The sequence below is a fragment of the Brachyistius frenatus genome, unplaced genomic scaffold (genome assembly GCF_029030835.1).
Source record: "Brachyistius frenatus isolate BFR_SWC_R1_liver_20210118 unplaced genomic scaffold, ASM2903083v1 Contig_151, whole genome shotgun sequence".
NCBI lineage: Eukaryota > Metazoa > Chordata > Actinopteri > Embiotocidae > Brachyistius > Brachyistius frenatus.
Genome location: NW_027210750.1, coordinates 120859 through 265037, shown reverse-complemented (window position 1 = coordinate 265037; position 144179 = coordinate 120859). Strand labels below are relative to the sequence as shown.

Here is a 144179-nt window from a genome sequence, read left to right as displayed (position 1 = left end):
ATTTCTGACGGTCCGTTCTTGACTTCAGAAATTTGTGCCGGCAGGTTTTGGAAAACTCAATTTGCCAGGGGGGAAAGTCTGCATCACCACAAGAGACATATCGCATTAGATCGAACCTTTGCAAACTCCATAAAGTCCGCTTTCAAACACTATGAAAGCAAACTCAACAGGACTAGTTTGGGTTCTTACATTGAGGAAGCTTGTTTTAATTCCGCCCACAGTGAGACGCACAGAGATCAGAGGACAGAAACACAGCAGAGACTCTCACGCTGAGCTGGAAACAAACATAAATTAGGTAAATAACACGAATTCAATATTTTAGGCTGGGCTGCAACAACAGGGGGGGCGGAGCTATAAACAGTGTCTGTCACCGCCGGTCAGCTTTTCCAAATGAAAATCACACAAAAAAAAGGTTGGAGACCCCTGTTTGAACTCTTCCAATCCTCAGCCATGTCCATGTGAGTTTTAATGCTCATATGTAGCCCCTATAGCTCCACTACTAGTCTTTCTAACACTATCTAGTAATGAAAAAAAGAAGCTAAAGTGTGTCTCTCTAGAAAGACTGAATTGCAATATTCTTGTCGTGAATCTGAAAGAGAATAAAACATTTTCCCTCTACACGGTTCCCTTTCCATGTATAATTCCCACTCTGCTGTATATATAAAGTACAACGTTATCTTCCTTTTCATGCATTTTTGAGGAGAGGAAAGGGATCCAAAGGCCACTGCCACTTTGATCGTTCAGTGGTTTTGTTTGTTTGTTTGTTTTTTTCTGAAACCCAGTTCTCTATTTTTCCATCTTCAAAATTTTTTTTTTCTTTTTTTACTTTGAATTGATAAACCATCTGCTCCCGTGACAGTTCAGAGCAGAGTGTCATCAGCTGCGGCGCTCCGATTCTCGCAGATGCTGCTGTCAGACTGCCAGCCGGAGAGCCAGAGACGTGTCTTGTACCGCAGACTGTGTGTGTGTGTGTGTGTGTGTGTGTGTGTGTGTGTGTGTGTGTGTGTGTGTGTGTGTGTGTGTGTGTGTGTGTGTGTGTGTGTGTGTGTGTGTGTGTTCAGAGTGTTTACAGGAAAACGGTTCCTGCATCTTGTACACTTCATAAATTATTATTTTCTGACTCTAAAGGTAGTTGAGTGATCTGACTTAAAGAATATAGTTTATTTCTATCATTGCCCCCCAAAAAATAAAAAAAAATCACCGTAGGCTATTCAATACCACATACAGCCCCCCCGCCCCCCCCTCCATCCAAACATAGACTGTGTATGAAAGTGGCCGCAGCTGCTAGTGAATTACGTAAGTGCCGTAAAGTGCAATACCACAGAGGGCCACTAGGGGTTGATGCTAAAAAGCCTCCGGCTCCATAGACTCCCATTCAACTTCTGTCATGAAATACAAATTCAGCTTTTTTTCCCCCACAAGACCATAATGGTGTCATTTGCTAAAGTAACTCCTTCTTATTAGTTTTCTGGAGGTCCATCTGAAAATAATCCCGACACCACGACTGTCACCGACAGGAAAATGTTGTCCCCTGAGACATCTATGAAAACCGGTCCAATGGAGCAAGAAATAGTCGGCAGATAATCAGATATGTTTATTATAATTAATAGAACAAATGGCCGGGGCTCATGAAAACATTTGCGTTTTATGCATGCAATCTTTCACAAGTTGACCATCCCCTATATATTTATATTTTAGAACAACGGCTGCTATGAAAAAAAAGGCAATTTTTTAATATATGGAGGATCTAGTCAGGGTTGTCAAGGTTGCACGTTGCTAGTTTGATGTTTATTTAATTTGACTGAAGCAACTGACTCAATCCTCTCCGTTCATTATTCATACTGACACAGAGGCGAGATCTTCAACTGAATCTGAACATATTTCAACACCTCATGCAGCCCCGTCTTTGATTTAGAAAATCCAAAAAACCCTTCTTTCTGCAAACTGCACTTCATATTTATCTTTTTAAAATACTCTATAAAGACTTATAGACTCTCCGGGAGTAAAGTAAAAAATGCAAAGAAACCAGAGCCAAAAATCCACAAAAGAAGATGAACAAAAAGCCCCCAGTTTTCCCATCTTGCAGTGGAAATGGTTTCCTTTTGTTTTTTTGAGGTGCAGTTGAGTTGCAACATGTTTGCTTGAATGGGCGAAAGCCGTGTTTTGGATGACGAAGAGACAAACTTGCATGCTGCGAGCTGCAGGAGGCAACTCGGATTGAGTTAAACACAATAGCTGCACGGGGAAATCTCCACTTTCTTCCATTATTCAACTGCCTTTCCCTTTTTTTTGGGGGGGGGAATTTGGCTTATGTATGATTGAGCGGGGCTTAATTTTAGATCGGATTTTCTGAGAGGAGCGCTTGCTATTTTTAAGCACCGACTTCTGTCATACTGAAGGAGTCTGTGACACGGGGGACAGCTGGTACATGACATGGTTAATATGCAGTCTGAGCGGTCACCTTAAGAAGAGCTGGCAGTGACTAATGCCGGAGGAACGAGGGCCGAGCTGCGGGGGGTAAAGATCGATCCGGCCCATCAGCATGTGTAAATATCCACGTCAACACGATGAAACGCGCTGATGGAGAAGACTGTAACGCACACGGTGCAGGAAAATGAAAGCGTTTGACAATTCGACATCCTTGTGACATTAAATCATCATTACCAAAGATATTGTATCTTTTATTGATTTTCCACAAACAAGTTTGACCAGGGTCGAAACCAGTTTTCTTCGTTTTCATTTTGAGGCCCGGTCTTGACATTGTTTAGCCTCGCGGATGCACAGAGAGCCTTGGCGGTGGAGTCGATGCTGCTTGGTGCAGAATAATTGCTGGATGAGGGCTAAAGTGAAGGTTCAGCACAATGAAAGCGGTTCTTTTAATGCGCTGCACTCCTGACAGACGAGGCCGAGATCTCAGCTGCCACCATCACGTCTCCCAGGGACGATTCAAAAATGTACCGACAAGCTGTTTTCTCTTGTGATTTTTTTTTTTTTTCAGCTTGACACACCTCTCATATAGATGTGCGGGCTATTTTTCAATATAATAGTACATTAAAGTCATTTTTGCAGGCAGCATGAAATCACAGTAAAGACTTACATGGCTAATATGTTAGCAAACAGTAATGTCCAATTTTTTTCTATGTATTTTTCAGGCTGTTAGCTATAAAATAAGATTGAATTCTTATTTTCCAGCTTCCTCATCTTCCTCATTTTGACTTTCAAAAATCAATCCAGATACTATCTGAATATGGCGGGAAGGTTTTGGGCTAGAAGTCTGGACAAGGCTTCAGTGCTCAAAAACTTCAACAAGAATAAAAGCAATAATGTTGTAAATATAAAGTATATCAGGAATAACTGCTCACACCAGTGACTAATAGAAGGAAAAATTGGTAAAATACATGGTAATATTGCACATGATGTTGAAAAGGAAATGCAGATTTGTCAGAGCTTTTACACTGAACATAGTTTTTTGACCCCTGAACCAAAACAATGAGCTCAAAGAGGCTAAAATACACTTGGTCACATTACAGTCATCTGATCCCTGTTAATGTAAAAACATTCTGATTAGAGCAGCTTTAAATCCTCAAATTGCGGATTTAAGAAAGACGCTTTTCAGTTACAGTACTTCACTTGCAGCAGCTTAAAGTTTGAGTTTTATTTTATAATCATTTCTGGCAGGTTTTCAGCGGCGGTGGGAAAACTTTGGCACATCATCACTGATTCCACGTCAAAATGTTTCTTGGGTTCACCGCAGTAAATAAAGAATGAAGAGAAGTGAAGCAATTTTCAGCTTTAAAGAGGGTACACATGGAAATAAATTATATAGATGAACCATTGAGATCATTTTCTTAACTGAGGATTCTTCTACATATCATCTAATAAGACTCGACTTTCTTATGATTTCCTGACCGAGGAGAGAAAAAGAAAATGAGCCGTCGCCGACTCCCCGAAGCAAATAACGGCTTCCTCATCTCGTTATATACCGCTCAGGTAGAACAGAGTTCAACGCATCTGCATGCAGACCGTCTGCGGAAATAACTTTTTATTATGTTTTATGATTAAAGTCAGCATTACTGATATTTGTTAGTTTCAAAACTCTGCAGTGAATATGATTATTTATATTTAAATAACCGAGTGTATACCTTTTTTATTTCATGGTACTATATGATGTTTGCAAAGGTACATAAGTCAATCCACGGTACGTTAATCCTCAGGATTACACTGGCCTCTGACTAAAGGAAAAAAGGTGATGTAGGGATTAGAGATGTTACCTGGCAACTGCAATGACTTTTTTCTTTTTATAATTTTAATTAGCGCTTCTCTCGTTTTTGTAGTTCGTCGCAAAAGCTGTGTTGAACGAGATATTTTCATCAGACTTTACCAGCAAAATTTATTTAAAAAAATGCATCACTAACTGGAAAATACTTCAGGTTTGACAGACAGCCAAAAAACAATCAATTCAAAATGCTCCGATACAACTGAAAATAAACAAATGTTCCCAAGACCTGACCTTTGGCAATTCCCCTATATTCAGTGTCACCACACCTGATAACATTTGATTGTTTGCGTCGCTTTAAGCCATGAAGCGGCATAAGGGACAACCGACACAATGCGTCAGTCGTTGTGGGTAAACACGAGATAACGGCCGATATCTTTTAATACAGCTTGGCGATTCGCCACAAAGGGAAAACACCGCGGGAAGCGTTTTTCATTTTCAGATACTCATCTTCTGACTGTTTAAAGTGACCGAACATTGTCGCCCTCATTCTGCAGCCGTCACCTGTCAAACACCTCCTCCTCCTCCGCTTCCTCCTCCTCTTCTTCCTCCACGCCCTCCGCGGCTGACAGCAGCCTCCGGTGAGAGCGAATGGACGGCCGACGATGTAGAGTGGATTCGAGCTGCGGCGGTTTCCACGTGCACTCGCTGTCTGGAAGATATTGTGTGTTTGTGTATTTTTATTTTTTATTTTTTAGGAAGATTTTCTTTGAGTGGCCCTGTCAAATCCTGTCCCCTCCCCAACCCCCACCCCTCAACCCCGGAGGACGCTCGGGTGCTGGCGTGTTGACAAGAGCAGCTGCCTCAGTCAACTCTGTGCTCTGATAAGAAGCAGCACATCTAAAGACTGAATAATGGCCTGCTGTCCTGACGCCTGCAGATCACTCCCAAGCTGCAGGACAGCGGGGGGACAGGCAATCAGCGCTCAATCTCCGGGCACTGGGAGGAAGAGGGGTTGTGGGGGTGGGGTGGGGGGTAAAAATCAGAGAGCAGTCCATGCAGTCAGCAGGAGGCTGGAGGATGATGTGTTTACACCGACATCGGCACAACTGGGAGACACTCAATACACAGTATATACGATTGTTGGACTTCTTTGTTGTGAGATACAGTAGTTTTATCTGCGCCTCTCCAGTGGATTCTCCGGAACGTCACTCCATCATAAATCCCGTATGTTTCATCTTGTTGCACTTTCAGCGTTTCTAAATCCAACCAGTCCACCTGTATCGAAGCATACCTTTTTTTTTTCTTCCTTCTTTCGGCAAGAAAGAGTAAAACCCCTTATCTCTGTCCTTCAAATGTCTTGTAAACAGGATTTGATGGACTAAAGCTCTCCAGGTCCTGAAAGCCAGGAGTGTGTGGCGAGCATCGTTCCCGCTCAAAGAGGACAACTTCCCCTCTCCCCGCTCACCCCCGCTGTCTGTTTGCAAATTATCAGCAGATGACAGTTTTATAATTCTACAGGGATGATGAGATTATGCTTCACAATCTAAGTTACAGCGGTTGTGAATATTGCATTCCAGTATGTGCGTGTCACAAGTGTCACGTTAAGTTCCTGCTATTCTCTGCTGCATTGCTGTCGCCTGCTGCAAGACTTTGGGTTCATTTATTTTACAGGCCATCGTACGCACATTCTGTTTTGTAGGAGATATGGTGTGTAGGATGTATCCCAGATTTTACATTGTGAAGAGTTACTGGGTTCAGAAAAGTTTTGTAGCTTCGAGTATCCGGCTTTTAAACGTCTTCCTCGTTACGTGTTGGTGTTTGAAGTGATTTACGTTTGAATCCACAATACCACTAAAGTCAGACTTTCCTCTTTCGTTTGACAGAGAGGAGGACAACGTTGCATTATCAGTGGTATCAGGTCTTGCAATTTTGTTTTTCTTCAGTAGCATTTACTGCTCATTTGTTATTTAGGCCTAATAATGTTTTGAATCTACTACAATGCAAGGAATCTATCTCGACAACGGTTTTTCCTATCTGCTTCTAACTTGGTGGGGGTGTTGCTGAGGAGCCGAAGATGTGCATTGTCAAATTTGGTGCAAATTGGACATGTGACGTGCTAAATATTAATAAACAGGCACCTTTCTTTTGTATACAGGGAAATAAGTAAAGCGACCGGCCATGTAAGCGAGTGTCAACTGGAACATTTAAAGACGTCTCTGGCTTCCTCACAAAACATCGAGCATCAACGCTCCCACAAATGGATTTTGACTTTAATCCAGTGACAGTGACTGGTGCTTCACTGACTCTTGTGAGCCTTTTCGTGTGCATGAAAAGGTCAATAACCGAGCAGTAAAAACTCAGATTGTTTATTGGACTGACAGAAACAAACGTTTTGTCTGATGGACTCCTTCCTTGTATTTCCAGCTGCTTGCAAGTGAGATTCGTTCTGAATGTTAACAGCGAGTATAAGACTACTGCAGAGCTGCATTGTCTTTAAAAAAAAAGAAGAAGAAAATAAGACTTTGCCTTCCACAGTCATGCTTTTGTCTCACTCGCTGTCCGGATTTTTATTTGTTTGGTTCAACATCTAGTGGCCAAATCACCCTTCAGTTCGTATGCATACTGACGGTCTGCAGAAGCTGATTTCGAATGCTTCGGTGACACCCTGACCTTTTTGCTGATCCGCTGTCGGATCATCGTTACCCTTTGATTAGCACCATGTTGACACATCAATAAAACAAAAGGCAGACTTGAGTAAAATTCTGTTTTTAATAGTCTGCAGAGGAAGTTTTGGACAATATTCAACTTTATTTTACACACAGTTGTGCAGAAGAAATATCTAAACTGAGCCCTTTAGATTTCTATGTCCTTACAGACAAAACACATGAATTTCACATGTGCACAAACTCATGTGATTGCGCACATTTGAAACATGTATTTTGCAGATGTGAAATGTGGTTTTGGAACATTTTCGTGGTGAAAATGCAAGTCTTCCTTGTAAAAACGTGTCCACATATTTTCCCCATGTTATCATCACCAACAACATGTGGTAAACATGTGACTTCTCATGGAAATCTAAAGAGCATTTTCATGCTCGCCTCATGATGAACCAATTGGATGGATTTGGATGCACCGGATTCTCCACTTGGATTACAGATGAGCCTGAACCAAAAGTGTAGAGAGCCCTAACTGAACTCAAACAAAAGAGTTTATTGGAAAAACAAAACAATTATTGACTTGATTGAACTGAACTAAATTTCTTCAAGGAAAAAAAAAACTAACCTCACAACAAAAGAAGAATTAAAGAAAACATACTGAAATCAGAATGTGATGCTACTACTGAGAATTTGGTCTTTTATCTTTTGAGGCAATACGTTTGGTTTTCACTCAGTAGTGCTTACTTATCAACCTCCTTACAGGGCTTAAGATACTGGTGTATATCTATTTAATTGCCTTTTAACCTATTTCACTTTAAAATGTCGTTACATCTCACTAATGAAGATAGAGGGTTTTTTTTTTAGTTAGAGGGAGAGAAAAAGAAAATACTTTGTAGAAGCTTTAAAAGAAAATTCTCCGCTGGTTCCTGGTGCAAGGCTTTCATGACAACACTTCTGATTTCGTAGCGAAACATCATGTTTGCTTATTAAAGGAGGCCTTTAACATTCCCACACAAGGCAAACAACTCCACCCCTTCTCCCCCTTCTCCCCCCACCCTCTCACACTCTGCATTTCCAATGCAGTCTATAAATATCCTTCAGGTGGAGAAGAGATGATCAAACATTCGCTACAAAATGCTTTGGCCTCTCAGCTGATATGTAGCCGTCTGCCACGGTGGCGGTTTCATTGCTTTATGCATAATTCATTTGAAATGTATGACCCATAATGCATTTTCTATCCATTAATGAGACAATGCTCATTATTTTCCCTCCGCTTATCACGCGGCTTCACAACAAAACAAAATCAATCTGCGTCACCAGCTGCTGTTTAGGTCAGGAAAAAAGGGCCAAATATTGCTGAGCACCGTGTCTTCCCTCTGCGCTTAAAATTCAGAGGCTCCCCTCTGCTCGGAGCCCAAACAAAAATCCAGGTGATCAATCTGACTTCTAAACAAAGCTGGGCTGTTTGGTAAGTATACGGGGACACCGATCTCCTCCGAAGGCTGCAATGAGGATTTAGATCAATAGCAGATACTGAGAGACCGTTGCAGCCAAGACAAATGTTGTTTCTGCTGCTGCTGGTCTCATGCACCATTAAATAATGGAGCACAAATAGCTGGGCTTACGTTTCATCTTCTGAAGGATAAAAACTGAAGCATGTTCTTTTGAAAATTACGACCCAGCCGTCACATCAAAGTCCCGCTGATACTGGAGTGAGTTGCGTCTGTATTTGGAGGGAAAACACAGCTCATTATGTCGGAGCAACACAAACCAGCGAGACTCTTTTATTTGGTGACACAAGTTGTTGTTTTTTTTACAAGGGATTTATTTGACTTTAGTTGGTCTAAATCGCACACCATATATGATATGCTCATGACTGTGTTTACCGCATGTACCTTCAAACTGCAAGCTGGTCCTATTGCACATTTCTGCCCCGGACAATGTGGAATCTGTTTGCAGCAGAACATACAGAATCAATAGACAATCAGGTTATCCAGTTGTTTTCCCACAGTTTGGTAATTACTGCCCTTAAAGCCTCGCAGGGCTCTGACATGGGAATTTTTGTAATCCTTTATATGTCTGGAGCTTAGAAATGAAACACGAACACAAAATGTCGCTGTATTTTTAAACGTTCTGTCTGTTTGGACATTTCTTTCGGGCACTAACTGAAATCTGACTCAAACATTTGAGCCAAATCTTCTCTTACATGATTATTAGATACATTTTTTGAAGGTGGCATTTTTAAGACATACAGATGAAGTAGAAGATACTGTAGTACATCTGGGAAGGAAACGTAATTGCAACCGTTTTGTTTTTCTATGAACTTAATAAATAATTAACGTACTTTCGATTTTGTGATTGCAATAATCAACACGAATTCAAGCAATCTCGGCAACTTGCAATTTTGCTAAATTCCTTTGATTTTTATCTGCAAAAACTGTCATCAAAGAAGCTCTGCTGAAAGTATTACAGCATAAAGTAGCCTTTTTACAACAAGATAAGCTTTGTTAACAAAAATAACTGCTCCTTTCCAATCTTAGAGGCTCCCCCTTTTCCTCTCACCATCGAAACAAACTGCATGCGAGCGAACCGGAACAGGAAGTGACGGGGTTTGTGGGAAATGATTATAAGTAAAGTATATCTGTGCTGTGCAGCATGATTATTATCACAGGAAGTGAATATATATGACTGTTATTTCAGGTTGTGCTTTAAAAAAAAAAAAAAAATATATATATATATATATATTTTCTCGACTGGCAACTTTTGCTCAATTTGACTTTTTCCGCAAAAAGCGTCAACATTTTTTTTTTTTTTTTTTTTTTTTTTTAATCAAAATCAAACATTTTGATCGCAACAACATCATAAACACTCTGCGAGAACCTAAAACCATCTGTCGGCTTTATATGGGGATCTTGTTGAGAAATTTATATGTTTAGTAAATTGCGACCTCCTGCGGCCTCTCGTTGCCTTGGAGACTGTCTTGGGTCAACCTCAGCAGGCAGAGGCTCGACAGCTGATCTAGTTCAGCTGAGCCTTCCAGGCTATAAAAGTTCAATGATTTCTGAAGCAGATGAGCCAAACACTCAAAACTGGTTAGAGTTTCTAAAAGATTAGTGAACAAAAAGATGAAAGTCGTTCGTGTTTTAAACTGTTTTGACAAAACAAAGGCAATTTAATGCATCATCTTGGGATCTGGGGAACAGTAATGGCATTTTTTATTATTTCTGACAATTTGATTTAGTCAAAGATTTGAGAAATATGTCATAATTTGTCACCAACCTTGAAGAATTTAGGAATTTTAAGGCCATTCCAACAAACGACATGCTTTTTAGCTTTCAAAAACCAAAACTGTGGGAATGCACTCGAAGAATCTGCGCATGTACTTCTAGTAACACGTGTCTCCGAGTACATCTTGTGATTTTAACCCTCATGTGAACCCTCCCTCTGTGGGCTGTGACATCTGCCATGCCCCGGGCCACGTTGCAGAGCGGGGGTGTTTTTTTTTTTTTTTTTTTTTTTTTTTTTGGAGATAGATGGCTGATCTGGTAGGTTGATCATTTCCCTAACAGGATGTCCTCCACAAAGTCAAGTCACACTCCAGTCTCCAATTTCTCTCCTCGTAAACAAGTGTGTGTGGGGTGGGGTGGGGTGGGGGTGGGGGTGGGGGGCGGCGGCGAAGGCGAGGTGAGCACCGTGATGCAAATGTGGAGTGATGCGGAGGGCATGGGAATGTTAATTGAAAGTCAGACTGTGTTTCCCAGCTCAGATTTCAGACTAGAGGGAGCCTTTCTTTATTTCTACTTAACCCCGCCACCGTTACGCTGTCTAACGTCCGTCTTTATATCTCAGGTGGCCCATCAGGTCTGAGGCACTATTTGGTCAACAACAGGACAGGGTTATAAAGAATGGCAGGACCATCTTTAATAATGATCCTAAAAGCATTTGTTCTTACCCCTCTTGAATTTCAAGTTAGATAAAGATAAATTAAAACTACAAAAAAAAAAATCATTTTCAATTTGTGGCCAATTCAAGGTGACTGCACCAGCATTCTTCCTGTTATTATTTTCTAATAACTTTGTCATTAAGTATATTCCTTTAGAAGTGAAAAAATCTGCAACAGGATAAAGCTGAAAAAATATCAACAAACCAGTAGGTTCATGTCTGTGATGACAGTGGCAATTTCCACAAAAATCGTAATTTGCTGAATAGTTAAATAATGATAATAAACAATGTTATACTGGACTCTAGTATATCCTCGGTCGGGCTGGATATCGTTCAAAGATTTGTGTGTTCTGTACCTTAACTTCGATAGCGGTTTCAGAGTACTACTTTTTTTGATATTCGTGTTACAAAACACATTTTAACACACACAAAAAAAATGACATGACACAATACAGTAGAAATCTTTGTTTTCATGCATTTTAGAGGGGGAGAGCGTTACCCTCGTTATTTTCCGTAGCTACGCTAAACTGATGCTGACGAGATTTCTTTCCAGCATAAATGTAGAAAAAATATTTTCTGTGTGTGTGTATGCAGCCGAGGTATTGGGTGCTGAATGACTTCGTATTAAAGCAATTCGTTTGCTGTCATAAAAGCATCTCAGCCTCAGTCCTCTGTGACTGTAAACCTCTGTACAAAACTTTGTGGCAATCTTTCCTCCGCTGTTGAAAATGTCAGCGCGGACCAACCGAAGGTTTAAGCCTCAATAAACAGAAATAAGACTTTATAGGATGGAGATATTTATCGGGGGCACTTCGTATCTTACCACATTTCAACATCTGACAACAGCAAACCTTCAAGAAAGCATCAATAATTTCTCACTCCGTTCTCGGTGCGATCTGCCGCCTCAGCGTAGCCTCGAGCTCGGTGCCCCTTCGCTCCTCCGGGGGTATTTCTCGGATTTCGAAAGTCGGATAGACTGCGAGGCTGTAATGACTGTCCCCAGGTGTTTCATGTAGATCTGTCTCATATATACGGCTCCTCTGACGGTGCACGATGTGCAGGCGGCTCTTTTGATTGAGGCCTCGAATCCTGCCGGGGATGATTACGTCTGAGGCAGAAAGGGACAGCTGCCAACTGACGGCGCTTTCAGCCATAGAAAGAGCAAATGTGGAGAGTGACGATAAAGCTTCCCCCCCCGCCCCTCCTTCTCCCTTTCCCCCCCAGTGTGTGTGTGTCTACTTCATTAGTCATTCAACAGACCTGCCCATGTATTCTGTAACTTATAGCTCACAGACGACAGACAGAAGCTTTAACATTTAAGGATTTTTTTTTTCACCTTATTTGATTAAATCATCACAACATCTGGATATCTGTAGCTGGATGAGCTGTTGATTAATACGAGTTAGAGCCTCTCAGCGAAAAACACCGTGCTGTCCTGCAGAGGATCCGATATAATCTGACAGCTTGTAATCCTAAAAACACAGAAATATTTGAGCCATGGCTTCCCCTCGCCAGATGTCTGATATTTTTTTTCCCTCTTAGCTTATGCAAATTACACCTGTTAGTGCGTCACTGAATTCAAATTGTGCATATAATTAGCTTTTCTATGTATTTCAAATGTGTGTGTTGCTTTGAGATTTCCTAGCTGGTATACTGTTGCATTTTGAGATGTCCCAGACTACATGTGCAGTCTAGAGAATTCAAGTGTCAAGGATTGACCTCCAGATACCGAATGTGAAACTCGACCACCGCCGCCGTTGTTGGAACGACTTCAGCCTGAACATACTTGAAGCTGTGAGAAATAGTTGGGTGGAGTCAAGCTAAAACTTAAGTGTGGTCACTGCTTTTAACATAACCATGAAAAAGTTTCATAATGCTGAAGTTATTTAAGAAAATATTGTGCTGCGAGACAGGATGTGCAAAATATTATTAAAAGGTACTAATGTATTTACATCTCTCCAAATATGTTAATTAAAGTCTCCACATTACATTAGCAGAAAAAGCGATCTGGTTGCTTCTTTCAAAATGTGTTGGCTAATGCGATTTACATGCATGTTGATGTCATTTTTTGGGGACAAAAGTCAGAAAACTGGGACCAAAGTCTGTAATTCATGCGCCAAATGACATTGAAGCCGACACCGGTCATGTGACCTCCCTGTAACATACTGTACATGGAGACACAATTTATATGTGTGTGCCATTTTTGAATGTCAGCTTGAATGCCACAGCTTTGCTTTGTTCTACATTTCAGAAACAGCAGTGACATGTGAGGATATAGATGATAGGACGTATATGTCCTGTTTACATTAAGGGTGAGATTCAGACTTGCACAATCTGACATTTCTTAAAATGTATGCCTGTCTGACACAGATTACGACCAAAATCTTATTAGAACCACCTCCAAAAGTGTGACACGCAATAAATCTGTAAAATGGCTGTTATCACGCCGTGTGTAGGCGCTTTAAGAGATAGAAATATCTCACCCTCACTACCGCTGTTGACAGTGCGGTTTGGGAATCATCCAGAGCTACAGGGACACTTTGTAAAAAAAAAACAGATGTTGCTGCTAATTTCAGACAAAAATCAGAGAGATGAATATCTCAAAATCAGGGTACATGCAAGCAAATCTGTTTGTGCAACTCTCCACCGGCTGCAGAGCGTCATGCTGGTTTTGAGGAATTAAAATATACGCTTAGCAATCATTTCTCATGTAGTATTAACGCCATTGGAAGAAAGTTACTTCATAGGTTTGAAGAGAAATAGTTGAGGGGATTCCTGCTGTTTGATTGACAGGCTGCACACAGGTTTTCTGCTATAGGTGGGAGGGCATACTGTCCTTAGGTTTCCAATCAGATCGAGTCAGATTCACCGCAAGCTCCTCCCCCTAGCTCGTCCAAATATGGTCACTTCCTGCTCCAAACTGCGCCGAACCAGCAAAGATGGGAGTTCGGCCAAAACCAAAACTCGAGGCTTCATAACGGCCGTTCACAAACCCAACGGGTGACGTCGCTGTTGAATGCCACTTGCTAGTAAGATTATTTGGGGCTGGCATATTGTTTATGCATGACACATTCATAAAATTAATCAACTCTGCATAGCAAAACACCAGCAGAAAAAGTACAGTGAGATTGCTTTTTGTAATTTGGGTGAAGCAGCCCTTTAAAAATCTACTACAGAATCTGTGTTGGATGAATTTTATATTATTCTTCTAATGTGTTGAAAATAATATCTGAACTTTAATAAAAATGTCTTGCAGAGAACTACACACACACACACGCACGCACGCATGCACGCACGCACAAACACACACACACACACACACACACACACACACACACACACACACACACACACACACACACACACACACACACACACAAACGAGGATATATGTGTGTTCAACAGGTTAAATCACCTGAGCCTCTGTGGCAGTGAGAAATTAGGTGAAGGACAAACTGTGGATTGTGATTCATTGCCTGCCCTCGCTTTATCCTTGCTTTGAGCCGGCAGACAGAAGTCAAACCAATAAAAAAGAAAAAAAAAAAAATCCACCAGCTTTCAGGAGCTCGTTCTTGCAGCTCTGGTGGCCTACTTAGAATTCGCTGTCAGTAGCGCTGGCGTCGGGGCTCCGTGTGCAGTCAGCTGCTGCCGATCCGGTCCAGGCGCGTCCAACACACACTGCGCTAGTCATTAGTGGAACAACGGCCGAGTCCTGATGATTAAGCTGAGTTTGGATTTTCAGAAGAATTTCTGCAACCAAGAGAGCGCAGAGACGGGTTTTTAGTTACATTTTTTTTTTTTTCTTAAGCTTTATGATGAGTCGGCTCCGTTCGAGTGTGCGCACGCTTCCACGCGGTAATTTGAACTGCGTGTCTGATTAATGTCAAACACAGGTGACGGTGATACGTGAAGCTGAGACGTTCGTTTTAAATGTCACAAACTTGTTTATCTATGACGAAGAAGGCGACGATTGAGGTGAATGTTACGAAATGAGGCTGAAACCTCAGATAGCTGTCAGGTTTATACCAACCTCCTACATGCGGGGATTCACAACAGCTAACCATTGCAACTTACTGTGTTCTGGCTCAATGTTATAAACTTCTAATTGCTTCGTACAAAGTGCGTCAAACAGAAAATTCAAAATCAAATCAGTATTTTGTTGGGGCGCCCTTTGCCAAGTTTTACAGACACGAGTTCTTCGAAGTGCACTTCCACAAGGTTTTTCCAAGTATTTGGCCGACAGTTTGTTCCAGACGTCTCAGACAACTTTCTGTCTGTTCGTTTATTCCCAGAATGACTCTGACGCTCTGGACTCCTCGTTGGAAAACCTTCGTAGAATTGAAACGGATGAAACTTGCTAAAACTTTTGCACAGTGCTGTTTGACATCTGTTGCACGTCTTCACATTTTTTAAGGAGTTCTCTGTCCAAATTGAAGGAATCGAAAGTAGAGAATACTAAATACTGGTGTACCTTTATTTTGGATGAATAAATTGTGATTTTTAGGCTGTATTAATGACACCATCTTAACGTGAGTACAGCGGTAAACATATTTAACACTTTTCCAGCAATCATCGACTGAGTATCTGATTTTCCAAGAAATTAACCAGTGAAATACATCAAAAATACACAAGAGAATTTCGATGACCAGAGTGATTGCGAACCTCCAACGTCTCCTGAGGACTTGTCGTTCTGCACGTCTCCAACACTATAATCACATGACATTTAAAACTCAGCCTCTTTCACCTGCATGAATAAAACCAAACACACACACACACACGCACGCATTGGGTGAGACACTTAATTAATTACGGTGACATACCGTCCAGCGGGAAGGAGTGACTTTTAACGGTGACTGTTTGGGTTCGCCGTGCCGCCGTTACTTCTTCACATTCTCAGACCTTTCTGTTAGGAAACCCTCCCTCACACGGTGTCAAAAGATTACCCAGCCAAGGCGCATTAAAATGAACAAAGTGCTCAGCAACTCCCATTAGCTGAAGAATTTCTTTGAATCCGTGACCCTCTGGGAGGCCTGTCTGAAGAAGAAATAGCGCTCCTAATTAAGTGAAGGGATTGCACGGCGAGTCAAGAGTAGTGAAGCGAGTGGACATAAACTTTGACTAAAAAATAAAAAAGATTTTGCCGGGGAAGCACTTTTCTTTTATGAAACCCAGGGGTGTAAGAAAAGCTGGGAAAGTCGTGTCGTGTAACATCTTATCATCCACCACGGCCCCCAAAAATGCACAGGGCCGTGGTGTGTTCTTTTGACAGCCACGCAGAGGACCGTGGGGAAATGCTGAGGCGGCCACTGCGGTGCCTGCAGCTGATTAACTCCAATTGAGGACTCATTAACATTCCTGCCGGATCATCACATGCACAGTTGTTGATGAAAATCAGTACTGACAAGTCTATAATTATGGGACACTTCTGAATTGGTCTGGATGACCGACTCCTTTCAGGATGAGGGCGCAACGAGAGAAAAAAAAACACCGACTCGGGAGAGACGATCGAGGACAAAAATGACATTTGCCGACTTGGGCCCGTTTCCATCGATTGCTTTGTCAACACGTAATCTCGGCGAGGCATCGCAGAGGGGAAGGTCGCCCGAGCGGCACGGCCCAAAGGGAGAATCTGAATAATGCAGAAAGTGTAAGTGAAACGTAGCGACGGCCACGGAGGAGAGAAGAAGCCGATCCCGCCCCGTCCTCCACCCTCTTCGTGGTCCTGCTCCAGTGACCTTGTCGTCGCCGCTTTTCTTTCCCCCCCCTTCGTGCTCCGACACGTCCCACTTTCACAATGGCCAAGATTTACCACTGTGCAGACGAGGAGAGCACACTTTCACCGAGACGAAGGCTATTTATTCCCCCCCCTCCCCTCCTTCAGCGCGTGGCAGATTGAGAGCTTGATATACAGGTTATCGCTGGTGTATCTAGGTTTCCTCCGCCGAGGCTCACACTCGTAGGCTACATACTGTACTCTAGCCCAGTTCCATCATGAGGGGGTTGCACCGCCTGGTGCCTTTCACTCTGGGTGCGTGGGACGGCAGATGCGAAGCTAGAAAAGAGAAACATGCCAGGTAATAAAACATTCCGTCGTGGTGATTAGCGGCGGCGTCACCGAGCGCTTGCCGTTCGCGTTAAGTGAGGAGGCGGCGATATCGTTCATCTGCGGCGCCGTGATGAACAGATGTCCGCGCGCAGCTTCCCTGGCACGGTAGTCGACAGATGCCCTGGACCTTGTTCCACCTCGGACACCGTGATCGCCGCCACCTGTGTGAATCTCGCCGCTAATTGATCATCTACAGCCCCGCTAATGGCCGCCGCCGCTAACCACCCCCTCACGTCTCTGGATGTCGGACGGCCACGAAACCGGCGGACTGTTCATGTTTTGAGCAATCTGTTGGCACGACTCCTGTGATTGCCAGAGGAACATCGGTTTCCATGCTAGTGTTTAAATGTGTGGATCAGTATTTGAGAGCAGGGATTCCCAACACCGTGGCTAATGTTGGCTCATTTTTAGCCTTTTACGCTTATAAATTGAAGGGAAATTTGAAAGAGCCATTGAGTACAATGTCTGCAGCAAGTTTTCCAACCTAGATAATAAACTGACTTTCCAAAATGACCTTTGTCAATTTTCTGACCTGTTGTTCCAGAAATATCATCATCATTGTTGAAAGAAAGCAACACTGACTCTTGGGGGGGAAACAGTTCGTCCAACTCAGCTCTTCAGCGGTTTGCTGCTGTTTTAACAAAGGCCCACTTCTTCTGAATAAGAGAGAATAAAACCATAAACAGTCCGGTAATAAGACAGTCATGTCAAGAAAATGTACACTGATGTAATTAAAAGTGTTTGAACCATTGACCCATGCTTCTTCATCATTGGTCTTTCTGGCAGCAAAACCCGTGATGAGCCGTGACGAACCCTCCGGCGTCCTGGTCACTGTTTTCATTTTTGCCGCCGCCTCTGATTTCTGGTTGAATATGCCGCCGGTCCACGAGGGTTCATGAAATTTATTGTGCAAGGAAACGAGTTCTATCGTTTGGTTCAGGAGCTGAAGTTGGACGGAGACCGGTTTCATAGTTTCACACGAGCAGGACACGGTTTGAAGTTTCGCTCCGGAAAATTTGCCCTTTTCATTTCTAGGAAAGACACAAATGAGGCCATCGGCCCGGAGGAACATCTCTCGGCTTGTCGGAGATGTTTACAGGCGTGAAAAAGGAATGATGTCACGTCTTTGTAACATTTGTCCCGCCCCTCCTTCACTACGATTGGAGTTGTAAAAAGTGACAGTGACGAGTGCAACATTTTTAAACTCTTGGTGACCAGAAAAGAAACGTCGAAGCCTCAGCGCAGAATAAACGCTCAGTGCTTTACCACGTTGCTGCTCCCATTAACAACCGTGAAAAAAACAAAAACGTGCTGCGTTCAGAGTAAAACGCTTTTCAGCTACCAAGCAAATTACGTTTTTGTTGGCTGCCGCCCCTGGAAGCTGCTTGACGTCGTCTTCAATCCAAAATGCTTCATGTATGTTTGAATTTTGCACACGTATGTTGTTTTTATTCTGCCCTCTCTATACATACATCTGTACCTAAGAAGAATCTCTCCTTTGTTTTTCCCTCTTTTTTTTTTTTCTGCTGAGAGGATTTCTGCAGAGCTTTTATTTACCTGAATCAAGAGTCAGAGGTTCTGTTCACATTCTCAAGCCTGTGATTTGAGATCTCAGACACTATTGATACGGTGCTTCCCCAAAAACTCATCTGATGAACACCTGCCTTTAAATCTCACCTGTTTTTTTTTTTTCAACCACAATATTAGGAGCTCAAACAGTATGCAGAGCATTTATTAAAATATTTCTCAGTGCAGGACGACTTTCCTTCTCTAAAATGTCCTGATTCGACTCGTTCAGCTCCAGGAAGCTACATTTCCTCGTCTGCCTTAATGATAAAAAGCGGCCGCACTTGGAACACGTACCTCCTCCTGCCGATCGATCATGAAGAAGCTGCCTGATGCTTCCAGTTGGCATCATGTGTTTGGCAGACCAAAAAGACCTGACATTCAATTCCTTTGCAGTTTTCTAGAAATATGGCGAGGCACCAAGAGCCGGTGTGATATACGGCGTTCCGGTAGATGATTAGGTGCGGAGGAACCAGGGTGGCTTGACAGAAGCGGTACCTTGGGGTGATCTTGTACTCCTGGCAGATCGGCGCAGAGGTGGCAGGGCAGAAATATGAATGTCGTCGTCGCTGGTTGTGCAGCATATCGCATTAATAAACCCCCTCAATGCATCATTCTCTGGCCCTCTGGCCTGGACCGCTGCCCAGAACAAAGAGATTGAAAGTCATTTGAATCACGGGTGCAGAGCAGAACTTACATGAAATGAAAGCTACCGACTGCACCGCCGGTGAATACCAATCAGGGAGGAGGAGGCCGTCAGTGTCTCCCGTCTCTTTTAACCAATAACTCCGAGAGGCGACTTTTCCCGAGAAATTACAGCAGATCCAAATTCATCCTGTGACTTCTTTACTTTTTGGACATTTATCACGGTACGTAGTTAGTTTACAGGGGCATGAGCCACTTTATTGAAGTGTACATTCAATATCTGCTTCTGTACATTTAATGGATTTTCATTGAAGATAAAAAAAAAAAAAAACATTCGATGTGACAGGGCTAAGACCAAACTGAAAATACACAGCAAAACAATCAAACTAACCCACTGCTGTATCGCCTGAAAATATCCTCTTGAATGATGACATGTTTTTAGGAAAACTATCACGAACAGAAGGTGTAAACAGATGGTGGTTATTTGGAATAAACACAGAATGATCGGTCCTTTAAAAGAGCTGAGATGGTCGATCGTGTTTTCCTTGAAAAAGACTGATTGGATACCTCAAAACAAAACATGTAATTTCTGTCTCAAGTCGGACCACGTTTTCAAGTGTCTTCTTTTGCTGGGGAATTGAAGCCTTTTGTAACAACTAATTTCTTTCACTTCACACAAAAAAGAAAATGACAAGCTAGTATATAAATATATAAATACGTAAAACTCGCTGTAGTTTCAAACAAAAACACAATAAAGTTAATAGAGGGCGAAGTTAACCTAAAGTTTGCTGAGTGCACTTCAGCACACTGTTTTCATCTTATCCATCTCATCATTGACTTCCACAACACCACTAGAGAAGATGGAGTGCACTGATGCTGCGTTTTTATGCTCCACAAGTACACTGAATAGTAAGTAACTAAATTCTGGGGAAGCTAATTGCTCCGCGAGGTCCGAGGAGTAATGGCTGCTTCAACGCGCGCTGCCTCGCCACCTCTAATGGGCTCGTTTGACATGCGTTTTAGAAAGAGGGATTAATTACAGTAGAAACACTGCATGCATGTGTATGTTTTTTTTTGTTGTATATTTAACACAATGATTTTCTCTGCGATTTATTTCACAGTTTCACTTCACGGTTTTCCTCTCTGGGTCCCTCTTGACAGGAGCCGCATATTTAATTTATCAGGAGTCTCAAAGGAGCAGTTAATAAAAGAAGAACAAAGAAAAAGGTGTTTGTTTACCCAGAACAGCTGTTTGTCGAGTAAATAAAGTGTCAGGAAACACTGACAACCTAATTCCAATAAGAAAGGGGCCTAATTAAGCTAATGTAATTTCAATAGTTCAATTGCTCCAGGTTCAGTTGCTTATTTTTTTGTCCGATAAATTCCCGACCCCCGTCGAAATGACACAAACTCCATTTAAAACCCGCTAATAATCAAAGTGAATTAGCTTTTCGGAATAGCCATTCATCACCCAGTTAATTAGTGCGCATTACGTCCACTTTCACTTTGCACAGAACAATTTATTATCAAATGATTCAGTTCAGTGAAATACTGTGTCAGAAAGAGGTGCCGGTTGCTTCTTCCACAATCTCCGGGAGGTAAATGTGCACAAAACACAAAATTGTTTTACACATCGGTGAGTGGAAATATTCTGTAAACTTTTCCTGTGTTGTTGTTTTTTGAGGAGGGCTGCTGAGGGCCTCCGCACAGTTACAGGAGTCACGTCTTAAAAAACAAGTGCCACAAAAAAACATGTTTCAGTGCAAGTAAAGATGGACTTCAGAGAAATTCGCCGCCCTTCAGCTGATTGCGTCTTTTCTGTTTTTTTCCTGCCGGTCGCCTGCTGCGCATCCCTGCTCTGATTTTGGCATCACCGAGAGATGATCCCAAAATTACAACACCTTTTATTTATTTATCTGTCTATTTACCTGCGCCTTCTTCCATGCTGCTGCTTTGTTTCCCCAAACCTGACAAACGTATTAGAACTAATTGAACACGACCCGCTGACACCTGTCTGAAATAATGAAGCCTCTTTGTCTCGCATTTTCTCCCCCAGGATGGCCTCTCCTCTCCCGCACTTCGGTCCACATCAAAGTGCCTATCAGTGTGGAATCGGGGGGGCTGAAGGAATTATTGATCACGCTGAGAGCCCGGGCCTACGTGTTTACTGCGTCTGCAGCGAGGTGGAGAGACGGTATTATGGAGCCAAGAGCCGTGCTTTCAAGGTTCGGAGACAATATTTTGGCTTGTTTTTGTTATTTCGGATCATTTTTATCTAACATCAGGCTGCATGAAAGGGACTCCAAAAAGTAATCCAAAACCTGAGCACTAATGGAATATATTTATGATCTGATTGCTGGTTCAGAGCAAATTATTAACTCAGATTGGGCTTTTTTGGAAATATATATATATAAGTCTATAAAACATGCTTTTTAAGATCTGTATGTTTCGTCTCGTGGTGCCAAATTGATTTTACATTTGTTTTAAAAATTACAGTATATAGTCTCAGGAGTATCTGTAAGTTGATTTATATATTTCTGAATATTGGGCGACATACAGGTCTGTTAGTAAGTCAGAAAGCCAAGAAAGTAAGTTGGGTTATAGGTTGTTTTCCCCATTTAAAATCAAGTATATCACAGTTTGTGAAGCCTCTTCCTTTAAAACAATCTATTTTGGGCTAAAAGTTCACTTTTAAGCACAACCATGAACCTTGACAACCACAAAAAACTTTTTTGAATTCGAACGCTGATGTAAACCAAGCTACTTAACGTGGAATATTTACTCTCAACGGTCACAGCTTCCTCCTGTTTCGTGCGCGAACTCACCGTTCCCGCGCAACAGGAGCAGTCTCTGAACTTTTTTTTTTGATTGACCGTCGTAGTTTTCGATGAGACAGCGGCTCGAAAATACAAAAGAATTGTTCAAATTTCACCCAACATTTTGAAAACAAATAATCCAATTTGAAACAAAGTCACAGTGAATATTCATCGTCTCTTTTTAATCAACAGGCACAAAATAAAATGAGGCCGCTCGCACTCAAATTCACTCCTCTCATATTTCTGCTCCCCAGAGGTTAAACCATCATATTTGCGAACATTTTAATTCCCCCTTTCTCCACCTCCAGTGTAACCCAGACTAATGAATCTAATTCTGTGTGAGCAGCTCTTTAAGGCAGAGTGACCCCCATCTATTCAGTGGCAGGAAACACTCTGGGGATAAACCGCCACCTTTTAAATCTGAATTTAATTTGGACGTAAAAAAAAATTAAAAATTCCACTTAATTGATGAAAGTATTTCTGGCATATTGATACAGCTGTGGTGTTGGGAGAGTTCAAAGCAGAGGCGTGCACTGGTTATTCATTTGGCCCATCCTATCTCCAGATGGCGTTCTGTTCGCTCGACATGCCAAACAGCGTCGACGGCGGGGTCGGCGATCTGTCCGTACACTCGGCTTCACCTGCATATTTATAATGAGGCCGACTGACACCTCCATGTGTGCCGGATTAAAGCCGCCCAGTGTCATTTGTTTATAAATGGAGATTTGCAGAAGTGGCCCTTGACACTTTACAGAGTAATGAAAATGTAAATCTGCACATGATTAGCCATACAGCCGCCTGACAGGGTATTATAATGGGCCTACGGATCGTAATGAGGTTATGTTAATAAACTGCAGTATAGTAACAGTGGCGCCGAGATCTTTCTTTCGTAGTATTAGTTGTTTCATTGTTTAGTAATTTTACAGCATAAATTATATGAATCCTAATTTGATTTAATAACATAATATGAAAACAAAAGTCGTAAAAAGTAGTCAGATTATGAGAGGTTTTGGTTAATCAGGCTTGATCCATCTTCATATCTTCATATTAAATGTGGCCATTTTGAAATATTTAGAAAAACGTATGTAAAATGAGTTCCTTTGAGAAAAAAGCTGCTTCTTTTCTGATTCCCCAAAAAAATTTGACGCAAAATTTGATGTGAAATCACGGCTGCTCACGTACCAGTGATCACAAAAACATGTTTGACTCAAGTGTTCGATGTTGATAAAGTGATGTGACTTGAAATACGTCGTCACAAAGGTTACAGCTTCCTTCTGCTCGGTGCGCTTTCCAGTGTTTTACACAACAGTAAAGGGTCTCTGTCTCTGGGGGGCTTAAAGAGCCGGTATGAGATAAATAACAACTGTGAACCACGTAGAGATACTTCAGTGGCGTCTCAGAATATGAAAAAAAAAATATGAAGATGAGCATCTTTTCTAAATGAGTGTGTCATGTAGAAATGTTTGTTGTTGGGGTGTATTTAAGTCCAACATAATGTTGCACCATCAAGCGGAGTGAGTCCGTCCGTCCTGTTTGCAGCGCTGCCTCTCTGAGTCGTTGAGATTCTGCCGGCGTTCTCTTATAAACTCCACGTCGATGTTCTCTCCGCGAGAGGTGATGTAGCTCAGAAACCCTCCGACATGTCAGCTGGTTAAAAAGCAGGTTTGGCTAATGGGGATGAAACGCTGTAAATAATCCACAAAAGTATTTTTTTTTCCACTTTCAGAAAATCAACTAAAAACTGATGCTTTGGGGTAACATGGGGGTGAAGAGCATTTTATAAATTTATGTTAATGTATTTCATTTCGTTATTGACTCATTTATTTGCTGCTAGAAAATATTAATTTTGGTATCAAGTTTTGCAACATTTTTGGACTTTATTTTGATATTTTTGTGTTGACCTTGCATCATAAAGTTTTAATGTTATTATTAAAAAAAAAAAGAAAAAGAAAAAAAATACATATACATGGCAGACACCTCTCTTTCCTCTCTGAAACCCAAGGCCTCTACACTAACACTTTCCACCTGGCGATTTCAATGCCAAACCGCCGTCCGTCTCCGGCTGTGCTGTCTCTCACTTTCTGTGGACAGAACATGTATTTGCATTTTAAGATGTCCTTATTCCATAAAACATTCATGAGGTCTAGACCGACTCTCCTCACAGAATTCAGAAGGACTTCGGCTCGGTCCAACATTAACAGTCCCAGATGTATTTCCAGACCCACGTCGGAGACAGTGGGAAAAAACCCGATATCCAGAACATATCACTCACCCGTTGTGCCCGTTTTGTCCCTCTATTTTTTGCAGAAGTGTATTATTTATGGACACTCTGAGGCAACAGAGGGAAAAAAACCAACAATCTCATTCATTACCTGTAAAAGTTGAGAAATGCGACTGCCATGCTGCAGGATTACTTAAAGGGAAGCCCGCAGACCATGAACGGCGTCAGAACGGCCTTTTTCTCACACGGACAGTTTTTTTTGGTGTTTTTTGTTTTTGTTTTTTAAAGCACTGTATCTTATTCTATTGATTTAGAATAAGACAAATCATTAGACAATCAACCCGGCTCTCCGCTGCCGTCACGCCTCGCGCACTCAATAGGACAAACCTCTCATCAATCCCGGTAATAGTCGCACAATATCCTCGTGTTCTCGTTGTAACTCACTTTGTTTTTCACGGGTTATTTTTTTCCTCACCAGAAGGTACCCTTGTGCACCAAGTAGGAAGTCGGTCTCCGGAGCACATGTCAGCAAACATGGCAGTGAACTTTAAAAGTGATTTATTCAGTGGACGGGGGAGAAAAGATTGATGTACATATTTCATCCACCGCTGTTTTTTTTTTTTTTTCATCATTCGCCAGCCTGGTGGATGGCTGCTAGTCAGAGCTTGTCAAGCAAAGCTGTGGCGAGTACCTTCTCGATTCAGCCGGCTTATTGATAATCAAATCTTTTGCCAGTGAGCATGTCCGGTGGTGCACTGTGATCACAGCAGACGTTCGTATCCGGGGAACCACAGAGGAAGCTGGAGGCAGCGACTCGACTTCAGGCTGAGAGGAAAGATTGAAGGCTCCAACTCCACAAACCTGGACTGACACATTGTCACGTCCTCCCTAACGGGCGACAGATTTCAGAAATAATTAGTCAAAAGTTTCATTCGATACGTAAATAAACAATTCAGTCAGTTCAATTCACTTGAAATAAATCAAACTAATTGAAGGAAAGTTAGGTTTCCTCCCAGTGACGTCACAGGTTGGTTTGTGACCCTCGAGTTGTGAAGCCTCGAGTTCGGATAATGGACGTCGCCATCTTTGCTAGTTTGGATCGGTTTGGAGCAGGAAGTGACCGTATTTGGACGAGCTGGGGGGAGGAGCCAGCGGTGGATCTGACCGATCTGATTGGAAACCTGACGATACTACGTCCCGCCCACCGATAGCTGTAACCTGACTGCACCACAGGCCTGTCAATCAAACAGACACGCCCCCAAAAACAGGTCTTCTTGAATCTTCTTTTCTAATGAATGAGGGATTATTTTCAGATGGACCTCCAGAAAACCAATAAGAAGGAGTGACTTTAGCTAACAACACCGAGATAAGTTGTGGAAAAAGTGTATTGACTAAGAGGAGTTTCAAATTAATGAATATATCTAAATAAAACTAATTTGCAATACGTCACCTTTTGATATGCTCCATACAGGCTCCCTTCAAGAAAAACCTGTAGGTGTGAAACAAGCACTTTATTAGGAACACCTGTATTATTGTTATATTTAAATTGTTGAATTCAATCTACTTTTCACCAATCAAACTTCCAGTTAGTGTGTCACTTCTGAGACTCCGTATCACCCACATATCTGTTGGAGTTAAGCATCACTCCGGTCCGGATATCAGCCCGAGTCACAAACGACTAATTTCAGGTGAATTATAAATCAGTTCTAATTCTAGAAAGCATCTAAATTGTCCGTGTCTTCGCTTCCCAATTTGCATCATTTGAAATGCTCTTATTGACATTCTCTTGACTGTCTTAACCCGTCAGCCATAAATAATTATATTTAGAAAAAAAAACAATCAAAATGCATGGAAGCGCAGGCCTGTCAGTTAATATTTAATGAGCAATATGCAGTTTGCGAAGAGGAAAATGGAATTACTGATGGAATAGTTCCTCTCCCTCCCCTCCTTCCCCTCCTCCCCCTCCTCTCTTAATTTCATAAAGGGCAAAGAAAGCAGCTCAGCGATGGTTCTCCTCAGCTAAACCTGCACGTTGTTAAAAAAAAAAAAAGAGAAAACTTTGGAGGGAAAGTTGGACTCTCAGACGATCCGAGGTCACCGCTCAAAACTACCGGAGCTGTCGTCGATCCGGCGACGTCGAAGAGCTTTCGAGCTTCATATGTTCAACCGGCTGCCTGTTCGTAATGAGCAGCAGGTTTTTTTCCAAGCTACCCGGGGATTCTCGCACGGGAGAAAAAAAAAAGACGCCTTGATGCAATCGTCCCTGACGTTACGTGACTAATTGCTTCCCAAATGTTCCGCCGGAGACGCTTGTTTCGATTTTGTAGCCGGGCCGATGAATTCTCCGGCAGCGAGCGTGCTACCTCCGGACGACCGCGGCTGACAGCTTATCATGGCCCACAGGTTTTTGTTTTCCTCATTGTTGGGAGTCGTGACGGGGATGGATGTCTCAGTAAGGCACGGGAGACAAATGATGACAAATCCTGCACAGAACATTGAATATCCTGGAAACTGCCAGGGAGTCTTAGGATTTCCTGCAGAGGTGTTTTTATTCATCGCGAACTTCTCCCTGTTGTCAGTTGTCGTGTTAGCGGCTGACATTTACCACTAAACTTCAAGGGATCAACTGCGTGCAGGAGGTTTTTTTTTTTGCTTCTTAAAATGAAATAATAAAAAGAGCCTCAAACTTTGCAACTTTTGTCCCAAAAGGGATTTAAAACCACGTTTTTTTTGGTTGTCCATTTGTTGAATACAAAAAAAAGCACAACAACCTCCATGTTTACTGTGTTCACGAAAGGGAAAAAAATAAAAAGCCATTTATTTTGTCGCAGCTCAAATCTTCCTTGAGCTCTTAAATCTTCTGTGAGCCAGCTGTGATATTAAAGTAGTTTAGGCTGAAGGCCCTGATGGGCTCCAGCTGCAGCATGACTGTTCGTTACGGACGCAGAGCCTCTGTTACAATGCAACCTCGGACCATTGTGCATTAGACCTGTGAAAACGAGGCCTACAGCAACATCTCACAGCTTAATTTGCACATTAATTCTTGCTGACAAGCGTGCAGATAGCCGGGCGAGAAATGGCTCAGAAAATGAACTCCGGTGAAATGTCTTAATAGGCCACTAGCATGTGAAAACATTACGAGTTAATGGAACGGCGGTGCTGTGATTTTTGTCCCTCTCAGGCATCACAAACACTTCAGTTCAAATATGAGGTTGCAGCTTGTCAGCTGCAGCTTGATCAGGAGGATGTGGGTGAATGTGGAAACAGGTAAGTTGAAGTGAAAATGTAAAAGATCCTTTGCCTCTATTTGAACCGACTGCATGTTTTAAGATTTGAATAAACTTCAGCTGATTCCACTTAAAAAAAAACCCAACAACAACATGTAGTGAATGCAGTCATCAAACCTCCACCTCTGTAAGTTAAAGTATTTTTCCCTGTAACTGACAGAGCAACGTAACAGCCAGTAAATATCTTGCTGCTTTCAAATGGAACTTAAAAACGCCGTTGCCTACGCGGACGGCGTCTAGAAGCCACCGAGGTTGACGATTTGGGATGCAGCGTTGTATGGAGATTGAGTTGAGTAACTTTCAGTCGGTGTTTGGAAACTGACCGTTTTTCAGGTCTCGGTCAGTTACTCTTTTAAGTTATTGATCATTTCAATGCTGGCTTTTAATAATGTTCTTTCTAATCATTTTATCTATCTAACAATTTTCTTTTCAATATTAGGAGACTTTTTCATGTGGAGTCACACAGAAGAGTGCGTCCCTCATAAACATGCTAAAACTCAGCTAACAGTTGTGTGTAAAGAGGTTTTATTTAATGTTTGATGTTATCTGTTGGGATTTTTTTTTTCCTTTTAGCTGCTGCTATTTTTGGATTCAGTTGCAAAATATTAAAGCTCCACACGGAAGGAATGTCCACTGTCTATGTTTTTTTTGTTTTTAAAAAAAAATATCTACAGAGTATTATTTCTGTAAATTTCTTCAGGTCTTGTTTTTAATCATGAAAGTATTTACAGTCAAATCTGAACCAGATTTGATTTTTTTTTTTTAATTGGAGAGATTCAGAGTGGATGAAACACGACTGAACCAACTTCAAAGGCCGACCGGCTGCTTCAGAATCAGACTCCACTTCTGTTTTCATAGTTTAAACCAGCGAATGAGCAAAATGTGATGTGCAGCAACATAATGAAATTGTTGCTTCATAATCAAAGTCTAACGTGGTGCGTTTCCCTTTTTCTTTTTAAACTGGCTCTAATTTATACACCGAGGCAAAGAGGCACTGTGAGCGGTGCTTATTACGCCCACACGTAGCTCATTCATAATTAAGCTGCATATCTTAATAGCTCCAGTTGAATTGTCTCACTTTACTGTGTGGATTTTTTCCGGCATGGTTGGAGTCAGACTTTTCCTTCATTCTACGTCAATAATAGCGTGTTTGATGATGAATTAGCAGAGACAGAAGCGACTGAAGTTTTTAAAAATAGCAGTAAATGCGCGCGTCAGGATATGACAAATAAAAACCGAAAAACAAGAGAGGCCGTGAAATCTGCCGTCTGTCGGTTTCATGTCCGCTGCTGTTAAATAAATCACAGAGTTTTTGTTGCTCGGAGCTGTAGCTGCACACAGAAAACAAAACCTCCACTGTAAATATCGCCACATTTGAGATTTCTTCCTTTTTTTTATTGTTGTTTGTTTTCTGTTTGTGCTTCTCCCTGCGAGTCACACTAAAACCGGGCTTCCTCTTCAGCCGGGCGGCTCCTGACGCATCGCGGCGTCCCAGTACATGAATACCATGAATGAAGTTGGAAACAGGAGTAACGTTGTAGTGGGGAAAGAAGGAAGCCCATCGCGCTCTCATCTCGCCATTCATCTGTCTGTTATCAGTTTGAGGAAGTTGCCCTTCAAAGCTCTCGGTGAGGTGAAGCCGAGGAGACGCGCCGGTAGATAAAGCCGGCAGCTCTATTGCGCCTGTCATCCGACGTCCATCACCGCGTGCTTCCTCGCCGCAGCGATAAAGATTGGTTGCCACGCGAGATCCCGGCCCGCCAGATCACACGTCAGACTGACACTGATGGAGAGCTTTGTTGAAGGTAGATAGGAGAGCTCTCTGTCTTATCCAGGTGTGTTTACCTCCCATGTTCTCTATATTGGTCTTTTACCGGGTTGACACCAACGGATTGAAGCTGCTCTTTCATGCGAAGGGCTCCAAATGCAGGGCGTGCTTGGTGAACTGGTGGTTACCGCGACGACGGGAAAATAAAGTGCATCTTAACAGTCTCAACGCATGAAACTTCTCTGTTTTACCTCCAATTTGAGGTGCAGTTCCACATAAATATCCTCCCTAGTCGTCCACGCTTCTACGCGACAGGAGGCCGTCACCGGTTTCCATTTGGTGTGCGTGAAATTGGTAATCGTCGTGACGGCCAATGCCTTCCAAAAACATGAACACGTTAGCGATGCTGATGAAACTGTAACGACATCTCCCCGTGCAAATGATTTTAGGTTTATATTGCAGAAGTTTGCACGGACTGTCATCACCTGTTGGTCTTCTTAAGATTGGTTTTGGAGCTTAAGTGGCTCTAGCTAACGTCGCCTAACTCCCGGCGATCTAAAAACGGACAAAAAGGTGGCGTGTGGGCGGAGCTTAGAATGAAGCCGTGCTGTGGAGAGTCTAAGTAAGGCCTCGGCATTTTTTGAGGGCGTATCTGTTTGATTGACAGGCTTTGTGGTACAGTCAGGTTTCCGCAACAGGTGGGCGGGGCGTAATCTCCTCGGGTTTCCAATCAGATCCACCGCTCGCTCCTCCTCGACTTCTCCGGTCCGCTTCTGGCTCCAAAATCGAAAGATGGCGACGGCCGAAACTTCAGACCAGTTTCAAGTGGTCATTCGGTGAACTGCATTCTTGGCACGTGTTGCTCAAAGGCACCTCAGAACTGGTAATGAAGAAATGATAAGCACTTTTTCCACAATGTCAAATAAGCCTGTTTGTCTAATCTTTAGACCACTTGTGCACAACTTCACACAAACTAAATAATTATCAATCTTGTTGCCTTTTTTTTTTTTGTGTGTGTGTGTGTGCAAATGAGTCATTCTTCCCACATTGTTGAGAGAAATGCACCCGTCCACACACACTTCCCTCTCAAATGAAGACAAATGAGTTCCAAGTTCTCTAATTGGACTTTTTTGTAAACATTAAACTGATGCGGGAGGCAGTTTACTCTAGAAGATAGTGAACAAAAAAGAGTTTGATGTTGCGTTGTGCTGGCAAGGCCGGCCTTGTATTACGTGTATCTGTGTGTGTATATGAGCCGTTCCTGCCTAATAATGAGAATGCAACACTATTGATAAGCTGCTTTCTGTCCACAGAACATCTGGCCTGACCTTGTATTGTCGAGCCGACTAAATAAGACCGAATGATAATGATGTTTTTACTGGCCCCGGTACCCGCGTTAATCTCTACGAGCAGGTGTTCACACAAGGCAGGCCTGTGTTTACCTTCGTTCTGTTAGCATTGTGCTAGTCATCTAACGGCTGTCTTGGGGGAGCGTTGTTTATTCTCCTCACATAATACACTGTGTAAGCTGCACTCTGGCGCTCCGGAACAAGCAGAATTATGGACCAATACTTGAGACAGAAAAGGGAAAGTTAACAGTGAGATGCCGCTGACGTTTGTCCCCTGTGCAGTCATGCAGACTGTATACAAATCTTTTTTGTGTGTGTGTGTGTGTGTGTACAGAGCAGCTTTAAACCTTTTCAGAGCAGACATTACATTTGTTGTTTGCAAAAGACCTGTGTTCACTTGATGAAGAATAACCGGAGGTCCACTTTGTCGTACTTTGTTCCGTCAAATCGCAGAAAGATGCTTTTTCACAAATGTTTAGAACCTTATTGGCGATACAAAACGTCAATCGTCAGCAATCTCACTTCCGATTGGCGACATATGTAAACAACACAAAAGAGGACGAGTATTCGCGTTCGACACGGACTCTGGTTGGCTATTGTAAGGCTGTGGACAGGATACGGAGGCTGCTATTGGCTCGGGGAGGTGTCAATCAAACGGCCGGGATACGGGCGCCGTGCTTTCTATGCTAACTTGCCCTGTTTTCGAAAAGTATTTTTTACTTGAAATGCCCGTCCTTATTGTCGAGATATGCACGAGGAAAAAACAAACAAACATGCATACAAACATGTGCGTGCAGATGGACATTTCTTGCATTACAGAATAGATTTTGAAAACTTTAAGATTTTAACGGTATAAAATATACAAATTTCAAAGTCAGTCTCATCTTTCTGTCTTTTTTTTTCCAATTGTTTAGCGTTAATTGTTGTTTCTCTACAACCAGTTCTGATATTGTCGTTAATATATATATATATATATATATATATATATTTTTTTTTTTTTTTTATTTCTGTTGTCATGACAACTGAAAAAAACAGAAGCTTACAGTTGCCGGAGAGAAGTGAAAGCGCATTGGAAAATCTGTGCATGTCCTGGTTCTGCCAGCTCACTGTGACGAGCAGCCGCATTAATCAAGCCCGTCCAGCAAGAAAAAAAAAAAAGGGGGGGAGAGTCCAAAATTAACACGTCGCCAAATTTAGCCCTTTTTTGACGACAGAGAGGTTACTGCCCCGCCTCCGCAGGAATACCCTGGCCCGAATACTCCCTCTCTCCCTCAGCAAAGAAGCAAAGAAATCTCTCACCAGTGTTAAAGGTTAAGGTGATATAAAACTAATTTAGCTCCGAGACACTTGTTAGAGAATTGTTTGGATTAAGTCAAATGCGAAATGTATTGCTGGGCATGCACTATTTCCAGGGAAGGTCAAATTAATTTATGACGAAAATCTAATTAAACAGACATTAATCTATTGGCTGATTGCTGCAGGCAGATAAGAGGCAGACACCCACCGCAGAAAACAGCCTCTTTTCATACGAGGGAGACAATGGAGCTCTCCGTTATCGATCCGGTATCGATTGGAAGGGTTCAAGACGGAGAAAAGATCTCCGCCCTCAGCTGCGTATTTTTTCTGGGGAACCACTGCAGCAAATCAGATAACACTGTTAGAGAGTGAGACGGGAAGATAACCCAGTTAGGATGCGGCGGGGAGGGATTTTTCTTGTACCGGTGATGCTGTGATTTGGCTCCCATCCGCGGGCCCCCCGCTCTCCATCCCGAGATGTAATTTCGTCACGCCAGATCGAGCACCTCTGCGTTGACCCCCCAGCCCCCCTACTCCCCACCCCAACCCCCTACTCCCCACCCCTTCCGCCGGCCTCCGGCACTCTGTTAGTTACGGTGACAGAGAGTGCGGCTATTTATCAGCCCGGGTGGTTTTCTTAAATGAGGACATATTGGCAGGTGCCCAAGCTGCATGAGAGGGAGAGAGGGGGGGTGGATGGGGGGTGGATGGGGGGGGTGGATGGAGGGTGGATGGGGGTGGATGGGGGGTCTTCGTGTCAGCCGCAGCCCGAGAGCTCCTGAGAGGTGACAGCGGACGTCTCCTCCGGTCTGAATGTGGAAGAAGAAGAAGTTTAGTTATGACATGAAATCGACCATTTTTACATCGGCTGCGTGGTGGCGATACGACATGAATTCTAAATGGACGGCAAAAAACGAGCCGCCCAGAAACAGAAACGCGGTCGAAATACAAATGATAAACTACGACTGTCGTGTAGGAACGTCTGTTCAAATACGATAACAAGACTTTTTTTTTTTTTTTGTATAAATCAATAAAGCCGACCCTGTTATCAATTATGATTCTTTTTTTCTTTTCTTTTTTTGCTAAGGATGCAGTATCGTTGCATTCAGACACATTCACACACACACATTCACACACACCGACATAATGAGAGATGGGACAAGCTCGCTGATTAATTTGTAACAAAGGAGTCGACAAAGGGAAGAGTATTGTACATCACCTGCTGCAGACAAGATAAGTGTGGGGTCTAAATTATATTTGTTGAGATACAAACGTAGATGGATTACCTCTGACTCCCAAACACTAAATTATAATGCAGCATATTCACCTCAGCAGGCACCTCCTCCTCCTGCTGCAAAACTCCCCCCCCCCTCTCCCCCATCCGTCCCCCCCATCTCTTTATTTATTTGCTTATATATTTATTTTTCATTTAAGCAGGCAGCAGGATGGAATAATAAATCGGGCTCTTTGGTGGTTGGTTAAGACTCATTAAAAAAATCTCGATAAAGGCGTCGGAGGCAAGAGGCTGCGTACCATATGAATATAGCTGGCAAAGTAAATATTGGTGCCTCGGACATATTTTCTTCCAGGGATTTACATTAATAAGATAGTGGGTGTGCAGTAATCAGCTAATGGCGAGCACGGCCACGCGGGGCTAATAGCGGCTACAATTAGCTGGTGATTGCAGGCAACAGCTGAGGCTTCGGAGGAGGAGGAGGAGGAGGAGGATCAAGACGTCTTCCTTAATGAGAAACCTTCGTTAAGGATTGTTTTTTTTGTTTTTTTTTTAATATAAAATGCTCTCTCTAATTTGTAAGCAAAATGCAACCCAAAGATACAATTTGCAAGTAGCGTGATCTCAGCCAAGATCTCTGTTAAAGCCAGAAACGTGTGGACACCCGAGGATCCTCCCGACGCCGACGAAGACTCACTCAATCTCAGCTGTAAAGAAAAAGGCTGTAAATTTCCTTTCTCTTTTTACACATTTTTTTTTAATACGCCAGTTACACGAGGAGCCTGAGTGTGAGCAGAGGACCTGACCTCCATTCAAAAGGACATAATGTAAGCCCTTGCAATAGGACGAGGTGTAAAAATAGAAGCCTCCCGGTTTCACTCCATCTCTCAGTGCTGCGTCTCTCCGACATTTTTCTACACTTTACAAGTCGTAATTGGTGAGGGATGAGGAAATAGAGTAAACCCGAAGCAGAGATGTTTCTCTGACCAATAATTAATTGTTGACCAGGTCTGCCAGAGCGTAGACGGGTCGTGATGCTAGAAGTGAAACTGCTGCAGAAATACGCACTGGAAGCCAGGTTTTAAAAACAGGTGGTGTCAGGATACCGTCCCGTTCCCCACATAACTCACTTAAAACAAACAAATTTGATCAGATATGCTGGATTTTTAGCCACAATAGCGTCTTGGCTCTGGTGATGTCACCTGTTGGTTTATGAACAGCCGTTATGAATCCTCCATCTTTGCAAGTTCGGAGCGGTTAGAAGCCAAAGTGAACCGTATTTGGACGAGCTGGAGGGAGGAGTGAGCGAACGGAACCACAGGCCTGTGGTTTAAAAAAAATAAAAAACGCTTGACTTCAACACTTATGCAATCAGCCACCCAAACGGGTCACTGATGAGTCAGCACTGAGCAGCCGAGCAAATCTTGATACGATCGGGGTTTCCAGACTGCAGTGCCAGGAAAGGCCGACGCTGTGAGCGGTAGGTGGGCGGAGCCAGGCGAAACGGTTGGCGTGCTCACATACCTGCCGAACAGCAGCATGACACTACGCTTCAGTAAACATCGCAAAAAGCTGCTGGCGCGGCCTTCAGGCTCCACGGTGATCATTTGTGACGCTAATGTTTCACTCATGAGATGGAGAAACACCTGCACTGCATTAACTTAATATCATCATATGTTTACAGTCTGTCTACAACGTAGTCGTCCTGATTGTTCCGTACTTCTAATTTAACACCAACCACAGGATTTTTCTCCTTTTTTTGGACTTTTTTCCCTCATTTAATTTAAGTTTAGAAGGTGTTACGTTGTAAAAAATTAAAAAAAAAAAAACGCCAAGGAAACCGGTAATATCTGCCCGTACATACCTAAGCAACAGTACATGAGTGAAAGCGAAGCCAGACGTTGCATGAAAAGGACAAACAGAAGGAGGACGTACCGGTTAAAAAAGAAAAACTAAGTCTGCATCTGCTTCTCATCCTTTTCTGTAAATCAGAGCCGGAGCACAGAAGGATGTCGCAGCAGGACGCCTCCTCCTGTCAGCAGGGAGCGAAGCCAATTCCCCCCCGCCCGTCTTTTCAAATCTTCAGCTCGGCTTTGAGGACCTTTCGGACCTGACCTCTTAAAGGCTCCCTTTGCATTAATGCTGATCATGAATATCGCTTGAAAAACACCTTCTCAGGTATGTGGTCACGCTTTTTGGATTTAGCTGTTAATACAACGAGTGCATAAGAGCGTGTCTTTAATGACAATCTGGGCCAACGGAGTTATAGATTATACAAATTTATCACCTGGGCGTCTGCGTCACTTCGGCTCTGACTCGGTGATCTTTATTCCCTTCGGTAATTGAGGGCAAGACAAAGTCATTTAATGGCAGACCTCCGAGTCTCCGGAGTCAAACTTGGAAAGAAATTAAAACTATTAGCTTTGCATGTATGAATTATTGAGTGGTTGAGTTCACTTTCTGATGTTTTAATGTGAATTATGTGCAACAAAAACAGCTCAGTTCGAAGTGATGTCACCGGTTCAGTTTCGACTGATTTTTAACGGTTGAAACCCGCTGAGCGTTTTTTTTTTTTTTTTTTTTTTTTGGAGAGCCATCGAGAACTTTTCTTTGTTGTTGTTCTTCCCAACGTCCAGGCTCTGTTTCCTAGTCTTTCTCTCTCTCTCTCTCTCTCTCTCTCTCTCTCTCTATCTCCAGAGGGCCACGCCGAGGTGGCAGACGTACAAGCCGCAGTGCCATACATCCACCTCACATTAAAAGACGGAGAGACGTTGCCTCTCCTCCCCCAGTCCCTTTATGGCGGATTAATGATTTATCGCTCTGGCTTCTCGCTCTTCTCATCTCGCTTGGAAGGGGAGCAGTTTAACAAGCATGCTCATTTTCTCTCCCGGCCCTCACAGAGTCCTCACTCACCGAGAAATGTGCCATGGTGCCACTGTGTGCTTGCACAGCTGTGACCCAGTTCAGAGACTTTTTTCACCACAACAGCCCTCAGCGGGGGAGCGAGACAAAACCAAACCCGGCGGGCTCGGGGCCGCTCCGAAGCCTCAGACCTGCTTCCAGCCACGGACCAGCAAATTCATGTAAACACGTCATACAGAAGGACCGAACACTCAATTCACAGGTGAGTTTGGTCATTTCAAAGACAATCATGTGACAACTTTTATCCGGCAGCTGGTTACATATTTAAAACTAATTTCAAAATCCGACAGGTGGCTAAATAAACGCGTTTTTCAAAATGGCAGAACTATTAGGGAGGCGGCCTCGAGCATATCCAACAAAGAAATCATAAGAAAAAGTGCTAATCTGCGTAAATAAACCAGCTCATGAGAAACAGCTCGGGGTTTTGGTCAAACACACTTTGGAGATCAAACCATGATGTGGAGGAACCATCTTGGATTTAACTAGTCTTGTTTGTTTCTGACCCTTTTGGCCACATGCATATTTATTTATTTAAAAAAAGGGACTTTCTACTACTCACCTGTATTTGCACAATATTTACTTGTAACTTTATTTTTTATGTTTACTTCTTTGGAGCAAACTTTTTTAGAGCGCTTGCAGAGTTTTCTGCTGCCATTGTATTAAAGCTGCAATAACCTTGAGGATGTTCTCTGTGATTATGGGTGCTTTGGTGCTGCACCAACATTATAGCCATAATCCCAGGGAAGAACACCCTCCTGGGTATTTTTGCTGGAGGCAATAACAAACGCGTAGTCAATACAGCTGGAGTTTACACCACTTACTTGCCTGTCAGGCGATAATGGAAGCAAAACGGTATATATGCATCTACTTTCAGATATGGTGAATTTGTCTCTATCTGGGCTGCACTGCCAAATGTGTCATATTTAGTTATGTTACAGGGCCTCATATGCATGATAATATATAATATATATATAATATATAATCGCTGTCATTATGTATTTACCAAAGAAAACGGGCAAAAGGTGTGATTTTTATTAAAAAAGCAGCAATTTTCCTGCAGAAAAGAATTATGACAGCACAATTTAAAACCTGCAAAAGCTTTTAGTTTATCTTGTTACATTTTTTTAATAAGTCCGAAGCTCTGCGGTTGTTGCATGTAATTTGATACAAAACAGTCATTTGGTTAAAAAAACAAAAACAACACGCAAAATCCTGAATGCAGACTTTACGGCAGCAGTTGATAGCCATCTTAATCCTTCAGTATTATCAGACCTAAATCAATTATTTTTAAATGGACTGCCCTCTTTTCTCTAAAGCAGTGGGTCGTTTTACTCTCCTGGATATTTCACTCTCTCGCTGCAGGCATACACGTTATTCTCCCTTTACTAATTTATGGTCTGCAGTCTGGGAGTCTCTGAAATATCTCTGATACGGCGTTTTATTCCCCGCTTTTATTCACAGCCCCGATCTCTTCAACGTTGCACAATAACCTTCAATCTGCACACTTCTGTTCTCGCCTTTTATGTTGTAACCTCGTCCGATTCTTTTTCATAACAAGTTATTTGTTTTGATCGATTTTACTCAGCATGTTAGTTGTAGAGCGTGTCATGTACTTTTTAATTAAGTCCAGTACTGTTGAATAAACAATACAAACAGCTTCCTTTTTATAGCTATATGATATAAACCAGGTGTTTCCAACCTTTCTGATGGCTTGTAAATTGTAAAATAAAAGGATATCTGCCCGCCATCTGACTTGAATCTAATTGGAAACCCGACGATACTACGTCCCGCCCACCGATAGCTGTAACCTGACTGCACCACAGGCCTGTCAATCAAACAGACACGCCCCCCAAAACAGGTGTTCTTGAATCTTCTTTTCTAATGAATGAGGGATTATTTTCAGATGGACCTCCAGAAAACTAAGAAGAAGGAATGGCCTAAATTTTCCGATCTGGGAGCTACGTCCACTTTTATATCCGGTCTACGGTTTGTTCAAAATCAGCTCAAAATTTCAACATGTTAATGTTTCGACCGGCTTGTGGGCCGCAGCAAAGGAGGGAGATCTGGTTAAACTTGCAATGGTTAACTGAAATTGATTCAAGTAAATTTACATTGAGGTGCATGTTTTAGGTGTCAAAACAAAATAGCAAAGCTTGCTGCATCGTCGTGGTTAAATAAACTAATGCAGGCCAGCTGGTCCCAGTTAACATGATTGCACCTCAACTCCACCCGGCCAAAGACCTGCAATACACAATCACACACACACACAGTGCCGAGGCGACCGGACCGTCACAGTCCAATACGTTGGTTTATGACAAAATACCTGAAACATTGTGTTTTATGCCAATTTGCAAATGATAGCCAACTCTCCGATGAGTTTCTGCACTCATCCATCTCATAATTTATTATAAAAGATGGACGTACTGGCTAAAACTGTGAGAACACGGCCCAGGTTGTCAACACAAACCTCAATTTTCTTTTCACCGACCACCGTATCGGAGACTCTCTCTTGGCCTGGTGACGTCCCGCCTGCTCAGCTGAACCAAGCTGGTCAAACATGGGGAAACCAAACCTCCACCTCGCTGATGTGTGTGTGTGTGTGTGTGTGTGTGTGTGTGTGTGTGTGTGTGTGTGTGTGTGTGTGTGTGTGTGTGTGTGTGTGTGTGTGTGTGACTGTCACATGCAGCCGGCCCACCTGGGAGCGGTGCCATCAGAGCGGGATGTCCTGGTTAGGATTCTTGTTCAATCACCGCTCTTGGCTGTTGGTCGTGTTGCCTCGGGGCATTTTGATTGAATGTTTTCTATTCACACACGGAGCCTCGCCTTAATGGCCCCTTTTCAAGCGACAGTGATCTATATGCAGGTAATTACAATTGGCTATGATGGATAGCGCTGTCAGATTTGCCATGATTATCCTGAGATTAAACATGTTTCAGAAATTCCAAATGTCATAAACTATTACAAGGTCAGCGGGAGAGTTGGCAGTCCAGTTTCCTCAGATAATAATTTGTTTGCATTGAGGAGCTAAAATGCTTCACGAGATTATGAATTCTCTCCGTTAAATACAGTTTGCGGTCGGCAATCGTGTGATGCTCCTGGAAAAGCAGTGTGTCATGAAATGTGACAGCATGTGCCTCGTAAAACCACGTGTGTCCTGTTGATGATGATTAAATCTCTTAACCATGGCAGTCATGCCGCACAGTGTGAAAATACGCTCCTTTGATGTTCAGGTTTGTGAAATCTGACTGACTGACTGACTGACTGACGCCTGCCGGACGGGCGACGGACGCTGATGAAGTCTCCTGTCAATCTGTGTGAAGGAAACAAAATGGCAGAAAGTTGAGAAAATATTTCCGAATGACATTTTCTGGAGGAGATTTAATTGTCTTGTTGGCCATGGGTGTGTGTGAGTGTGTTCTTGTTGTTTGTGTTTTTAAAAACCCGAGTCCCTAATAGACCCCGAGGATGCATTCATCTCTAATGTCATCGTGAGTAACAGTTTATTCTGAACCGACCTCCCTTGTTAAATAAAGGTTATGCAGAATATAAAAACGAAAAGAAACGCTCAAGGTTGTTCTCCGGAAGCTCGGCTGGGTCGCTGCCAGCCGGGCGGGAGGAAGCCAAGGAGTTTCCTGAACCGAGAGGACGTTCGCCGGAAAGACAAGGCCCTGAACGGCTAATTGGTCTGATTAGAGGGACTCCTAAGCTAGCACTTCTGATTAAGTAGAGTGATGGAGGCGATAAAGGCCGACTGGCAGGTGGCGCTGGACCATTAAGTGGACAAAATGGAGTAAAGTTCCCGCCAGGCTGGATGAGGGGTTTGGGGGGTGAGGAGGGGGGGGGGGTGCTGTCTTCTATTTCATCCTTTGTGAGCAGCGAGATGTGACCATATCAGTCATCATCTTATGCCCGCGCCGGCTCCATGCATCTTCCTGCCGCAGCCATTCAAAGACTGACACATGCTCAGAGTGTGAACAAAAGCAAGGGCACGGGCGGGAACATTTCCGCTCCAAGAGTTTCACATTTTCCTCCTCAGTCGAGGTTTAATCGTCTCCATTCTTTTTCATTCTTCTAAGTTTATGCTGCTGGACCCGAACGTTCTCCCCACACCTCCTGCAATATTCACAATTCAATATTTCTCCTTACTGCGTGTGTGTGTGTGTGTGTGTGTGTGTGTGTGTGTGTGTGTGTGTGTGTGTGTGTGTGTGTGTGTGTGTGTGTGTGTGTGTGTGTGTGTGTGTGTGTGTGTGTGTATGTAATAAGTACATTAGATTTCATTTTCCCTTGGAGACACACCAACAAGTTAAAATCAAGTTTAAAAACAATAACTGGAGAATCGCACAAACAGCCATGTAGCTCTGCAGGGCGCGTTGTAACTGAGTTTGCAAACCGCAGGAAAAAGTTGCCCTTTCCCTCTAATTCTGGCGACTTCTGGTCGTTTTGTGCTTCACGGCTTTGACAGAACTGAACAGTGTTCGGTTTGGTATCTCAAATGAACGCACTTAAGCAGAATACATACAGTGGCGTAAATAACCAACCTGGCATCACGGCAAAGCGTGAAATAGACACGCCTGTCCAGTACAGCAAAATGTGTAACTCTCATGCCAAGACATCGCTAAGCGTAGCCATGTCACATTTTGCTGTTGTGGACAGGCGTGTCAATTACACGCTTTTCCGTGATACTGGGTTGAATTAACGCTAAATATGAAAAATAAAAGTGGATATGGCCACTTTTATACACAGGGAGGAAAGTTTTGTCAATAACTTCCAGTGTAATTTAGGGACAAAAAAGGAATTAATTTGTTTGTACTGTAGTAAGAGTTTAGTCTGCAAAATATTGTGAAAGATTTACAGTCCTAATGAAATCTATACCATGTTTTTAGTCTCAACTTCATAAGAAGGGCATCAATAAATAATTTTCAAGAAGACTTACCCCCCCCCCAGTTTTTGGTCATAAAATTATTAGTCAATCATAACAATAGTGGCCAATTAATTTCCTGCTGCAGTAATCAACTAAAAGATCGAATATCAGGTGAGCAAGCTTTTATGTTGTCACTTCGAGCAAAGCGTACACCAAGCTCCGCTCAGCGGGATGGCGGGAGGGGGGGGGGGCTTACATGTAGTATATCTGCAGGTCAGAGTCAGCCAGCACATTGTGAAACGTGACAAGCTTTATGTGATATTCACAGTCTAAGCTCTTGATCTTGTCGCTGTCTGCGTGGATGCACCAACCTCAGCGCCGCAGAGAATGAGGAGCGACAATAGCAAAAAAACGGTTGAGAGCCCACAGATTATAAAACGCAATAAGGGTTTGGAAGCAACAGGGTTCGGGGGAGTGACAATGATGAATCTCGTACGTTAGCGCATGCAGTACTGTTGCTGGCGGAGATTACAGTGTAGTGAAGTCAAGCTCCAGCAGTGCAGAGTAAAACCTCTGTGATGAGCGTCTGCAGTCCTGAGCTGCGTTTTCCGTCACAGGGTTTCTCAACAAAGCTGTCCTGAATTGACGTCGAACTATTGGCAGTTGAGTCGGCTCATATGTTTAAGCAGCAGCGACGTGTGACAGTTTGAATCAGCCTCTGAATTGAAATTTATAGACTGGATATAAAGTTGTTTGTACATCTCGGGGTCTGAAAAGTAAAGCCAATGTAGAAGTGCCTTAAAGTGCAATACAACTGAGGGCCACTAGGGGCTGGCTCAAAAAAAAAAAAAAAAAAAAAAAAAAAAAAAAACTCTGGACTCCCATTCAAAAAGCAACTAAAATAGACATCATGGCTTCATTAGATAAGTTCAGTCATCGGATATTATATGCCTTATATTGACGTGCCTGGGGTGTAGCCAGATTTACAGTATAGGTGGGCGGGGCTTAGTGTCCCTATCAGATCCATCAAATCTCGTCCAAATATGGCTGCTTCCGGCTCAAAGATTTACAGTGTTACATCCAGCCAATGGAGTCTGTGTTTGTATTATCATGATTCAAATAGAATTGCAATAATTCTATTTTAAAAACCTTAAAATAAAATGTACGTATTGGCATTGATTTGTAAAAAAAAAAAAAATAAAAAAAAAAAAAAAAGCATCACCAACCAAACTTCGAGGAGGACTGAGGACTTCCAAAATGTCCTGTCTTAAAGAGTTAATGGGAACAACATTGTCTATTCACGCCAGCATCGAGACGCATATTACAGTGAGACAATATCACATAAACCGACTTCCACTGGCTTAAAACATCTCTGAACGAAGTCAAAGAAATGACTCCAATCTTTTTTTCGACCGAGCATCAGTCCTCCAATGTGTTTTTCTTTTTTTTCTTTTTTAACAAACACTGTCCACTAACCATGAAGGCTGAAGAGATTCCTCTTCTCATAATACACGTCAAGTCCTTATTGCCACCGGGTTATTAAAAGTAAATGTTATATTGATATTTCAATCACTCAGCCTTATTGCTTTTTCTACGAGACTCCGACAGCGAAGGCTCCAACCGGAGGACGTTTTTCTTTGGACTTTTTTTGCGGTTGTACGTGAACGTTACGATGTCGAGGGCGAAGAGGTAGTTGTCTTTGTAGCCGACCTTTACCACCAATAACCAGCTTTCCACAATTCACTCAAAGAACTCGACACCTTCACATTTTCTCTGCTGATCTTGGAGCAACCTGCAATAAACCCTCAGCTGGAAAAAGTTGAACACAACAATTCGGCCGCTGAATTTCCCATTTCCCATTTTCTGGCTCGATGCCACAAAAAAAATAATTTCCAAGTGTAAGATGATAGTTTAATTGGAAATATGTCGTTTCTTTTTTTGTGTGTGTGTGTGTGTTTATGAAACCCTGAGCATCTATGCTATCCTTAATAAAGCAGCACTTCCTTTTCAGTCTCTGCCCGGTGACAGTTTCCAAAGCTGTGACATTTATATCCAAATGGTAATTGATTCAGAGGAAGCTGTTAGTATGCAGCTACGATTTAACAACACTCCTCTTGGGGAGAGGAGGAACGATCAAACTCTGGAAACGGGAGAAAGGATGCTCCTCCTTTTTTTTTTTTGCTGGTGGTGGTTGGTGTTGTTTTCTGCCCTCCTCCGCCCGTCCCCCTCCCCCCACCCCTCTTGAGATGGGAGAGAAGACTGGAAAAAGAGAAGCCGGCTTGTTTTCCACATTTTGCTGCCCAGCTCAACACACACACACACACACACACACACACACACACACACACACACACACACACACACACACACACACACACACACACACACACACACACACACACACACACACACACACACACACAGAACTTGTGCGGAGGGATGCTGCTGAGGCTGTTATTGATTGGATGCCACTGACTGAATGGACTTTGTCACAGGCAGTACTCTCCACTCAGGCTGCAGGACTGTGTTTACTGGTGCGTCCTACCTAGCCAAGTCGAGGCACCGACGACGACAACAACAACAACAACAACAACAACAGCAGCAGCAGCAGCAGCAGCAGTAATCCTCCCCAGATACTGTAAAGCCTGCTTGAACAGAAATAATGGCATCGTGTCCGGCCTGCTGTGCAGGCCACCGCGGTTGTCACTCACGATTACCGCTCGTGAGCGGCGGACGGTTACAATTATGACGTGCTTAACGAGAACAAATGAAGCGGTGATTGGCCGTATCATGTGACCTCTGACAAACCGCCCGGAGAGTGTTCCTCCTTCCTTCCCGCTAACACGGACGACGATGATCACGGCGTCATAAAAAAGACGACGTACGGCAAAACCCGAAGGAGCCGTCGGTGCAGAAACCCAGACCTCCTCCAGAAAACCAGCAGCCGCCCCCGTTCGAGCTGAGGTGAAATGAGTTTAGCACGACAATCGTAGCTAAACAAGACAAATGCACTGTCCCCCCACCCCCTTCCGTCCCCCACACCCACACCTCCCACTCCCCCAGTCATTAGTGCTGCACAAAGTGATGAAAAGAAGGAAATCATTGGGCCTTCGTTTCCTCTGGCTTCTTTCATTACACTCCATTTTCCCTCAGAATCATGCAAACCCAACGAGATAAGGAGAAGAACGTCTCTCCTCCCCCACAATAACAACATTCTTCTGTGTTCGACTTTAACTATGGAGCGTGGAAATATGTCCGCCAGCTACGAGTTAAAGGCTGGAGCGCTCGCTCTAAAAAAAATAAAAAAGGCACTTTTATTTTGCCCACCGACCGACGGCCAGATGCGTCCTCATAAAAAAATACATCTGTGGTGGTGTGTTGTACGCAAACACACACACACACACACACACACACACACACACACACACACACACACACACACACACACACACACACACACACACACACACACACACACACACACACACACACACACACACACACACACACACACAGCACACACACATCCTCCTCCTTGACTTCCTGTTTTGATATTTACTTTGCGATCATCGATCTACGATACGATGCGATGCGATATACTTTATTGTCCCCATGGGGAAATGTTTCTTGGCCAAGTGTTGGTGCATTTGATAGAATTCTGCAGTTTGGACAAACATAAAATTATTAAAAAAACAAACACATTCATGTGCCATAAATAGCGAGGTTTAAGTAAAAACAGACTGCATTTCACTTAAGAAATAAACAGTAGCATCCAACACAAATGGACTGCAGCGTAGACAAGCTTAAAAATGAAACATATTGCCTCTTTGAGAGACATTCAACATCGTGGGTATTGCTCCCATAGCGTGATCATATTGCACCAATAAAGATTACACAACCATTCCTTCCTATCAGGGTCCCTTGTTTAACATGTGAATTGAAAAGGGCACAAATGAGTTTTTAAAACGAAGTTCATACTCTCTTCTGAGGAGAATGGACACAATTTTCTCACCATCACTTCTTCCAGGTTTTTTTTTGCATTAAGTCCATTTGCTTTGTTTTTTTATTCTTTTTTTTTTTTTTTTTTAAGCTATATCTCAAAAACACAAACAAAGAAGCTGAAAGTTTTAATTTCCCCAGACCCAACTTTGCATTCTTTACCAATTCATTAATTATTCTTTAAGGTCCGACTCATCCAGTCGCCGAGGTCCAAATTAGAATTTTTACTGTAGTTTATAATCCTCTTCTATGCATCATCGGGCGGTGAGGTGTGTCAAATAGAAACAAATTACAGGAATCAACACACCAACAAGTCTCTGTGGCCGCGCAGCTTTACTGGATTTGATTGAGAAAAAAGAAGAAGAAAAAAACCCTCCTTTTATTTATCCGTTCTGATGGCTGCTCCCGGTCTCCTGTCACTCTCAGGCTCAACATCTGAGAAGTTTATTCAGCCGTGAAGCTTTATTTCCCCTTTAATTCAGCTTGTTCACATCATGACAAACTCATTTAACCTTTCTCACCAACGACTGTTATGCTGTCACCATGTAGGACGTCCACAAAAGAGCTGTCACAACTGCTGCGATCATGAACAGGGTTGATTTGGTCATTTTGAAAAACAAATGCCCTGGATAAAAATCGAACAAAGTGTGGTGTCTCATCTTTAAAGCGGCCCAGCGGTGCAAAAAAACAAAATGGATATAAGGCCTCAAAGAGAGCTATGTTTTGGGGGCGTGTCTGGTTTGATTGACGTGCCTGGGGTCCAATCTGGTTTCTGGAATAGGTGGGCGGGGCATAATTCAAGTTAAATAGCTTACAAAAGTTGACTTACTTGTGTTTCCAAAGGTAAATCCATGTACACTTTTTGCTTCCTCACAGACTCAAACGCTTCACTCCCGACTCACTTCTGCAGCAAACCAGTTTCAAACGAAGGCATTTCACGTTTTTTGGAGCTGTTATTTTGAAACTAAAACGTTTCACGCAGCTCCCAAACTATTTGAAGCGCTGTAACCGTTTACCTTGTCTGTCGTATTCTCTTGACCAACAACAGCTCTAATCAGTGTGCATTTTCAGGTAATTTTTGCTGCGGTATCGTAGCGAAACATGTAATACACACGCCCGTCCACTAGAGGGAAGCGTTTCAGTGTCACGTCTTTGCCTCGTGCGACTTTTTGTCTTTATGTGCTTTCGGAAAACAAAATCATGTTAGAGGGTTAAAAATCCTTGGTTAGGAAAAAAAAATCGGAAATAAAATTCAAAAAAGAGCCTTTTGTACGCTATTCTTTTGAGCGACAGTCCTTCATACCTCCTTATAAGGACTTCTGCGGCCACTTGGCCTCAGGACCTCGCCTCATGCGACACCCGTCGGTTTATGGACGCGTTGGTCTCACGTCTGGACGACGGCAGCTTTTCTTTGGTGGATGGGGGTGTGTATGACGTGATGATACTGGGCTGGTTGCACACATTTACCCGTGTGAAAAACGAGAACAGTAGTTGTGTCAACAGCAAGAAAAAAAAGAAAAAAAAGAAGCGAGCTGAATAGAGAAGTTAACCACCCTTGCACCTCTCTAACCTCCGCACCACTGGCTGTTCATGGCGTGAAGCGGTCGTCAATATCTGACCGTCCAACTCATTTCTGCAACTTTCTGCAAAACAACAAAGTGCTGAACTCAATCCGACATCGAGGTGTTGATGGTTTCTGAATCAATCCGACCTTTTGAACGATTGTTTCCAACTGAGTATACTAACAGTTTAACTCCTTTCACCATCAGTTCCTTCAGACGCTAACGATTCTTGATATCCCTGATTCAGCCTCTTCCTCTCCTTCTCCTGCTCCGTGTCTGCAGATTTACTTTTTTAATTTCCCTTTAACCTTTCGTCCAAGTCTGAGGAAGGTGTTGGACTGAAGAGGAGTTCGAGAACATCAAAGATGAAGATCAACAGGTAGATTGCCGTGGCAACAGCAGCAATAGTTTTGGAGGGAAAGATGTGTAGTGACCCAAAAGAAAATAAACTCCCACATACTTCAGACAGGAAGGAGATATTTTTTATTCCAGATTACAGACATACTAGTTTTACTGATAAACACTTCAAAGATTAGATAAATGAACAATTCGGCTTCATCGGTGTACTCGATGCTGCTCGTTTACGTGCTGTATAAACACACCAAGAAAACTTTTGTCAGACGGTCGTATTCCCTGCGGGCCAGAAGAAGCACCTTCCATGAAAAAAAAAAAAAGGTCAAATCAGACATTTTCCTCCTTTGCATAATATTTGGTAAATAATTCATCAGATTATCAGGATCTCTTCGTCGGGGGAATAAAAGTCTCGCTTGACAGGTGGGCTGAACAAACCCAGAGTGCTCCGGCACACCGACTGTCATCACTTAAAAGATTATCCATTAACTGCAATGTTTTTTTTTTTTTTTTCATTTCTGCCTCACGAGAGACTTAATAATAATTTGCAAATAAATTTGTCCGTCAAAAATCTTTCCAATTCTCGGAGTGAAAAGCTGTTGTAACTCGATATTTGTGCATATTTCATGAAGTAAGTCATCAATTATACAAAAATGTTTACAAGCTTCCCTTTTATGGAAGAGTTCAATAATAAATAACCAAAACAGTAATTATGAAAAAAAAAAAAAAAAATGCGAATACATAATAAAGAGTAATTTTTTTTGTTAAATGGTTAAAACTCAACTCATTATCAGGAAATGGACATTTTTATTTCCTGACAGAAATATTCTCATTCAAATTTTCCTGGCAACATAGTTTTCTCATAAAAAATTCAGCAATTTCTGATCAACCCATATAAATTTCAGGATTGAATAAACAACTTCCGGTTAGTTCCCACCCACTTCTGGATTAAGCCCCGCCCTGACGAGTACGGATATGGATAATTTAGTTGGTTTAACAGATACAGAGACAGACTTGCTCGTCCCTACAACATAGTACACTTTATATGCTGATAACTTCAAAAAAGTGGATTTTTGTGAGTATTATGGGATGATTTGAAGTCAGCCACTTGCTGTACGGCGGATCAGACACCCGTAAAATGGACAGATACAAATTTCCCGGTCTGTTTAACGACCCACAGTCTCATCAAAACAGTGCAGAGACTCAGTCTGCATCTGGCGCGGAGCTTCACGAGACATGCTGAGGCTGCCTGGCTCATTAACAAAAGCGGCAGAACGGACCCTTGAACAGGGCCGGTGTCAAAGGAGAGCAATTCCCCTCTGCACCAGAACTGGGGCAGACATTTCGGTTGGTGCTCCGAGCTAAGCCAAATCAGGACCCACATAAAAATCCCTGATTGAAAGACAAAATATAGACCAACTAGAACGAGAAAGGGAATGTGGGGTAAATATCCGTGATGCCAGTCGACGTGACGATTGCACGATGGTGCTTTCAGGGACCGCGTTACTTTCTCAGTTTGATTGTTTTGTCGTTGGAAATCCGAAACTCCAGATCCCTTTGATGTCATTTATTATTTCATTCTTCTGCGGAAATACGGACTCATTATTCTTCAGCCAACTTCGACCCCCGTCGTTTACCTGTCAGCGCTTTTTTGCTGAGACCAGCTTTTTGCACTCGGAGCTGTTTAACACTAATGGACAATCCCTCTTCCTTCTGTGCTCAACATGCCATCTGATGTGCCATTTTGACTGACAGAGGAACGGAGGGCCAATTTGCAAAATGCTCTCTTCCCCGAGCATCCACAGTGGAAAGACATTCATCAGAGAGCCCTGCGCCCTTTTTTCATGTCTTCTTGTCATATTATCAGTACAGTGCTGTCAGGGACGCTGCAGAGTTGATCGCACTTTTATTTCTAAAGGCCTGAACGGGTGGATCAACTCAAACGGTGTCAAGTATGGGCCTGCAATTAATGTCCACTTGCTCTTCTTCTTCCATCCGCGATGTGAAATTAGCAGTGAGAGATAAAATGCTTTGGACATCTGATAAGTCGAATAAGAGCAGCCGATCAGGGATCACCGCCAACGTGAGTCCGTCTGTCCGGAGCAAAGTGTGCAGGACACCTGTGATATTATGTGCTTTTAATAAACCTACTCAAGCGACTTTAGAGCAGACGTGGTAGAGTTGAGTAGCTGTGTTAGCTGTAAATATCACAAGAAAGCAAACCGTTTCTTTAAAGCTTGTGTTACACCTTTTTTTTTTGGTGCAATTTCATTAAAAAAAAAATCTTCATAAAAATAAAGAATTTTATGGAGCAGAAAATACTTTTTCGTTTTTCTTTTCGAACTTGTTCATAGTGTGTTTCCTCTTGGAACCATTGTTGTTGGGAATTGGTTGTATAAGTGCCTTGATTAATAGTAGAAAAGGTTAATTCCTGTGATAATCCTTGACGTCATCCTCGTCCTCAGAATGAAAGGTTACGGACTTTAAAACCATCACACTGTGTCGTGGCAGCTTGATTCACTTTTACTGACAAAATAGTCTCAATTTTAGGGGCAATTTACTTGCTTTTTCTGATCTTATAACAACATCTCACTGGTCAGCAGCATGTACAATTGTCTCATCTGTCACCTCAAGTGTGGGACTTTAGGTGGTTGCATATACAGGAGAGATTGTAATCCTTATCTCTGCTGAAGCACGGACTTACAAGTCAGATGTTTACTTGTGATATTGTGTCTCCTAAATAAAGTCATGATGGTTTTAAACTTTATCTTAAAATATCAGAGCAGATCCAAAACCATGAGCCACTTTATCAATAAGCAGATATTGTAAAAAAAGATTAGCAATAACTGGACCAATTATAAAGCTGCAGACGCTTTCAGCACCACGGACAGCGACGAAGTTGCGATTTGGCTCATTAGAGGCTTCAGCTTCAGAAAAGTTAATAAAATCAACCTTTTTATATATTATTTATTATGTATTCTAAGATTTTTATGATTTCTGACATGTTTGTGAAATCTTAAACAATGTATTTTGTGCATAACTTCTTTGCGGCATGAACCTGAAATCGTGCCTTAAAAAGTTCTCACCTTGTCGTCCAATCCCGACATGTCAAAATCAACCATCTAATCCATTTTTTTTTTTTTTTTTTACTTAACTGATGGCTGATGACAGCTCATTATGTTTAACATTATTTGAGAGAATATGTTTTGTTGGGTACAAAAACAAAATCGAAACCCTGGGAGATCCCATGAGATGTGCTGAAGCAGCGTTGTGTGTCGTGAGTTCTACTTGTAACAGAACTACAAAACACCTGTCTTTACCGGCCTTATATATCTTAAATGTGTCAGAGGATCCCAATAAATATCATCACCTTTCACGAACGGCGGCTCGGCGAAACCCCTCCGCTATAAAAGTAATAACAGCAGACCTTGGTCAAACAGCATTCACCTTGCTCAAATAGCACTCAGGCTGGCTAAAACAAATAAATCTTGGCAGTGGTTTTCGTCTGCCCACCAGATGGATGAGCTTTGACACGCCGGATAATAACGGAGTGAATGGGGACAGCGGACTTTAGGCAATGACAGCAAAGTATTTCTGAAAGTCAATTTGATATGACTTCTTTTTTTGCTGTCAAATTACCTGTCTGGCTGTTTTAATGTGGTATTTTCACCATCTGCTGCGCCAGATTTCACCAGATTAAAACACCTTTGTGAATACAATTAATCCCCAACAAAACAGAAAAGACTCTTTATTAATACTCTTAACTGCCTCCCACTTCCAATAGTTCACCTTGGCATGTCTTTGGGGAGATGGGGTGTTGCATTATCAACTGCTTCAATAAATTCACTGCTCTGTAATTATAATAATAATAATAAGTACGCTCAGAAAAGTGCTATGTACTGCACAAGAAGATATTTGAATATTCTCTCATAGAATATGATCTGCCCTGAGAAGATTTAGTGCATCGTGAATCACAGAAAATTGGCTTTTATCTTAAAATGTTTGACACTGAAAAGTTTGGGATTTTTAGAATAACTCTATTCTCAGAATTTTCTCTCAGATTAAAGTTTTGAATTTGAAAATGTGCTAATTTTTGAGATAATTTACACAATCTGGGAATTTTTTTTAAAAATTTTACACAGATTTGTCAGTTTGTAAACCAACTTCAATATGACTAAGTCTGATTTTTCATCCCTGAATTTTAAAGACAGATTTTGAGAGTGAGAAACGAACTTGGCTTCAGAAATATTCAGATTCTTATGTGCTTGACAGCAAAATATTTTGATCATAGAGCCCTTTCCATACATCCAGAAATAACTGGTTTTACTTTGAAAGTAAAATTAAAACTTCCCCCTTGGTTTCTAGACATTTTTGCAGCACCCAAATCCTTTCCACCCCACCTTCCCCACTCCCTCCTCTCCCTTCCCCTCCCCTCCACTGGGATGGCATTTGATTTATAATTCTAAAGTAAACCGGCTCTGACATGTTTTTACAGACACAACGTGTGTGTGTGTGTGTGTGTGTGTGTGTGTGTGTGTGTGTGTGTGTGTGTGTGTGTGTGTGTGTGTGTGTGTGTGTGTGTGCGCGCGCGCGCGCACTGATGCGTGACCTGCACCAACAACAGCGCCTGGCTGCTTTCAGACAACTTCTAATACACTGTTATCTTTCTGTTTTTTTTTTTTCCACCTCGGCGAGTTATCGAGTGAAGCCTGGAGGCATATGACCAAAGAAGAAGAAGAAGGAGGGTGGGGGGCGGGGGGGGGGTGGAGATGGCGATTGATAATTAACTGGAAGTACCTGAATTGGTGACGTGGTTGGTGGGAGGTGGGGAAAGGGGAGGGGGGTTGACAGAGAGAGTGAGTAAGAGAGAGAGAGAGCGAGAGGAAGAGGTGGAGGGAGGCGGGCCGGAGAGGAGAGAGAGGTCTTGCCTCTTGTCTTGCCGAGGCTCTTTGATTCAGTGGCAGTGGCTGAGACAACCCGGTTACCGACCACTGTTTTACCCGGTAAGTCCTCCTCCTCCTCATCTTCTCTCTCTCTATCTATCTTTTCATCTCTCATTAGAACAGAATATAAGTTTTTACTCACCGGAAGAAAAAAAGTTGAATGCGTAAAAATGAAGAAAAGAACGAGGCGACAAATCGCTCCACAACGCAGATATTTTTTTTTTTTTTTAAATCCCTGTGCAGTGCAAGATACAGAATAGGGTGTGCTTTGTAGTTGAGAAGCTAAATTTGGTGTTTTAAGTGATACTAATACAGAAAAGTGTCGATTTTTATTCACTTTTTTGACGCTGAAACCTCCAACATGTAATATGGAAACTTGGCTGCTGTCCATGGTGCTGAAAGTGCTCTCAGCTTTTATATTCTGTAAAGTTATTGCAGATTCATCTTCTTTCTATCATATCTGCTTATTGATCAAGTTTGTTATGGATACTTTGCTCAACGTAAAGTCCTGTTTTACCGACCACATCCCTTCCTTCCTCCACAGTGCAACCACGAGCCTCCATCATCCTCAGATCAACAGTTAAATGTGAAGAAAAAGAGGGACATCGAGTCTGCATCGCGTCCAAAATCAAAATCGATATTTTTGGCCAAAGAGAACTTTTGCTCGAAAAACGGGCTCCGTGTTGGATGAACACAAAAGTGTGAAGATGCATTGTGTGTCTGATGAGCGCAAAACCTGCCAGAAAAAAGAAAGCTTGGCTCAAACGGGAGTACCTGCGATGAAGAAACCTGCAAGAAGCTCAACTCGGTAAGAAAGTGGAGGAGTGGTACTCAAGAGGGAGAGAAGAGAGCAGAAGAGAGTTGGAGACCAGCAGAGTAAACACCAGCGCGTCCTCGAATGATGGGGATAAAGCACCTTCTGCTGCTTTTGATTTACTTAGACCCGCTGAATGTCCTGTGCGCCGCCGCCAACACCACCAACAAGAAGAACAAGATCCCGCAGAGGAGGAAGGAGGTGAAGGTGAAGGAGGTCAACGGCAGCACCACCGCGGTCCCGGCGGCGGTCCCGGGGAAGATCACCCAGCTGCAGGCTCCCGCGCTCGGCGTCCAGCACGACACCTGCATGGGCTACTACGACGTGAGCGGGCAGTACGACAAAGAGTTCTCCTGCAACAACACCGACCACCGCTTCTGCTGCGGCAGCTGCTTCCTGCGCTTCTGCTGCGCGGACCGCGGCAAGCGGGTGGAGCAGAAGAGCTGCACCAACTACAACACCCCGGACTGGATCAAAACCCAGCCCCCGTCACCGGCGCCAACAGGTGACACGTACGACCCCGAGCTGGACCAGACCAACACCACGGTGTACATCACATGCGGGGTCATCGCGCTCATCATCGCCATTGGGATTTCTGTCAAAGTTGCCTACGATCACGCTACCAAGCCCCCTCAGGAAATGAATGTGCACAGGTAAGATATATATCTATATATATCTATATATTTTTTTAATGCTTTCATAAGTCATTCTGGGTGGTGAAAATGTGGTGGAATAAAAGAGTTGTTTACATTCACAGGGTTGTCACTCCTGGTATATATATATTTTTTAAATCTTTATATTACCTGGTAGGACATTTACAACCAATTATTATGCTCATATGTGTCAAATGTGTTTCCTGGTTCATCATTTCTACTCGAAATGTGGTTGAATTCATCAGTATTTCTTGTAATCAGGACTTTTTACAATCTTGGAACCTACAATGAGAGTTTGGGCTTTTTAGTTCTCCTCTAATAGCTTCAACACAAAAAACACATTCAATCGACTGATCCATGGAAGCCCTCCATAACCTACAGCTTCAATATCATGGGTTGAGTCCAGCTCGTGACCTTTTAACGCATGCCATCACTCTCCTTCCCAGAGCTTTTCCCTTTTCAAAAAATGTCAAGACAGCTACCTCATCCCGCTCTGTCGACCCTCAGAGGGAGAGCGGCTGGTATTTCATGTCTGCCAAACCTCGGGGAGTGGGAGAGGGGGGGGCGGGCGGGGAATAAAGCAAATGCCACTGAAAACCATTACGAGAGATCACGTTCAGTACTGATGGGAGTTGTCTCCTCGACAACGACAATATTTTTTGAATCCTCAAGGCACCAGTGGTGGTCACTGAGCTGCTCGATGAACGTTTAAGTTACATAAAAAACGCATCTTGTGGCCGTTTCACTCAGCAGCCAAACAAATTGCTGTATACTGATGTGGGGAACAGACCTGAGGCGATGTTTTTATCCTCCCCCCATCATCATCAGAGCAGCAAATGATCTCTGAATGTTGACAATGATAAATATATATTTCCATGCAACGAGATGCGGCTTTGAACCCTCTGTGCCCCGAATCAAACCCAGACGACCTCGTCACTTCTGATCAGACTCGGCTGATTTACTCGGTGCCTTCTTTGTTGCACCAAAAATTACTCGGATGGACAAATTCTGGGCGTAATTTGGCATTTTGGCTGCTGGCCTCTTGATGAGCAACATTGTGTAGAGTATGTCGTGCACAGCAAATGGTTTTAAGTGCATCTCAAAAGCTTTCTTTAACTTTGATATCATGAATATTTAACGTTATTAAGAACAATTTAAGGTAAAAAACACAAAAAAACGTCCTGAGTTTTTTCAATGGTTGAATGATTTCTAAAGAAAGAGGTCTGTTTAAGGACCTTGTGGATGTGAAGTTTTCATTGACAGCAATTCTGCAAACAGCCCTGCAGCTGTCTAAAGATTTAGAATGAGGTGTTGCCGGATTGTGATTGGTGCACAGAAGTATGTGACATGACCGCTTGCCAACGGAGCCCCGCCCACTTTAAACCATTGAGAAGAGCACAGAGGGGGGAAAAAAAAACACCAAATGCTGTAAATGTGAAAGACTGATTATTATTTGATTTTTTTTGGTGTTCATTTGCTGCTCGAAAGAAGTAGTTATGGATCAATTTTCTGATGATCAGTTAATATTGTGATCATTTCAGCTGTTGTTACAAGATTCAAAGGTCATTATGATTTTTCTATTTATCATTTTTTGACCAAAAATGTTCAACATTACATAAATCTCAAATATGTCTGAGTTTTGGACTGCTGTGTGGACAGTATGAAGACATGTGGTCCTACTTGCGCTCTAGGAATTTCTTATTGGAAATTCTGATAGTTTACTAACTTTTATTTACATATAAATGACAAATTATCGAATACTGTGACATGATTGTTTGTTTGTAAATGTGGTGGCGTGCAGTGTCCAAACCAGAGAAGTGAACTGGAGATTTTGTTGATAATTCTGATTCCTGCAGATCTTTTTTAGAAGCTTTATACTCGTTGTTTTTGGTTTTCAGGCCAGCAACTTCTCTGTTTTGGTTGATTCCAACTGCTCTCATAGCGTTGTTTAAAATTCCACAACCGGCTTTGCACCAAAACCGCAGAAAGTTGGAAATTAGCTGGCGTACACACTTGAGCATTTAGCAGCTAAGGAGCCACATATTTTTGAGTTTTTAGAGACCAAAACCGAGCTAAAAGTGGAGTGAACACTGAACCTAAATTCACCAGCTGGCCAGAAACGCGGCTCCAAATTGCTGCAACCTTTTTCTAAATAGGCAAGTTCACACTAGCATGTGTTCACAGCTTGTTTCTGCTGCCACCAAGCGGCCAGATGGGTTACTACAAGTTTAAGTCAGGGTGAGACATCAAAACCCCAAAGGCAACTTCATTTGTATCCAATGGTGATGATTTAGTTGTTTTACTTGAGGAATTGTTTATTTTTTTACATGGGTTGCTGGTTAGGAAGAATTTTCCTGCGTTGGTTGGTCACGCTTTGATTAGTTTTCTCCCATTAAACGTGCAGAACAAGTGAAGTGGAAAAGTGTTTGTCTGCTTGATAGACTAGATTATTTTAGTCTCAGAAAAACGAGGCAATACCGACTGCTGAATTTTGATCCACGCTCCATCCCCGCCGAAGCCGATGTTGAAACGTACAAAAGGATCCATGGAAGTTTAATTGGGGTTAGGTCTGACTTTAATTGTTTTCCACCCACCGGTTAAGAGAAAAATTCAAGCCACTTAGTCATTGCTCTTTTTCAAAAAGTCACCTGAGTCACCTCCGATTATCCAGAGTCTGCTTTCGGTTAAGCCCAGAAGTTGACTTACTGATATGAAGATAATTGAGCATTGTTATGTCTCGGTCATGAAAGTTTGGTGCCTGCTGCTTTGAAAATGTCAAAGGAGATGACTCAGCTTTTCCTTCTCAAAGACACACAGTGAACAGTTCACGATAGAAAACGAAACCGACAACAATTTAAAAGAAGCTCTCTTTCTCTTTCTCTCACTGGAATCAGTTGTAGATTAAATGTAAGATCTCAAAGATGGCCGTAAGTGTCTTTATAAAACTTGGCACAGCAAGTTTTTTTAATGTCTGTATGGACCCATGAGACTTTTATAATACAGCATTTAGTTTAGCAACCGACAAGAAAGGAACAACATTGCCGCTCTTAGAACTGAAGAGACGTTTATGTCTTCTTCCTGCTCTTCTGTCCTAGCCATGGGGCGCACTTTCAAGTGGAAACTGCTTAGTGCCACCACTTCAATGCGACAATGGCCATGAGAGTTTGGAGAGAGGGCAATTAAACGAGGAGGCACGGCTTCCTGGGTAGCGTTTCTTTTTTTCTTTTTCTTTTTTATGATTTGTTTATTTTCCCCGTCCACTTGGCACACGGAGCCGTCGTAATGATGTCTGCTGCAGTTAGACCTCAGAGGCTGGCAGCAGACGTTCACGCTGACAGCCGTGACCAAAAAGAAGCAGTGGAACATGGGATTAGCTTTATATTCGGCAAAGGATTTTTTTTTTCTGCTCCTGAAAAAAAAAAGGCAGGAGCGTCTCTGTTAATTTCCGGTGCTTCTCTAAAGTGATTTCAACTTCCACCCCTGCGACTGAAGAGAGGGCTGTGAGAGGAATACTGAGCCGTTGGCAGACCTTTGCTGTTTGGTCTGTGACCTTCACCGAAAACACAAGTAATGCGAGTGAGAGCTAAAGTCAGTGGTTTGAACAGGTTGTATCGATCAGCTGCCACAGAGCAAAACCCAGATGTAATTTATGCCAGTTAGGTGGAGAGCATAAAGCTTTCTTCTCCGGCATTTCTGACTGCAGAAGTGCAGCTCAAATGTACGTTTTAGGTCATTTTGTAGCTGCACAGTTTGTCCAACAATCAGAAGAGATGACAGTTTTAGTTGTTATGCTTTAATTAGCTGATTAGTTTGTTACTGTCAGAAAATCTCCTGAAAACAACACAACTAACAATGTTTTAGTCCATCTGTCAACAGTTGTGTCCCATTATCCCACGTTTCTCTGTGGCTTCATGGCATTTCAGCTGATGTAAGTCTTTAAAGATGAGTTATGAATTTATATTTCATGGTTTGAAAAAGGCCAAATTTCCTAAAATGGCAGGGCACTGTAGTTTTTAACCAACTTTATTCAAATTGGAAACAATGGTGGATTATTTAGGGACTATTTTCAGTGGCGGATTCATCCACATTTGCTACTTGAGTGATTATTTTGGGCAGCAAAATGGTGGATGTGGAATTGACTTAATAAACAAATGAAAGAACTTGCCGTTCCCTGAAAAATGTGACTCACAGATGTTGTTTTGTAGTATAGTAATTAAGTGATATATCTTTTAACTAACTGACTTTCCACGGGGTTTATGACAACAAGATAAAGAATATGGAATATCACCACTCTTATCCTTTAAGTATATAAAACTGTCTGCGCACAAGTCTGCGCTTACAACAGAGGCTCTGTTATGTAAGTCAGTTAATTGTGGCGTTCCCCATTGGTCCATTCTCGGCCCACTGTTGTTTTCTATTTAAAGGTTTCCTTACAGGAAACACAGAACAGCCTCAGATTCTGCATTCATTTTAAAATCTTCTTGTTAAATATCAAGATATTAAACGGTCTTGCTACAAAATATACGTATAGGATTGTTGATGAAGGGTTGGGGCTCTTACTGGTTATTCCTGGGCTGTCTGCACATAAAGTTTACAGACTTCGGAAACACCCTGCTTTGACATCAAGATTTATTTTAAGTTATTTTGTTTTTTTAAGATTTTTAAATAAAGAAACCTTTGTTTTATTGAATAGCGCCCTTTGGGGTTTCAACTTTATATTTTATCTAAACTTTTAATTTAATTGAAGTTTTCATGTTTTTACTTGTAACTTTTCAGCTTTTAGTGTTTTTAAAGCACAATATCTGCATATACTTTTTCTTAAAAAATGTTTAGGATCTGTGAGAGTCATATACTGTTACAGCGTTTATGACGAAGGCTCCTACAGTTTTCTGGTAACTCCACATCAATCAAAACTACTTTTGTGTTTTCTCTTCCTTGACAGTTTCTTACCTTTTCTTATTAAGCTATATGTTAAAAGTTGGTGCTGCTCCTGTAAATTATAGCTCCTGCTGCACATGACGAGGTAGTCAACTGGGACAGTGCAAAATCAGGTCGCCTGTGTCTGCGAAGAAGAAACAGCTAAAGTGTGCTCAACCTGGAAGGGAAACGCTATTAATATACTGTATATCTCCCAAAGTCACAGAGTTATGGGAAAGTGGACTGTGTGGTTGCTTTAGGTTGACATTGACACAGTTAAATTGCCCTTTTTTATTTCCTTAAAGAAAACACACTGCAGACGGCGCATAGATGGAAGTCGTGTTGACGAAATATCACTTTAATCTTATGAATTCAAAGACGAGACTTAACGCTGAACATATGGGTCTTGAGCTTGAGTCCGGCACCAGTAATTGTCTGTACTTTGTGTCCCGCGTTATTGAAAACCTAACTCCCTCGTGACTGAGAGTGTAATTAGGGTTTCCTCTCTGCCTTGCTCCAAACCTCTATGATCCAAATTGAAGCTGTAGCTAAATAAATTAGGAAGACCTTTTGGGGCGATGGTGATGAGAAAAAAAAAGAAAGAAAATGTTGGTAATTGGAAAAGGAAAACATTTCAGTACCTTTTCTTTTCTTCTTCCATTTGTGTGATTGCCTTTATAGAGCCCTGGCAGACATTTTGAGGCAACAAGGACCGGTACCAATATCTCAGTACGAACACGAAAACATGGCAGCGATTGATGGGTCCCCCAAAGATGAGACGCCGGTCAGAACCTCGAAGAATCATTACACACCTGTCCATGCCAAGCCATCAAACCACGGTAGGTGCTTCTACACTGATCAATAAGTCAGACCTGTGAAATGGAGTGTGTTTGAAGGCCAAAGAACTGCTGCTATGTGTAGCTTTCACTGCGTGTCCATTTACAAAAAAATCCAGCATTAATCGATGGTGGTTGCGAGACCCCCTTCGCTCTCTTTAATCTGCCGCAGCATCCTTTTGATTGATGTCCGCTAAAATAGACGCCCCCCCCCCCCAATCTTTCTGAAGTGGAAATGCATACGAGAATATGTGTGGTGGAACTATATAGCAATTTAAATGCAAGGCCCTGACTGAGGTCTTCCTCTCCCTCATGCTGTGGTCCCATAAGCCTACTCAGCACTGACTCAAAATTGAGATGCAAATTATCATCTTCTGCGGAAGATGCAAGCTTTTCTGTCCAGAGATAATTCTGGCGTGAAGCGCTGTTCCTCTTACTTGTTTTTTTTTTCGGGTCGGTCTCCAGATCCCTGCTCCAGGGATCAGCTCGTTTGCTAAGTGCCCCAGTATGCTGTCCCAGATTCAGTCGTGTTACGTTTTACTCTCGTGTCACCCTGCCTCCACCGTCCTCTCCCTCAGCACCAGCGCCCAACGTGGAGCTGATCTGTCAGAGGAGTGCTGATACGAGCTGCAGGATATGAGCTGCTTTACTCACTTTTCCTCCGCAGAATTACTTTATTTCATTGATGCATATGATTGAAATGAAACCCAGTCATTCGGAGAAATGACTAATGCCTTTTAGTCTGTGTTCTACCAAAGAAAAGTAGATTACGATTTGTGTCATCACCAATCCAGATCTTAAATAATCTCTTCCTCATTCTTTACCATCACTTTTATATCATTTATGTCCCCTTTCCTTTGTATATGTATATGTATATGTATATGTATATGTATATGTATATGTATATGTATATGAGTGTCTATGAAGTAGCGAACAACATTATATTCATCAAGGTTGAGGTCTTTTCTGCTAATACAATCACTCTCTTACACAGCAGTAATCCAGCATTGGATGTACACTATCTATCGTTTACAATAAAGAAGTTTATTATAAGAAAAAGGTTATTTGCAATAAACAGAAGAAAAACTAGTAGAGTAGGTAGTCAGAAAATCTAAGTGGAAAAACAACTGCTTCATGGCTTCAAACCTTCATGAGACTCAAGCATGGGTCACCAGCAGTAAATCCGATTTATTCCAAAGTTATTTGATAATCCTGCATGCACCACTAAAGCAGATTATTAACTCAAATTGATCAGTATAATGTATGTTATGCTTCTGAGTGGGAGGAGTTAGGATGTCAACCTGCGACCACAACTCGTGTTTAAACACCTAAAGGAGCTTAAACTTGAAGGTTTTTTTTTTATCATCCACAAAGGTTTCGTTATAAGATGACAATTCAGGTTGATTAAACACGCCTGAAAACATAATGGTGAATATATATAACTTTTCTTCCCAGAATTCTACACACTGAGCCTTTAAAATGGTAAAACTGTAACTGTCTAGACTACTACAATATGCAGATGATGTTGCTGTATTCATAACAGTTTGGATGGAATAATAAAAAAGCAGAATACATTAAAAAAAAAAACAATTTAGGCCTTTACTGTTTATTGAAAGTGATTTATTTTTTCACTCAGAAGGTTAATTCAAGGTCTCAACCTTTTGTTAGTAAAGACCACAAGGACAAAATAAACCCTGAAAGCTCCTCATAAATAATATTCCAATCAATATTGTATGTTTATGTATATTTGGGAAAACTGCAGCTCACTGCTCACTGACAAAAGTGTTTGTTTTTCCTCTTACAAATTCTCCTTTACTACTTCCTTGACCCCGTGGCGTTTACCATTTAAGCCAAGGACATGCAGAAAAGAAAAGGATGGAGGAAATTGTTCAACATTTCAGATCCACTTTGGGTCTATAAAGATGGCCGTTATTAAGGGCGGTCAGCAGCTACGACGGTTCCTTGGTCTGAAACCTTCTGCTGAGTTAACAAGCAAAGAGAATAAGGATAGTTTGTAATTGATTTTTGTGGGACAGAAGCCAATTAGTGGTGTTGTATAGTATGTCGCACATTCCCTCTTCACTTGTCTTAATATATTCTGAAAAAGTGATAAAAACGACCCTTCAAATAATAATTACATTTAAGCCAACAAGAGCAGTTTTTATGGCATTTCTCTTGAAACGGACAGTGTGAGTAAAAGGAAAAAAAAAAAATCCCATTAAAAAAGAGGATGATCACATCCAGGATATGATAGGAACAAATCATACTTGCTGTTCCAGAGGAGCTACTATATCTAGATGTAATGCTGATGGAGTGTGTCCTCTGCTGAGGATAGTACTCCTCCACAACTGTCCCAGAGTGAGCAATATCACTTCAATATCCTGCAGTTCTGTACTCTTCCCTCATTTTTGTCTCTCCAAAAGTTTCTGTGCTGCTGTGAAAATAGGCGACAAATGTCTTCCACACTTTGCAGACAGAGCGAAAGCGTCTCTGTAGGACACTCGCAGCCGCTGGGTTCATTTTACTTCAGACGAGAGCGACTTTGGGACGAAGTTTGCAGATGATGTCATGCTGCTGATGAAATGATGTTTCAGTTTGCATTGAAAGCGACAATCGCCCTTTACATTGTAATTTGCCTCCATCGTTTTACTTGACACTATTTCACCCAAAAGTATTTGGACACCCATGTAAAGTATCACGTGATGCAGCTGCTGCACCAGCTTCCATATTTTTGGGGAAAATGTTGCGCCGGATTTTGAAACCTGGCTGCAAAGATTCAGCCACAAGAACGTGAGTGAGGTCCAACAGTGATGTTGGGTGTTATAAGGTGTTCCTCACAGTCGATTTTCCAAAGGCGTTGGATGGAGTTGTGATTAGGGCTCTGTGTAGGCAGAAAACCATTTCTTCACAGAGCTGACTTGAGTATTTGCATTGGGTAATTTCATGCTTCAAGATGAAAGAAAGTCAAACTGTTGCCATAAAGTTGAAAGAACACGATCGTTTAGGGCATTATTTTATGCTGCAGCATCAAATTCAAGGCTTATTTTGGACATCTAAATTGGGTGTTTTGGATAAATCAACGCAAAATGATAATTTCACTTGAAAAACAAGACATTAAAAATGGCTTTCCTTTTCAGTCTGAACAGTCTAGGTAGAGCTAGGTTATCTGTGTCCCCTGTTTCCTGTCTTTATGCTAAGCTATGTGTTACGCCCAGTGTTGTAAGACTTTGAGTTCATCCTCAAACAACTTTGACCAACATAGACTGTATGTAACGCCGCCTTTGTAAGAACTATGTCGTTGCATTAATATTTCCGGACTATAAAAACAGCACAGACTGATTCTATGTGCAATAGGTGGGCGGAGCCGGGCTAACCCTGCATGACAGGAAAGTGGAAATGTGTAAACTCGAGTCACTAATTTGATGACTAGTTGCTTTTCCCTGAAGGCCAATTCGAACACCACTTTGCAGATCTCACTTTTGTTAAGGTTAGATTTTATCATACAGCGTAGATAATGCAGTTTTTAGGAACATTCCCAGAGATAATGTGGGTTTATAGGTTCATGCTGCCTCCTGGGAGCGGTTTACATCGCAGTCAGCATCTCCGGCTACAACAGTTTGGCCTCATGGTGTCGTCCCTGGGGAACGCAGACATTATGAAAGGTCAGCATTTCACTTTGGGGAAACAAAACATCGATATACCGTATCATCTACGTACAGAGCAAGAGATGTTAGAGTCACTAGATGCTGGGAAATATGTTAATTCCTTTCTTTGGATTCAGTTTTCTTCAACAACAAAAAAAGGTCCCAAACTAGCAGCGCTGGTCAGGGGGCGTCAGTAATCAGGTTTTAGTCGTCCTCCGGGTTTGATAAAAAAGAAACAAACGAGCTGTGTTGTTGAGGCTACGGTGCCAAACACCGGTGTGATGAAGACCAGGTGTAATGGTCCCAGGTGTTTCTTCTCATTATGATAATTTGAAATGCTATTCGATCTCGGCTTCCCCTTGGCCCAAAGGCCTGACTGATGTTATTGACTTTGAAGTGGTTCCTTGGAGGAAGGAGGCGTTTAACTGTTCGCTTGTTAATGCAGAGAGAAAGGGACGGACAGAAAGGAAGGCGAAGAGGCGGCTTGATAAAACCAACTCTCCACATTTTCCTTTTCCTTCCCTCGGTTCATGCCACATTCTTTAATTTCCTTTAAAATACTTTGTCCGTGACTGACAGGACAATTGAACCCTGCCACGGCACTAGCAGGGCCTCTTGTCCGGCTACTTTGTGTTCACACTGCACTCTCAATTACAGCCGTGGATCGGAGCAGAGGTAACAGCGATGCGGTGCAAATTGCATTACGGAGCTTTTAACACAGGGGAAATCCAAAAAAGGGTGCGTACCTGAGGTTTACTGCATAGCATTCCTCCACACAGCTCTCCGAAATCTTTAACAGGAGTTTAAATCAAAATCAAGTGCGTCTAACTCCCAATCATCTTCCCTGTGAGGAGCCAAAAGTGCTGCAATTTTTACAGTCTAATTAAATTTAATGTTTTAGTGACTGTGGAGAAGAAAAGTGTGCTAATGAATGGGCAACGTGAAAGCCTTGAAATCTGCTGATTGCATCCCGGGCATCCTTGAGTCATACATATTGACGAGCTGATGATCCCACCTGAGAATCCGTTTTGTCAGTCATGCCATTTTAGCCCTATTTAGCATTCCCGTCACATGTGGCTGCTCTTTTATAAAATGGCAGCAAGGATGGGGATTTGACTTTAGATAGTCCTCAATTTCAAGGCTCAGTCAAACCAGCATCACCATTTTTTGACTGAAATCAATTATTTTCAATAGAACGGCTTTGATCAGTGGATTCGCCGGAGGCAGCGAAGTAAATTCATCTGAATTTATTCTGTTGAGCTCAACTTTGTTAGCGGCCAATGGCGCAAAGTTCACCAAACGGTCTCGACAGTGATGACCTTTAATGGATAGTGCAACTCACTCCAAGATGGCAGAAGCTATCATTGCTCAAACACGGGGCTGCAAAACGGATTTTTAATCCAACCAAGTATCACGGCAAAAGCGTGAAATAGACACGACGGTCCACTACAGCAAAATGTGAGATAGCTACGCTTGGAGCTGTCTAGGTGTGAGAGTTACACGTTTTTCTGTTGTGGGCAGGCGTGTCTATTACACGCTTTGTTGACGTGAAACTTACACACATGAAGAAGGATAATGTGACCATCATCATACGTCTTAAGACCAAATACAAAGGAACATTGTTTGCAGTATTTGGAGGCAACTGCGATGCGGGATGATGAGGTTTGAATCCAGGAGATGTAGGTTTCATTTCCCAATAAATCGCTACAGGCCAGGTGGTAGAAATGCTCCAACTGTGAGTGACAATAAGGTCTGTTGTATAAACGAATGGGACTTCCAGAAACGGGGTCACCTGAAGTGGCACCTCAGCAACTCTATGAGCTGCAGTATTAAAGACAGTTAAAAATAAGGAATCAAAACGTATCTCTGGCATTGAACTGCTTCCAATCTTACAGTCCAATCCGATCTGACTGGCCCAGCACTGTCACTGTCAAATACTGTCCCCACTGACATGGTACTGCGGGTGCCTGATCTAAAACCGGTTCCATCCAGTTTCCCTGTAAAGAGACCGGTGACGGTGCCAAAAAGCTGGCAGCAGCACGGCTCCACACAATGTCTGGTCCAAACGTCGGTACCGTTGACGTCGGTGGCTTCGGGGGAGTTAAGAACCGAGAGCAGAAACATACAATTGGTCCAAAATGTGATCAAATCCAAAGGATGCATTCAGGAACACGTAGAAATAAACACTCAAACCTTTAGAAATGAGACTGAACGTGATGTTTTCTCTTTCAAGTCAACATGTTATCGTCTCAATCACTAAAAATGTCCAACTGTGATATGCAAAATTGCAAACGCTGTCATGCAGTGTCAAAAATGCAGATTTGGAGGAGACTCACTTGCACTGTGTGTGTGGGGAAGGGGAGGGGGGTGTTTGAAGAGATTCACATGCGGCATCAGTGGTACACTGACATATCAAATATTTTCAGTCTTTCAATATCTTACACGCCATATCAGCACCGACTGCTTCTCCTGACGATGGTTCTTCAGAGAACATGTTTTGTTGGAGACTACATTACCGCATGTTGTTTTAATATTCACGTTCTAACACAATTTCAGTGGATAAACGAATAAACAACCACCTTAAAATATTAAAATGTATCACTGAGCCTTTTATGAAACCAAAAATGTACAACTATTTCTTTTAAATGTGATATTTTACTGTGTTTTTGGGGGTTTGTACAGTGCATTAGGACCACGCAACAAGGGGATTTTGCACTAAATTGAACAATTAACGTCAGTGCAAGGTATAATTTCTATTAAAATCTCCAAAACCTGACCCAGTGTCCAACAACCAGAGGTTGATGTCCCCAAACCTGTACTTTACCTTGAAGCAAAGACTTCATCAACCTCAAATAAAACCTCAATTATTTAGCCAGAATCCCCCCCCCACCCTGTTTTTGTCTCCCCAGGGCATTATGGGAAAGAGAACCTGCGCAGCGGAGGCCAGGACATGCACAACTTCATCTCCTCCGGGTTCGTCACGCTCGGACGTGGCCACTTGAAAGGTAGTCCATCCTCATTATCTGGTGTTGTTTCAACTTCCCATTACAGTAAAAAAATAAATAAAAAAATAAAAAAATAAATAAAAAAACAGCTCAGAATAATAATAATGGTTTCAGTCACAAAGCCACTGTGTCATGCTGTCGTCCTCGATCTGCCAAATGACTGCACGCGGCGAAATAAAGTCAAAGAATGTGACTTTTGTTTGAGCTCAGGGGAAGTTTGGACATTACGATTCATAAGTGACATCTTGCACACACACACACACACACACACACACACACGCACACACACACACACATTTCTTATCTATGATTAAATCCACACTTCCAATGACAAAGTGACACCTCCACACTTTGTAGGCAGCCAGTGTGAACGCAGCATGGCACAGTGGCACATCTCCCCGCTGTTGTCCTCCTAAGATCAGAAGCAGTGTTGGATTTGGAGAACGAAGCCGTAAACCAGAGGCCCGTTGTTTGTGTGTTTGTGTGTTTGTGTTTGTGTTTGTTTGTTTGTTACAGCGCAGCACTCCATAGACGAGTCCTGGCAGGGCGACCTGGACATCCCCATGTCCTACGGTACGTTCTCCAAATGTTTCCCCGCTGGCCCGTTTTTTTTTTTTTTTTTTTTTTCTGCTTGCACCCGGTAAGAAAAGTCGCCCGGCGCTTCACGCGGACGAGCGGCCTCGGCCGGCATTCGCAGAGAGAGCCAGCGTCGTAATGCCTTATTTATTTATTTTTTATAGAAGGTGGTTCTGGGAGCCAAAATGTTTCCACTGGTGGTTGTTTGAATGAATCTGCTGTATCGGTGTGACTTCTGTGGACAGACATTAACAGGCTGATTCAAAATGAGAGTGCAGGTGTCCGGCAGGTAAGTGAGAGACGGACCATCGGACAGAATCCGATTTATTATCATTCAGCGGTGGTTTTGATCTGCGGTTTGTAGATATCGGTGGTGAAAAATGAGTTTGATTGTGACGTCTTATTTCTCGATTACGTGCGACTTTCTTTCACAAAACTCTGGGGTCGTATTTCTTGATTTCCCGATGTGGCACTTTTTTTTTTTCCCGCACGAAGTCTTGGTCAGTTTGTTGTCGAGGTCCAGTTTTTATTCCTCATTCTATGTGTAGGTGCAATTTAAAGTAAGTTGATTTTCACTTGCGTGCGTGTAAAAATGAATCTCATTCACAGAAAAAAAAAACATTTTAAAATCACCATTTTAAATTATGAATATGATTATTTAACCGGGATAATCACTCACACTTGAACTACATAAAAACACACAAAAAAAGCTTATTTCTGAATTTGAGCTTTTAATTCATGCTCATCAGTTTCGGGTTGAATTTTTGAGACTACATTTTTTCCGCTCATGAAGTTTGAAGTGTACGATCTAGTGTCGCTGCTCTAAGTGACGCTGACGCTCCCGAAGGTGTCTCTCCTCAGAAAGTTGTTGTGTATTTCATTGAACTGATGGCAGCTTTCAGTTTAGAGTCTCTTTCAGTCGCTGTGAGTCGACGCTTTGCAGTTTCTAAACCCTCCAACTCGCTCCGTGTTGTCTTAATTATCAACCGGTAAACATTAAGTAACTTGCAGTAAACACCAGCAGCTCAAATTGACCAGCTTTCTGTCTCCATAAAGTGGAGCGATCCAACCTTAATAGCAAGTCGGCCAAGAAGCAAAATCTCATGGGCCTTTCAGAATACTTTACTGTGCAACGGATGAGAGTTATTTGAAGCCGTTAATTGACACGCCGGTTTATTACTTCTTGCTGCTGGCGGAGTAAACAAACACCTTTCGGTCCTTTCACTCCGGCGATTTTTGAGAGTTCAAATTTCGAAGCTTCTGATTGGCTTCGAGTTTCCCTGAGTTTGAGAGAATGGCAGGTGCAGAGCCGAGTGTAATCCCAGTCAATCACAGCACATCCTGTCACGAAGACACACACACACACACATACAAACATAAATCTTAAATTAGCTCAGAGATATATAAACAAACACGCCTTCCTGTTTATCATATCACACACACAGCAGCCTGATTAGCCCGAGTTGCCACAGAAAATCCGCCCCCCCCCCAGGCGGCTGTTGGACGCCGTATGTTATCTCCAGCTCCTTTTTTTACATTTACATCAGCAAATAAACAACACGTTCTCGGGGGATTTAGAGACTGACGTTTAATCTAAGCTGTTAGCGTCTCGTAGATGAACAGGATGCCTCATGTTTAGGCTCCAAAACCACTCAGTGAAGGTCAGGAAAAGATCAGGGTTCAATGTTGTTCCTTCCATCCACCCCGACCTCCTCCCTACACTGTTTCAAAGTTCACCTCTTACGCGTCTGTAACGCCAACGGCTGTGACAAGACGACGTCGTTAGGAATGAAAACGAGCTCAAATACGGGTGTTCTCCGTCCAAGAGGAGCGTTGGACTCGATTAAAGTCGGGTTTAATTCAAAGAGACATCCAACTTTAACAGACTTTACATTTTTCAATGTGTTGGAAAGTTAATAGGTTCATGAAGGACCTACAACAGAAAAGCAGAATGTACATTAACTCTCTTAAGTGTGATGAGATGTGGACACTTATCTTCCTAAAAGCAGCTGCTCTTGCTGCTTGTACTGAACAGACTGACGTTCATGGTTGGTAACAAGTTACACAAAAAAGGAAAAAAATTGAAGCCCAATTAGTGTTACGGACTGAAAAAATGTGGGTATTATATCTGGAAAATCATGAGGAAAAAAAGAAGGAAATTAGCATTTGAAAGGACGTCCAACCAGTTAACGCGCACCCTCCGTTAAATCCTGACACAACAGCTGGAAGCAAACGCTGAGCAGCAGGTTTGAAAAACACCACGTCGGCTCTCTTGAACCCAACGAATCCCTCCAACAGCAGACTCTGTGGGTTTTTTAGATGTCGTCGGAGGCAACGACCCTCTTCTGACACCCCCCCTATTAAGTGACACTTTACGGGCCTGAAGGCCGCCTGTCACTTGAAAGCGGAGGTCCTGTCAGCCGCCGTCATACATGTCTTAGTTTAACAGCGGGCACGCTCATGCACACGCACACGCACACACACACACACACACACACACACACACACACACACACACACACACACACACACACACACACACACACACACAGCTCCTGTCAGGGGGAAGCAGACTGACAGATGTGCGCTGTGGCTGCATCCTGCCATCGCTCCCCATCTCCTCCACAACCAACCTCGGTTTTATTTATTTGAAAGTAGATATCATCGAAACACATCAGCGCAGGTCAGCCGGCCGGCGCCGGGGTCACGGTTCTGGTGTTAATGATAAGAGGTGGAAAAGACCTTTAACTCAAGATCTACTCAGCTGTTAAGTGCAATTTTGATGTACTTTGAGTATAAAGAAATGTAAAAAAATATGGTTTGTTTTTGTAGTTTAGTCTTTTTTAAACCCAAAAGGACAGATTAAACTACAAAAAACACGTTTATTTTGTTCTTACATCATTTCTTTTTTCTTATAGCTATTTCCTTCTTTCCTTCTATCCTTTTCCTTTCCTTCCCCTTTTCTTATTTTATTCCTTTCCTCCTTCTTTCCTTCCTTCCTTCATCCTCAGTTCCTACATCCTTCCTTCTTTTCACCTCTTTCCCCCCTCATGTTGTCATCATTCCCTCCTTTTCTTTTCATTATTTCAGCGTTACTTTTAGCATCTTTCCTTTATTCCTTCTCTCTGTAATCTCGTTCCTCTTTGCTTTCATTTCTCCTTCAACTGATCCGTAAAAAAATTTCAAATCCTCACAGTTGGAGATTTAAAGCTTTCACCCCAAGTTTGTACTACTCTGTTCTTTACAAGGAGAATGTTTGATAGGAAAATATATATTATTCATGAAGTAATCCAACTTGTTTTTCTGTTCTGGCTGCTTTTATTTGTCTTAAAATTATTGTTTTTGTAGACAAACACTTCATTCACAACCTCCTTTAAACCCCGTCACAGCAGGAACGTCTCCGACCTCAGACTTATCTGCGTGTGAGTAACGTTTTTTTGTTTGCGTGGGAAGAGAACAGTACAAACAGTACAGATTTGAATGTACGTCAGTACTTAACAAACTGATAAACAAAGATGCCTCATTAATATTCATACACCTGCGACACCTCGAGGCTCCACAGAGACACGCGAGCGTCGCCTGGCCGACCTGCTCGAAGCGGTCGGCCCGACGAGGCGAAGCGATCCGGTGAGGCCGCCGCCGCCGCCGCCGAGGCTGTGAGCAGGATTTATGTGTGAGATCAGGGAGGATTGAGGGAGAGTGGTATGCTCGCTGGCCCGGCCGGCGCGTCTACAGTTCCTGTGATGGACCGTCGGTGATGCAGCCACTTAACAGCTCCGGGACCCCGAGCGGGTTTATTTTGATGGAAAGCAAAGCAGCTGCTCGGGTGTGTCTCCAACACCTGGGTGAGAAACTGTGCATTCAAAGTGATTGAGATGATTTGATGTTACTCGTCTCACCTGGCTTAGCCAGAAGGGTGTGTTTTGTCCTGTCAGACTTTTTGAAAAGGCTTTGGCGTGATGCCGAGTTGCACTCTCGGCCTTGAAAACTTGATCGCTCCAAGCGTGTAATCCTCCCTGTCAGTCCGCTGCAGGATGAAATTTAGAAATGTTGTCCAGCGAAGTCGAGTCATATTTGAGAAGCTGTAAGCAGGAAACGTTTTTGCGTAAAAGATTAAATCTTTTAAAACTAACTCGAGTTACCCACCCCCCACCACCACCGCCCTCCCAAAACATGTGAGGTTAAACAATCCCGCTGACATCTTGTGTACAAACATTTCCCTCCTCCTCGGGGCTTATTTGTCTCTCCTTGCTCTCCACCGCCTGTAGCATCCACCGATGTGCATCCTGCTTAATTACTTTTTCATGAGTTGCTCCCTGTTTCCATCCCGAGGGAATTGTTCACCCCACCCTCCACACCCCACCTCCTCTTCATCCCAATCCACTTAAGGTGACCTTGTCTTATTGGGACGCACTGCTGCAGCGCTCCCCCCCTCTCCCCGCCCCCATGCTGTAATCCCCTCCCAGCCTACAGTAGTGCGTGTGTGTGTGTGTGTGTGTGTGTGTGTGTGTGTGTGTGTGTGTGTGTGTGTGTGTGTGTGTGTGTGCGTGCGCGGCCGTACGGACTGCAAATGGAGGGGTGCGTTAAAAGTGTGCCAAGTAGGTATCGCTTCGCCCAGTTTGCCTCCATCACCGAGTCCTCGCGTGTCTCCGTCTGTAAAACGTCTCTCTAGTAGCCGCGAACGTCGAGCAGATGGAAACTTCAAACTTTGAATATGAGAATCATTGATCAATAAAAAGCATGTGACGTGACATCGTCAGCTCAATGCACACGCACGATGCTTCGTATCGATCCGGAGAGACGGCACGGCGGCGAGTCGAGCTCTTTCTGGATCGAGGGAAATGATACTCCAAACTTTGTGACTTTGCTGTGGACAGAAAAGCGTCTGAATCGGCTGCCAACATTTGCTTTGTTACGGAGCGTCTTCTTCTGAGTAGAAGTGGATGCTCTCCTTCTATTTCTTGCTGCCCCAGTTTGTGATCGAAGCCAGTCATTTTTCTGTTGTCGACTGATTTCACACGAGCTCTGTGCTGCTCTGACCAGAGTATCTCCAAACATTCAAATATGAATGGGTTGCTGTTGTAGGCCGGGTGGAACACCTCTGAGAAATGCAGAAAAAGATGAATATTTCCTTTATTGAGAAAAAGAAAGAGAATAACTTAGGATATTGAGAATGACTTGTATTTGAAGGAATTACAATATATTGGAGGCTAAAGAGAAGCCTTGAAATTGAAAGAACACGGGGAGAAAATGAAAATGAAATAAGAGTGAAAATAATTCTTTCATTACCGTTTTGAAACGAGATGTTCGCGCTACTACGTGAAGGGAAATCATGGAAATAATAAATGAAATCAGTGATGTGTGGAGATGAGTGAGTGTGGACTGTATACAGATCATCTTAGTTGGGAGATTTCATCTTGGGAAATTTCTGTCGGGGTGAAAGCTGCTGAAAGGCTCCCCGAACTGTTAAACATCTATTTCCGCTAAAGTTTATTGGTTGGCTGGACTTTTTTTTTTTCTAGAAAACCCTGAAGGACAAATTTTCTCCTTACCATCCAGTACCATCGTTCAAGTGTAGAGTTCAGGGTAGTAAATGGAGTGCCATCACAGGCCGATAAATGACTCTGACCTTTTTTAATCACCGGTCGGTGCCGTGGAACAATGTTTTGACAAGCGGGTCCTTTGGTTTGTTTCTGTGTCATAGGAGGAAATCCTTTAACGCCCTCTAACTGGCTTCACTACTGGTTAATCCCCTTGAAGCCAATCAGGAGGGAGACCTCCTGCTATAAAAACCCCGGAAACCCTGTTGCTGGTCTCCATTTTTTTAGGTGGACTGAAGGAAAGGCTGGAGGTCTTCATTTAGTGGAGCATTTTATTAAAAGATGACATGACTTCTATCCGTAGATCAGGGAAGCCTCGGGTAGATTCCCATCCCAACACACTCATCTAAATCAGAAGGACCGGAGACGTAAAGGCTCCGCAGGTGGTGAAAATCCGGCCAGCTGATTCGCCACGGAAGGAAAGTGTTCTGGTTTTTCTACACGTCGAAGCCGCAGCTCGTCTCCCGTCTGTCTGCGTCCGTACAGCGCAACGCGAGATACCAAAGAAACATGGCAGACAGGGAGGGGTGGGTGAGGTCGGGGCGCTGCGATGCATCCAGCAACGGACACACGAGTCAGAGACGCCAAGCTTCAAGTCTGGAGATGATCAGAGTATTTGGAGGGCTGAGGCTTAAAGACGAGGCATCAGATAGAGCGAGACAGCAGTGAAAGCTTTACCCCCGCGGCTTCTCGTCACCGAGCTGCTGCTCTGTTTGACGGTGGGAGCTTATCGCTGCCCACGCTGGGCCAGATATGAACCCAGGCTGACACACAAATCTTGTAAAGCCGGGCATTTGGACCAGACGACACGACTCTCGAACTTTTTTTTCCTCTGAAAAAAAAAAAAAAAAAAAAAAAAGGAGGACAGAGTGAAATATTTATGCCGTTGTCAGGGTCAAACAGGATGAGAGGCATTTGTGCAGCTGTTTACCGAGATCACAGGAGCATGTGGCAGCAAGGTTAAATGAGTTATTTTTGCATTTTGTGCTTCTGCCGAAAAAAGAAAAAAAAATGAACGTGCATTTATTCCAAACAGTAATTAGATGTATCTGCATAATGTTGTTGGGCCACCGTGGGATTATATATTCATAGAAACTCATAGCTTTAAAAAAGAAGAACCCATTATAAACATGTGTGAAAAGCACTTGCTCCCGAGGTGGAAGCATTAATGTTGCCCAGAAGAGTTTTACACCGTGAATTAGGTTTCCATTTAAAAAAAAAAAAAAAAAAAGCAGATGGCTCCGATCACAGTTAATCAAGAGTCTAATAAAGATCAATGAACTAAAGTTTGAAGGTCACAGGTGATACTGTGCCTGTATGTTTAATTACATTTCAAAAATACTGTATCCGATGAGTCAAATCAACATTTTTCACCTTTTTTCTTACATATACAACTGCTGTGTCTTTTGCATGACTTCCGTTGAATCGAACCCACGATGTTTAATGGGACTCAAAAACAGGTCTTAAAAACAACCCCCCAAAATCTTGAACCTTTTTATAATTTTTTGGGAGAGGAGGAATATGACATCTAAAAACTGAACAGAAAGAGATTGAATTCATTGAAATCAGTTGGAACTTTAAACTGAATATAAAAGTGTTCGTAGTTTCTGGGTTTGAAAGATGAAAGCCGATGCGGAAGTGCCTCAAACTGCAATACCACCGAGTGCCAGTAGAGGCCGGCTCCATAAACTCCCATTCAACTTCCCTCATTAAATACAAACTCAGTTAATTTTTTTCCAGCAGTTATCTCGGTGTTGTTAGCTAAAGTCGCTCCTCCTTATTCGTTTTCTGGAGGTCCATCTGAAAATAATCTGTCGTTAATTCGAAAATAAGCATAAAAAAGATGTGTTTTGGGGGGGCATGTCTGTTTGATTGGCAGGCCTGTGGTGCAGTCAGGTTACAGCTATCGGTGGGCGGGACGTGGTATCGTCAGGTTTCCAATCAGATCAGTCAGATCTCGCTCCGCCCCCAGCTCGTCCAAATATGGTCACTTCCTGTTCCAAACCGCTCCGAACTAGCAAAGATGGTGACGGACAAAATTTGAACTCGAGGCTTCAAAAACGGCCGTTCAACAAACCGACGGGTGGCGTCGCTGCTGGTTATCGCTTGGTTGGGACAGGATATTAAACATGTAGAAACCTCAAGCATATCTACTGCTGTTTACACTTTTGATATGACTTCTAGTTGACCAATGGCTTTTAAGCCTACGTGACCTGTAAAAACCTGAACTGTCACCGGGCAGTTTTCAGGCTCCATCACGGCTGCCGTCAGTCTTTATCAGGTCATTTCAAGTCGGCGCAGCAGAGTAGTAATTTCCGCTTCTTTCTCAATGAGCGGGAGTCGGAGCAGCAGGGAGACACGGTCCTCAAACAGGGCACAGATCTGCGACTGCCAAGTGCACAATATGAATTGATTAGTCTTCTTATCTCGCCTGTCCATTAAACGGGAGGCTAATGACCCTGATTAGGTCGGTGGGACGAAACTCACACTCTGAGAATCCTACGAGCTTTTCCAACCCAAGACTGAATATTGAGATTTATTCATTAATTCACAGAGATGGCCTCTGAACAGCTCATCTGATCCCGGCTGTCTTCATGCATTATGTAGTGCATGTTAGTACACTGAAATCACATCTGAAGAGCTCAGCGGATGGGAAGGTCAACCTGCACTGTCCTCCCCTAAACATTCATTGTAGCAATTTAGAAATGTAGACAAAGTCCTTTTTCATATGAAGGGAACTCATTTCTTTCTCTATGTGGTGCCATTCAGGGTATTTTTTTTTTTTTAAATAGTCCTGTGAATTCAAAAATCAGGTTTAATCTTCAAACCTGGTGGCTCACCTTTTTTTTTTTTTTTTTTTGGAAAAGATTTGTAGCCTGGCGTGAAATGTGGTTTAGAAATGAGCCCATTTAGATCTGAAGATGCGTTTATTTCACAGCAGAGATAAATACCTTCTCAGTTTGGCTCACACTCGGATTTCGCGGCTATAATTTAATTAATTAATTAGATTGCATTCTGGGCAGTTTTCCTTTAAAACTTATCATTGAGTTGAATTAAACTCTGTATATTACAGTGTCAAAATAAAATAAAATAGGCAAAGCAAGAAAAATGTAACCGAAGCGGATAATTAAACTTAAGAAAAAGAAGAAAAAAAAAAAAAAACTTTAAGAGTAAATAAAAGAAGGTACAAACAATATGCAAGTTAAAATGCAGACCTTAAAAGATGTCCAAAGTTCACAGAACCGTAGCACAAAGTTATCAACACTTTAAATCTTGACTGGCTGAGAAAGAGACCAGACCACTGAAAGTAAAAGCAAAGTTGACTGTTTTATTGTTCAGAGAGCAGAATCAGATAAGAGTCAGAAAAGGCAGCCGAGTCCGAGGAGTCTCAGCAGGAAAGTAAAAGGTCACATGGAGTAAAAAAAAAAAAAAAAGAAGAAGAAAAGTATAAAAAAAGGAAGACTGCAAGTGGATGTGAGGGAATTAGGAGCAGGCGATGTGGAAAGGCGGGAACTCACCGGGGACAACAGGAAGTGAAGGGCTGCTTTTGAAATGACAGGAGTTATTAGTGAGATGGGAACACAGAGAAAACAAAATAAAGGGAGAAAATATTATGGATGAATTGGCTCACAAGAGACCGGTTAGAAAAACATATCCTCAGTTTTCCCACATTTCAAACCCATTGTTGTTTGTTTTGCTGCCTAGAGTTTGGCACAGACTTTTTGTTCAAAAAGTTTATCGTCTTCAAACCAACGCTGAGAGAACTCATAATTATCTCAGACTTTTAAAAAGCTCCTTCAGAGCCACAAAAGGGAAATTTATCCCAATATCCCGGGTCAGGTGGACGTGGCAGAATAACCCTAACTGATTGGTGGAGGCAGTGATACAAGGAATAACTTAAAAGCCAAAAGGGTGACAGTGAACTGATCTTGTAAAGTCAGAGAGGTGCCTCTTTAAGACAAAACAGCATTTTCATCCTCCTTGTTCGGTGAAGAAGTTTAGCACCGGTGCAGTTTAAATATATATATTTTCTTTTTATCGTGTGTTAAAGCACCAGAGGCCCCTATTAGTTCACCTGCTCAGCCGCAGCTCGGAGAGTAAAAACCTGTGAAGGAGTCGGGCTCCACTTTCACAAGGCCGCCGGGCTGCCCCGCCGTGAAATGCTATTAGCAGCATAACAAAGCCGCGAATTGAATGCAGCGGCGATGAGAAAGCTCTATATGACATGTAAAATCCTGTTAGGATGCAGATTAGCGTTATCTGCGCCGCACCTGCCAATATCTATTATGAGCGGAGGGCAAGGACGGGGCAGAGCTGGACACGGAAATGCTTCTGTCAGCACAGCAGCCACAACCAAATACCAATACTTAAAGAGGACAGCTCGTATTTGGTATGCAAAGAATTCGCTGTGATACAGTAGGCGGGCAGCCGAAGGCGGCGTTTGTTTTTATGATGCGGGGAAGTATTCTCCCTTCACAATGAGGACCGAGTGCATTGAAACCAGCAAGCTGCCAGAACGGTGGAATAATTAAAGAAAAACAGCTGACAAACCAAGGATGAGGGGGGGAAAAAAAGAAAAAGTTTGGGTGTTGTGCAGAGTGTTAACGGCTCTGTTGTGAAGGACAATGTTCTCATTTATAAAACAAATAGAGCTCGGTTTCAGAATAGTTTTATTCATTTATTGAACAGCCAGAAGACATTTACACAATTTGTCTTTCAGTCCAAATAACCCCAAACTAAGCAGAGGTTACTCCGAAGAAAAGAAAAACCCCTACCATTGTCTGAAAGATACAGAATACGAACGTACTCATAGAACTGCAGTTACGTCCAGTAACTACTATTTATTTATTTAAGGACTTTCCATCCCGCCGTATAGGGGGGGAAGCACTTCACTGACACAAACCCAGCCGGCCTGATATCGGATCATTTCTACGGTCCTCAGTGGTATTGCATTTTAAAACACTTCGGTATTGGCTTTTCAGACCTGGAAGCTCTTGCGTCCATTTTTTTCTATGGAGTCTCTGATCGAATGAACACTGGAAACTAGATCCACCTTACGTTTCGTTTTCCTATAAATCACCTACAACCCGGTATCACGGCAAAGCGTGTAATAGACACGCCCGTCCACAAAACGTGTGGTTACCTACATCTTGTCTCGGCGTGAGAATAACGCGTTTTGCTTTGCCGTAATACCGGGTTGAAATAAACCGTCTTCAAATAGCCTGAAACACGCGTCGTCTCACAGCTGGTTTTCTTTCTTTTTTTCTCCTTTATGGACACAGTTTTCACAGGACGGTGAGAAAATCAACCTTTTGACTGCAGCGTCTCTATGTGAGCACGACGATCTAATCTGGAGAGGCTGCACGTCTACGATCAGAAAACGCTGGCGCTCGTTACACAAAACCGACACGGGGAAAAGAACAATGAGCTCATCATGAAAACTGCTGTACAAATAAATCAGTGCCCAGTCGGGTAGAGATGTGATATCTGTTCCACCTCCCACTCTCCATGCATCCCCACACAGCTCGAGTGTCAAATTGCTTTCACTCCGGGCCCAAATGGACCATAATTGTATGTAAAAAAAAAAAGAAGAAATCTGAGATTGCAGTTGCGACTCATCCGCATGTTGACGACACCGGTGGAGTTTTCTCCTCTAAACGCTTCATTATTTGGTGCCTCTGGATGTTTTTCTGTGAACGGGAGAAGCCGAGCCGCCCACAGATTTCCTGTGACCCTTTGGGCAGACTGCATCCCACACACCAGGCTTCATTCATAAATCCAGCTCTTTTAGAAATACATTTTTTTTTTTAAAAAGGGAGCCCAGATATGAAAAATTCTTCATCTGTAAAACAACACGGTGTGACAGGAAGATCAGGGATTACTGCAGAGCGAGTCTGCGGAGTACAACGGAGCTGTGAAGACTGAGATCGGTCTTTGATTAGTACCGTCCCTCGTCCTTGAAAAAGACACCAACACACGCTCTGTCCTGCGTGAACCGAGCGGCAAAGACGGGACGGGGGAACGTTAGGGATGGGAAAGCGGAGAGGGGGGAGGGGGGAGCTGGGTGAGCGCTCCGACTTGGAGAATCAAAAGGGGCGGGGAGGCTGTACTGTGAAACATCTATCAGAGACGTTTCAACAAGCTGTGCGGCCACTTTTCTTGGCGCTCATTAGAGTCGACGCCAGCTGGGCGCCTGCAGGAATGTACGATGGCTCATTATAATATTAACAGAAGTTGCTCTCGTTCATCGCGGGTTGTGCTGCGGTTTGTGGTTTGTGTTCGTTCTATCTGGCTGATGTGCAGCCCGCCGCCGCTCCGTCGCATCCAGACGCTTTTTTTTTGGGGGGGGGGGGGGATTTCCTTGACACACTAATAGGCTCAAATGCAGGTTTGGTTGATTGGTTAATTCAGTTCAATGTTAGACTACAAATCCTGTGCAGGGTTTGTTCTTGTGCCTTCAGCTGTGTGCTCAGCATATAAAGTATAAAGAAAGGATGGACGGGCAGATAGCAGCAGAACTTCTCAGGGCGTTTCTGAACCTGAACCAACAGGACGGATACTCGAAGCAGAAATAAAACCAGGTCACCCTTGAAACAAAGTCAGTCTCTGAAGGCGAGCATGTGAGTCACACATTAGATTTCTAAAGTGACATCCTCTGGCTCCTTTAACTGTCTTTCAGTAGTGACGAGTACTTTTTTGATCGTCGTTTATGACGGCAAACAAATCTGATGAAAACCTGTCAAACCGGCCACAAGTTCACGTCTCTATTCTCCATCCTGCCAGCAGTGCAAAGCCCAACAATATTTCACTGACTATAATATATGACAAAGAAGAGCTGTCAATTGTTACATTTATTAATGTCGGAGATTTTCAATCAACTATGAATGATTATAGTTAGTCAACTGGCATAGCTTGACAAGGATAAAGATCGACACTTACTTGCAATGAATTATTCATAATTCAACTGCGAGGTGGGGAAACACATTAAAATACAAAAAAGGTGGGGGTAGGGCGGAGGGGGGGTGAAGCAGCGCCCAAAGCTGACAAGACTTTGGCAAGAAATTTTGGCAAAGAACCAGAAAACTCTTTGGAGAAGTACGGCTCTGATCCAAGTGTCAAAAACGTATAAACCAGCAAACTAATAGCGGTGAACTGAGAGTAAAGAGACTGAGTGGGCTGATTGCAGAGCGGCCGCAGGTGCAGCAGACTGTGGACCTGTGAGCAGGTGAGGTGGGCGTGGCCAACAGGAGACTCACCCTAACCCCAGCTGGTGGGCAGAGGGAGTGATGTGGGGAAATAAAATGAATAACTGAAAGCCAGAAAGACCGAAGACCGAAACCGTGAGCGTTTTATTCAGTCAACCACTCAAGTCATGTCTGCAGCTGTTTTTTTGTTTGTTTTTTTTGCACATATATGAGCTTTGTAAAGAAATAGATGTAAAATAATAAAGTTGCAGTATTTAGTTTCATGACTGCATTGGTGCTAATTTTACTTCCAGGTGTTCAACTCCTGCTGACGATCGCCTGATCAGAGTTTGACACTCCACCAGCAAAATAAAAATAAAACATTTTTGTGAAAGAAAACAAATCAGCCGAGAAAATAAAATAGTGAACTGAGGGCAGAATATTGAGCTGTTTTGGTGTTTTTGGAGATGCTGCAACTCCACGTGATGTGTTCAAAAATGCAGAGCTGAAGTTGACCCGAGGTCGTGTCTGCAGAACTCGCTTGATTTATTTACCGGCACTTCGAGATGAAATCCAAATCCCTGCAATTGATCTGCAGACGGCTCGAACTCCTTAACGAACTGCGTTTTCTCATCAATTTCCCCCCAAATTTCTGTGGAACGAGACAGAAAGAGAGACTTCGTCGCGGAGCAGTAATGATGCACGCATCCATCTCATCTCTCGTTATCATCGTAATGTGAGCGTTAATACGCTGCGGCTCTATCGGATCAGATGTGGCTCCGGGCGATTAGAGCCCTCACGGGCGGAGGAGGGGGCGGGGGGTAAGGGGTGGTGGTGGTGGTGGGGGTGGGGGGGCTGAGCAGCTGAGGCTCCGGGTGCATCATATTCCTCCCGTTTCTCTGCAGTTTCCAGACAACAGGCCCCGGCGAAATGACTGTGGGTGCCGCCAACTGTGAAATTAATTGAACTTGTGATCCGAAGGGTAGAGACCAGCATCCGGCCCGAGGAGGCGAGTGTGCATCCGTGCTTACATTAGCCCGTGACAAAGGCACAGCCGGGCCCGGAAGGCGCCGGCCGGATCTGACGGTCAGTCTCCTCGACAAGATGTCCGCGGACGGCCGTGGCTCGGCCTCACTCCACTCGGGTGACGTTGCAGCTGATCGTGCGAGACGTGCCGCCGCGCTTGCCGGCTCTCGTTAGAGACATTATTTCGGAAAGAAATTGGATTCGTTTGCCGATCCATCACGTCGACGCCGATGATAAGTCTGTAGATAATGATTCCGTGTTCGGAACAGATTTTTCTGGGCACAGATTCAGCCCGGTTTGCCAAGATCCAGAGTTCATTTAAAGAAACAACACTGTTCGGTTCAATGTGGGACAGATTTCTTTGTAGTTTTTTGGCCACCATTTCTCTCATAAAATTGTACTTAGCAAGTTCATTAGAGCTCTCGGCATGCACTGACTGTCGTGGAAAACAGAAGAAACAAAACGTCAGAGGAGCAATCAGGCAGGTTGTAAACAAACCTACAGGTTAGCAAGACCTTTTTACAAGGAAAATCAAAGGCAACCATTATCTTCATTACCCAAACTGTGTGATTTAAACATCCATCTGTTTACTTTGATTCATCTTGAACCTGCCGCAGCAGACGGGAGGTTTTTGTACAGTTTTTTTCTTCGATGACAGATTATTATGAGCCCTCTTAGTTTTTCCTCCAAAACTCTGAGCAAGCCGAGTTTTTATTTTGGTAATTTATCCTTTAATCTAGATGCATTCACGCGCTGTTTATTCACACGTGGTTCGCTGTCGTCGTCAGACCGAAGTAAATCTCTGACGTTGTGAAAACCACAAGAGGGCGCCGTTCATATGGACTCTTCTCATGTACGTACGATGAATAGGATCCCATTTGAACGCAGCAGTTGACGAAGGGAATAAGAAAACGTGGTGTAAGCAGGGTTCTTGTTGGAGCTCATGATTGCATTGTTATGGACTAAAGTTCGTGGCACTTTTTTTTCCACCTCCATTTATTTCTGTATTTTATTACTCCTCTGAGCTTTCATAATTTGCTTCCGTTCTTCTGAAGCCTGAAACCGGTGACGCGTGCATCCACCCCCGCTAACGAGCACCAACACAGGTGGAGGTGATTCATCTCGTTTAATTTGATCCAGGACTGCAGTCAAAAAAGTAACGAATACAAATGTGTGTTTTGCAGAAAAGCTGAGCTGTATTGAAGCCAATTTAACGGCAGGATTAATTATTAAAGTCTGGTTTAATTTGCTTCCAGTAGTGATCACTGCCAAAGGGGAGGAAGGGGGGAGGGGGACAATAAATCAATAAAAACATGTCACTTATGCAGGTTAAGCAACAGCAGCCTCCGACGCTCCGGACTGTTGAAACCTCAGCGTCCTTGTCTGTTGGAATTTAATCAGCAGGGAGTAAATGAATCAATTACATTTTCTCTAGATGTCCTTTTGGCCTCTGACCAGAGGCCGAGCTGATCCGTCCTGGAGGCTCAGACCGGTTGAGAGAGTAGGCCATCTCCACAAGAGTTCCGCTTTAAGCACTTTGTGTCCCTGAAGTTTCCCGGCGCTGTGGTCCCTGGCCCCGTGGATACGAGGCAATCTGCGCTGCCCCACATTAGATAAGTATCCTCCGACTCTCATCCAGGTCACATTGCACCGCAGAGTGCAGCAGGGCTTCCAGGACTCAGGTGGAGAAAATACTGCGTACGTGACAAAGAGCGTTTTTCTTCTTCTTTTTTTTTTTTTCATTCAAAGTGGTTCAGGTCAGCTGCTCCAAATAGATCTGAACTCACAGGTTTGTCACGCCAACAGGTCGTCTTTAAATCAGTCCAAAAGGATTTGCGCACCTCTGATGGGATTCCTGCTGCAGAGATTTATCTTCATATGTTGCTTCTTTTTGTTTTAAACAAAACTGAAAAGTATGTTTTGTGCTCTATTACCACCCTGAGAATCATAAAAAGTGAGACTTTGTAAGTTTTCAGACTTTAATATCTCGTGAGTAAAATATTAATATTCTGCTGTGGTGTACAGATTTTTATCGTCCTGCAGACGATGAAAATCTTTACACTTTAAGCAGATAAAAAGCAGAAGTGTTTTAAGTCTTGGTACGAGTCCAGATTGAGTCACATCCAATTAAGTCTTGAAGACATAATCTACATGTTGTCTCAAGTCCACGGTTCAGGTCGTTGGTGTCAGAGATCAAGTCAAAACTTAATTAAACAAGTCTAACCCGAACTACCACATGATCACTAACATGTAGCTGTTTGCTTTCCGAGGAAGAACCTCAGCATGACATTCATTTATTTGTAGAAGTCGTCGTACAGTGATATTCATTAAAACTCGTCGAACTCGTCGCTCAAATATCACGACCTTCAAAAAATAAAAATATAACATCTGACTTTGTTATCAAGCGGCATGGCTGCCTGCTTACTTAATCAATTAAATGTGTAAGCTTTTAAGCTCATTCCTCTTGATATCTGTGATATGCATAATAATGACCTCATTACTGGAGGCGTCAGCATTGTGTTTGGGAGATTGGCTGCAAAACAGTCTTTTATCATTTGTAATTTATCCTTCGGAGGAGCTGAGGAGAAAAAAATAGAAACGAACGCTGCGAAGGAGACCGGGAGGCTGCGACAGAGAAACTAGACACTGTGTGAGATTGAAACCGGTTGCAGTCGTTCCAAACATGAACACACATCCAATCACATGTGGCATCTGTACTATCTGCACATTATTGACAGCAAGACGCACAAAAAGTATTTTCTTTTTTTTTGTCCTCCGTCTACGTATCAAACACGTCATCCGCTGCCTCCTGACACAAAGACAAATGACCTTTTTTGAAAGTGAGAACAGACCTTGGACGTGTTCTTTCTCAACACGCGCCGTTTCCTCCGACTCCATTTTCTATCTGTTTCTCTGCTGTCAAGGTTTCAATGCGAGGGTGATGTGTTAAAGGACAATCTCCTTGTTTTTCTTTAATAATTGGATGGCGTTTTGGCCTGAGCGAAGCCTTGAGACACGGCACAACTCGGAGTGCTTGGCTTGTTATTTTCCAGGAACGTCCGTTCAGATTTCAGCACTTAAAAAGGTCAGAAAAAGCACCAATATAAATTGTTTCAAGTTTAGTGAGAAATTAACCCACCGTATCATCTAATAATTATTTGTTGTGACATTTATTGGGGGCGCTTTTACTTTTGTAGGTGTTCTGCTGCCAATTTATTGATGCTGGTTGTAATTTTTCTCGTAAACAGACAGAATGTCAAACAGGATAAAGAAAAAACTCCTTATTCAGTCCAGCGTTTTGTCCTCCAACAGTCAGAACCAGCCACGAGGATCAGGTCCAGTCAGGGAGTAACTTAAACATTAGAAAAAGAAAATATTGCGTTAAATACCCATATTTTTTGATTGCACTGTCTGGTCTAGTTGCATTGTGGGTAATGAAGCATCAATTGTGATCATTTTCTTTAAAAAAAAAAAATAAACAAAAGTGCAGTGTGAGTGAGATACAGCGGCGATAGGCTAATTTGATGGAGTCATTTTTAACGTCATTGTTCAAATGTATGCATTATTGCAGTGTCAGCCAATTCCTTTCATGATTTTCACCAGTTTGGGTCCTTTGATCGTTACAGTTTTTGAATTCAGTGGCTCCGTTGTTGCACGATTTGTAGCACAGAACTGGCTTTTTTTTTTTGTCAACATTGTTTTTAGAGTCTTTTTAATCCTCCAACTCCACCTTCCCTCCTTTAATTAACCAAGAAGCCTCTGATCGATTCCATGTGCAGGTGCTCTCACTAACGAGGGGCCGACTCAGGTGTTCGGGATTAATCTCGTTTAAGTTGGGTCACACAAACTTGTATATACAGCCCGAAGCCTCAGCCGTCCCAGAGGGGTTTTAGTGTCGGGTCGACCTGTGACACCGGCTGTGCTTTGACTGGTGATTCAGAACATGGAAAGACTTTTCACAAAATGTGAAGCGACACGTGGGAGCTACCGCTTCCACAAGTGAAAGTGTATCACAGAAAAACCAGTGATCAGAGAAACTCGAGCAAGCAGCTGAAAAGGTTGTAGAGAAATATTTGATCTTTTATTTTGAAATTAAAAATAACAGTTTGGGAAAAAAAAAACACGTCTGGACACATGTTGTGGCTGTTTTCCAACCTCGCTGGCCTTTGGTAACAGGAGCTGCAGCTCAGCGTGGTGACCTTAACGGCCTCCCTTTAAAGCGCATCACGTTCTCCCACTGAGCTCGTTAGAGAGCTGCCACTCCACACGGCATCAATAACTTCCTCCAGAGGTTCCTCACCACCTGCAACAGCAGACTTTTAATCAACAGGAGATTGACCCGAGAGGAGTTTGGTCCAAAAAAAAAAAAAAAAAAAAAGAAAACCCTGACGGCACATTTGACACCTTGATCATGTCTGTTATTGAGCTGATGACTCACTGAAATCATCATGCTCGGAGAGTTTTGGATTCACGGAGGTGATCTGGATGAAGAGGCTCATTTTCGAAAAACCTTTTTAGGTCTTGTAATTTGGACTCTAATTAACCTCCCAGCTGAATGAAATCAATTTGACCTTTGTGCTTCAGGAAGCACACAAAGGGGGAGGTGAATGTTAAGGTGTGTGTGTGTGTGTGTGTGTGTGTGTGTGTGTGTGTGTGTGTGTGTGTGTGTGTGTGTGTGTAGGGGGTGGGAGGATTTTTGGCATGAACGTTTTAAAGGTCCAACATTTTCCTTTTTTTTAAATTTATTTAAAGTTGTGATTTTCATAAGAAGCTATTTCTTATATATCTTGCTTCTTTGTGAATTATACCAAGAGAAGGTTGTTTTGTGTCCGTGTCTTTAAGGCACACTGACATCAACGACCGTCTCTTCTGATTGGCTGACTCTTTTCTGAGTGATACACATCCAGGCCAATTGCAAGTTATCATCGGTCTTGCTGGCTTGTGAGATTGGACAGTGGGCCGCGCTGAGGGCAGACCAATGACATGCCCGGGAGTTTGTGACATCACAAACTTGCAGAAGTCTAAACTGAATTTCTCTGGGGGACTGAACTTTTTGACACTGTTAGAGTACTTGCATTGCAGAGGGACTTGATTTATAATCATAAGGTTAGACCTTTAAAATGACACGTTGATAATTAAAGCGTCAGTACATTATGAAATTCTCTTCAGTTTTTGTGTGGACTCTTCTGAGTTTTAACAAACTTTTAAAGAGTTATGAGAGATGAGATTTATTCATTGACCGGAGATCTTCCTTATAAAACCAACATACCACGGTGCAGACACTCTAAACATAGCTTTCATAGCTCCATTAATTCTTTACACAAGTTTAGTGCCTCCGCTTGGTAAAGTGCTCATGAACATTTAACTAAATCCATCTTTCATTTGCAGGAAGATCCAGTTGTTTTAACATTCATACCGAACCTCTCTGCTGCACATCAACCTCCTTAAACATTCACACAGCATCTCCTTCCTGCTGCTAATATGTGCATTTAAAGTGCACCTCACTGAATTTAAATGAAATATACATAAATATCCTCCATTAAAACAAGATGCAATTAACGGAGCAGTCAGCGGGGATAATAAATGGAAGAAAAAGATCTCATTTTTGATGAGTTCAGTAGATTTCAGGGGAACGTAAAGACCTGGTGCACATGCAGTGACAAAACACAGCCACAGAGTGAGTAGAATATACGTGAAGAGGAATTACAGGAGTTTAACTGATGCTTTTATTGGCTGTTAACACACTTCACTTTTGTGTCGAGGACTCGCGCAGGTGGCAAGAATAAAAAATGAAGCTCCTTTAGCTGAAGATCAAACCTTTACTGCGGTAATGTCATTATTTTGTTTACAGACGGCTTTTGATGTTCTTGCGTCCCATTTAAATTGAATTGTAGATGTTGCGCTGGCAGTATGCTGGTAATTAAAATGTCACAGAGAGAGGAAGAAAAAAAAAAGGCTTAAGAGCTCTCAGGCGGGCAAATCAGAGCGAGATCAGAGGGGGAAATGAAATTCAGTCGGAGAGGCGGCTTTGACACTTGACCCCGTTATGGAGAGCGAGCCGAGAGGCGTGGCTCCGCTTTATTGGCCTTTGCACCGACTATGTTCATTTCAGAAAATTACATGATCTTTGGTTGGGATTCGTGGCCTACTTCTGCTGCAATACCCACACTGTCGAGATCCGACTCTGAATTAATAACCGGCATACTTATTATTATATTGCTACGCTTCAACTCTCCGCTTCCTCCTATATTAAATCTTATTTTTATTTTTTTCAGGTCAGTATTCTTTTCCGTGCAGCCTCAACACAAAACTGATTAATTCTTCAAATGCGTTATCAGCCCACCTGAGAAACGGTCACAGTGAAAGTGAAGCTACACTTTGAAGGAGGTTTGAAACTTAGAGCTAAGAAGCATTTTTAGGTGTGAATGTGTGTGCAGCGTATCGGCCCCCGGGGATATTAGCAGTTGGGCCCCAGTAGACTTCCAGCAGTCTCCCTCTGTGTGTTTGTGTTATGAAGCATCGGGGAAAATAGCAGCGCTCCAAATCTTAAACTCTGACGGGTGCTTGGATGTTGCCAAAAAAATCTAAACGGACCGAATACTCACGCCGTCAAATGCTGCTGTTTAGTCACAGTGACGAGGCAGGTATAAAACGTGTGATAAAGGATAAAGGATCAACTTTTTAGCTGGGAGAGCGGTCCATGAAAAAAAGAAATCCAAACCACATTTTTTTTTATTTTACGCACCCCAACCGCGTCAGTTTTTGATGCCGAAACATAAAGCAGCTTGTACGTCCATATGGGACGCCGAGGTCACCTTCTGTATGTGTGATTAATTCATTAATTAATTATACGTAGATGTTTGGTTCTCTGCAACCTAATTTTTATAAATTCAAATAACTTGAACTTGCATGCTGTGATGTTTCCATGCAGCGTAGGATATAAGGGGACCTGTATCGGATGTAAGTAGGACTTCAACCTTTTTCTCTTAAACCCAAAAGGCTGTAAATAATTTCAAAAATTTGCCTCGGACGACATTGGAGTAAACATTGGCCATTTACAGATTTAATAGACCCAAAGCAGCGTTATTAGTCGTGTTTTGTTCAAATACTTTCTGGCATATTGTTTTTATACGTTGCTCACACAGTCTGTGTGGCATCTATTAATCAGCAGGTGTACGATCAGAGCTTATTCATTGAAATCAGCGGCCTTTGTCTCGCACTACAGTAAGTGAACATAATCCAAAAAAACAAAAACAACAATGAACCGAAGGACACTAAAACGCTCCACAGGGGTGAAGTTGAACTGCAGAGTAGGGTGTTAATTCTGAGGCTTTTTCATTTCGTCATTTGATTAATTGTTAATGCAAAAAAATAGAATTATCTTTAACCTGTTTGTCAAATTTGTGCACAAACATGTTGCACATATTCACGCACGAGCGCGGCGATTGTAGACCGAGATTCAAATGCCTCTTTACAATTCATGAGACGCGTTGGCATGCTGATCTGTGTTCGGTAACCATGGCAACACACCTTTTGTGTGTGTGTGTGTGTGTGTGTGTGTGTGTGTTTATAAATGGAGTTGCCTGTAGCATGTAAGGCTGGAGGGGGAGGTTAGATTATGAAGCACATACAGGCTGTGATATGGACATAAAGCCAGTACGCTGTGTGCATGCTAATGTCCGGTCCGCGGCTGGAGACGCCGAGCGGCCCCGGACCCTCCGGTCACGTAGTAGCTGTGGTGATTCTGATCAAGCCGAAGAATTGAAGTGTAAAAACAAAAATGGGAAGGTGAGGACGGTCCCCCTAACACTCCGGGGGGTAAATAAATTCTTCACGGTCGGACAGTTTGTGGCTGGATTTACCTGGTCAGAAGGAAAAGAAAAAAAAAATACAAGAGTACAGCCGTAATCTGGCTGACTAAGCTGTTGTCCTCCTCCTCCGAGAGTCTGGCTGGCTGAAAGGGTTTAGTGTGTGAAATACTTTCTGAAAAATGGACCTCTTGGTTAAAGGGGACTTGAATGAACTTGACCTTTTTTTTTTTTTAGATCCAAAAGCATTTCGGTCCAATTCAAGCATAAATCTGACGCTTGATTTCCAGACTCAGGATAAATGACCCGAGGGGCACTGGTCCTCATCTGGCTGCCGAAACTGTCCCGAACTCGACCTGACTGCAGCTGCTTTTCAGCCTAAATTGGCACACGATGTACGATCGAGGAGTTCCAAGACGGTAACAACCAGAAACTTGATTTGAATCTGCGTATGCATTGTTATGTTGGTGAACCCTGTTGCCATGGCGCCACAGTTCAGGGTTGATCAAGCGATGTAACTTGGAGTACTTACTCACAAAAGTTATAGCTTGCGTTATAACTTACAACCTTACACCCCCTATTGAATTCCACTCTGAGCTTCAACTCTGGCCCAATTTTTTGCCTATATTTGTTTACATTTTTCAAAATTAGCACCATTAAAAGCATGCAGAATTAGCTGTTTGCAGTTCCTGCCTGCAGGGTGTCCTCGCATGTACAAACAACTGCCTCTGGTTTGGTACGATGTTGAAGAAAATGAAAAAATGGTGTTGATTCAGTTCTGGAGTTGTGACTCGACTGGCGTGAAAGCTGTCGAGCAGAAAGAATATTGATCAGAGGAAAAACGAACTTTTCAACCAGAGCACGGGAGCGGAGCTGAAGTTTGTCGTCTATTGGTGTGATAATGTATTAAATATGCTAATGAAACACATCGTTCCCAAACACATTGGTTTCTATTGGCTGCCAGAGCACATCCGCGAGGTTGCACCCGTTTGTGAATATTTATCGGAGGGAAATGTAACGCCATCGAGCCTTTAGGTCAGAATGCTTTCAGACGGGATCGGCTCGCCCGGTGGCGTCAAAACAAGGTGTCTGAAAGCGTCCCATCGTTTTTAATTTAAAGAATTTTAACGAAGACATTTTAACGAGATAAACAAGACTTGCAGAAGTTAATTGTAGCCGTAGTTAATGGCTAATAGACGTAGCGCTATCGTTTGTTTTCCCGCTGGCTGAACAAGGCAGTTTTGGCGACGATTAAGTTTCTGGGCGAGAACAATTTCATTTGAAGTCCCCCAATTAGTCAAATTGATTCCAGCTCGGTCACCAGAGACAACTAGCACAGATAGAAAAAGGAGGTGATTGTGTTTCTAATATTTGGGTCACCGCTGCCTCCACTCGGAAATAAAACGCTTCCATTTGATCGTCGGTCTGAACATTAAAAGCCCCTTTTTGTTGTGTTACTTCTCTTCTTCTTCTCACGCTGATATTAATGTTGTTTTTGTGTGGCGGAGGATAGCTGCCGTTGCATTGTGTAACGCAGACCATTACCTGGGCCAACGGGAACCTCGGAGACCATCATGACTCACATTAGATTAGACCGGGCTTCTTTCATCGCTCCCCGAGGCCACATTCATCTCATGGCAGTCACCAAATATTGACCATAATGGTGACAAATGCGGTCTGCATGGTGCGACACTTTACAGCTTATATTGTGCTCTCCTGTATGAGGCCAGCTCATTACTGGTATCCATTATACGTGCAGGACGGAACGGGTAATGCTGCGAGATTTGAAAGGTGCCAATTTACTTTTAACAATATGCGAAAAGCTCCCCCCCCCCCTCTAATCCCTGGGCGTAGAGCCCATCAGTGAAATGGCGGTGAACGTGGAGCCTATGAATCTTTAACCACCCCGGTGCTCCTTTTTCAGTTTGTTTTAAAGTTGCTTCGCTGGCAGAGCTAAAAAAAAAAAAAAAAAAGAAGAATCTAAACTCTGGAGATAATCCCGTCGCTGCTCAGTCATCTGGGTCGCCGTGCAGCAGGTGAGTTGAGGACATTTCCAAATCCCGATCACTCGGAGGCCCCCCCTTCGCCACGCCTTTCTCATCACCAGAAGCTCCAGTTAGCGGGATCCTGCCGCGTTGGTTTATGTAACTTCGTGTGCCGTCTGCGTGGACAGGTTGCCCGATGCCTCGTGGTGCTGCCCTAGTTAAAAGGGTATTTTAAGACTACCCACACGGGTTCGTTTGCCCTTATCTCCTTCTCAAGTTCAGCTTCTTTTTTTTTTTTTTCTTCTCTCGAAGCGTTGCTTAGTGTCACGCTGCTGGAAGGAGCCCAAGACGATTGCGGCACCGTCGTTACGGCGAATTGTTGAAGACTTTCGTGGCGTGCCGTAAAAGTTCTGCAGCAATAAGTCGACGAATAGGTCGTTTAACTCGAAGGTTGAGATCCGGTTGTGTTCAGGCGACGAGAACTCCACTGCGTTGGTCTGACAGAACGTCACGGCCGTTGTGCTTTTACAGAAGGAGGAAGGATCACGGTTAAGCGTGGGAATGCAAACTGCAGTGAAGCTTTGTATCCGCAGCAGCTTCAAGGTATGGCAGCATTGTCACGTCACATTTTGCTTTCACAACACTTTAAAGGTAGGTAGGTAGGTAGGTAGGTAGGTAGGTAGGTAAGTATTTACTTTATTCATCCCCGAGGGGAGAAGAATAATAGAAAAGCAATAAAATAGCAGTAAATAGCAGTAGAAAATATAAATATAAAATATAAAATGCACAGTATATACAGTACATTATATATCTATATATATTATATACAAACAAACCAAGAAACACAGTCAACATATATATGTGTATATATATATACATATATATATATACACAGTACAGTATTTAAACGTGATTTACGTGAGATTGAACCTGAAAACGTTTGACGCAGCGAACACAAAAGTACAGATTGCCGTATTGATGAAGCCGTACTTCTTTGTGAAATGTGTGTGAATGTTCGTGAGCTTTATTACCGGTTAACCATGGATGGATAGACGAGGACGCGCTGCTGTAATCCGTCTGTCTGCTGCACCAGTTGCTTGAACAGTTTGACTGGATTATATTATTCTGGTCCTCCAGCAGCATTCGTGCAGCCAAATAGACGCGCTATCATTATGTGTGGCCTTTTTTTGCATTGATTTATTTGACCTTACTTGTAAATTTGCAGTGATTTACGAGGGTTTGCACATCCTTTTTCATCCTCCCCCACTTTTTGGGCGTTTGGATGAGCGCAAGTTTTTTTTTTTGTCATCAAACGTTAGTTTGTAACACTAAAGCTAAGAAAGACCTCTAACGAGTCACAAAAGACAACATGAAAAGGGCATTAGATGTGAAACGAGGCCTAAACCAGGGGTCTCTACTCATATTTAGCAACATTTATTCACATAGCTGAGCTCCACCCAAACCAGCTGAATCAGCTTCTTTTATGTAAATAATAACAAATAATACACACTCAACCAGTAGCTCGATTGAGACCCCCCACCCCCCCTTGGGAAGAAACCTGTCTAAATCAACACCCAGGGCTTTTAATTTGAAAAGTCGTGGCACTCAGTGTAACTTTGTTCTCTCCTTCGCTTTATGGCTCCGCCCCCCTCTGTCGGGGTCCAAATATTGCAGTTCTGTTTTGTTTTCTGTTTTTTGTTTCCAGCTCGGTGCGAGAGTGTTTCTGTCCTCTGATCTCTGCGTGTCTCGCTGTGGGCGGAGCCTCCACCTCCCTCCTCTTCCACTCGATTGCGTCGATAGCGTCGTTCTCCCGGACAGATAAAAAAACATTTATGAATAAATAAACAGGAATGATGAATCACTTTTCTTCTTTCTTTTTTTTTTAACATGTTTCCGTGTTGCGCCTCGATCAGAACTCGTAGATCAAACCTATCTGCTCTGCTGTTATCATGGACCATTTGTGAATGACGTTGTGTTTGAAGAATGTAAAAACTGATACTGTCAGATCTGTGAAGAAAGCAGTGAAACACTCGTCTAATGACGCGACCCAGCGGTGCCCCCCCCTCCCCCCGCCTCCCGTTATCATCAGTTTTAGTATTTGATGTTCTTCAGATGAATGCAATTCCAATAATGCTCCGCTCAAACAGCACTGAAGTCATTTTAATGGCTTTCGCTCGACTTTTTTAGAGGAATTTAATTAGCAGAATGTTATTTGAAATCGTCTTTCCCTCTGTGCTGTGGTTTTCTCTCTCAACACGCCGATGTAACGACGTCTGCTGCCTCCTCACACGAGCTCCTTTCAGGATGCTGATTTTTCCCTGTCGGGTTTCATTCATCAAACGCCGCACAACGGAAATGAATTATGAAACCGAAATGTTTGCGCTCGATTGTTTTAATCTGCCGAGGTGATAATAGGTTTCTAACCCTGTCAGCAGTAAAGGAGGAGCCCGCCACTTCATAATGGAGGCTCATTACTTCACACGGTTCCCATCAGCATTTCTGTGAAGTGTGTGGAGACCTTTTTTATAATTAACTTTAAATCTCCACCTTCACTTGTTTGATCTCATTTTGTCAGCTCGATCCTTTTAACCCTCGTGTTGTCCTTGGGTTAAAATGACCCGCAGCTGTGTTCAACCAAGTTCTATTTTATTTCTATATTTTTATATTTTTTGGGATCATTGGTCATCATTCTTTAAAGAAACCATCACAGCCTCCTTGTCACCAATGATCCCAAAAAATATGAAAATAAAATAGAAATTGGTTGAATACAGCTGCGGGTCATTTTGACCCAAGGACAACATGAGGGTTAAAGGTAATCTATGAACTCTATCAACAGCTGGAATGACAGCTTTACTACTGCAGACCAAGTGATGCGAATATTCACCGGTGATGGGAGAAAAAAATAAATAAAAACATTTACTGTGCAGAAATTACTACAAAACAGTTTCCTTTCCCTTTTTTGGTTTTCAGGCTCATTTCACCAAATGGTAGTTTTGATTAAATTGAGCTAGAGGAAATCATTTCACGTTGAAGAAGCATGAACACTTGACATGATTATTTTTGAATGACGGGATCATTTTCAGATGGACCGCCAGAAAACTAATAAGAAGGAGCGACTTTATTCGACAACACTGAGATAACTGCTGGAGAAAAATGATTCGGGTCTGAGCACCGAGTGGTGCGAAGGCTCTGTTATACAATGCAAGGAATTCTTGACTTTGTATTTCACGAGAGAAGTTAAATGAGAGACTGCGGAGGCTTTTTTGGAGCCGACCTCCAGTGGCACTCGGTGGTATTGCAGTTTAAGGCACTTCCGCATCGGCCTTAATTTTTCAGACCTGGAAGCTACTAACACTTTTATATCCAGTCTGTGGGTTAAGGTCGGGGATCTGTGCGGACCGGACAACTTATTGCGCAAAGTCGGTTTTGGTGTGGCCAGTCATTCGTTTCTGTTTCTGTTTCTGTGAAGCAGATTATCTCAGATATATGCCGGCGCATTAAGATTTTTCTTACTGTCCCAAACCGTAAAAAAAAACCAGACCAAAAGTACTCAAAATCATGTTGATAGATTAAAAGTAAATCTCTGCGGCTCATTCAAAGCAACGACCTTCATCAGCGATGAGTTAAAAATGCAAGACATTAGCAGGAGTTCATTAGTATCAACTAATCAATCCCCTGCAGACGCTCTGATTCATGGTCAATGTTTTGTTCTTTTTGTTTTTCTCTTCGGTGCCTCTCCTAATTCGAAAACATTCCCTGAGCTTTATCTTCGGCTTCTCTCCTCCCGCGACTCCCCAAACATCCTTCGGTTTGACATTATGTTTTCTTGTCGGGGAGCATCAGCAGACACAGACTACAACGCCTGAATCCCCTACACGGATTCCAGTCATGCGACGCCCCCCTGGATTTCATCTCCGAGCAGTCACCACCTCTGCGAACACACAGAGCGATGTGTCTGGCACCCAAAATAAGGGGAAACAGCGAGAGGTGGAAAAATGAGCCACTCTGAGGGCTTGTTAGTGCTTCACTCCGTCTTGTGAGAAGTGCCCGGGTGTTGTTTGTTCCCATGGGAGCACAGGTGTGGTTCTTTCTTCTTTTTTTTTTTTTCAGTTGCTTCAGGCATGTTCATCTCACTTTTTATTAGTTTCAGATTTTTTTCTTTTTTTCTTAAGTGCTGTTTGTGTGACAATTATTAGCTACATGCCCATTTTTGTAGGAAACACAAAGTACTCTGCTAACTATGCTAATGGTAAGTGCTAATGGGAGTGTTTTTTTTTTTTTTTTTTTTTTACCTAAATGGTTTCAGCCTGATATCACACCAAAGCTTGTAATACACCCATTTGTCCACTAGAGGCACCGTGTTAAGTTTTGCCTTCCATGACCCGTGGATTGTTTATCAAAAACGGACGTAGCCTCCGTGACGTCACCGATAGGTTTTCTATAGCTAGTGGAACTGTGACGGCACCCACCTGTCACTCAAAGGACCCTGAATTATGCATAACTTTAATTGGATGAGATACAAATTTGATGAGATACAAATATTCACCAAGGGGGAATTTGACAACAGAGACCAAAACCGCTGTTTGTACCAGGATGTTTATTTCTGCTGTAAAAGTCGGGCATTTTAAAATGGGAGAGGGGAGACTGTGGGGGACTGACTCGCTTTTGGAGCCAGCCTCAAGTGGCCATTTGAGGAACTGCAGTTTTTTTATTTATTATTTATTTTTATTTTTTTTTACTTTTTTGTAGAATCCTTTAGCTTCGAAGATGGAGGTCACGTGACGAGGTGGTGGTCAGACGGAGCGAACAGAGGACGTTAACCCGCGGTGACGGGGTTTGCGTCCGTGAGAAAGCAAAAGTCGACGTGGATTTCTTAAGTTACCAATGAGACGTTCGTAAGAAACTGCGACCTTCTCCGATACCTAACGACGTGTTTTTTTCATGCCTACACGTCACATTGGTGGCAGGAGCTTCATTTGCTCCGAACCACGTGACGCACTTGAATCAATCTCGCACACAAACTGATGTTGGATTCCTCCTCTCCATCTCCGAGTGTACATGAGGTCCTCCGGTGTGAATACTCTTTGGGTTTTGTGCGACTGCACGTCTGATTCTCTGCCAGAAGAGCAGGTTGTGCTTTAGGAACTGGAACTTACGACAGGTATTAAATGGGGAAAAAGAGGAGCTGTTTGTAAGAGGAGGAGGGTGGAGGTTGTAATGGTATTACAAATGTCACAACAGCAGGAGGCGGAGATGTTTTTCATTCACTGCTGCACAGGAAAACAAATCTTTGCAGAGGTGTTGGGTGTCTGAATCGATCGGCTGAGCGACTTTAAGTGGAAATGAGAGTAAGAGGCTGTTTTTTTTTAAAAAAAAATTTACTATTTTGACAAAGCTAAAATGATCAGAATTTTTTTTTTTTTTTTTTTTTTTTTTTTTTGGGTCTCCAAAGTATTATGAATATTTTAGATTTCTGATTATTGTCTGAACAAAAGAAGGACCATAAATTGAGGATAACCTTTTGTTCTCCATGTTTTCTGGCATTTTTTTTGACTGAAATATTTTTTAATTGCAAAAATAATTATAAGTTGAATTGGTAATGAAAATAGTTAAGTGTACAAAGTGTGATAAAAGTTATGTTATCAGACATAAATGAGTGAACATTATATTTATATATACATTAATCTCCTCCTGCTGCGCTGGATAGAAGTGGTGAAATAATCAAACAAAGAGTTTAAAAACAAAGACATTTAGACAAGAATTAAAACACGCAGAACCTCAAAACACAAAATATGTGCTTTGTAGCAGAAAATGAACATATGCATTTTTTCCCTCCTTTTGCTTTATTTATAGCTTTGAAACAGAGAGCACAAATAACAGCAAATATATAAATGAGAAAAACGTACTAGAGGAGGAAATGAGATGAAACCGAACTCTACAATTGATGGTTTTCACAGCCTTCCGTGTACTTGTGGCTTCACAAAAACATAATTCACAATCTGTCAAATATTCTAAAAAGTGACTCTGTGGCGGACGACACTTACGTCACACGACTCCAAACCTAAAAGACAAAGACTACATTTCTCTTCACGACCAAAAAAAAACGTCCGCTATGTCGTGCCAATTAAAGCCGCTTCACCGATCTTCCACGACGCCCGTCGTTTCAGTGACACGGCTTTTAGTCGCTCCCCGACTCCTATGAGATTCTTCATCTTGCTCATCGTCTTCGCCTCTTTGATGTTTCACCGGATCACGAAATGTCTCGCGTCCCTCGAAGGCTTCCATCCCGTCCTCTGCGCCTCACCTGTATCTTTTTATTCTCTTTTATATGGCGGTGTGGGATTTGTTCACCTGTGTATCACCTGTGCACCTCCCTTCCTCTGTTCACTGACCCCCCCCCCCCTCCCGCCTCCTCTCACCCCCTCCCACCTCCTTTTGTACGAACCAGACAGCTTTTTCAAAAGCTCCCCGACAGTCGCTTCGCTTGTTTCGTACACGTTGGTTCTCCCTCTCCGTCCTCCCTTTCATCTGCCGCCTTTCACCTCCTCCTTATCACCGCTTGTTTTCCTTTATCTGATCGCAACCTTTCAGAAGTCAGACTATCAGATTTAGGCCGAGAAATAATTTCTCGATTCCTCTGGAACTTTCCTCAAAACCGTTTTCTCACTTGTATCCATCAAAATGATATCCGTCGATATCACATTTCAATCTTGAAGCTCATGCATTAATAAAAAGCCGTAGAAAGAAAGCATTTTAAAGTCCTATTTTTTCCACATTTATAAGGCGAGTGAGTTACCTTTTCGCTGTGTGCCTCCCTGCAGTTGTTAATTAGTAGTCAGTCCTGCAGTCGGGACCGTGGGGGGTGTTGTGAGCGCCGGGTAGACAACCCACCACTGTGAACACACAGAGAGTACAAAAAGACCTCCCTGAGAAACAAGTCAATTAACCGGCTTCAGAAAAGAACTGCAGTGTAGTTACTCGCCGGTATAATCGTGCAGTTGTTAATGCCTTCATACATATGTTTACCTTTTAGAAGTGGGACCATTACAGGATGCAGGCTGCTGTTGAACGAGCAGTGAGAAATGCCTTTTCAGCTCCCCTGTAACGGCATAATTGGAGCTTTCAGCGGAGGGAACGATGATACAGAAAGTACTTAGACACTTTCAGTTTTTGCAAGCTGGAAATAAGAACTTTCTAGTGTGCAAAAAAAGTGCTATTTGAATCCCCGTAGCACAGATTAAGAAGGAGCAGTCAGGGTTTGGGGGCATCTGTTCAGGATGTGTGGTGGTGCTGAGAAATACCACAAAGTTGGAACCGAAAGATGTGCATCAAGGCGGAGACGCTGTGTGTTGTGCTCAGTTAACTCTGAAGTCCAACCAGGCTGGATGATGGGACTGACGGGACCGTTTGAAATGATGAGTCTTAAGTGTCTTTATATCGTAAACCAGTCGATTTCCATCCTTTTGTTCCATTTCCTGCGTGTTTTCGTCCTGCAGGTGGCGGTTTGCAGCGTTTTGACTTGATAGCGTTGCAGATTTCCAATCTGAGAAGCCCGTTTGGGGTGACGGCTTTATCGCCGTCGACACTGGACCCAATATAACATTTTTGAAATAGAAAACAAAAGGTGGCACGACTGAATATTCTAAATGCTCCCTTCAGAAAAATGTAACTTGTGGCGCCATCCAAATACACTTTGGAGAATTTCAAAATGCAGCAAGATTTGCGGTACCCATCACCAGGCCAGGAGGAGATTTACAAAACAATACTGTTGCATAGCTGTTCGAAAAATTCTCCATTGCAACTCCACCAAATTTGATGCAACAGAAATGAAGCACACCAGACTTCCATCCATTTCAACCAGAGTCCAGCGAGCCCAGCATTCTCAAAATGGTGTTTTCAGAACCAGATATGGTCCCATTGAGACGCAGCGGCTCGCCAGCTGCTGGAGTTGAGTACGTGTGTGTCCACGTAAAAGAAGGTTATTCAGCTGGTTTGGGTGGAGCTCAGCTACGTGAATCAATGTTACCAAACACGAGGAGCTCCCGGACACTTTCATTTTTGTCAAAGTAGATCTCGGTAGAAAAAAAAGGTCGGCGCCCCCGACAGGAGGAATTACCAGGTTGGAGAGGATTAAAGTTGCTCTCGCAAACCTTCAACCTCAGAAAACAGCCAGCTGAGTTTCTTTCCCCCGACGGCCTCGCAGGTCGTGTCAGCTGCAGACTCACTACATTTTTTCAATTTGTTTTTGTTAAAGTTGTCAAACAGTCCATTAAATGTTTGCTGTTCATGAACACTTGTAGCGGTTACTGCTCAAAGCCAGAATCCATCTACGAAATCATCTCACACGTGCTCTAAAGGTCACGGTGCACCGCGACACTCGCCGGCACCCGAGCGAAGGTTCCCGAGCGTGCCGTCATGATCCCGACACGTCAAAGAAAACGAAGGCTCGTTCTGACCCGGGGTCAAACCTCCGACCTTTCGGCAGACGCGCTGCACCTTCGGCCCACCGGCAAGCTGCAGGCGTGTTGGAGTTAAAACAGAAAGAAACAAAAAAAAAGCCCGCGAGCTGTTTGGTGTTGCGGCCAAAGTTTTAATAATCAGTCTGACTGTGTACCTGTTGAGGCGCAACCTGACTGCAGGGCACGTTTGACACGAGGCTGCACAGGGTGAGCAAATGTTCTCCACACCTTCCCCCTGGGGCTTCATGCCGGGCCGACAAGAATTAAAAAGGCGCAGCGGGGGAGAGGGAACAGAATTTTGATTATATCTAAAAAAAATAAAAAAATAAATCATGAATACACAATCAAGATATTGTTATGAAAATGTGGGGTCTCTGGCATCTATTTAAAAAAAAGGCCCTCCTGTTTTGAATCCATTTAGGTTCGTCTTGACATTTCCAAAAGTCCCGCCGCGCTGCGGTTTTAACGAGTGCCGGCATTATCACCGGAGCGTTCATTTGAGATTCTTATGAGGCCGGTCGATATCCTGGATGACAGCATCGAATCAATTAAGCCCGGCGGCCTCTTGGAGTGCGGCGCTGCAGTCGTTTTTGCTACAGGGGGGGAGAACAGATCTGACTCCGACTCCTTATGAAGCCGCATTAATCACACGTCTTCTAATAAACACCATTAGACGCGATAGCGCCGTCTCCCAAAACACGTACCGCCGCGCAGCATTCAGCCGTTGTTAATTAGCATCATCATCCTCGATTGTTTACTTGTCGCGAATGATCATTTAATTAGGTAACTTCAGATGAAGGATCCAAATATTATGGATAGATTAGAACAAGATCAGTGGCAAACGGCTCCGGCGGCAGGCTTAAGGAAGCTTAACTCCGTAGGACAAGTATCAATAACATTTATATGTAAATAGATGTAATTATCTGTTGTAATCATCACACATTACTCATGAAGCAGAGAAGAAAGAACAAAAAACTAAAAAACGGGGGGAGTTGCTTTAATTCTGTGAAAGTGGCAGAAGTGTGAAGGAGACAAAAGCCTCTGAAAGACATCCAGCGCCGAGCCAAGAAACTCTCCTCCGACGGGAACGGCTGTAAAATAACACCCGCTCGCTCCCAAGCTTCCTGATAAAAGATTCTCTGAGTGGTCTGTAAATGGCTCCACACTGATACCGCTTCTGTTGGGTTTTTTGGAGCACCAAGGTTATTATTATTATTTATTTATTTTTGCCTGTTTTTGATCATAAGAGGGAAAACACATCTTCAGAGTAAAAAATAAAAGTCTCATTCTTAAAAGTCAGAGCCTTTAATGTGCTGTTATCGCACCATTACTGAAACAAAGCAGCGTCTTCTAATGTCTTACGTTTCACTGATCTTCTTCCACGGCAGAGAACAAAACGTAATTCAGGAAAAAGGAACTCAAATTACAGGAAAGACACATCTAATATCCTGTTCTAGGCACACAAAAAAATACACAAAAAATAGTGAAAGAAAATTAATTTCTCAATCTGACGCGACACTTAAATCATGTCGGGAAATAAAAATCTGCAAGAATTATAAGTGTTAACACGTAGAGCTGCACCGATTTATGTTTTTATATTCGCAATGGATCATATCCCAATGTGTTTTTAACAGGGAGTTTCTTATAGTGATGAACTGTAGTGATCCGTTTAACCGCCGCCTGCAGAGTTATTAGCCGACACTGCGCTTTCCCAAACTTTCTCGCCAACGAGTTGAAGTTCAGTCTCATCGGTCGTGTTCCTTGTTGGACCCGTTGTTCGTGAATAAGCTCGAAAAAAGAAACGCTGTACACGACCTGCTTTGGCAGCAAACGGCAGACAGACGGTTAAAGACGAACTGGTGAACGTCGCGGAGCGTTTAGCAGCCAAAGAGATATTTCCTTCAGGAGGTGGTGGAGACCAAAAGTGGAGCTAAAAGAGGAGTTCATGTTGAACTAAAGTCGACATCGATGATGATTTTTTATTTTTTTTTATTTGAGATCTTAGACTCATCCTAAAGACTAAAACCCACAAAATATATGAAATATTACTCAGAGCGAACCACAGTCTTTGTTTGGTTTCCTCGTCCCTCCACGCTCGTTTGTCGCTGCCCTCTTTGGCCCGAAGGGTCTGGTTGTTTCTGATTTCTCTGGAGAAGTCACAAGGTCAACTGAGAGGGGAAAAGAAAAAAAACAATGGGCTGACTGGAAAAAGCATGTCAGGGAGCGCATGACGTGTCCAAGACACACGATCCCCAATCGATACCGGAGGAACAAAGATCCCCGGCCCTCAGGGCCCCCAGGGGGCCGGGAGGGAAGTCGTCACGCGGGGCTGAGAGAGTCGCCTCGGCTCGACTGTCTTTTCTTTTTTTGGAGAGAAAACAGATCTGAAAACACACTCCGATCTATCAGGAACAGGAGGTGCGATTGAAACAATGTCAGAGGAGTCACCTGGGCTGGAAACCATCTCCGCTTTGCTTCAGTTGATGCGCAAAGAAGGATAAATAATTCCTCAATCATCAGCTCAAGATGGGGGTGGGGGGAGGTCTAAAAACCAAACACGCTGCCGAGCCAGAAGCAAAGCGACGTCAACAATTTTTAGCATTCCACGTACGCTCGGCGTTAAAAATGCCGACGAGCAGCTGAGCCCGGCTCGTAATTACAAAGTCATTAAAGGACCTCTGTTGTAATTTTCCAGTTTGCGGTGCCTCTACAAAGCCCCCTCTCCCTCCGCTCCATCGTTTCATCAGCCGCCTTATCGACAGTCGCTTTGTGCCAAAACGACCAACGTAATCAACGGAAAAACACGGAGCGTGATTATAGAAAATAACTCACCGGATAATTTCATTTTGGGAATCCTCCGCCGCCTTCGTTTAACACCGAACACGATAAGATGGACTTAAAATTCTCGGTGCGTCTTCACTTAATTGCTTCTGCCACATATTGTCTTCTGTTTGTGCCACGAGGCTTATTAAACTCTACTTTTCCAGGTTTGAACCCAAGTTTGATCATTAAGTATAAACTCGGTTCTGTGAACGTACTTTATATGCAAACAAGCGTCCGTCGTCGACGAAAAGAAAAAGAAGCCAAAAACTTTTCTTTAACAAGTTTCAAGAAGCAGCAGAGCAGAAACTTCTGTTCTTAATGTTACACATTATTATATTTTCAGTGGAAATTTTAAATAACACCCACATAGAGGATGTTGAACGTTATTGCGTAACCATGGACATAAAGGTGCTGCTGGGTCACCGGAGTGAGGTCCAACACCAATGCTGCATGATACGGATGTATTTAGTCCAAAATGACACAATTATATTTATATAATAATAATAACAACAAGAAACTTGTTACTTTTCAGCAAGAAAATGATATGTAGCGTTTAACATAACAACATGTTAAAATGTGCTTTAAAAATATTAGTAAAAAACTGAACGACAGCTCAGCAGGTCAACTCAAAGTCTGCCGCTGTCCTCACGGTGAAAACGCCTCTCGGTGAACTTGAGCCTCGATGTTTTCGCCTGAATTTCACCAGCTTCTCGAGCTTTGGTAAAAATCCACCAACGGAAACGGAAAGGAGACGTTCCAGCAGCAAGCTTTTGGTTTCACTGCACTGTTTTTGAATGGTTTTCTTATTGGTTTTGTGTCATTTCTGATCACTTTTTGGTTTTCAAAGCAGGTTTATTTTTTGGGTGGTTTTCCTTTTACATCCCCTCACTTTGTTCCAGCCTCAGCAGCGAACTCTGGATTTTTCTCCAGCTTCCCTCTTCTGTTTCTCGACGTCCTAAAATCACAGAGTCCCACGTTCCACGGCAAGGATAACGGCAGCTTTGTGTGATGTTACTTCTGACATGTCGAAGAAGACATCAGATAAATCTGTGCTTATCCTTGTTAGTAATTCACAGACTCCCAAGAAGCTGCGCTCCCCGAGACGTCGTCAGTCAAGCTCGTGGCGGGTAAGGCTCGCAGACTTTGTGTTGGTGTGGATTCGCCTGCTTCCCTCTTTGTACATGTCTGGAAATGTGCTACTGTCAGACGCTGCTTCCCCAGCATCCAAATAAGCAGGATGGATAAACCGTCTCTTCCACCGCTGCAGTTTGTGAGATAAAAAAAAAAAAAAAAAAGAACCGATTCGTAAATCATCCCAAAAAAAAAAGAAAAGTATCTTCTGGATGTCTTCCCAGGACGCGACAATTTCAGTCTGACGCTGTTTACTTGCAGACAGAATTAAGATTAATTCATGTGCGGAGAGAAATGTCATAATTAAGTTGAGTGCACAAAGTGGAAAATGCCACCGAGACGGCGTAAATGTTTTAGACACCCGGTACACTGAGATGTGCCATTGAGAGCGTTTCACCGAAGAAAAGACGGCAGAGTGTGCGGAGGTGCCGTCGACGCGATTGCCGGGAAGTCGGCGAAGATGGACGGCAGCCAGCAGGTTGATTAAGGCATCCCTCTTTATTTTCATGCAGCAAGTTTACCGCTTCGGTTGTTGTCGGTTCTTTTTTTTTAGACATGAAGTAAGTTATCATTTTTTTCAGTAAAAATTTGGGCCCTCTAAATGAATAATTTAAGTAATTTTTGTGGTTAAGAGATGATGTATAAAAAAAAAATCGTTTACAGCATCAGTTTGTGTGTTGATTTTAAAACAACAGTGAGTGTCAGACTTCAGAAAAATAACCTGTAACTGTCTAGTTAACTTGGTCTGTCTGGTGTTTTAATTACTTCCTCTTTAATCCTTACTTGACAACCAGCCTTAGTTACCATTGACCTTCAATTCAGCCTGAAGAATTTGTTCGTCTCTAACCAATCAGTGAATACGTGATCTGTCCGATTAACGTGGAAACTGTGGCAGCAGTTGAGTTGAAGTAGTGACATCATGCTGATGGGGAAAAAAAAGTATACTTAAAATTGTGCAGCACTTGTACAGTATCATCTTTCTTAGTCGTGTTTGTGACATTTTTTTCAATTTTTCGGGCTCTGGTACACAAACGGTATCCTTATAGTCTTATGGTCGTTACACACTGATGCCATTTTGTTTTTCGTACGATGAATTTGAATGTTTATTTGTTCAAGCTGTTGTTGTTGTTGTTGTTTTTTAACTTTCACACAGAACTAAAGAATTTTATCAAGAAAAAGCCGAAAAAAAAACTTTCTTGGTAGGAACAATCATTGACCAATCACGTTGCACAAAAATGGATCAAACGTCACGTCCCGACTAGTTGTGATATTTGTGGTTAATTGGCGTTAAACCGACAAACGACTCAAAAGTTACAAAGACGACACAGTTCGGGACCGTATTAATCATAATCATGATATAATCATATTAATCCAACGCAGGAGGCCGTCTCACGTGCAGAAAGTAGCGTAAAACACCGGCGGGTACATCTAGTCGAAGAGTTTTGGTACCAAATATTTATCATTTTCATGTAGGAGACGTCAGGGGCTAACCCTTTCCACGGTGGATTGATTTGAAGATGGTCACTGCTCATAATCATGCTTTTAATATATCTTGTATTAGTTAATTGCTCGTCAGTGTCGCAAAGCAGTGAGTCGCTGTAGAGTTGTAACTTCTGGAAGGCAGAGGGGTTTTTCTCCTTCTGAGAACACCGAAATCTCCGTCTGTGATCCGCTGAGATTTTTCCAAACTCGCCTGATCTTCGCTGAAAATTAAAGTTCCTTTTGATGTATTTGTTTTTGAACTCCCGCCGAATCCCCCCCTGACTATTTATTTCAAAGTAATGGTGATAAATTGCAGCAGTTACCAGACGCCGGGATATTTTACAGATTAAAGTGCCTGTTTGTCGGATATCTCTGGGATTTTTATTATTTTTTTTTCAGCTCGAGGTTGGAAATTGTTCTGCTCGACTGAGACTCCTTCAGATTCAGATATGGCGCAAACTATTAGAAGTTAAAGTCCCGATAGCTCAAGAGTGAAGACACTTAAAAATGACAAGAAAACTCCCCGTTATTTCCCTCTCGGCTGTTTTTTTTTTTCCCGTCACATACGTGTGCGCAAGGGCAAAACGAGGTGACGCATCCCACCAAGTCCACATGGTACTCCGCAGTCCGCCGGCATAATGACATAGCGTGGGCTCTCGCCGCGGCCGGCGTCTGTCCGTCCGCTTCCCCCACAGCGAGGCGTTTAAAATGGATCTGGGTCACAGCGGGATCCCCTCTGTCCACCCGCTGGAACCTGGAAGCGTTCGATTCATTTCTGGCCGATCCGTGTGACACACTTTTTTTTTACCGTCGGCGAGAGCTGCTGTATTATGTATTAACGCTCGGATTCACCGTGTCGACGTCTTCAAGTGAAACCGATAATAAACGAATTTCCACAAACATTCGCTCCACTTTTTACAGTCGCTACTCGTACGACAGTTTGAACCTTTAACATCAGCTGCTGTAAAGTGTTGAAGGGACGGATGTGTTCTTCATAGACTGGATGCTCTGCTGTGCAATTGTATTTGTCCTCGCGTTGAAACCGACAAATGTTTAAAACTGACAAAAGAAAAAGCCTCTATTTTTATGATTTACATTTTAAACTTGTGTAGAATTTCCTCGGCGGCAGAATAGTTTGATTATCTACCTACGGATATTCAAATATTGATGTTTTCTCCCACAAAAACAGGAGGAATCATACATAAAGTCCAGTTTAATTCATATATATTTAGTCTGACTGTATTTCGGTTTATTTTTCCAGCTGGACAATTTTCATCTGCATTCTGTTCTTTGGCAAAAAAAAAATGCAACTCTGACTTTACAGAAAACAGGTCTGATGAGTGGAAACTGTCGATATAAACCAAAGTTTACGCACAGAGATTCTTTCATCTGCATAATTGTTCTTGTACTTTGTTTTTGCTCTGCGGTTCCTCCTTCGTTCCAGTGAAGTGAATTCCTGGTTTGTGTTGTGTTTCGGTTCTTTGCTGGTTTCAGTGTGACGAATATACTCCAAACCAGCTCCTTTGAGAAATAGATTTATTTATTTTTTCCTAGTTTGGTGTGGAAGAAGTTGACGAGCCTGCACAGAGATCCTGATCTCAACCCCGTCAGGGAGATCCAGATATTATATATATCTATGTATACGTGAGCAAAACCTGACTGTGTTGCACCAAAATCAGGTGCTGAATTTCCCAGAAGGCCTCACGGATGCTGTCTAACGTTTGTATATGACGTCTTCGCGTTGCTGCATTTTTCCCCCCCAATTGTATTTATTATTTAAGTATCTGCAACACTTGATAATTGAGGTCAAGCAGTTCAAACCTCCCTTTAATGCAAAAAATCTGATCCCGGTACTTGTGATCTTGACTTTTACGCGATGCGGTCGAACACGAGATCTCAGTTTTACTTCAGGACACGGGCGCGTTTCGCTGCCTCGCTGGGACCAGGTTCATCTAACTCTCAGTTTAGCATTTAGTGCACAATACCAGAAATAACATTCAAAAGGTGTCACATGAAGGGGGCTAATTGGATCACACACACGTTATCTCTGAACCAGGAGATTAACCTCAGAGGAAAAAGAAAAAACATCCTCGCGGGGTGATCGACTTTTGAACCTCGGTTAAACACTCTTTTTAACGTGTGAAATTTATGTGTCAGTTGGTTTTCTCTCTGCTGCTGGGGGACAACACAAAAACACAGTTTCTGCAATTACACAGATCGGAAAAGGTTATTTATTTGGTGCAAAAAGCGCTTTCTTTTCAGGTTCATAGCAGAGTAATTCAGTTAGTTTCTCTGCAGCTGCAATAATTGGTCCCTCGATTAAACCTGTGTGATAGGAAAGCAAAGTGCTGCTGCAGGAGGTCGGGGGGGAACAAAAGCTTTGTTTTATTTAATAATTGTGCAACACGGCTGCTTTAAAACTATTTCAAAACCGTCTCCGTCTTTACGTTCTCAGATATTTAAAAAGAATTCCAGCAGCTGCACATTTAACATCTGGATCTCCTGCGAAAGTCAAATAACGATTGTCAGAAATGTCACATGCTCCCGGTGGGACGGCGGCAGCGGCGACTCCATCCCTCCGTCGGCCGTTCAAAGCTGGTGGTGTTTTTTTAACAGCTGGTACGAATCGTTTTGGAGCGATCAGAGACGCGTTTTTCTTTCGTCCTTTAGTGCTCTTATTGGATGATAGATGAACATATTTAAATGCAAATAAGCTATCAAGCCATCACACGGGCACGTTGCTTTGAATGAAAAATAAGAAGAGAAACAGGCGCAGTTGAATAAAGGGATGTTTTCACTGTGTGGGATGATTTGAACGCAACGTTTGCCACTCAACGACGGAGGTCTCAGAAGATGCCGCTTTTGTTATTTAACCACGCAAACGACACATAACGATATTAGGCCGACGTCAAAATGACTCACTTTACAGCGAAGATGGATCACCGCCGGGCGCAGCTGCTTCCGTGTTCACGTGTAAAGAGGCTGTAATCAATCATTTTGGTAACGCGCTGGCAAAATGTGGATTCTGTCAAATAGAAGAAACGCTCTCAGAGTCTCATCACCGAGCGGTGGCAGTTCGCCGCTCGCAAGAGACAAATCGAAGCTCTCGCATCCCGGGATGCAGCTCACACGCCGGCTGGAGTTGATGATGGAAAAGCCGACTGGTGCCGTGTTGATAATGGAGGATAACGTGTGTCAGGCGGCATCGCAGCGGAAGCCCGACGGTAATCAAGGGGCCGGTTTTCCCCCTCTTCTCCGTCGTTTCTAGATAATGTCGGAGACCTGAGGGCGATGAGCGTTATTTAAACGGTACAATATCTACTGAAGGGCAAAAAAAGTGTTTGTGTAATGTGTTCAAGAAGACTGCGGGCGGAGCTGGATCTGTGAAGCCGGCTGGATTAATCTCATGGAGGCACCCAGAGTCGACCCATTTGGGTCCCGCGGACCGAGTTTGTGACCCGATGTAACGTCCGGGTCCGGGTACGATCCATTGGGAATCGCTTGCAGTCGTTGGATCCTATTGGACAAGACCTCGGGGTCATTTTGAAACAATTGGAGCGGCTTTAACCAATCGGTACGCAAAGAGACTCTGCTCGCTGATTGGTCTCCGGCCGGGTTTCCAGACTATAATCCCAGTGTGGAGCAACAGGCGGCTACCGCCACAGTTTAAAAAAATGTATTTATGGCCCTTCATCAGAAAGAATATAGGCACTCTGATTTAGAGGAAAAAGTCTGGAGATACCGAAGACACAAGGAATGAATTCTTTAGGGGACAAAGAATATCTACTGAATATTTCATGTCAACAAAACCAATAGTTGTAGAGATACCATTTGGACCAACTGACCAACCAGCATCTCTATTTATGAGTCCGCTTAAATAAACATAATTAATCTATAGATTAGTAATAATTGAACTATTGAAAACAATATTCGATGCTTTGAGCACCACAAATGCCTCCTGCCGCCATTCCTCCACTGTATCGGTGTGGCAGCAGAAATCTCAAACTTGAGTTTTACTTGTTTTGTTTTTTTATCGTAAGAGTGAACCGACGGTTTGACATCAAGGTTCAAAACAACACACGGTCGTTTGAAGCTCCGTTTTAATTCCCTTTGTTCTTCTCGTAATAGGAAACCACCACCACGACTACCAGTACAGCCACCTGGACCTGACGGCGCTCACGCCTAAACTGGGTAAGAAAAACACAAGTCACGTATCTCTGAATGACATCACGCCATGTTGAACCTTTAAAAAAAGATTTGGACGCTTTGACCTGACCTGACTTTCCAAAAATTATATGCATTATTCTCGCTCTCCAAATGAAAGAAAGCCAAACAATTCTTGCGAGAGACTATTTCCAATTTCCAAGATAAAAGTGTGTCTTTCACGGGGAAATTAAAATCCGAGACGCTGATAAAGAAAGATCCTCAGAGAAAATGAAAAGAAAAAAGTGTTTGATAATCAAAAGATCATCTTCGCAGTTTTCTAAAGTTATTGAAAACCCAATTACGGTGACGGCATCCCATCTATTTCTCTAAATGTGATTTTTTTTTTTTTTTGGTGACGGGAGCAGCTTTCAGTGTGGAGGAACCGAACGCCCCCCCGCCCCCTCTCCACCGACTAGACGACAATGAAATGAAACACCGTGTAATTAAAGAGGGAATGGGGACTTATTTGTTCCTACATTTTTTTACAAAAAAAATCCCCTCTGATGTTATAAAAGTGCCGAGGCTGATGTTTAGTGTCAGTATTTTAAGAGATCGAGTTATTACACAACCTTTTTCCCGCCATTAACGGTATTAACGGAGCGCCGCGGTTCAACTTCCTGCCGGGAAAATGGGTTTCAAAAGTCCTCTCGGCACCCAGAGACTCTCTTCAAACGGCGCTCTTGAAGTCTACTTAGCTTCTGACGAGGATCGCAGCTCGCATTTGATGCATAATTCAAGAGGGGGGTCGGATTGCGCGCTTTGGCGTTAACCCTTCGCTCGGCGCTCCTGCGGCGTCGGGTTGCCACGGAAACGTGTAGTTTTTGGAAGGTTTGGCTGAAGCGTGCTGTCTAACTCATTGATCCTTTCTTTCTCACTTGGATTTGTTAGCCCACAGACAAATGCGATACGGTAAGTGATACACATACACGTGGTGTTTATGTGTATTTCTTTTCCCCATCACCTTTTCCTTCAACATATATCATGTACGGTTTAGGAGAAATTACCCCTCCTCCCCCCCTCTCCTCCCCTCTTGCACACTTCTTTTTTTTTTTTTTTTTTTTTAAAGCGTTTGTGAATCTTTTGCACTCACAAAACTTCACGCCGCTGCATCACAATCCATGACCTTTAGTCCAATCTCTCTTCACGCATTATTTTTCCTCTTTCACTCCACTGAACCGGCTCTATCTCTCTCTCACACACACACACACACACACACACACACACACACACACACACACACACACACACACACACACACACACACACACAAACACACACACACACACCACCATATGCTCCTCGGTGTTGTGTGTCCCTGCCCTCCTTGCTGCAGTAGTCACCCAGTCCTATTTTTAAAATCCAGCACCAGAGCGCCCCTGCCCGTACCCCATCCCCCCCACCACCACCACCACCCCGCTCCACCGCGCCTCCTGACCCGTGACTGGGCGTCCCAAATTTACCGAAAGCCACGGGAGCGTCGCTGCAGCGCAGGGAGCCTTAACGGCGTCACGCGCATCACCGACAGCCAGAAACTGAAACCGGCGCTCGAGCTGCTTCGAGCCAGACGACAGATGCAGCTTCCAGCTGACTCAGAACAGCAGAGACGACAGATCAGTCGATCTTACGGGTGCTACGACTCGGGGAAACAATAAATCAATAAGAGCCTCGGTGGGGCGTTTATTTCAGCCTCCCTGACAGAAACATCATAGTTTCTAAAAAATGCTGTCCAGAATCAGTTCTTCGTTTCTTAGGATGATCTTTTTCTGGTCAGTTCATCCAAAAGTGTTTTTCCCTTAGCGCAGCGTTTTTTTTTTTTTTTTCAGTCGTATTTAGTCAGAATGCATTTTTAGAAGTAAACTGCATGTTAAGGCTCCCCGTCTGCAGAACGCTCGAAACACGCCGTTTTCTTTTTTAACAAATTAAACACCAAAGAGAGGACGTCCAACACCTAAAACCCTCCGTAGTCCTGCACATTTCCCCTCTGCATCACTTACCCTTCCTCCGGTACGTAACCCATCCCTCTGACTGACTGTGTGCTGACTCCGCCCCCCACCCCCACCCCCACCCCCGTGTACCCCCTGTAGAGCGACCCCAGCGGATGAACAACATCCTGACCTCGGCCACGGAGCCCTACGACCTGTCCCTCTCCAGATCCTTCCAGAACCTCAGCCATCTGCCGCCGGCCTACGAGCTGGCCCTCAAGTCTGACTTAAGTAAATACTCTCTGCACAGATTAAGTAGGTGCTCCTTCATTCGTCCTCCATCATTGTGTTTTTTTTTTTTTGCCTGATGCACCAAAAAAAAAAAAAAAAAAGTCCCAGGAATGACATCATCGCATCGCGTTCACCGCGAGCGTCCGGCCTTGATGACGCCTCATCATGCATGTCTCTGTGACGGACACCGAGATAAGTGTCTCCAGATGTTTGGTGGCTCATCACGCACGTAGTCCTCTCGCTCCTTTTACCTCTTTTCAGGGAAATAAACGTCCTTTTTGAAATGCATCCCGACGCGCTCGCAGCCTCCATCGACTCATCCGCCGCCTCATCGGCTGACATCTAATTGGCGTGTAATTTGGCTCCATCTGCGGCCCATGTCATGTTGCTAATGTCTTTTAATGACGTATTAAGCTGAATGGTTTTTATACGCCAACAGGATGGCGCTTTAATGTCTGAGCAATACTCCGCTTAATTATCGCCACCGTGACATTTACGGTTTGGTGATGAGGTGGACGCTGATGGAAGCTCGAGTCCGGCGCATGTCGACTGGTTGCATGTTTCATGTGATCGTCCCACTTCTCTTTGATCGATTTTATTTCTATTAAAGCAGCAAGTTTCTTTCGGTATGTTATCTTTTACGAGAGAAACGTGGCCAAAAGTTTTGACTGTTTAAAAAAAAAAAAAAAAGTGAATTTTTCATGAAACACATTTTTGACTGTCTGACATGAAGGCAGCGTTTCTGAATTTACATTTATTTTGTAATTTATTCTTCAAATCTGCAGCTTTCCCAAAAAAACACATTTATTTTGAATGCTCGCTTCGGATGATAACAAAGTTTATGAAAAACAGAAATCTGTGTATTTACGTCTCTTCTGCTCTGAACTCAGCGAACGCTCTGGAGGGTTTTTGGCAAAAGTGGTTCAAATAAAATCTTTAAAATAGTAGAAACCAAAATATCTTTATTTCTTTTTTTCTTTTTTTTAAATAATTTTTACTTCGACCTCAGATCCTGCGCTTGGGACCATCTATTTAAAAAAAAAAGAATTCTCTGCTTTCACATGTTGATATTATTTAAAACACTCAAGAGAACGAACCGACACGAATGTGCAGCAACGCTCGTTGGTTCGTTTGCTGGTGTATGATGTCGGGAGTTTCGACGTTCAACAGATTTGTTGACAGTAAATCTTCCGAAACCTTCCCGCTATTAAAGCTTTAACATGATTCGGCAGTGAAAACACGCAGAGCACCTTCTCGCAACATTTCCTTGCACCAATGAAGTTGATGCACAGCAGATTTTGCAATTGCTCCCATTCACGGCTCCTTGAAACTTAAAGAAGTTACACAGAGAGGGAAAAAGCCATTTAAATGTGTCATTGTTCCCCTTTTTTCACGACAGAAAAACACGCATCGTTGCAATCTCCTCTTGACACATTCTTCTTTTTATACGTTTTTTTCTTTCCCTCTTATCAACTCTCGGGAGGGAGGGGGCGGGGGGGGGGTCTTTGCTGTTATCTCGCTGGAGTCTTGTACACATGCCGAAAAATCACAGAGATGAATCACAGCCGACTACAGAGCAGCTTCATATTTTCAGACAGGAGCTCGGCAGAATTTGTCAAACAGGCGAAGAGAGAGAGAGAAAAACAAAAAATCCAAGCATGAGTGAGGTCTTTGGAAACAAGCCTGAAAGTAATATAATTAGTTGCTGTTTTAATTAAACCATCTGGAGCGATGATTACTAAATTAAATTAGTACGTTTAGTAGTTTATTTGCAATTTAAAATTAGCAATTTTAAACGTGTGTGTGTGTGTGTGTGTGTGTGTGTGTGTGTGTGTGTGTGTGTGTGTGTGTGTGTGTGTGTGTGTGTGTGAGGCTCTTCCAGCCCGCCCGTCCTTCACTGATGCGGCGGAGATCGAGGACGCTGCTCCGAAATGACCCTCCGAGCCGCTCCGTGGAGAAACAAATCTTCCTCGGCTCGGTTGTCCGTCACCTTAATTACCCTAAAACAAAAGGGATTAAAACACCTTTTCAGAACAAAAACACCTTTTAACCCCTCCCGCCCCCACTCAAAAACAAAACAGACATTGCCGCATTCGCCCTTTACATCCCACCACTCCTGCTCCAAACCTCTAAAGATCACTTTATAATTGATGTTGCACCAGTTTCACGAGTGCATTATATGATTACAGTCTTCTGCCATCAATAGCTGACACATAAATACGCCGGCGATATCGAATGCAATCTAGCAAAGTGGGAGCCTGGGTTTAATTAGCTGTTGTTAGCAATTTCCTGTGTTTGTAGCCCTGCGCTCCACGTCGGGGACCCTTCAGCCTCTCGCAATCACGCTAATAGTAAAGTGGTGCATTACTATCAACGCCCTTCTTAAATCACTGAAGGTGTGAACGCTGTAACGCTCATAAAAGCCAGGACTTGAATCAAAGGGCAGCAGAGACGCTTCAGCAGGACGAAGAGTTTATACTGACCTTAAAGACAGAAAAAGGCCTCAAATCTACTGAAATTATACACGTATTTGATCATTATTATAGATCAACCAATGGAGCAGCACGTTTCATTACATTCATATCCCGCCGGGAGCGTTTTTCTTACTTCGAGGCGCCTCCCTGTTTTCTGATCAGCGTTGTCTCCTTGCTCGATGCTGTCACGATGAATTCAGGTTGTTTTTCTTGTCTTTTATGACCCAACCTCCGCTGTTGTTATTTTTTTAACACGGTCTGTCATCTGTTTTGTTTTTTTGGAGAATATATAATGTGTGTTTTTCCCGTCGGAGCGGGATATTATACATTCCTACCACCCTCTCATCGGAGCGTCTAATCACTACTCTCTCTCTGGATACTTCGGTTTGACCTATTAATGGCGCCGTGGGCTGCGGCCTGTCGATCGGCGGTATACTTGGAGCCTGTGGTTGAGTTTGGTTGACATTTTCTGCCATAATGTCACTTCTAAAACCAGCTCTTCAGGGGAAAAAAATGCTGGAGCGCATCGCCGCAGGGCCGGAGTCGGGCCTCCTTCATTAGGAATGCACCGAGCAGTGGACATGAAACCTCTTGCGGTGGGTAGGGAGGGAGGAGGGCGGGGGGTGAGGGGGGCAATAAGGTGACCTTCTGTATCCAGGCGTGACATCTCTCCCAGAGAGGCAAGCATCCAAACAAACAAGTCCCACCGTCCCTTTTCTCCACAACTCGGCGAAGCGTCCTAAAAACGACAACTCGACCTCGGCGTCCGGCAATAATTAACAACCGCGGAGTAACGACCCCTCAGCTGCAGCAGTTAATCAGAGGGATACCTGGGTAGACTTTCCCCTGAAGACTTTCCCACAGTCAAAAAAAACAGACAGGGTGAAGTCTGCCGGGAGCAGCCCGCGGCTCGTACCGCCGTAATGACCGAGCGTCTCTCTGGCAGCTGAACCAAAGGACCGGTCGGTCGGCCATCCAGCCAGCGCGTGAACCGTCGAGTGCCGCGGCGTGCCGACGAGCACCCTCGGTGCTGAAGGGCAGCTACGACGCTCCCGACGCTGTCTTGTTCTTTCATGAAGGAAAGAGGACAAAACAATTGAAAACAGTTTGAGTAGGTCTCTGCAACTGCTGTGCTGATTACCATTATAACTTCCTGTTCCTGCCACTATTACCACAACGGATCACATTCGGCACGTTATTTATTAATGTGACGAAAAAGACATTGCGCAACAGCTGATCTGTGCCGAGTCCTTCCAAACACCAGTGTAAGCCTCCCAGTAATTACATCTGAGTTGCCATAAACCTTTAGATAAGACAAAGGGATGTTCAATAAGGAGCTTCCTTCCAGCTGGGCAGTGAGTCACTGGAGAAGTCTTTGATCTCTCCTAAATCTGCCCAAAACCTGTCGGCACCGGGCTCTTGCATGGTCATGCATGGGGTGCATTTATTATGCATGTACTGTCGAAATGAATGAGCAGAACCTATCCTCTTTTGCAAAATGCTATTGAGATGAACCCGAGGTATCTTATTGTGACAGTTGTATTTCATATTCTAGGAGATGTGGGAATCACTATTTAGAATCGAATGCAGAGAGCTTCTAAAAGGAGATGTGTTACACCCGATAGTTACAGACGAGTATTCAAATCAGTGTTTTTCCATTCAGTTGGAGGTGCGATCGAAAAGTTCAGAAGGTTCCTGTTGCACAAAAACATCTGCACAGTGATGTGATTTGTCAGGAAGTTGCGTCGCTTGCAACGTCAGATTTGGGGGCAGAAGGTCACGGTCCGAGGCCGAAGAAGACGCGTTCAGGTTGGGTTTTCGTCAGACTTGTCAAAGCTGAGTTTTTACCGTGACGCTCCGAGTTGTCTGAGGGAAAAGATTTGATCTGAACTTTGACCAGTTTGTGTTGAAAATGCACAAGTTTCTTGCCCACAACATTGTACGTTTTTTGGTTCTTGAAGGCGCCGTCTCTGAACCGTTTGACCGCACCTCGAACTGTACCAGCATCCAAAGAGTGTATTTATTCAAAGCAAAGCAAATAATTATTGATTCCACGATCTCTGATTATCTTCGTCTTCGAAATCCTCAGGTGATAAAGACATAGATGACTACTACACAAGGAAGCATCACCATCCCGACTTCGGTGGCCGGGGACCGACCCACATGGTGAAGCTGAGTGCAGAACCCCAGCAGCATCAGCAGCACCAGCAGCATCAGCAGCATCAGCAGCATCAGCAGCACCAGCAGCACCAGCAGCGGCAGCGTCCCCGTCGCGTCCAGAGGGCCATGTCCCAGGACCACGTCCTGTCTCCTCCCCGGACGCCCCGACGCGGAGACTACGGCTTGTCTTCGTACGGCGTCATGGCCGCCGCGGCGTACGGAAGCAGCCGCCACCTCTCGGAGGAACAGCTACTCTCGGCGGACCGCCTCCACTCCCAGGATCCCTTGCTGTCCCCGGCGATGAGGCGCGACAAGTTCCGGGAGAAGGCCATAGCAAGGGCGATGTCTCACGCTGACATGCTGATGCCCACCACGCCCGTCGTGGACCGCCACAAGATGCCCAAGATGCACTCTCAGCCCAGTGCCTCTAGCAACTCCTACAACACGCTGACGGTCAACCACCAAGCGACCACGTCTAAGCGGCAGGCGTTCGCTTCCCGACGAACACACACGGTGGACCACCTACAGTACATTCCCGGCCACCACCACACATACCGCACTGCCAGTAAGAACGAGGTAACTGTTTAATCGCAGAGTGGAAGGATTCCCGTCGGCGTACACCACCACAACATGAAACAGAAATATCAGCGAGTCTCCTCGGCAGAGCTGCTCGGTCTTCTCGATAAAACAACCGCCGACATTAAAAACTCTTCCTGCTTTTTAGCACAAGCTTTTTGTGTCATCCAGATTTTTTGGGGGTAACTAGAATCAACCCCGGCAAAGACTTTTTTTCTCTCTTAGAGCATCATAAGGGCTTTGCGCGTTGACACAAAGATCCTTCATGTCAAACGTTTGACAACGTGAAGAAACTATTTTTTAAAACTAGACATGGGAGTGGAGGGGAATTGTATCAACTTTATAAATATATAAATATACTATATTTACTATTTGTATTTTCAGTCCTTGTTATAGCTTTAGAGATTCTCATTAACTAATGTAAGCACTTCAAGTGGTGCCTCTTGAAATTGTCCCATTTCAACGATGAAGTGGATTTGTGGGTTAAAAAGCACAATTAATGAATTCCCTTGGTTTTATTTTCTGTTTTTGGATTAAGTTTTCTCTTCTTCTTCGGTGATCGGCCAGAACATATCAGCTTATTAGTGAAAAACAGAGGCTATTTCTGTTGTGAACAATAGATGATTGTAAATAGGCTATATTAGCAGCATTAAACAATAAAAGCTGGCCCTCTCGCGTTTTTATTTTCTCCCACCTGGGATCAATCACAGATTCCCACTTAATGCTTTTGATTTTAGATAAGGCAAAGATCCCAAATTAATATTATTTCCACAGATGTCTGCTAAATATGTGGATCTAATATGCATATTGGGAGTATTTATTTTTTCTTTTCTAACTGTGCTTGTAGCATAGGATGACTGTGTGTGAAACAACCCTCCACCAATGTCAGTTGGCAGCTTCATTTCCACTGGTGAAAATGGAGCCTGATGGTCATTGCTGAATTTTCTTGCTTTGTCATCCATGAAGTATGACCCTCCCCCACCTCTCCCGCCTCCCCCCGAACTGCCCACCCTGCTTGGTTTGTGATTGGCCAGCTGCTTCCATCTCTACATATCAGGTATTCAGTGTTGAGGAGCGTATAGGTCAAGTAATCGTTTTTTGTGTTGACGGAAACAATCAAAGGACGTCATAGTCGCTAGTCAATCAAGCAGTAATTAAACTGTGACATGTTTGTCCAGATGTTTTCATTAAAGCAATGCCTTATTGTATGGAATCCCATATGCTCTTAATTGAACAATCATGCTTTTGTCCATCTTGTCGTCTCAGCTTTTTTGTGCAATATTTTGATTATAATTTCCCAGCAGAACCAGCAGTGAACACCTGTACAGTGCTGGATGGCACGGCACATACGGTACACCTCAACAACACTAAATTCAGTTGAGGAAGTTTAAAAGTTTAAAAGCTGAACAATCATTTAGTTCTTCTGATTCTTCATGGAAATTTGTCAAACTACACCCATTACAGTGCCTGAAATTAGCTTTGTTTAAGGTTTGCGGGCTCATAAGTCTTCACGGGTTCTCCTTGTTCCCCATAATGAATGATCCAATGCAGGAACCGAGCTGGACAGGATCCAAATTATATACAGTCTTAATGAAATCATGTCGGTAGGACCTTGTTTTATTGCCGCAGGTCTTGAATGTGTGCCAATATTTCTACTCCAGAGTGGCTCCACATTGACTCACCAAATTGTGTCGTGATGTTCGCCGAAAATAAGTCCAAGGCCAATTTCTATGAAGTTCAGGAAATATAAAAGGTTTGATCATCTGAGTTTTTAAGAAGTTTAACGAGTGCAGGTTATTTGGTGGAGCATCATACTGCTGCCTGAAAAAGTCATGTGTTTTGGCTCTCGAGTCCCCATTCAGGTTCGAAGCAATTAAGCCCCAACTTATCACGATTATGTCCCGCGTACCGACAATTAACTTTGAGACAAATAAAGTCCGAGGTTAAGACACTGCAAACGTTTCGCTAGATGTTCCACGGCTGAATTTTCGGGTGTGACCAAACATTTTGGACCCGTGAGGAACTTCCGCCGGTGAGTCCAAAGGCTTTGATAAAGTGTGTTCATGGTTCAAAGGTCAAAAAACAGTCTTCAGGATGTCCATTCCCAAAATGCCAAGAGTTACGATTGTGTTTGTGTTCTTGGTAGAAACATTGAACAAGATCGACTTTGTAGTTGAAGTAACGCATCAGGAAGGTTTCTTCAGATATTTGAGTTGTCAGCTAATGTATATTAAAAACTTGAACACGACGTTACTTGATGACGATTTGAACTGTATTATTTCAGTTGCAGAAGAGAAGCGTCTCATTACGCATAAATCATTTCAATACAGAGATGCTTGAAAGTTTGTGAACTCCTCATTATTTTCTGCATTTCTGCGTAAATATGACTGAGGGACATCATCAGATTTTACTTAATAATACTTGGTCATTTCTTTATTGAGGAAAATTATCCAATATCACATTTTTGTTAGTTGACTTCTCTCTTAGGTCCTTTCACACCACTTCTATTGGATTAATTCAAGACTTTAACTTGGCTGTTCCAAAACATTAACTTTATTGTTCCTTAATCGTCCTTTAGTAGAACAACTCGTGCGCTTCGGATCGTTATCCAGCTGCATGACCAACTTTCTCTTGAAGTTCACTTCACGAACAGGTTTTCTGATATTTTTTGGGGTATAATTCAGAATTCCTTGTTCCATAAATGAGGGAAAGCCATCCTGGTCCAGATGCAGCAAAACAGGCCTAAACCATGATACTACCGCCACCATGTTTCACCATGTTTCCTTTCTCCAAACATAACACTTCCAATGTAAACCGAAAACTTCTATTTTGGTCTCATCCGTCCACCCGTCCACAAAACCTTTTTTCTAATATCCTTCTGGCTCGTCTACAGGTTCTTTAGCAAACTACAGGTGGGCAGAAATACAAAAATTTGGAGAGCTTTGGCTTTCTTCCTGCAACCCTTCCATGCGCACCTTTGCTGTTCAGGGAGGGGAACAACGGTCTTGAATTTAAACCAGTTGTCCAACAATCTGTCTGACTGCAGATTGGTGGAATCCAAACTCTTCGGAGATAGTTTTTCTTTTAACCTTTTGCAGGCTGATAAGCATCAAAACTATTTTTCTGAGCTCCTCAGAAATCCCCTCTAGTCCTGCCATGATGGCTCCTCCAAAAATATAGAAATATCTGTTGTGAAGCTTAGACTTTGATGGATCCCTCATCTTTAAATGAGAAACTAGGTGCGCACTCATACTTGATTGTCATCCTATTGACTGAAAACAGCTAATTCTGGAGGTTCACATACTTTTGCCCAATACAGATATGCAGTATTGGATCTTTTTCTTAATAAGTAGATGACCGAGTATGATATGTTTGTATAATTTGTTTCATTAAGCTCTCTTTATCCACTTTTTAGGACTAAAAATCAGATGATGTTTTAGGTCATACTTACATAAAATTTTTACAAAATTGTCAAATGTTCACAAGTTTTCCAGCATCACCGTACGTTAAATACGCTCATGTCTTGTTGCACGTCTTTGTTAAGTTGGCTCCATCTTTGTTTTTAATGATAATGAATTTATGATTGATTGACGTCGTAGAGGGGATGCGTGGAACGTTGGCCAAATGTTAGTTTGAGAAAATGTATTTCTTTTAACTTGATGTGCCACTTTACTTTTTTTTTTATGCCAGGTATGTATTTAATGATGTCAATTAGAGGTTCATGTTTTTCCAAATTTTTTCTTTTTGTACATATGATTTCTTTTTTTTTTCCTTTCTTTGTCCGAGAGTGCTTCGCAGAAAACGAAGAACATTTGATCTCTATTGGTGAGAGAGGGGTGTTAACTGTTGGGGAGACTGCTTTAGACAGATTATCTGTATCCATCCACTAATCTCACAAACTTCAGCTCCTTCCTTTCACTTAATTAATAATGATGTCATCCCAAGAGCCTTTTTCTCTATGTGCAATATTTCCTGTTCATGCAGTATAAATCTATAGCCACTTACTCTTTTTAAAAAGTTGTGAGGTTCATTTGCTGCCATACGGGCTTGTTGTCCTTCTTGATTTAGGACTGCACTGTCTTTCATAGTCGATGAGGATTTTTTTTTTTTTATATATATAATACAGATAAATGTGGTATGAATGAAACAGGTGTCTGTGTAATTGCACAAATTACTGGAGACTAGTTTAAAGGCTTCATAACAAAATATGACTGTTCTTGTGGATTTTTCTGTTTGTTACGAATTATTAAAGCACATCACGTGTCGTATACATCAATTTAATCACTTATGCTTTTTCGTATTTATGAATAAGTCATCAAATAACAGATTTAGTGAACAATATAACTTGTTTGCTGAAAAAAAATTGTCGAACCCACTAGTTTGCTAAACTACCATTAGACCGGCTGAGATTTGCTACGTTGCGAATTGCCAAGATTAAAACAAAGGTGAGTTTTTAAGATCCGTCGCTATGCAACATTAGAGCAGCATTGTTCTCAAAGCACAGGGACAGCTTGTGACCCAGAAGAAGATATTTTCTGAAAAATAAGCAGACTACAGACCTAATTTCATGGGATAAGACCTAATTTTGTCAGCTGGCATGGACTGATTATCTTTGTTATTTAAACACATCATAATTAAGTGGAACAATGTGCTGTATAGTAGGAAAATATAGAGTTTCAGTGCGACCTACTCCCAAAATATCCTTCTGGCTAAATGCTTGTGAGCTCGTGGTTACAACATGCAGTTGTGTGCACGGTATGCTTAGCGTTCAAGTGGTTAAGTCATCCAAACACCGCTGCTAGAGAATTTGCAACATGGACCCAAAGGACTCTTTGAGCATGATGACACACGGAAAAGATGTATTGGGAACAACAACAAATATATTAACTTCCTATCCGTCGAAAAAATGAACGTGACAATACTGCTGTTTTCAGTTCTACTTTTCACAATTAGTTTTTCAGTTTTGGTGAATTTGTGCCAAGGGAAACGGAACAAATATAGCAGATGGATTAGCGCAAGATTTTAACTATTGATGTCAGGTTTATTTAACCAGTAAACAGTGTAATGAAATATGGCGCTTTTTATTTCTCACACTGTCAAAACCTCTCAGAGTTAAAATAATCCCAAAATGTGACTGAACAAACATTAACTCAAAGGTAGTCTTTATCTGTTTGTTGCACAGATACATCTGTGATCTGTGTTACCGTGAGTAAACAGCTTTTGTAAGTCTACTAAGACCCTGTTTGAATATCACTTGTGTAGTGAATATTTACATTTATTACAGCTGTGTTTTTCAGTTGCCCGTCTCACGCTGGTCAGGTATTACTCACACTAAGCACATATAATTATGAATTTGCGTATTTTTAACTTTTATTGCTTCAGCTCTTCTGTTTTTTCACTTCATGAGAGAAGTTTTTGAAGAGGGTTTTTGAAACTAGTGGCTATTCATGGTATTGCACATTATGTCACTTCCGCATTGGTTTCACTTTTCAGACCCGGATTGATATTGAGTCAATGGTGCCAACTGTGCTGTCACACAAGATTTTTGCTTCCTATTTCTAAGAATAAAAATCAAAACTACTTTCAAACACAGCATGGAAAAAAAAAAAAAAAAACAGCGGCCTTTGATTGCTGGACTAAAACCTTGGTAGCTTTTAGATCTGGTCACTGACACCATCAACAAAAAGACTCTCATTACATCTATGACACTTCTATTAATACCTACTGTTCCCATCATGTCCTGGAATATCTGAGACCTCCTTGAAATTCATAGAGCGGGCAATGCATTTCTTACGGTAGAAGAAAGAAACCTTACGGTCACAATAGTGCACACACAAATGAGCAGATAGGAAATAGCAGTGGTTTCTTCAACACCCGTCCATTTGCATTTAGATGGAAAAAGGAAACAAGGTTATTTGGACAACTGCGGCCCAAACGGTGGAGCGATGGTCAAACATGTGGCTGTTTAACAATTTAGTTCTGTTCTCCCGGTGTTTTTTATCAGGTCGGTTAATTCAGCGGGCTGCTTGAAGGAGTCCGATCATCAATTTACTTTCCAGAAAGGTGAGTTGTTGTGTGCATTTTTACATGATCACAACTTCCAGCAATGTAAAGTACACACATTTGCCCATAAATCTTCCTTTACAGACATTGTGTATCTTTGATATCAAACCCTGAAGTCGGTCTCCGATTGGATGACCTTTCTAGTTCGCATGAAAAAAAGAACAAAAACATCCCAGCAGACCTCCGGGAAGAACCCGGAGCTTTCGGACTTTATTTCATTCTGTTTTTATTAGTCTTGAAATTTCTTCGGCGAGTTGACTGGCAGAGTGAAGGATTTGAAAGGGCTGCGGTTGACCTTCTGCATCTGATCCGATCACAAGGCGGCGGCACTGTGAGGGGACAAGTTCTGCTCTGATTGATTGACGCTAAACAAGGAACGGACAGAAGGAAACCAGGCAGAGACACGAACAAACATAGTCGGGCCAACAGCGGTGGCAGGAGTAGGGAAATGGTTTAAATCTGCCTTAGAGCCTTTATTGATGCACAAATGTTGATTGACTGTCTAATGTAAGCAAAATTCCCATGATTTCTTCTCAAAAAGGTCTTCAGTAGAAGCTCTGCTGCAGCAATAAGCCTCAAGTTCAGCGTTTTGGGCATATAGCATAAACCTGACTGCACCACAGACCTGTCAATCAAACAGACACACCCCTAAACATACCGCTTTTTGAGGCCTAATATGTAATTCATGACGGGATTATTTTTAGATGACCTCCCAGAAAACTAATAAGAAGGGGCGACTTCAGCTAACGACACTGAAATAACTCGTGCAAAACATTTATTAACTTTGTATTTCATGAGAGAAGTTGAGTAATTTGAGCTCATTTTGCTGCAATAAAGTCACTTAAAATTCTACCAAACAAAAGCCGGCACTGCATCAAACATTTTTTTTATTTTAACAATCACAAAAAAAAACCTCTTTAGATATGTCATTGTTTTGGGTCACAGTCTCACTCGTTGCTTCCCGCTGCGGTGGAGCATTTAGCTGCTGAAGAGTCGGATGATTCCTTCAGCAGTTGGTGGAGACCAAAAACAGTTACAGTTAACAGAGTTAAAAGGAAGTTAAATGTTAGACTTAAATTAAACTCAGACAGAATCCAAATTCAAAATGTAAGATGAACGTCGCTTTGGAACTGCTGAGTATGTAAATAAGCATCGGTGTTGGACTGAAAGTTGGTGGAGTACGAAATAAAGAAATAGTCAAACATTAAATGTCGTGAGCTCCTTTTCCACTGCCGACCAGAATAAGTAGGAGCCATTATCTGAGCTGTAATCGCACCAGTGGCATCCAACCTGAGCAGAAATTGGACAATTCGTGTAGTTTATGGTTCGCTGCTGGAGCTCTCACCTCTGGAGAGAGAAATGAATGGATGCGGGCATTATGTAAATGCAGAGAGTTAATAGAGCAGGGTGCTGGAGGAGGCTGTGTAAACAACATGGCATTCACCGGCGAGCACATACCGCCATGGGAGTCTGATGATGAATGCAGCTCATAGGCCGAGGCTGTTCTCACTGCACACACACACACACACACACACACACACACACACACACACACACACACACACACACACACACCTATGTGCTTCTAACAGGCGGCTGGTATCGATCCCTCCGACATACTGCTTCACCATTGCTTAAATGAGAGCAGTCAATAGCAGCGCTGTCTGGGAGATGGCCCCGAGTGTTTCTGCAGTGGAATGGATGGTTGTTGAATGAGGAGCGAAAGAACAATTTCTTTTTCTCAAAAAAAAAAAAAAAAAAAAAAAAAAGGTAGGAAATTGTGTAACACCAGCATAAAGAGAGAAATCCACAAAAGTTGATCACTGCGTCGACTGTAAACGTACACTGGTCTGAATGTCTTGCGTTTTATGAGCTGCTTCAGTTTTTATGTGAGTTTAAGAGAGAAAATGAAACACGGTAACCATCAAACATTCATCTGAGGCTCAAAAAAGAATGTGTTGGGTAATATATTCCTTCATAAGAGGTCAATGGTGACCTTGAATAGACAAAGATTGGGAGGGGAAATGAGATGAAAATCTTTCTAAAGCTCTTTATTTTTTTTTTTAAAGGAATATTACACAAGATGCCGACAGAGCGCTGACCTCATCGTTGTCATGCCAATTAATGACTTTAAAGCACATCCTCCTATGTAATATTGCAATTATACAGGTTTCTAACTAAATAAAATATGTTGTCAAAATGTAGTCATTTCGCTCTCAACATATACTTTTTTTTTCCATTTCCATGGCAACACATGGGGTATGACTAAGAACTGGAAAACAATCAGTCAGTAGACTCGTATGTAACGTACGTAATGTTTACTGCACCAGGAAGTAGTCCGACCCTTATCAACGCCCTAGCAACAGAGAGGATTTCTAGTCTGTTTTATTGCTCTCTGTAGATGGTTTAACACTAAACTGCTCAGCTCGCTCAGTCCTCTTCGTTGCTCCGGCTTAGATCACCTTCATGTCTGCTTCCGTCTCCTTTATAGTTTTTACATACGGACACATTTGTGGCATCGCCAGGGAATTAACACCAATTAAGACCAATAAGCAACTCCACCAATTAAGTCAAACATGATTATTATATTTTATAAGACCCTCCTTTTACCCCGGTGTGATTGGCAGTAGACTTTACCGTCATTATAAACCTCATTACTTCCTTTGTGTCGGGGAGATTTTTCATTGTGCAGTCTACAAAGTGAGATCGCTCCTGTTTTTATAACCTGGCGCCTTTACAGATGAAGAGGTGAATGATTATGAAGCGGCTACCTGTCGGTAATAATCCATAACATTCGATATGATTATAGTAATTTCCTAATGAGGCTTGGCGAAGCACCGCCGGACGGCAGACGATCCGCCGTACACCCCGAATGTGTTCAGACCTCATCAACTCAGGCCAATTTTCCCCTCCAAGTTACAGGGCCGTTGAGCAACGCAAAGTATCAGCGATGAATCAGGAAATGATGATGATAATTACCATCATAACAGTAATCACAACAATTATGGGAGTTATTATTTAAACCCTCCTCAAATATCACGGACACATTGTCATCAGAGAGCGCTGTGCTCAAAGAGAGCCTCATGTTTACCACAGCAGCTGCAGAGTTTTACAACAAATCGCAGCAGATGCTGCTTTAAACCTCGCGAAGCATCCACACGCTGCTCTTTTTATAATAAGTATTCATATTTACTCAATAAACAGGAGTAGATGGCAGTGATTTTAGTTCAGCACAGAAAAAATAGAGCATTTGGTAGAGCCACAAAAAAAAACACAAAAAAATAGATTTACCATCAACCCTTCAGTTCCCAGTTTACATCCATATCTGTCCAGATTCATATAATGTTGTGAAGATTTTTAAGGGATCCTTGTTTGTGTTCACATGCACGGCCAATAAATCTGACTGACAGCAGACAGCGCTTCAAATATGGATGTGGCTGCAGAGAAGCTACAAATTCTGAAACATCCATAATTCACACACAATTGACAGCAAAGAAGATCTTTACAATCAGCACAGTTTAAGAGTCAAGACCCAAGATCAGTGTCACCAACTCAGTATCTGACCTCACGTGAAATATGGTCACAAACTCCCCTTCTGTTCCTCAGTTATGGTGCTGGATACTGGACAGGAAAGTGGTTTTGCAGAACTTTATGGTATCACTGTGGTGACCTTTGACCTTTTGGTTATAAAATGCCATCATTTCACCCTATAAGATGTTATTTGTTAAATTGTGTCTTAATTAGGATACAAAATCTTGTGTGGTGTTGTGTGAGGTTGCAGTGACCTTTGACCGCCAAGTTCGAATCAGTTCATCTTCGAGTCCAAGTGAATGGGTGTGCCAAATTTAAAGAAATCCCCTCAAAGCATTCCTGAGATATTACATTTTACAAAAGTAGGGTGAATGGATTGGAGGAATGTGACCTTTGACTGCCAAATTTGAATCAGTTCATCCCTGGCACCGAGTAAATGTTTGTACCAACTTTGAAGAAATTCCCTCTAGGCATTCCTGAGATATTAAGTGCACTAAATTCAGATACTACACCAAAAAAAAAGAGTATTAACAGGTAGGAGTACTAATTTGTTAGTGTACAAAGACAAGTATTTGAAACACAGCCATAGTCTACCATCTTGCTGTAGCATATCAGCATGCTAACAGTTGCTAATTTGCATGAATGTCTTCACAAAATTGTAAAGACTATATTCCACAAGTGGTGGGTTGCACTATAACCAGTAACGTGCCCAAAACTGAAAGGCGTCTGTAGCTCGGACAGAAGAGCAGGTTAGCTGTGGTTCTTCCCACTTTTCTGAGTGAGTGATGGTAAACACCAGATTTATTCTAGTGTGAACACTTAAGGGGGGGGGGGAATCACTGACGAACTTTGTCATGTGGACGTGTTGCAAAAAAAGTGGATTTTGCATTTTGGAAAACTGCAAATTCCTTATTAAAATATGTTGAATTGCGATAAGGGCGAGATCCATACGTCATGTCTAATTTCCCGACGTTACTTTCTGACGTTGAACATAACTTGCAGCCATATTCCCTGTTATAAAAAACAAGTTCTATTTTCTGTGTGCTCCACATGCAGCGTTCAATTATAGACAGAGCATCCTGCCAGACTGATGAATTAATATCCTGCCTGCATTGTCTTATTGACAACCACCTTCATTAATCACAAACCACACACACAATTCATTCTCCATCTGCCACCAAGATAACAATGGCAGTGGTTTTGCTAAATTCACACACGCTGGATTCTTACTCTTTTCTGTCATGCTCCACCGCCTTCCTTCCTCTTTTCACCTTGAAGTTTTTTTTCCATCTTCTGGTCAAAGTCACTGAGGTTGTTTTTTTTCCCTCCCAGTCTGGACTTCAAGTCATGAAGCAGAGACGTCAGACAGCGGATCAATGAGCAGAGATCAGGTCCTCTCCGGAGTCTGACACTTGCTCTTGTGTCCATTTGATCAAATGTCAGCAGATATGAAATATATGAATATGTAGAATAATCTGAGAGAACACCTTTTTGTACAGTGCGGCCAAATGGCAGCGCTCCCACTTTATTTGCTGTCATAATATGAGCAGTCAGTTGAAGGTTGTGGTTCACTCAAAGGTGAAACCGCCACCGTGCTGTCAACTCGTTAAAAAATGAATGACTACCCTCCAGAGAGGAGCTCTGATATCACAACTAAAGTTAAAACTAATGCTGTGCTTTAACTTAACAAATATTGGTTAAAAGTTGTTTTTAAAAAAAAAAAAAAAAGAGAGAGACTGGAAAAATTTGAAAATTAACGAATGAATATTTTTTTTATATATTTACACCTAATCGACTGATGTGAAAGGGTTCAACCCACAGAAAATATTCACTAACTCTGCGGTGACATTAAGCTTCCCTAAAAAACTACTAAGCAATCGGCTAAGAAAGCTAACAAACAGCTCATTTTGCAAAATTTTTACAAAGAGCTAACAACCCTCAGACGCCTCAGAAGGTCCCAGTGGAACTCGGTGTTGACAGTCTGACTCTGGGGGACGAATTCACGGTGACACAACCACCGCCAACGTCAAAGAAAACCCAGCTGGTGTCTCCTGACCTGACACGCCTTCTTCTTCGGTCTCGGACGGTGAAGCTCCGCCCCTCTTTGAAACGGGAACGTCACTCAGAAACACCTCGCTCGGCTCGCCGCTTCGTCTCCGTTACACTTTCTGAAGCGTTTCGAGGGTCTATGTTGACAAAATGGTCAAAATCGGACGTTTCTCTGCTTCCGGTTTCAGCTCCGCGGTGAAATCGCGAATGTCCTCGCACCGAGCGGTCACAAAAAAAAAACCGTGTGGAACTCGGGTGCTGATGTTGATGAAGGAAGGGAACTTCTCCGATCGGTCTCGTGCGCGTTTGCCATTAAGTCAGCGTTACATGTGGCGGTCGGGTTTTCTGGCGGCACCGCGGTCTGTTTCCTCTGAGGTGAGACGCGAGGCTTCCCACCGTTCCAACACGACGAAACAAGGATGTTCACGCGCCGTCGACAAGATGCCGCTGAGAGCTTTCTGACGGAGAGGAGCCGCCAGCAGAGAAACGTTCACACAGACTTGTTTCTGTGTGCTGCTGCACGTGTTCACTGTGTTTTCCTCGCACGCCGTTTCCTTTTGTTTTAAGCGCTTTAAAAACCCTCAACGCTCACATTTTTTAGATTTGCAGGCGGGGTAATTGGCTTTTTCTTCTCTTAAAAGTTGCACGCCTGCTCGAGCCGACCGCTAAACGAGTAAGACTCTTAATCTGGGCAACTGGGCTGAAGTCTCTCTGAGGGATTTACTGCAAGGGCTCAATGTAAAGCACAAAACAGAGAAGGAAACACTCAGCGCAGTAAACAGCCGCGGTAGGCCGGCTGGTTCGACGACCGAAATTCATCAATCAACAGCATTGATGCCGCAGTGGGCGCAACACGGGGTCCGGGACCCTGCAGTGGGTCGCCGGTTCCTTTTACATCAGAAACATCTTGATCTAAGGACGAGTAAATAAAGTTTTCATATCAACGTGGTTGTTTTTTTTTTTAGGGTTGCGTGGAGAACCGGTCCAGCTGTGCAGTGACATTTCCTACTTGTGGTGCAGGTTTTTTTTTTGTGTGCAGTTGCATGGTGCCTCCTCAGTAATACGAGGTAGATGAACAGCTCGTCTCATGAGGCGAACTGTCCCAGATTTCAACAGACACTGTATGACCTTGATTTCTACAGTAGAGGAACCTACAGAGCTCTGATTTATTTCCTTAAGCCGAAAGAAAAAGCTGCACCTTGTGTTTGAAGCGGGTTGATCTGGCGCGGCCTATTTCAGACCACAGAGAGAGAGAACACCTTAAAGTTGGTGATACTGAAAGCCGTGTTTGAAACCTTCATCGTCTAATCTCTTCGTGAAGCAACACACCCACCCGACACGCACCTTTTTCCTTTTAACCATTATTTCCTGCCCTTATATCCCTCAGCAGGAAAAAAAAAAATCCAATCTACCCGAGGGGCTGGACTATCCAATAAAAAAGTAGAGGTAAAGATCTGTGTTTACAGAATATTTCAACAGCACAGGTACCAGAGAAATGAATTGATACAGACAAGAAAATAGAAGTATCTGTGCCCTGAAGCTTGTAGGAAATCTGTTCTGAATTGTTTTTTGTACAAAAAAACAGGGATTATATTTACTTTCTTTCTCTAGATACTTTCTTTAACCTGGATGATAAATGAAACGTGCACAGACTTTCTGCGTGACCTCGTTGTTAAATTAAGATGGGAAGCTTAAAATCATTTAGAGCCAAGTAATGGTGCTGAAAAGAAAGTTTAGAGCCTTACAGGCTGTTTCCAGGGCGTCAATTACTCATGTTTTATCACAGTTTATAGACGGAAACAATGTGCTTTACGTCACGAACCAAAAAAAACCCGACGTGTTTACGGTTGGAAAAAGATCCTGTTAGGGATTAAATGGACACAGTCGGCATTTGGTTCGGCTTAGGGACAAAGTTTCTTGGTTTTAAACCTACGTAAAAGTCCCGTCTTTGTTCCAACCTCCTCCTTCCAATGTAGATTTCTCCCCCACATTTGTACTTGATCTTTTTCGACCTTCACCGTCATGCTGCATAACAAAAACTCTCCCTGACGCCAACGACGGCAGCATTCGAAGCCCTGAGAATGAGAGTGGTCGAACGAAAACTCTGGGATTCGATGGGTTAAAGCTTCAGCAGACAATAGTGCTTTGTAGCAGCAGTTTTGGGTTTGTTCCCCCGTGCACGAAGCCAACATCTCTGGGATGAGCTGGAACACCGAATGTGACTTATCACCCAGCATCAGTGTTGGACCTCACCGGCGTTCTGGTGGCTGATTGGGAAGTAAATCCCTGCAGTCCGTCCAAAAAACTCCGGAGGGAGGAAGAGCGGCGAGGGAGGCTGCCACTGCAGCAGATTAACGGCCATTGTGTTGGACTGTTCAACATTCACATACGAGTTCGCTGTTGAAGTTTCTACGTTTTGCTTTCGTTTTTAAACTTAAAGTGAAAGATGAGCATTAAAAAGAAGTAATGCCGTGGGTGGCAGTTTGAATGTGTTCATTTCTTGTTACCACAGAGTAACTCAGGATGTGACACTATCAAATGAAAATAATCAGGTACAGAGGACGTGTCTCTTGCAAATAACAGTTGAACAGCAACTACAACAAGTTTTTTTTTAACCGAATCAACAGCAGCTAATAAACAGACCTTCTGGTAAAACTGTTTTCTCAACTAAAAATCTTTTACTATAATGCATGAACCAAACCAGCAGTGAACCAGTAGGATTATTTGGGGTCGATTCTGGCTCCAAAACAGCAAGACGGCGACGGCCGAAAAGACCGGACTCCATGCTTCAGATCGATGTGATGCGTTCGTCTTTATTTATGATGCAAAAGCTCCGAAAACAAGAAAAAGAATCCGCTTTTCATTCTGTGTGAAAGTAAAATGAATTGCATGATAAAATTGCCCCACGAATGTGTAAAGACAGTTTTAACCCTGAAAGTTGCCGGACGGAAACATGGGCGGAAGATGTGTATTTTTTTGTTTTCAGGTTTCGCTTCCTGCTATTTATTTTTTTGTTGTTGTTGTGTTGCCAGATGTACTCTTATATCACCAGAAAATAACCCTGGAAGCTCCACCACTCACCTCCGCTATCTTTTCTAATTCCCCGTCTGTGCAGCAGCTCCGGGCCGTATACCTGATAATATCAGTTTTTGAGTCTTCCCTCTCTGGTTTCTGTTTTTTTGGGGGGGTTGGCGTAGGAATCATTCACAGTCACACACATATTGATCTGAGTGTAAGAAATTCTTAAACACACTCCTTTCGCTGGATTTATGGGCGAGCTCTCACTGAGCCTGATAAAAGGCTGTTGACCTTACCAGGCGTGCGGCACCGAGAGAAAAAAAGGAGCCGCATCTTCAGGGAACTCACATTATCTGGCCTTTCAGTTGTCCCGCAAGTGCAAAAAAAAAAAAAAAAACTCATAAATGTTTTGATCTCAAATAGCAAAAAAGATTGCCTCCCCCCTCCCCCATTAAGGTCATAGCTATTTGTATTTTCCTCTTCAAATCTGTGGAGGCTGCAAAAAAAAACAATTAAAATGCGGCATGACAGTTCGGAGCGCACGGCAACAGATTCGGGAGGAAAAGAAAACAGTAAACTCATGAATAATTCAAAATGACCGTCGAGCGCAGGAAAGTAAAGCTGCCAAGACTGTGTTGGTACTGACAATGTTTGAGTCAATTACAAAACACAAGTGTGAACGCACGGAAAGCAGGTGACGAATGCAGATACCGTTTCGAGAGTGTAACTGCACAATAAATACGTCCGGGCCAAACAAAAGCATTTTGGGGGTTGGGGGTTGTTTTCCAGTCTTCAGATGCCGAAGAGCTGCTGTAATTATAATCCTCTTCCTTTTCTGAAATGAAACGAGTCCAAAAAAAAAAACAAGAAAATTGATGTCTGTCTGGATAGAGAGATGAAAATGAACGAGGAGTAAAAAAAAAAAAAAAAAGAAGAAATCAATCGTGTATCGATTTGAATCTGAAGTGTTTCTCCGCTCGTTTGTCGGAGAAGTACTGACTGAAATCTTTAAAGCTCAAACAGGAAGTGAGACTTTCATCATCGGACAGGAATTTCATCAATAAATTACATCAGCTGAACGTCTAATGGAGCGGCTCATTGATAAAACAAATAAATGGAAAAAAAAAAAGCTCAGCGACGAGCAAACATCTTCATAGTGGACTCGCTGTCTGGACCGCCGGCAGAATCCAGATCTACCTTTTACAAATATTCACTGGAACTCCACATCTACATTCATCTCAGGGACTTTTTCTGCTGCAGTGAATAAAGGGTTAAACAAATGCCATTAATTCCTCTTTCATGGCAATACAAAAACAATAACAACCAAATAATCAAAATTGCGTAAAAGCAATTCATTCTTCCTTCAGACTGACACGTAAACAGACCGAGTTGTCTCCACTCAGAGGGAAATTTAATGAAAGGAGGCCGCAGCCGCCCGTCACGCTGAGATAAACAGCCATACATACCACATACAGTTCATGGTCACGCCAACACCAAGAAATGATGATTTTTACATCATAGTTTCAGAACTGAAGATAGTTTGTTTGGGGAATAATCCTACTCGGTGTTTCAAAGTAAATTTCTTTTGCAGATGATGTGATTTTATGTGTCCCAGGTTCCCCCACTCATCTTCAGTCCGCATCGAATGCTTCCTGATTGCACCGGACTTCTTTTTAAATACATAAAGGAACTCACTGTCAACAAAAAAAAAAAAGCCGGAAAAGGCGGCTGAAAATGAATAATTAAACTGGTAGAATTAAAGGTTTTCTGTATGAAACTGTTTTTCGCTTGATTATAGTCCATTTTTGGCAGGTCCTGCCGCCCCGTCGTTATGTGCTTATTTAAAGGCATATTCAACTTGAAAACTGAAGCAACCAAAATATAAGAGACCGCGCCCGTATGTGTCACGACCTTATTTTTATCCCAGTGTTCAACGTCGTGTCGAATCGTGTTGTTTTTTTTAAATCCTGAGCTAAGTGCCCCTCTCAGCTGAAACAGCAGCGTCCGAGTACAGTCGAAAGGAAACTTGCTAATTGCTGCTTGCTTTGAGAGCCCTGAACTGTTTCCTGCGAGCGATCTGAAGTCTGCGAGGCTCCGCGGGGAGTTTCTCCAGGTATCTCAGCAGGACGACCGCATCGACTTTTCCGCGGGCAACAATGGGATCCCATTTATCTTGATTAGGCCCGAACATCCGAACAGCCTCGGCCATCAAAAGCGTCATTGAGCGTTAGCCGCGGCTAGCTCGGCTCAGCACGCACACAAAATGTAGAGGAGAAGGGGGTGGGGGTGGGTGGGGGTAGAATACTTATCTATGTGACCACAGGATCTTCTCCATAAACCCCCGACGGGCGTGCGGATCGATGCCATTGATCGGTCCGCGCTGCTCGGAGAGCAAAAGGAACCGGAGCCTCATCTGTAGCGTTACAGCCACTGGAGGGTTCCTCCATCAAACGCCGCGCAGCTTTACAGCTGCGGTCGCCATGGAAACCGCCGCATTAACGGCGCTCCGAACTCGGAAAAAAATCTTGGAGATAGCGGTCCGGGGCAGCCTGACCCCGGATAGATTGCTCTTATTTCCCAAGGTTCAGGAAGGAGAGCCCTCCTGATATCTGAAATTAGATGTCAGCGTCTCCGCCGTGAAGCGGAGTCATAAACTCGCCGTATATTGCTTCACTCCGTTTGAAACCTTCGAACGAACGCTCCCAACTTCAGTTTCGGGGCTGACATCGTTACCGTTTTATTGCTTCTAAGAGGATCGTAGCGGAGCGGAGATGGTTTCCTGAAACTTTTATAAGCAACAGACGCGAGTCGCATCGCAGCAATCTTCAGCGAGACTCCAGAGGGTTTTTTTTCTCACGGACTGCAGCTTCAGTCGGTTTCTCTCACATTTTCCAAGCTTGCGTTTCATTTCTAAATCTCATGTACAAAAGCTATTTCTGTGATGAGAAAATAATCTTGAAAATCATCCCTTCCTCCCTGCGTGTGGTCTAAACTCCGGCTCGGAGAGACATTCACGCTCAAAAAAGACCTGACGTGATCCTCCACGACGTCTTGAAAGTTTCATGTCCACCTGTCTGCTGTCGTTCCCGTTGATCTCCGTCACGCGGCGTCTGTCCACGCTGGAGAAACCTTCGCTCTGGCCTGAAAGAGGCCGTCCGTGGATGATCTTCCTCTGTTCTGTCACTGCTGTGGTAATTTTATGCTCCACTTCGCAGCGGTCACCTGTCAATCAATGTCCCGACCTGTGACATCATCGTCTTTGGCGTCTCTCTTCATGGCGTTTGACGTCCCGTGGGCGGTGCTTGTACCTTCGTCTCCTTCGTCTCCCTTGTCTTGATTAGTCATCCTGTTGTTGTTGTTGTTGTTTGTTTGTTTGTTGCCTTCCACCTCATGCTAATCTTCTTCTGTTAATTAAATTGGAATATAAAGTGCTTCTTTTTATGCAACGACGGTTACGTTTTAAAATGGAAAAACTGCAAAAATAAGTATATATTCATGTCTATTTTTTCACATTTTATTATTTAATTACAGACAAGTGAAGTCATAAAACAAATTGATGATAATAAAAAACACATTAAAACAAAAATTAATAGAAATAAAAAATAAAAAAAAATCAAGACAAATTAACATGCATTTAAAATCAGGAGAGCAAGTAAGAAAATGATTGTGAAGTAATGATTTGTTTGATGTTGTGATTACATTCAGTATATTCTGTATAACTGCACTTATTACACACGCTACTTCATGTGCTTGAGGTTTTTTTCTTTTCTTAAAGTTTTACACGCTGCGTTTGAACTTTTTTCAGCGTCACTTCGCTGCAGACGTTCCTCTGACCTACGAGAGTCTCGCAGAGCGCCTCTTTAAGCTCTCGTACAGACCAACAACACAATTTATACCGCGCTTGTTCCCTCTTCGCTGTTGTATACATTAACAGAAGGACCACAAGAAACCCTCGTGGAGCTGATATTAAAGGGTTATTCAGCTGAAGTGCGCCATTGGGTTTGTACATTAAAAACACCTCCGAATGCGCCGATGAAAGTTCAGCGTGAGAGCCTGAATCAAAATGTCGACGCTGCTGTTTTCGTAAGGAGGGAGTTTTATCGCCCGCCGAAATCAATTTAACCAACATCAAACACCGAAAAATACAAAGAGGTGTTTGGTTTCTTTATCTTAAACTGCACGTTTCGGTTTTCTGCGCTGTTTTCTATCTGAAGGCTGCCGGCCCTCTTCGTCTCTGCCTGTCTGCTAAAATAAAACAAACAAAATGGGACAAATACATGAGTCACCGCGGACTCATTATTAGATAACATGTTAGAGAAATCATCAAATTATTCATTTCAAGTGTGAAAATCGCCCTTTGAGTCCGTTCCTCCGGCCCGTGTGCTTCACTCGCTTGAGACTCGGATGTGCGTGCAGAGATGGTTTCTGTCGTCATCGGCGACGTTCCTTCTGTCTGGTTTTTCACCTGAAGCACCTTCAGGTCACACGTCTCGCTTTTACCCTCTTAAGAGGTAAACGGTACTTGCTTTAAACTCTGTGTTTGTGTGACGTCCTGCCTCGCTTTTCCTACAAGTGTCGGTTGTGCGCATCCTCGGAAATGAACGCAAAAGCGTAAGCAGCGACAACGACGGCAGAAAGTTTGGATTCGAAGAGACCAAGTCTGCAACTGCCTGCATCAGTACGAACTCAATATGCTGCCATCCATTTTTCGAAGGTGACGTGAAAACCTGCAAAAACAAACAACTAATGGAAACAAGTCAGAGACCTGTTTCCATTTACGTCTGTACACGGTGGAAAATGTTGGAAAAACAGAGCGTGGACGGTGTTTCGGTCCCACAGACATCAGCTCGCTAAGCAATTTTTACCAATTACCGGTCCACTCAGAGCAATTTCCAATAGAATGATGCATTAGCGCTGTTCTCTGTTTACATGATGCAAATATAGAGATTTATACCCGTAGTTCTCTGGTGTGCCCTCTAGTGGAAGTATCGGCAAATTACGTAAACAATTACGCTCAAAACGCAGCCGGATGTTCGACGTAGATGGATTCAAAAGAATATTTACCTTTGGGATTTTTTTTTTTTTTTTTTTTTTAGTGCAGAAAAAGACAATTAACTGAATTCTTTTGTCTCTCACCAGCGTCCAGTCAATCAGCACCTTCCCACATCTCCACCTTGACCTAAAAACAAACCCAGAAACCCAGAAACCATGAAGCGTTGGAGCAGCAGGGGGGCGGCACAGTTTTCTTCTTCCTCCAATTATCAGACTGGGAAAACAAATCTGTTTATTGATCTGTTTATGCAATCCACATCTTTTTTTCCGCCCCTCTTTCCCACAGCCTCTATTAGCGCCGCCTGCCTCTCCAGCACCTCTGACACGCCGCAGCAGGGGGAGGAGAGGTCCGGGTTCATTGACGTCACGAGAGTCCAAGGACCACCGGAGGCCCTTTTTCTCTCACTGCACGTATTACGGGCACTATTTTTACTCTGAATCCCCTGGATGGCCGTGCACATTAATGCATTCAGCTGTTGAGATGATCCCCCCCCAAAAAAAAGGATGGGCACAGAGTGAAAGCATGCCTTCACTCTCAACCCTGAAAAATGTTTGTGAAAACTGAATGGAGAGATCCAGCTGAGTACACATTTAGAGAATCCACGTTTTTAGTTGCATTTTAATTGGTAAATGTTTATTTTTTTTTCAACAGATGGAAAAAAAGAACGATGGCCAAACTGATGTTTTTTCGTGTGCATCACATCTCACAGGGGAAAAATCTGATATCATTTGATATCAAATAAAAGTATTAGCGGCTGGTGTTTACCTTTCAGAGAACTCTGAATATCACATTTGTCTCTGCAGGACAAGGAGGGAAAAGGAGCCTTTATGCTACAGTTGTTCGTGATGCTCCTCTGGGATTACTCAACAAAAAACTGTAAATATGCAAAGAAGATTAATTAGTTTAGCAAGGTCACCTGTACAGAAAAAGGGCTTCGGTGTGTGTTAATAAACCAGCGGTGTATTTCCTGAAGTGAGATTTGTCTGCAGACCTGCAGATGAGCTGCTGCACGCCTTTTCATTGATATTTGCTCGGGAGTTAACGAGGCTCCGCGTGAGGCTTCATTTGGCCAAAAAGTATTCCTGTTTTAATCCAAAACCTCGAGAAAAAAAAAAAAAAAAAGCCCTGCAAGGGTTGGAGTTGTTAGAGCATCTTAGTTCTGGTGGCTTTAACGAGAGGGTGTGAGCGCACGCTGCACCTCAAAGTCCACAGTTCATTTCAAACCCGTCCTTAAAACCCTCCGCCAAACCAACAAACTCAGCGGAAGACGAGGCTTATTAGCTCTAATCCCTGGAAACCCCTCAGTGTTTGTATTATCAAACCGGATTAGCCTGATACCTGTAGTTTGCTTTACCAATACACTGGCTCTAACTCTAAACTTTTGAACACCATAAAGTGATATGACAGAAGTGTCTCTTTGAACACAGGCACAAGTCTGACAATCCTAATTACAGTATATTTTACATTTTTGTGTTATGAGAAGATAAATAATTTGAATGTTAGAGTCGGTCCTGAGTGTGAAGTGGATGATAATGGATGAGGGCTATTAGATAAATGAGGTGAGTCCCGCTGTCTCGCACAGTTACTGACATTTAAATTAAGTTCATCAATCCATCTTTCACTTCTTGCTTTTAGTGTCAGATGGTTTAATTCTTGCATGAAATATCATGAATGAAAAACTTGCTGTAAATCATGATTAAAATCCCCAAAATAATCTGAATGGAGGTCAGTGGGTCCAAATTAATGAAATAAATGTTTATTTCATTAAAATTTCATAAAAAAAAGTACACCAAAAACGACATGGTTAAATTGAGAAAAGATCATGGTTGGGATTAAAATAAGTCATATTACATAAGTAAAGTTACTTAACATACGTTACGTTATGTTCATAACATACTTACGTTGCTTAAAATAAATGTGTTCGGTTCCATCCAACTTCCCCCCGACCGCCTCCAAACTCAGACTTCATCACTCTTTGTCCTTCGTCAAAGTCACATGACCTCCGTCTTCGACCCCGGTTAAACATGCGTGTGCTCTTCACGCCTGGGCGAGGCGAAAGCGTGACACTGACACGGTGTCCTCTTGTGGACAGATGGGTGTACTACACACATTTGACACGATACAGGGCTGCACAATGGAGAAGCTGAAGAACATGGAAGTATTTTTTGTTTTAAAAACTGAAAACTAGAGTCCTGCATGTTACGAAAATGCTTTCATGAGTTTGATAAACATCTAAAACACAGAGTCACATGACCGTCTGCAGCTCCTCTTCATCCTCCTGCGGTGGAAAACACCTTCACACGACTGTGATCAAGTGACTCGGGTGCAACCCACTTAAATGGACCATTAAAGAGAATTCGGCACGTCATCATGGCAAGACACTGCATCAGTCCGCCGGACGGGGGATTCATTTCTCACGTGTGGCTGCAAAATAGAAGACTTTGATCCATAAGGCATGTCGCAACGAACGAAGGTAAATTACCAAAACACCGAATTAACCAGTTATGAAACGTCACACGCAAAAGCTAACGACACTGCAAAGCTGAGGCCCCAACGCTCACCCACGGGCCGAGCCGCGTGTCGGCACCGCCCTCTGCCGGACGGCGCGGCTCATCGCAGGTATCGACAGCTCCCGATCATCTCCGCGTTGCACCACGGGACGGTGCGTTTTTAAACAGTGACCTCATGAAATCAGGCAGGAGGCGCGGCGCCGTTGCCACGGAGCTCCGTGCGGAGCGTCATCGTGTTAAAGTGTGAGCTCGTGTTCGGGTCGATGGCCACAGGCTGGCACCTTGTGTCTTTTCCCAAAGAAAACAGAAAGCAGCGAAGACACAAATGCAATAAATCAAGAGGCTGTTTGACGGAAGCAGGAGTGTAATGTTGCAGCAACATCCCTCCCATCCCCCCCCCCCCCCCCCCCTACAGAAACTGAACAACAACCAAAAAATTCCCTAATTTTGAGCAAAAGTTTTGTACCATTTCCTCCATATTTCTGAGGGTTCATTGTGCTACGCCGATCGCATCGATCTCATGTTTCAGTGAGGAAAATTACAACTTGCAGATAATTGCTGCGGGGGTACTTTGGGATCGATACCGTGCCAACGTACCAGGCCGCATTGGAAAGTCTCTGTGTGGGTGATTGCTCGCTGCATCAATCCGGCTTATAACAGAGAAGCCATTTCCTCACCGCTGCCCTGCCCCGCTGCGCTTTGTGTGGAAAGACTATAGCAGACATTCTTTTGTCCTGACTCTGGAAAATGTCAGACAAACAACAACAACAACAACAACAAAAAGTCATCACGCAAGCTGTTTGTGGAAGTCTTTGGAGATCATTTTAGAGTGGTTTGGGGGGGGGTGGTGGGGGGTTGGGGGGAGGGGAGGGGTCCATGGATATCCTCTGGGGACCCGAAAGGAAGCTCCTCGCTCTAGATGCAGCATCAGGACAGTCCGCCTACCAGAGTGGACGATGGTAAGGCGATGGTGGTCAGTGGCATCTCTTGAGGAGGTGGAGGAAGCAAAGGGGGGGAAGTCTGTGGGGGGGGGGGGGGAGTAGATGGTTGCTCATCGCCAGCATTTTTACTGGTTTTATCCGGCTGCGCGGTGGGACGGAAATCTTTTTCTCAGCTTCTCCTTCTGATTTCTGGGATGTTTTCTGACCTTTAAGTGGCTTTTAAAATTATTGTTGATTCTTCACAAACAGGGATATTTGATCCAGATTTTAAAGGTAGGTGTTTGTCTTCTTGTTTACGTCATAGTTTTTTCTGGTGGGAACCTTCTTTCCGGAGGCAAAAGCAGCAATTTGTGTTCGAGCAGTGGTTTTAAAAAATGACGAAAATGACAAGTTTAGAGAAAAAATGTGTCATTCCTCAAAGAAAAAGTTCATTTAACAGCGATTTTTGAAGTCATTTTCAGCTTCAGCTTGATTAACGTGCTCAAATGTGACTTCCAGGTCACAGTTTTGTGCATTTTTTTGTAACGTAAAGATGGTCTTATTCACAGAGATAGATTCTTTACTTCCACAGAGCCCCCCCAGGAGGCCATGCCAGGCAGCCCGGAGAACATCCCCCTGGGGGAGTGCACGCTCTCCCAGTCCCAAGACCAGCTGACGCCGCCGAGCCGCACCGAGAGCACCGTGTTCACGCTGTCCCGCAGCGACTCCCTGTGGACCACCGAGGCGGCCCCCAGCAAGCGGGAGGTCTTCTGGTTCCCCATCCACTTCATGTCCACCGGCGGCAGCTTCCTGGCGTGCGGCATCATCATCAGCGGCCTGTACTTCGCCGGCCACTGCAAGAAGGTCACCAACATCCTGGGACCGGCCCTGCTGTCCATCGGGCTGATGGTTTTCGTGGTGGGCGTGGTCCTGATCCCCATCACCAAGGAGAACAGGAAGTGCTCCAAAATGAAGAGGCCCCCCAGCTACTACCGGCCCCCGGTGTTCAACCTCTGACAGCTTTTCGTGAGGTTTTGGAAGTAAATCGGGAGAAGAAGGGAGTTCATCTTCTTCAGCATGGGATTCGTGGAAAAATATTTTTTGTTTGGTGACATTTCTGTTTTATTTGTCCGGGATTGACAATCTCAGTCCCGAGTGTGCATGACGACTTTTTGCATTAATAACCGCGGGAGCACAAAAGGACGACAACGCGCCGTATGAAATGCAATTATTCACACGTTCACACGCAATTTAGCGAGGACGATGCCAGAACGCAAAGTGTCCTCGTGAATATTTATGAAGGAGGGAAAGTGGACATGAGGGAGCTCCTAATGCTTTTGCGGTACAGTTATATGCCAATTCATGCATAATTAAAAGTTGTGAGAGCTTATAATTGTTACTTCCCGGTTTTTTACTGTGTCTCGTTTTGGTCCTTGTTGTGGAACTGAAAAAAACAACCGAAGGGATGCTTTGAATCTGAATGAATTCGTCTTTGAATTATGTAAAGGCTGAGAATTTGACTGGTGTGACCTGAAAGCACATTTTCATGTGATTTACATATCAGGTGACATGACGTTTCAGACCCGGCATGAAATATTCATCTGTCCACTCAAGGTGCATCTCACCGCCCCGGCAGACTGTGTTTAATACGGCGATGGTCGATATATTTTATATTAATAAGGGATCACGTGACGTGAAGTGAAGAACCCTGCAGAGTTACCGCCCATCTGCTCAGTTTCCTCTCAGCTCTTCAGATCATTGTTTGGTTTCCTGATTTCTGATCAGACAAAACTGCAGAGCTTTTATGGATAAAACAACTACGAACAGAAATGTGTTCTAATTGTACACATCCAGCAGGCATACAAAAGCTAAATTACGTGAAGATTTTGGATTTATTGGGTGGAAAAATATCTAATGAGCATAAACAAAATGTCAGGTCCGAGGAGATTCAACGTTTGATTCTCCAAACAGAGTGAAAGCTGCTCTTCCTGATATTCATGAGTTCTGAGGAACATTCAGGAAAATAAGACAAACATGACGTACAAGTTTGAAGCCTCATTTGACAACCAAATAAAAAAAAAAAAAATAAAAAGTCCCATCAGTCCTGCGTCATTTGCATCAAATCAGATGATTCTTTTTTTTTTTTTTTTTTGGGTGATCCGGTGGCGTGAGGGAAACTGCTGTGTGTATGTTTCCTCAGTACGTGTGTGCGCGTGCGCGTGCGCGTGCGCCTGGGGAGCACCGTGTTTGTTTTCACTTTAAGGTGGGGCGTTTGTCCTCAGGTGCGCAGCCTCCGCTCAGGTGCGCAGGATGAAGCATCCCGCCGTTACTCCAGCCCTCGGCGGCCGTGATGCCCGCACCGCCATGGATCTGATGAAGTGCATCGGAGGCTGCTTGCCTTTGTTTCTGGTCGCCGTCGCGTGCGACGTCCTCGGTGTGATCCTGCTGTTCGTCGGGATCTTCGCCAACGTGCGCCTCGAGGGCCGCTTTTACGGCGACTTCTTCATCTACACGGGCGCCCTGGTCGTCTTCTTCAGCCTGGCCTGCTGGCTCATGTGGTACGTGGGCAACGTGCAGGTGTCGCAGGACGGCGACGAAGACGACGGCGCGAGGAAGAGGAGCCGCAGCAGCAGCAGCCTCGTGGAGCTGGCGTGGAAGATGTCCGCGCGGCTGAGCCATAAGCTGAAGGGGGAAGGGGAGCGCGTGAAGTGCGTGGAGGACGAGAACCGCAGCCGGCCCGCGTCACCGCCGCGCAAAGCCAGCAGGGTGACGTGGGGCAAATCCACCACCTACGACAATACAGGGTACGATGACTCCATGGACTCCTCTGACGTGGAGAAGAACGTGGCCACCATGTGACGTCATGACTGGTACCTTCACAGAACAATTATGGTCGATCAGCTGCTTTGATCAACTTCAAAACAGGGTCGTTATTCTGGGCCAAACCCAGAAGGAAGCCATCAAAATGACTGAACAGAGACAGTTTTGACTCAAAAAGTTCTCCTCAATTTTCAGTTGGTTTTAATTCTCACTTTATTTTTCAGGTGCCTTAATTTTCCTGATGATTTCCTCTCAAGTTTCCTGGAAATAATTTAAAAGAAGAGAAAACATACATTATCATTTCATCAATTCAAATTAGTTGCTGGTGTAACCACACTAGGCCTGTCATCACAGCACAGGTCAGCTGATTATGGATGAAACTTTACTGTTACCTCATTCTTTCTAGAAAACTTCTCAGGAATTATTCTATAAAAATCCAACATTTCCTTTATCATACTTTTTTTTATTTATTAATTTATCTTTGGATTCCCCATGTGACTAGTTAGTGATAATTAGTTTCAGGTAAATTTGTATTAAGGTTGCCATTAATGAAGCTCATTATAGACTGAAATGATGAGGCATCGCCTGCGTTATTACCTAATCTTGAGGCCCCATTTTGTTGAGGGGTCAAATTCTCAGGACTTCATCATTTGAGTTTAATTTCTGCTTAACATTTTTAATAAATCAAATTGTGCTTTAATTCAATCTAAAGCACAGAAAGTGGGAGAACTGAAGGGTCACCCGGGGCCCTCAGCAGGTTTATAGAGCACTGCTGCCAGAAATATAAACCTGGATATTTAATTTTTACTTCTTTTTTTTAGCTCCAAAAGTTGATATTTATTGAGTCTACAAACACTGCCTCTAATTCTTTTTATATATCTTTTTTTTTTTTTTTTTAAGTGATTGTAGCTTTTACATTCCCTAAAAGAAAAATGCAGAATACGTGCCCTCAGTTTCCTCCGTGGGAGTTTAGACACTGTTTAAACATTTGCTGGGTCAAAGCTCAGATCTTTTACCTTCACTTTTCCTTCAGTCCACCAAGGTGAAACAGTCGAGTCATGTTTGCTGTCAAAGCAACAGAAACACTGGTCCGACTGGTTTCACTCTGGTGTTTTATTGGTCAAACAAACTTTAAAAAAAAATCCTCAACAGAGGATCATGTGACTCAGGACCTTAACTTACTATCTATCTATATATATATATCTATGTATATAAATCTATCTATATCTATCTATCTATCTATCTATATATATATATGCTGCTAGGATTTACAATATGTGGTATCTCTGCTAATTACAATGAGTTTGTATCTGTAGATAAAACATGGAACAGTTTGATGCATGTTTGAGTGACAGTGCACACCTTGTGCAAACGCCGGCTCTGTAGTGGTTCAGTTGATAAATGAGGACATGAATCCCCTTAATCATAGTGAGGACAGCGTTACAGTAAATAAAACCTTAACTCATCTCTGTGTACACTAGCTGTACGAGCAGACAGGACAAACAGCGACAGCTGGACTGGTCAAACAAGCTGCTCGCTGAGAAGTTTCCATTCGCTGGTTCCTCTTTGTGACATTCACCTAACAATGGGTGTCACTATTGTGGCGACGCACCAACCGTCAATTATCAAATATTTAGAGAAGGCTTGAATGCAGCGTGTCCACCCTACATAACTGGATGTAAAAAGACATTTGTGTTACAACCCCATTTCCCCAAAAGCGTTGGGACAGTGTAAAATGTATATAAAATAAAAAGAATGCAATAATTTGCAAATCACACAAACTCATATTTAATTGAAAAAAGACAGAAACTGATAAATTTTTAGGTTTTATGAAAAAAAAAATGCTCATTTTGAAATTGATGGCAGCAACACATTTCTAAAAAGTTGTGACAGGGTCAACAAAAGACTGGAAAAGTTGTAAAGCTTTAAAAAAAAAAATAACACCTAATTGAACATCTCACAACTAATTAGGTCAATTAGTAACAGATCAGTAACTTTATTGGGTATAAAAAGATCATTTTAGAGAGGCACAGTGAAGATGGGGAGAGGTTCACCACTCTGTGAAAAGACTGCGTGGGAAAATAGTGCAACAATCTCAGAGTAATGTTCCTCAACGTAAAACTAAAGAATTTGTTATTAATTTCATCATCTCCGGTTCATAATATCATGAAAAGATCTGTGGAAATTTCAAGGGACAAGGCTGAAAACCAATATTGGGTGGCGGTGATTCTTCGGGCCCGTCAGGCATTAAAAACAGACACAAATCCGTGGTGGAAATCACTGCATGGGCTCAGGAACATGGGGTGTGTGTGTGTGTGTGTGTGTTGGGGGGGGGCTCTGATTAATTACAGCAACCTTATCACTGTGTAAACACAAGCTCAGTGGCAGATGATTATGAAATATATGTGCATAAATCTGTCACGCTGGTTAAAGACAATGGCGCGATGTTTGGCGTTAATGACATTATAAAGGAGTCAGTCCCTGCAGAGGAATGAAGTCGGGCCAGAGGCAGCGTTGAGCTGCTGTTGATGAGCGCCGTAACCGGTTGTTGTGGTCGGCTCACACTTGTTACTAAGTCTTCTGCTATGAAAGAAATGTAAAGGCGTGTTGATATGGAAACTCTTCCTTTTCCCCTGAGAGGCTCATTTCTCGTCCGACCTGCGGACAACGTCCACCTGTCCGTCTCAGCTGTCGTCCCCGGCGATGGAGCAGGGCCGCTGCACCATCCTCTTCCTCGCGCTAGCCGTTTTCCTGGATGTGGTCGGCCTCCTCCTCTTCTTCATCGGGATCTTCGCGCCGTTGACCTTCTGGGACTTCTTCGTGCTGTCCGGGCCTCTGCTCATCTTCCTCAGCCTGGTGTTCTGGATATTCTGGTACCTGGGGAACCTCACCGTGACCG

The 144179-nt window shown here is 43.0% G+C and overlaps 2 protein-coding genes across 4 annotated transcripts; both read left to right on the top strand.

Annotated features, from left to right (window-relative positions):
• Nucleotides 1-51713: 51713 nt before the first annotated feature.
• LOC138631210 (protein shisa-6-like) lies at nt 51714-119597 on the top strand. 3 transcript variants are annotated; one of them, XM_069716010.1, is made up of 9 exons: nt 51714-51804; nt 52289-53211; nt 58810-58967; nt 65518-65613; nt 66130-66186; nt 107816-107878; nt 108782-108802; nt 109978-110106; nt 114670-119597. In XM_069716010.1, the coding sequence occupies exons 2-9, from the start codon at nt 52643-52645 to the stop codon at nt 115326-115328; spliced, it is 1752 nt and encodes a 583-aa protein (XP_069572111.1). In that variant the 5' UTR covers nt 51714-51804; nt 52289-52642; the 3' UTR covers nt 115329-119597. The 3 variants fall into 3 exon arrangements, with proteins under 3 accessions (XP_069572111.1, XP_069572109.1, XP_069572110.1); XM_069716008.1 differs by having other exon boundaries at nt 109978-110130; XM_069716009.1 differs by lacking the exon at nt 108782-108802 and having other exon boundaries at nt 109978-110130.
• Nucleotides 119598-138827: 19230 nt separating this feature from the next.
• LOC138631241 (phosphoinositide-interacting protein-like) lies at nt 138828-139661 on the top strand. The gene has a single exon (XM_069716058.1). The coding sequence runs from the start codon at nt 139070-139072 to the stop codon at nt 139475-139477; it is 408 nt and encodes a 135-aa protein (XP_069572159.1). The 5' UTR covers nt 138828-139069; the 3' UTR covers nt 139478-139661.
• Nucleotides 139662-144179: the final 4518 nt, after the last annotated feature.

Excerpts from the sequence above, each read along its gene's own strand:
- LOC138631210 (XM_069716008.1), top strand. The coding sequence starts at position 52,643 with ATGATGGGGATAAAGCACCTTCTGCTGCTTTTGATTTACTTAGACCCG. Across the intron at positions 107,879-108,781 it reads GGCGCTCACGCCTAAACTGG|CCCACAGACAAATGCGATAC; the intron begins GTAAGAAAAACA and ends TGGATTTGTTAG. Across the intron at positions 110,131-114,669 it reads ATACTCTCTGCACAGATTAA|GTGATAAAGACATAGATGAC; the intron begins GTAGGTGCTCCT and ends CGAAATCCTCAG.
- LOC138631241 (XM_069716058.1), top strand. The coding sequence starts at position 139,070 with ATGCCAGGCAGCCCGGAGAACATCCCCCTGGGGGAGTGCACGCTCTCC.